The sequence below is a fragment of the Malurus melanocephalus genome, unplaced genomic scaffold, assembly GCF_030028575.1.
Source record: "Malurus melanocephalus ecotype Western Australia unplaced genomic scaffold, MMel_1.1 scaffold_30, whole genome shotgun sequence".
Classification (NCBI taxonomy): Eukaryota; Metazoa; Chordata; class Aves; order Passeriformes; family Maluridae; genus Malurus; species Malurus melanocephalus.
In genome coordinates, this window is record NW_026623262.1 from 2,706,850 (window position 1) to 2,851,028 (window position 144,179).

At 37.7% G+C, this 144,179-nt stretch overlaps 1 protein-coding gene across 1 annotated transcript; it reads right to left on the reverse strand.

Moving 5' to 3' along the window:
• Positions 1-16,956: 16,956 nt before the first annotated feature.
• On the reverse strand, positions 16,957-90,511 carry ZNF385B (zinc finger protein 385B). The gene is made up of 8 exons (XM_057363737.1): positions 90,386-90,511; positions 66,255-66,385; positions 50,332-50,442; positions 37,677-37,839; positions 21,571-21,816; positions 21,300-21,478; positions 20,115-20,216; positions 16,957-18,493 (listed from the first exon to the last, which is right to left on the reverse strand). The coding sequence occupies exons 1-8, from the start codon at positions 90,393-90,395 to the stop codon at positions 18,275-18,277; spliced, it is 1,161 nt and encodes a 386-aa protein (XP_057219720.1). The 5' UTR covers positions 90,396-90,511; the 3' UTR covers positions 16,957-18,274.
• Between the last annotated feature and the right edge of the window lie 53,668 nt (positions 90,512-144,179).

Genomic DNA, 144,179 nt, shown 5'->3' on the forward strand with positions numbered 1-144,179 from the left:
TTCCTGCCCACTTATTTTTTTCAATTCAGTTTTGACTCTGTGGCTTCTTTCCTTAACATAAGGCATGAGCTTTTAGTTGCAAGTGTTTCTTGAGCCCACTCWTTCCAGGAATATTTTAGCAGGGCAAAAAGGCTTTTTTCAACTGTCGCACTGCATACATTCTCTTTCCTACTTTATAAAAGTACTGAGATTACYAGTTGCTTTATCTAATCTTATCTTTTCCAACCCACAACTTTGTAATCAAAGGTATTTGAAAAACAGCTGAACAGAGACCAGAAGRAAGGCACATTTGATTAGGGCTGGCACTACGCAAACATAGCTGTACTCGTTCTGGACCAGATCCAGACTGAGTCTTGTGGATTTACAGGCTCAGTTCAGACTGATGATGTTTTTTACCATATTGKCCTCCACAATATATAGACATATCCTCCCTCACCTAAGCAGTAGTGGAGCTATAACTATGCATAGCAGCCCTTTCTTTGGACAGAGCCCTCTTCTCCTGCTTCACTTCCAGATTTGCTTTTCCGTCACTGTCTCAATACAGTGGCTGTCTTTATTTTTTCCACACTTTTAAAACTTGGCCTGATTGTTAGCATTCTGTTGGCATATCTGGGCAATTTCCTTTAAGCAACTCCTAGCCCAGGTTTCTGATCTTTGCTCTCCTCCTTCMCAGGGTGAACTCTGCATGGATTGGGGCAGTCAGGGTCTCTTCCAGATGCAGCTGCATCACTCCTCATGGGSCTCCTGGCTCCTGCCTGCTTCTTACTCTACCATTGCAATAGGGGGTGATTCCTCTTAGAAATGTGCTTCACTGAATTTACTAAAAATGTCATGACAACTATTAGCCATTGCAGAAAGATGTACCKACACCCTGGTCTGACCCATAGGAATTAATGGGAATATTAGTCCATAGCTTWGCAGATTTATCATAATGGAAGAAATTTTCATCCCTCTTGAGCCAGTTTAACCAACACAAAAAAAAATCTGTGGCTAATTAGGAGGTCTTTGTAGTATCCAGATCCCAATAAATATTAATGTAATGTCCTAAAGAACGAGGTTTTTGTTCCTGAATCATACATTTATTAAGTCAAGATTTGACCTTTTTGGMGATTACACGGGCAAACTCCTCTTCTCTCTGCAAACACAGGCAAAAATCAATCTCCTGCAAGCATTCCCTAAAAGAATTCAAATCCTACACTTTGCAGACACAGTTGATTAAACTGAATTCAAAAAGACAAAATAAATGGAACAATCCTAACTTAGCTACAATAAGTTATGAATTAACACAATATCCACATCTTTAAAATGCCATTTATTAGTTTTGAATRATATCAACACTTACAATTCTTCTGTTCTTCCTACATTAAGATGACAATATATCTATACATAATTGCTGCTAAAAATCTACATTCAAATCCTGTTGCAGATATGTCAAACTCACCCAAATTAGTAAATGCTAAAATGAAATCTATCAGTAGAGCAATCATTCACTGTCATGTATATATTCTGCGGTTTTCCTCACAAATTGATGATCAGCAGGGTTTTAACTCTTGCACTGCACACGCAGTTCTCTCACACAGAGCAGCTGATAGCAGAGATGGTTATTGACCCTCACATGGAGCAGTCAGTAAAGAACATCATGGCACCTTGTCTGCCAGCAGGCACAGGGAACAGGCAATGGCTTGCTGTGGAGATTCCTGGCTACTAAAAGCCCGAGGTGGGGATTGCAGTGCTCAGGGAATTAAATTCAGAAAGGACACTCGAATGTGACACTCGAATAACATACACAGTAACTGTGAAGAGCCATGAAAATGAGCTGAGAGATTTCATTTTGCTGTGAGAGCCAACTGCATTACATTCCCATAAAACTTTGGCTAAAGCTCTGGCTCTTAGATTCATGATCTACCCAGAGATATTTACAGAAGCTGGCAAAAATGACAGCCTGTGATCTTGCAGCTTCTGGCCTACCCTGYTTTAGCATGAGTGTGCTATGAAGTGCCACCTCAGGGGAGCCAGGTGTGACAATCTGCCTGCATGTCACACTCAGTGCAGTATAAACCTCTGGGACAGTCCTATGGTGATTGATCCATTTGAGAATAATGCACTCATCCCAAACATTTTCTACCATTGGCTGACACAATATATGCAGAGCTGCAAAAATCTGGGATAAGAAAGGCCATCATTACTTTCAGCATTGTTTTTATTTTACTGAAAGACTTCTTTTCCCTAAAAAGAAAGACCACCACAGCAATCAGATATGCCTATTGCACATCTGCAGCAATACTGCTACAGTTACTTAGCAACCAGTGAGAATTAAAAAAAGAAATTATGTAAAGGAAGAGAAAAATTAGAAGCAAATTGAGCTGAATAAAAAGAAAGCAAATCCCATATTAACATTCAATGTGCATAAATACATGGGGCTGTCTTTGCTGCATGCACCACCAACCGTTAAATAGTGTTAAATCAGCTTCTACTATTAAAATCAAAGATCAGTCTAACTTAGGTTTGAATATGTGGTATCTAGAATCTTATGACTGTATCCTTTTCTCTGTTTCATGTTAGGGGCAGAGAAACACAACAAAACAAGGAATACTGTGTTGACCAAAAGCTTTTGGAGGTAAGCACCATGCCTGCCACTGAGAAGAGAAAGAAACCTCAACAGGAATCATTCACAGGGAGTGAAWTTATGCTCCCTCTGTTGAGTAAGAATAACCACAAACATTCATGTGATTTCTGGAGTGTTGGAAACTTGGCTGCTGCAGAAGGAAGCACAGAGACACCTCTGCTGGCCAGTGAGTTTTATGCACATGTTAAAATCTGCTCACATGGACAGACACATCATCCCCTTCTAGCCTGACTGGATCCCTCCTCTTCCTCACAGCTCCCGACCAGCTCAGGCAGGATTTAAAGTTTTCTTTGATTYACTTTAAGAGGTGAAGATTTCATGTACCTTCTGGCATGAAGCAAACATAATAAAATTTCTATATGTTTGCCAATCTAACATAACTTTTTGGCTTGACTTTTATAATTTAGGAAGGAATTAATCATATTTTGAAAGAAATTACAGTCTTAACTACTGAAAGTAATGATGCYATGAATTATCACTCAGATTCTCAGCAGGAGGTAATTATGTTTACGGTAATTTGAAAAATTTAGCACTGCAGTTTTCTTTATAAGTCAGCAGTGTTTCATCAGGAAGTCATATTATATATTATCTTCCAATGCAAGAAGAGTCTTAAGTATAAAGGATCAGAGAGCAAAATTGGTTTCTGTACTTAATTATTACATTATTTCTTATGTTACATTTCAGTAAAAGTACTGGCAGTTACAATMATTTCTAATTTTCTGTGGAATCAAGTGCACCAAAATGAAAAAAAATAGTATTTGATTTAATGTTTCCACAGAAATAGTCTTTTGCCAGTAAACCCCACACACTTACCGGTCTTTGCTTTCAAATTTGTTTGCAGGCAAAACYAGTTCAAGATAAAACATTCTTCAAAAGCTCTCTATTAACTTAATTTTTTTCAAAACTTTGGAACAAAAATCCACAGTGCAGTCCCATAGTGTTTGATGTGGTGCAGGTGTGCCACAAAACACAAGAGAGGAATTAAAGGGTCTTTTTCAAGTATCAAAGAGAAAGAAAAGTAAGGTCAAAAAAGGGATTCTAAGCTGGGCTTCTCTTGTTCTTAAATTTCAGTTAAGCATCAAGCATTTTAAGGGGAATGTGTGTTCATTTGCACTTGACAGAATAAACCCTCTTCACTAAGATGGATGGTGCTCAATAAAGTCCAGCTCTTTATCACACTGTCCAAATGATCTATATAATAAATAATATTGCTAATTCTGTGCATTTTCARTCTGACCATGGTCAGAATGAATACTCTGCAAGATGAAAGCGTCATTTTTTCCTTCTCAGGCCTGAGTGGTAACTTTCCTGCTTTTCTGTTGCCATAAGATAAGGCACAAAAAAAGCAGACTGACAACACACCACTGCAGTCTGTGAAAGACACCACAGTGACCAAACCATTATTCTGCTGTGTGCCTGGATGCAGTGTTAGAGATCTCATGTCAGCTAAGTGCAGAAGCACAGCTCATTCCTCTATTCATCAAATATATATTATACAAAGGGGAAGCTCTACCTTGCTTACTAAAGATCCATCTCTAGAGGAGTAATTTTCTTGATGGAAAAGTATTTCACTCTAGTGCCTGTAAATGAAGGCTTCTACTTATAAGTGAACGGCTTTTTTGGAGAGATGGCAGGGGAACAGCAGCAGATCTGATCTTCATAAAATCACTTGTTGAGATCAATCTGACTTTGAAGCCTTATCCCAGTCTTGAAGGGTGAAAAAACCTCTTCAGAACTGAATTAAAAAAAAAAAAAAAAGAGAAAATAGCCAATGTTAAAAATGGTTCACAGTTTCAGAGTGAGGAAGGAATATCTTTGAATGGAATGAGGATTCAGGATGAGGGCATGACGTTGTAGATACAATTTTTACTATTTTGTATTTTATCGAAGCATGGTTCTAGAAAGCTTGGTGAGCAGGTGAAAGTAAAGTGCTGAGTCAGACTAAAAATCTACACAGGTTGAAGACCTGAACAGCTGAGGRCCAGACCAAGGGTGAATGACAGCAAGGAACAGATGGCACCAATTTCAGCCAAGGGAAGAGGATGATAAGACTTGGTGACGCCAGAAGCAGTAGGAAGAATCCCAGAAGCTGGATGGGCAAAACCAGGCAGGTCTTTCTGGAAGAAAGATGAGATCATGATAGAATAGTTATGGAGAGCCATTTCTATTATTACCTATTATCCTCTATTCTTTTGTCCAGTTCATTGCCCTCCAGAGGCCCCAAAGTAGTTTCTTACATCAATTTATTTGTCATATGCCTGAGCTGTAGGTTTTCTGGGAGAAGATCGTATTTTCTGTGTGCAAGCAATAATGAGCACAGTGAAGGCTTGACTGCTGACTCAGACCACTTKAAATAAAAGTACTGGTAAGAAATACTGTGGGGGAGATTGAGGAGTAATTCAGTCTATCACAGAAAAGCTGATGTTTTAGCCTCACACAGAAATTTTGCTTTCCCAACATTAAAAGCAAGAAACTTGATAGGTTGTCATCTAAACTAGGTAGAACCATTGTCTTATGTTCTTTGTGTTTAATGTAAGGCAGATTTCTTGTCTATTAATGTTGGTTCATGTCAGTAGATTTGAAGTAGTGTCTTTTGACCTTGCAGGAGGGGCTGAAGTGCTTTGTTACAGGCACACAGAGGTATCTTCTTACCTGAAGGTGTTTTACCTGCAATCATTTCCCCTGAAGAGGAGAGGTGCAGAGCTAGAGACTCCAAAGGTTAGTTTCTGATGGTCAGAGATGACTATTCCTCTGAAAAGTTAAATCACATGAAAAATGTGCCCCTGGGGTTTCAAAAAAGTAAAGTGCCAGAKAGAAGATGTTTTTATCAACTCCTCATGCCCAGCACAACAATTTTCACAGTATGTGTGACAGATAGTGGTTTTTGCAAAGCACTTGTGACTTTTGGAAACCCTTTGGATACAGCTGGGCAGAGATCAGTGCTGAAACCCATGGTTCACTTAGAAATAAGTCAGCTCCAGTAGCTACTCTGCAAGTTCCAGCTATTCTGAGCTTTGCTGCTCATATTTGAAGGAGAGTTCTTAAATCCTGTGTTCAAGACAGACTTTTTGGTCAACACAAAAACTGTGTAACATAAATTTTTTTTCTTTGAAAGACTGACACTTAAAAAGACTTCATGATTTAGTTCAGAACCATTCCATTTAATGGGCTGATGATTAAAGTCTTCCATAGTGGATGAATCATAAATGCTGAAACTCAGCACAGTTTTAGTTTCACTGTTATGATGGGCATCTGTACTGATCAATGTATAAATAAAAGAATCCTAGWGACTCTGCATCATAAATATTTATTTCCCAAATTATGTTTCTCTATCCATCAGACAGACCTGGGACTGATGCTGAAAAATGTATTTGTGACAAACCTTTCCAGCAGCTGTAAATGAGCAATGGGTACATCTCGGAGTCTTTATTAATTYAGAGGGAGCAGGAAAGTGAGACTGAGTTTCTTAAAACTGTGGCCCAGCAGCTTTCCTGACACATTTCACAACATGAACCAGAYAGCTCTTCTCATCTTTCCTGTAAACAAAATAAAGATGACTTTTCATATCAGTGCAACTATTTTTTTTTTCAATTAAAAAGGTGTCCCTCTAAGTTAAGAGCTGCCCTTGATGGTCACTGTCTGTAGATATAATTTCTATGCTACCAAGTATCTGGCAGGAAAAGGAGCAGAAAGGCTGTAAGAAGTTGATATTCCTGCCAGACTGTTAGTCTGGGGAAAGCACTTCACAATTACCATTAACTCTTGAATTACTGGTATTTTCCAGAAAAAAAAAAAAAAAGAATCCTTGACGAAAATACATTTATCTAACAGGAAAGCCACATGCCCCCATTGTTGTTTGAACAGTTGATACCATATAATCTTTCACACCGGGGGCTTCTGGGAAAAAAACCAGCAAATATGCCACTCATCGTTCTTGGTTTCTACTTTTTGCAGTCATTTATTTTTAACAGCGCTAATTATTGTTTGGCTCTTGTACTTGAAGTGTTTTCTGTGAGTCAAGCTAAAAGTTAATACACATTAAATAATAAAAGAGAAGTCGTCAATTAGTAAAAACGCATCCAAGTACTGTGCAATGCAACCATACAAGCAACTGATATAGGATGTTTGATGTAATTACTGGGGCTTAGATGTCAAATGTTTTAACACACCAGTAAATCAATGAACTGTGCTTATAAAGATTATTAAAATCGAGAGTGGTGAGGGATTTCAAGGTATCAGTCAACACATTCCACTGCAGTGAGTCATTTTTGGCAAAAGTTTGCTGAGGCATTGTGAAATCTCCTCTGTTGTAGGTTTTAAGAACAAAGCCTTGACAATCTATGCCAATACTGAGTCACCTGAGTCATAAGAATTTCTTTCTAACATCTCATTTAAATCTCCCTCGAAGTTAAGCTCCTTRCCTCTTCTGCTGGCCTCAGTTAGCACAGAGAGCAGCTTGTTTGTTTTCTGCTGGAGCTGTTCAAGATTTGGCASAGAGCAGATGCTGCATCTGATGAAGGCTGCACTGTTCCCTTTCCCCATCCTGTGCAAATCACTGCTCGTGCAGCTCYTGTCCCTTCAGCAGCAGAGCTCAATGGGGCTGCACCATCTCCAGGGGTGTTGATATCCAGCTCAACCCTGAGGGCAAACAGATCTCTGCATATCCAATCTCTGCTATCTAAGCCAAGGCCTCTCATTTACCTCTCCTTACCTGTAAACAAAATCAACCAATTCTTGCTTTAGCTAGAGCTTGGACACAGCTTTCACTTGCATATTGTGAGAWTATTAATACTTTATTTCTTCTTCACCATTTTTTAGTTAGACCTATTTAAATAATACAATTATAAAAAATCCCACATAAGCAGGACTCATATGTTATTCAACATTGGAAAATATTGAAATTAAATTAAAAGTCCCAAACTCAGATTTTACAGTTTCGAATATTGTCCAAACAGTACCGAAATCACTGAGAAGTTATTAGAGGAAGGAAGCTTTTAGAATTTCCCTGTTTGCTTTCTTTTCTAGTTTACAGTCCTGATACTGAAGTAGTTGCTGACCTTTAACTGTGATATTACAAAGTGAAAATGAGGACATTCTGATAGGAAAATGGAGCTATGTGTGTCATCATGTACAAATTATTAATAGTGGTGGCCTCAGACAATTGACTAGCCAGGAAATTTTAAAACAAAGAGAAACCCAACTATTTTTTTCCCTGCTTCTCTGTGAAGTGTAAGCTATTACATTTTTTAAATGCATGTTCAATTGACTGAGCAATCTCAAACTGGTAATTTAGTTGTGCCCTCAGCAATGAGTGCAGCCCCAGTGCATGACACAGCAGGAGATGAGGAGGATGACACGAATGCAGGGCTGTCACAGCCTCCTCGCTGTGCACACATCCCCCAGCTACACCGTCTATTAGAGACAGCACAAGAAGCTAAACTGAACCTCCTCTGGCCATTTCAGGGCTGTTTCCACATAGCAAACAGAACATACCACACAAACACACAACAGAACAGCTAAATGCAAGGTACTGAAAACCTTTGGGGTGGATGAAATCATTGTGCAAGCCAGGGTAGAAATCTGGAGTATTTTGAAGAGCTGAGACAGTAATGACAGACTTCTCYCAGTAACTCATCCGCAAGCTACAGGATTAGCATGTTTCAGGAATGAAACAAAAGTAAAAGCATTAAGCCATTTCCTCAGTGAAAGGGCTTTCTCAGGGCTTGGACCTGGTGTTTCGCTTTAATAGCCTCAGAGATGCAGCTTGGTAATAAAAGAAATAAATATAGCATCCTCAAACCTGACTGCAGCTCATGGCTTCTTCCCTTCCCTTTGGCAGGTTCCAGATGATGATGGGAAGGGATTCTCTGGGCAGGTCCCCTTCTTTACCCCTTTTCTTTGCCTGCTACAAGGTGTTTAGAGGCATGTCTCCTCTGAAAAGAGATTACTCCACGTCAAATTCATGTGACAAATGTTTATCTGAAACACAGATAAGTTGTGTTCCTGGTTACTTCACACCAACAATGGTGGAAGTCACTCGAACGGTATCCAAGGAGACAACTTCACTGAACTAAACTAATTAATCCTCTCTGGTTGCTGTCTACAGTTGTTTTCAAGCAGTCAGTAACTGATCCTGTAGAGGCTGTTTTGTCCTCTCCATACAGAATGCTTTACAAAGATAYGTAATACATTTATCAGGGTTGGTTTTGCCTCTTAAAATAATGCCGCTAAGCTTCTCCATTTCATTCCGAGCATATTATTTTCCACTTTTTGCTATCAGCCTCTAGTTCACTTTAGCTCCCCATGGATTTAATTTTCCTTTAGTGTCAGTACCATGGATATAACGCATATCCGATTCCATTTCTTGTGCGTTATTCCCATTTTGCCACCAGRTGTCATCAAAAGGCTCCCCACCAGCGTGGCTCACGCCTCCCGAAGGATTTGGGATCTCGGGGGTGTGTGTGCATGGGGAGATGCTGCCAATAAACTGACACAGCAGCAGGAKGGCCACACTTCTGATTTCCCCATGGCTTTCTTTGTTTAGCAAGACTCTGCAGCAGAATCTGATGTGATCGCACGCTCCAGATGTTTGCACCGTGGCGGGTGGCACCAGCCTGCCTTTGGTTTCACGAGGAGTTACTCCAAAATCTGCCTGGATTTACAGTCCTCATAAGGAAGCCTGGAAGAAGTCTTTCTTCTTGTGCCTGGCCTTCAAGGCTTTTCATCCGGTCACTGGAACTCCCACTTAGATGAGATCTACAGGATGAAAAAAACCCACAAATAGGAAAGGCATTGGATAGGACACACTCACTGATCTCAGGGTTTCACTTAAAAAGTGTTTACTCCCTCATCTCCTCCTGGTTAATTTTGGAGTAGCTCTTTTTCCAACCAAATGTAGCTCTCCATCTTTTTTTTTTTTTCCATCTCCCCCTCTCCAAATTTTCATTTTTTCTGACTGGGCCAGCACAGGATCCTGCTTCCCTCTGGGGTTTGAGGGGAGCAACCCCATGTCTTCATCTGCAGTTATGCAAGGCAAATAGCAATGCTCCCCTCAGTCAGTCTCTGTGGGGATAGAAAGAAAACTGAATAAACAAGGCTAAGGAGAGTCTCGATCTAGAGATCCTCTACCTTCCATTCTCTTGATGCCCAGAATTGGTAGACAGGAAGGAAGCACACCAGGGAGGAAGGGGTCCCTGGGCAGTATTAAAAGGTCTGGGAAACCCCAGTCTGTGCCTTTGTCTTGTATGAGATGGATASTTACATAAAATTCAGTCCTCAGAGAATTCCACAAACTGAATTTCCTGCTAAATATAACCCTCTATTTCACACAGGATAGGTTATTATTAATATCCCATCTATTTGACCTAGATTCTGCTGACTGTAAAGTGGCACATTTAAATTTAACTTCTGAAGGAARACTAAGTGAATTGAAAAATCAATCACTAGGCAATTTCACATTCAGTTCATTTAAGGTCAAGTCATTGCTGTCTCAGAGAACAAAAGTTTTCTTAATGGATCAAGTTCAAGAGTGATGTGAAATTAGGCATAATTATACACTGGCTAGTGAGTCTAAATTGGCACAGAGCACACATATTGAGAAGCATAGATCCTTTACATCCTCTTTGATTCACTTATTAGTTGGACAAGAAGACAAGGAGCGGGAATTGCCACCAGGGCATTTGGAAGGTTCAACAGGCCACAGCTGAGGCAGACAAATACCCATTTCCCTCCTGCCTGAGCAGATTTGCAGGTCAGGACTTGGCAGAGAGATCAGAGGTCGCTTCCCATGGATCTTTCTGTGGATATGCAGGAATTGCTGTGCTAGATATGATCTGCTGTGGGTGACCATCCTTTGCAGTCCATATGGTACCATTTCAACCATCAGCACCTTTCTAGGACTCCAGGGAAARCCCTAAGCCAGGATGAAATCCAAAATGTTCAACTTGCCTCAAATTTTAGTCTTCTTCAATTGTCAACTCTGAGTTATATTTGGAATTCTGTGGAAAATCTATCAGAATCCAGTTAGAGAGGTTCTTTGATCTTACATCTAATAGGTTCTCTGGCTCAAGGTGCTTTGGATTTCMACCTATTTTTTCAAACTGTAATAATTTGATTCAGCAGAACATTTTCAACAGAATTTTGTATTATTATGAAGCATGCAGATTTTTCTAACTGCATCATGAGTATTTGTATCTCCATGGTTCAGAGATCTTGGCCCAGTGTAACTTGGTTCTGGGTTAAGTTAAATAATTCCTTATTTAAAGCTCTGCATTTTGGATTTGGGGCTTTTTCTTTCCAAATGAGTTGATGGGCTCTAATTAAACATAACAGTATTTGCCTTCAGAAAAGGATCACTAGTATTTTTGTTACATCATGATAAAAGTCAGTTCAGRTTAAGTTTTTAATATGTCTTTTCACAAGTAAGATTTTATCATAAGCTATATTTTTAAATGTCTCACAATTTTATTGACATAACAGTAAACTCTGAAGTAATTAATTACTTTAGGGCAGTAATCAGCAAAGTGCTTTATAAAAATATCTTTTTCTTTTAACGATATATTACTCATTAGTCTGTTTTACGGAAGAAATGTTGGTACAACTGGCTCCCCTAATTAAATAACTCTTGCAATGCASCATACTTAAAACACAGCCTTAGTAGACTCAGTGTTACAACTTAAAGCTGTAGTGTTGAAGGGRAAAAAACCTATATGCAAGTTTAACTGCACTCATCTTAAAATAATAGCATCTGGCTATAAAAAATCCATCTATCTGCAWTACTTCCTTTACTCTGAGATGCAGAATAAATCAAATATCCCTAGCACAGCACAACAGATAGCCAAGAGATTTACACTTTTATTCCTAGTTTTGCATTTCAAGGTAGCATGAAGCATCAGAAAGAATCACAGATTGTTAGTGTTTATCTGCACATCAAGTCAGAATTCCTAATATACAGATTTTTGATTTTCTTTTCAACAGGCATGCCTATGGGAGGAGCACAGCTGGTGAGACAACTGCAGTTGGGTTGTAAGGATTCTGCTCAACRGTTACACACTTTAGGGATGCAATTCTTTCCAGTTTCCTTATTTCCTRAAAAGAAAAGGAAACTCCTTAGATGAAACTCCTTTCTGCAGACATTCTATGACATTTTTGCCCAGTGTATTTTTCCTTCATCAGGGATCAAGCAAAGGCCATGTCAAAGGCTGAGCTGTGTACTTCATTCCCGAAGCTTCTTGTGGCAGCCGAGGCTGTATCTCCAGGAGAAGGCCTTGGGCAGATCAGGAACTGTATGGGAGAAATCTTTAAAAATGCAATTAACTACAAAATCAGACTCTATCTAATTAAAAMCTAAAGAGTTATTTTAATTTAGCTGTATTTAGAGAATATTAAAAATTATTTTCAGTACGTAAAAATACATCTAAAAAAAGGAAACCAAAGAAGGATATTCAATGTGAAGATTGCAGGCAACAGTAAGTCATATTTTATTTTCCTTTTTTTTTTTTTTTATAACAACCTGAAAGCTTCTTATCAGACTGTGTATTTCTATTATAAACCTACATTCAGCTGTTCCAGGTGTTGCGAGCCCTACTGAGCTTTCCTTTGCTCTGTTGTTGTCCTCCTGGTATGAAGTCTCTGTGGGAACTTCAGAAATGCTTGGGAACTTCAGAAATGCTTGGCATCAGCTCTGAATTCCTTACAATGCCCACAGAGAGATTTCTTTGGAGCTCTGTGTTTGCCCTCTATACTTTCAATCAGTGCCAAGAAGAAATACATTTCTCCTGGGGAGCAGTGGGGTTAATTTTTTGGCTTCTCTATCCTCTAAAGRGACTCTAGTCAGTCTTGTTATTCCAAGATTTAACTCTGAAAATTGAGATCCAGCACAGCAGAAGCATTTTGTTCATTTACTTGTTTTAATACTGCTAGAAATAAGAAGATCCTTCCCAGGAAATAGTGGGGAAAAAAATCCCTCTGTCAGCAGTATATGCAGACCAAATATCATGCCTTCTTAACAGTACACAGGAAAAAAAAAAAGGAGTGAAATTGCTCTACTGTTACAATTTGATTTTTTCTTCTTTACTATACCTGTCCATGTTTCATAGAGATCAGTTTATATATGGCTCCAGGTCCTCTACCATGCCAAGGCAGCCCCATCTGTGGCTGATTGCATCACTCATGAGCTGCAGGAAAAGTGCCAAAGATCAGGGAAGCCAAGCACTCAAGATTTCCAAAAGCTGTGGCCAGGGCACTCAGCTGTCTGAGGAGAATGGCGTTACTGTTCATCTTTGTTGTTATAAGGCAAAGAAAAGAACTGTGGTGTGATCTTCAATTTACTTTCTCAGCTATTCCCTTTAATAATAGATAATGGATGAGAGGCTGACTTCCCATCAGCACAGARCTCTGGCAGTCTCATTCACAGACTCTTTGATCCAGTCCTGCTAGAACTGTCGGTGTCTTCCTTTTTTCCCAAAACCACTGGCTGGTTTTTGAGGCCCTGGTGTTTCTTTTAATGAGCATGCAATATAAAAAAACTCCCTTTGTTTCAACTGAGTGTGAAAGAGACACCCACAGAATCAAAAATTTTCTTATTTTAAATGAAACTAGAAAGMAAGTGGCTGATGAGTTGGAACACATCGTTGTGTGAAGTGCTCGTTGAAAGCATGCAGCCAAGTGTTGAGAGAAGGTGGGAACAATCAGCCTTCCAAATATCAATCAAAAAAAGTTTGATGATTTTCATGTTCTCTATCTCTCATGATAAGACAATTCCTTTGACAATGTGGTGAAATATATTCCTAAAATGAAAGAGAACGATTGCAATTTTTTTATTCCTATCCTCTTAAAAGAAGCCTTATTTGCTCTTTGGCATCCATTTCTATTGACCTTACTCTCTGGAAAACTAGTGTATTGTGAAAGAATCAGATAATTTAAGACGCGATCAAACTAGGAATAAATTTTCCACATGGCATGTTTTAAAGGATGTCTGATCATGTCAATACCATGTTCAAGTTCTATTAAAGTTCTGTCTTCATTATCACTGTTCTCTGTTACAGAAGTATGGAGCTGAACATCTACTTTAGAGCAAACAAAGGCTTTGAGCATATGAATAAAAAGAAATAGCCATCACCATCCCAGTTTCTTCMTTGCTTTCTGGTAATTGCTTGACTTGGAACATTTGTCGTCTCTGGAGATGCTGATAGTAAATGTGAATGTGCCTTGTGGAAAATGAATAGGATTTCTGAGCTTACTGCACATCAGAGCTTTTTCAAGTCACAGGATAAGATTTGGCAGTTAAAATTGTAGCCCTAGCAAAAGAAAATGGAAAAAGAAATTAAGTGTTTTAGCATGCAAATGTATTTTCTAAGTCACAGAAAAAGAGATGCCAGTAGAATGGGTTAGAGTGGTGAAGTTCCTGGCACCATAGAMTGGTCCACTTCATAAGATCCATCAAGCATCTGTCAAATCAGCTCTTTAGTTTAAGTCTTCAATTAAATATTCTTTAAGTGACAACTTAAGTGCATTTCAAACCACAATTCTTGCTCACTCACAATGTAAACAAAAGCTGGCAGTCTGAAAACCCACGTTTTTCTCCTGAAATGGCCGAGTGCATTGTATCTCTCAGTAGCTCCCACACCCTGAGCCCCCCTCTCCTCTCGCAGCCTCCCTTGCCCACTCTCCTCTTGCTGCCTCTTGTCTGGGATGCTGGAACATCATCCTAGCACACAGCCAGCTGTCACAATGCTAATTTAAAGTGTCTCAGATTCCCTTTGAATACCCTTAAAAATAGATTTGAGCAATGGCAGGCAACACATATAAGGAGTTAAGTATTTTCAGAAGGAGACTAAAACTCTTCAATGCTTTTTTTCCCATGACAGAGGACTGCAGAGCAGGTCAGCTCTGATGATTTAGAAGGCACCAGAGTGTTTCCAGCATTAAGTCCCAGGGAGGGAACAGCAAGTAATTATTTTAAAATTAACTTCTGCATTTGAAAATGTGGATGTAATTCTTATCACCCTCTAAATTTGAACAATTCTGGTGCCTTTGCTACCACTAATCAGTATCTCCCTCACTAAATCATTTACAGAGAGCAACCCCTGAAGCTGATTTACAAGCCTGGTGYTCTGAGTGGCACCACAAAGGGCATGTTGTAGAAAGTATCTGTTTTGGCAGGGTCTTCCATCCTCATGTATTCCAAAGATGAGTAGCAGAGTGGGCTACTTAGCATCAGCAAGGAATTGGATTCTGGGATTTATGGGGTTTTGTTGTTTTTTTTTTGTCACAGGTGAAAAACATTTCCTAATGAAGTTCAGACTGGAGTCAGACACTGTGTTCCTGTTTCTGTCTCCCTTTTCTTGGGGGCTGAATGATTCAGCAGCAAACAYTCACCCTGCAAAGTCACAGGTGAATCTCGTACTGGATGGGTTTTTCTACATKAACTCTGCCTCTTCACTGGGGGAGGGAGGAAGGAATAAAAGACATTGGAAAAACCTCTGGGTAGGAGTGAGGCATAGACTTGAGACACTCTGGACAATTACCTTTTCAAACTATGGGAAGGGACTGCTGTGTTCCTGGATTCACAGGCAGACAGACAACAGGGAACAGATCTCCCGTCTCTCTGAAGCAAGTCAGATATTCCACAGGAAGGGATGCAATCCCCCAGCACAGAATGCATCATAAGGCACATTTGCACCCTCTGTCGTGTGGCTACGCTGCTTGGAGTGCTGTTCTCCAGGGTRGGTGGACTCAGTTCCAAACAGGAACAGAACTCCCATCTCAGTTACACAGGCAAGAAAGAGCAGGGTGGAGACAGTGCATTTGTTCTCATATAAAACAACCCCCCACTATTTCATCTGCCTGGCTGGGCAAGGGGTACACTCACACTATTCAACCGTGAGACCCCTGAGCAACTCTGCTGAATTCAAGCAGTGAGGATGCAGTTTCATTCAACCTTTGCAGGACACGTTAGAGAATGCTTAAAAATTCAAATTGCATACGAAGACCGATTTGGCACAGTTCAACATGAAAATTAGTTTTGAATGAAGCTACCACCTGCCTTCCTGAGGAGATAATATATCCTGAAAAGGAAGAGTTTGCAGGCATCATTGACCCTCTAAGGCAAGCACCAGATCTGCCAGAAAATGTGCTTAGTGTAGTCAAGGCTGACGGAGTTTAGACAGATAAAATAAGAAGAGTCATGGTTATGTTGTCCCCTATTCTYAGGCTTTCTTATTTGCTAAAATCTGACACCACAAAATCTCATGCCATTTTACTCTCCCTGCAGTGGTGGTGGTTTGTTTCTGGGGAAGGGGTAGGAGGTGGGTTTTTGCGGTTTAGGAAAGATACTGAAGATGGACTGTTTGGTGACTTTATAGTTTAAATACACAGTTCTCCAAATATAGCTCAYGTCAGACAGAAACAGACTCCTCCTGGAATTAACTTCTCTGAAGGGAGCAGAGCACTTAAATCTGACTCCTTGCAAAAACAGACACAAAGAGATGAACATGGCAGGGTGCCTACCTGCAACCCTGTGATTCTCACAGTCCACAAGATTCATACAAAGGTAACTGCTCCCCCAGAGGATGTCAAAAGTCTGGATTTCCTTACCTACCCCTTGGCAGGTGATTCGCCAGCAAATCATCCTCTCACAGGATACAGCACAGTTGACAGTGCCACAGAACAGTGGTAATTGGCAAGAATTACACCTGCAGAAAATGTTTTCTAATAATGTCACTACTATGAGGTATAAGTTGGTCTGTAAAATCACCATTATAAAGTTTCTGAAGTTTTTTCCTTGGTCTTTGTGAATTTGTAATGGCCCTATCAGCTTCGTATTAACCCTAACGGCCTTACAGATAAGTCTTTTTACTCTTGTACTCCTTACTTTTCACTTTTTATTAACAAAGAACAGGCTTCTACAGAATAGATCAAGCTTTACAGCAGTAAAAAAAGGCTATTTCAAAGCTTCCCCAAATACCTACCTTCAAAAGCCTGCTGCTGAGTAAAGCAACTGCATCTTTTGCCCATGCTTCATAGCAAGTCCTGGCTCCAAAGTTACCTGCTTCCAGTCTCAGGTCTGCCCAGGCTGGTTTTAAAGTTAATCCTTCGTCTCCATTAGCAATGGTATAACCACCATGATGTAGCATTTTGGTGATACAGAAAAGACCTGCATAACCACACACCTGTTTCTACCACGTCTTCCTCAGAAACTCTGATGTAGCGAATGTTTACAGTTCTGCTCAAAAAAGCCCCAGTAAAAGCTGTTACAGGCCACAGTAAGGAAAAGACATTTAAACAAAAGGGAAACAAACACAAGTTCTGTAATTATACTTTATTGCAACTCCAGTGCTTTATCTACTCCAGAAGACTCCTTTAGCTAACTTTGTGTCAGGTTTTTTTAACCCTGTACCAATTAAAACACATTAAAAATATATAATTTTCTTATTCTTTTATTGAAAAGGTACATTTAAAAAAATACACAGACATCTTACTATTATGGATTTCTGATAAAATGCTCTAAAAGTTAATTATCTTTTCTTTTTTTTCCTTTCTTCCACCTGTAGTCCCCATTATCACATAATGACTCCAGTCTGAGCACTGCATATTGATTCACCTTTATAAAAGGGCTGGGGAGGTAAGAAGATAAGTAGGACATTACCGCAATATAGTCAGTAAACAGAGAATATGGTCATTTATAAATATTTTATGTTCTGTACATTATTGCATTAGGGAGCCACAATGTTATGCAGCATCATTACAAAGGAGACTAGTCAGAAATTAAGAAAACAGGATATTTACGTACAAACACATGGATCCATTGTCTTCTTGAACAATGCGAGCTGTGGCAATGTGCAATTGAAAAGCTTTTTTTTCTCTTTAAACATTGCTTAGCAACACCAGTGAAGAACAACAAAAATAAGTTAAATGAAAGTAACAAACAAGCAGTAAYCTTAACTCTATGTTATATGGCTTTCTATTTTTGACTTCTCTAAATAGTATGACACAAAAGAAATAATTAAAAGCTTCAGCGTTGCATTGCTTTCAAACATTTGCACAGAAACTAAAAATATTAAAATCAGACATGATACATCGGTAATACTACACAAGATACACCTGTACTGGGRTCTAGGACAACACACAATCCCTGTCAACAAGAGCACACAAAGAAAATGGACGCAATTCTTTTTTGAGATGTTATTTGCAATCAAGCATTTGGTTCTTCTGCCTTTTCCTGTTCTCCATATTAGATTATACCCCTTTGCTTTTCAGAGAAGTATTTACATAGGTGTGAGCAAGGAAGACCCTAGTTTTCAAGTCTGTCAGGAGAATATTTTATGTTCCTTGATTCTAAGGTGCATCATACAAATTGAAAAAATAAGAAAAGAATGAATAGATGCATGAATCGTTAATGGTATAAATTTTATGAGCAATTTAATTTTTAAGCAAATTACACTATTTTGATTTAAAAAAAAATAGAGAGAGAGAGTTGGCTAGACTCCAAAATGCAGTGCCGTCAGCGATGGATTTTGTGATGTGGTTGGATGAGGTGCCATGCTGGATGGCATTGCAAAAGAGAAACATTTTAAAAATCTCAACCCCTTTYCTGCTTCCCTTTACCCCTGGTACTGGCCATGGTTATCTCCCTTTCACATCAATAAATCAATATGGTGCAAAGAGGATGGAGGCAGGCGTTGCCCTGATGGGCCCGTGGGCTGGYCTGAGGAGAGCGGGCGGAATTGCTGCTGCCTGGAACAGGGATGCCGAGGGCCGGGGAGGCAGGGACAGGGCTGAGGACACGGCTGCAGCTGCAGCCAGAGGAGAGGACAGGAAAGCAGGTGCCAGCGGCTTWATCATGTCCTTCTGGAATGCAAGTTTTGCCTGTAATGAAACAGACACACACACACACATAAGAAATGTAAATACAATTCTCCCAACGCCCACTTTCACACAAGGGAAAAAGCGAACCCTGACACAGGGGACACTGTGGCTTCTCACAGAAGCCTCTTGTCAGCTGCCTAGAAATGTTACCTGTACTGTCCTTTTACTTCCAACCAAATCCTGTATTTAAAGATAAATAAATCTCTTGAGTTTCAAGACTATCACACTGATGTTTAGAAGGAAGCATAATTTGCAAGTGAATATCTTTTTATAAATTATAGCTGTGCATGAAATATTAAAAATATCCCCATGATTAAGACTTCAATATCAAACGTCAAATTTTCCACTTGCAAAAATGAATTGTAAAAAATTAGAATGGACAAAATGGGAAGACGGTATTAGTCCAGTCAGCTTTGCACCTTCCAATGCAGACCTGCTCTTTTCAAAGTAGGAATATTTTTTAAAACTGATACCATAAAGAATTTTTTTCTGAAATATGTATCACTCAGTTTATGGTCTACAATCATTGCTGGTGCTTATGGTGAAACAGCTAATCAGAAATATATACACTCATATCCATATGTCCCATTGAAAATGGGTTGCACTACAGTCATACATTTGTGCAGGCAAAAATACTCATGTTCTTCCTTCCTAATTGATGATCTCTCCTTATGCAATAGATTGTAAAATGATGTATTATACAAGTGAAGGAGATTGTAGGAGCATGGGCAGAACCTATCGAGTGGGGAGACTTAAAGGAAGTCTGCAGCTTCCTCTATATGATCACAAAGACATATCAATATTTTAGCATTTAAAGGCTTTCCACTTGCTTTCTGTTGCCTRCATACATTTACACCTGTCTCTTTTCAACCTGTAAACTGTTTTTATGCTACAGGTGGCAAGTACTTTTCTCTAATGAATAAAATACTGGCTGTGTCATGAGCAAACAAACATACAAACAAACTGTGYTGTCCTAAAGCCAGCCTGAAGTCTGGCTGCAGCTGACTGGCAGAAGCAGCTTGGGAGATTCCTGGAAATGCAAGTGGGTGTGGAAGGGATTGACTACTGGCACTGGAGAGGAGAGGTGTTTGACAGCCAGTGACAGACAGCCTGAACATWCAGGCAGTCAATTCTCCCAAACACCTGATGACTCTTGCACCAGCTAATACACCCACACAGCATTCTGTTTTGCTGTATGCAGAGAATGAGCACTAGCATTTTTGTATCTTAATATCCTAAATCCTTTTCCCTGACTGCATCCATCATAACTTAAGAGTTATCTCAGGTGTGCAAAAAGATAGATCATATCCATTGCTGCCTTCAAGAAGAGCCCTCACCCAGCAGAGACAATATACTTTCCACAGGGCCTATGGCTCATTTCCCATTCCACTGATTATTCCCTYCTTTCTAGCAGCCAATAATACTTGCAGTGCTGTCTGCATGCCTYGGACTGGGCAGAGAGAATACATAACTACCTTCAAATCTGATTCCTGAGCAGACTCAGCCTGCAGGGGAAAGAGGCTGCAGAAGCATCAGGTCTGTCATGTTCCTATCTCCATGCAGTGGGAGTCCCCAAGGTCACAAATTCACACAGACAGTGATGACAAATAAAAATACTTACTGCTAAAATACTTGGGTTGCGCTGCAGTTTGTTGTAAGGACTATATTTAGGTTTCATAGGCTTTCCTGCAACTCTGTCCTTATGCCTTCGGCTGGAAATGTGCTGAAATAAATATCCTCACATTTAATTAGCTGTTTAAACATTTCTTGGTTTTGAAATTGATTTATCAGCAGGATATGCCTAAGCCCCTGYTTGTAAGATAAAGTAGGTTCTTTAGAGAGAGCAGAGATGAATTTTGCTAAATTAAACATAGCAATTTGGAGCATATCAAATAGAGAATCAGAATAATCAAACAGCATATTTTGTGATTTGAGACAGGCTCTCAGATTATTGATCTTTTGGTTAGTATTTCCTTTTTCCACTTGAGGAGCTTTAAACCAGGCACAGCTGCAATCACTAGGTCACAGGGATATTCAGAAGCAMAAGGTAAATTTCTATCTTGCTGATACTGTTCAGTTGTATAAATAATTCAATATTAGCTGAAGGAAGAACCAGTACCTAGGGATATGTCTRCACCATCCAATTTAATATTATCTTAGAGCTGACGAAAATAACAGAGGAGCAGAGGACACATCCTCACAGCACAGCACAGCACCATCCAGTTGGGGTTCCCACCTGGGTATCAGAATCACYGTATTTGTGTGGGCACRGCTCTGAACCCAGAGCTAATTGGCTCAGACAGAGCAGWTCCACAGCCACACAACAGCTACACCGTTAATGATAATGTTGTTCTACACAATTCAGACATATCTACAGTATTACCCTATGGTGACTGTCCCAAACCAAGAGATTTGAGTCATGTTTTCCTTCTCACATAGCATTAAACATTATTCTGGCAGACTGCAACAGCATCAAATGATCAATTCAGGGAACCTCAACCCAGATTTTGCTATAGTTGGGAGACTGAGGCTCAAATCTCTATCTTGAACCACAGAAAACTTTTAAGTGAGATCTGCTATGTCATTCACTGATACTGACACCTCTGCTTTACAACTCTCAAGCCCATTTTTCCCAATTGAAACAACTAGGTGAACTTCACCTATGATGAAATATTTAGAAATAGTTTTGAGATGACAGATAAATACTAAGATCATTTAGTGTTCACCATAAYGTCTTCACACAGCACCTACAACATTGCAATGCAGCTAAAACCAACAGAAAGAGCTCCAGGTACATGCAWGTTACCTGTTTAAGCTGAATTTCTGAATTAACATGGACATCACAGATTTCACAATGGAATGTCTTGTTCTGCAGTCCTGAGCCTTTATTGCCATTTTGCACCTTCATTCGAGATCCAGGCCTAGGGTAAGACTTGATGGGACCAGCACCATTCCGAGCTTCAACCATGGTCTTGTGCTTGGAGCCTAATGGGCAAGGAGATGCAAGCGAGTTCACGATCAGCAGCATAAAAAATATATGCCTCAACGCAATTGACTCATACCATGTGGATACTCACCTGTATTGTGGGCTTCTAGTTGTGAAAGGGAATTCACAGCCACTTTGCATAATGAACAGTAAAGKAGTTTTTTGGCTTTTTCCTCTTCTGACTCAGTAACTGTGCTAGCAGCTCCATTCGTGCTCTTGGAGGATGAGGCAGGTGCTGCAGGTGCCACTGCTGCTACTCCAGGTTTGGGAGCAAAAGGATCCACTTCTGTATTGGACTGCTGACTTGCACTACTGGGTTTTGCTTTCCCTTTATCTTCTGGAAGAAGTAAAATACATACATTGTTTAATGCCACACACACAAAAATCWTACAGTAATAGTCCTGTGGGTTTAGTGAACATAACATAGCAGGCGGCTAATTTATCTCATCAGCACATCCTTGACATCTTGTTAAAGTCCTACCATGAAACGTATGTAATTTAACAAAAGGAATGATTTTCCTGTTATTAAGGTTACCAGTGAACACCAACGAGTTCAACAAATTCATGCCAGCTGTTGTTGCTGTCGTGCTGCAGTATGGCCAGTTGAAAGGAGCCCACGTAATCCTAAAGGAAGCCAGGGTAAAAGAGGGGACAGCACTCGGAAACGCACAAGGCCTTTGCACTGGGGATTAAAATGTATTTCTGAAAAGCAATATATTTGCCTTTGGAAGGCTCAAGTTTCTCAAAGTCACTAGGAGGACACTGAAAGGCTCCAGCACCATTTTGACATGCATCGCTCATTTCAGTTCCAGGAGTTATGGTAGCCACGCAACACACATGAACACAGTTGCTAATATTTTTTTTGTTTTTCCAAGAACAATTCCCCACGTATTTGTACCTCAGATGGTTTCTSTGTGCATTCAGTGCATTCCTTTGTCACTTCACAAGCATGAGTCAATAACTGTGCTCCTATGAGACAGACAGGCAGGTATTCCTTCATTTTGCAGATGGTGATCGCAGAGCAGGACATTAAACGTCCCAGCCRTGGGTACAGAGGAACTTTGTGCCAGAGCCAGTATTCAAATGCTCCCTGCTTACACACCACCTTCAAGAGCTCATTGCATTTGAAGCTGCTCAACTGCAGRCCCTGTGACCATGAGCCATATTAGCTGCCAGCAGGAAAACAAGCTCCATCCATAACAAATATGGGATGGGAGTGGGACAGTGCTGTGGTGCTGGTGTGAGCAACCCCCAAGAGAAAACGGACACCAGAAATCACTGGATAAGTGTCACTGAACAACTGGAATCAAATTTTATTATCTAAACAAGTACATTATCTACATAAGAGCAACCTCCCCATTTGAAACCCATGGCTTAGTCCTAAACAGAGTTGAACTRACTTGAAACACTAGGCTCAATTTTGAGCACTGATCTTTAAATATGGATCCTTATGTTTACAGCTACTGGACTCTATCTTAACATGCCTTTGTGTATCAGGCCAAGACTGCAACCAAGAGCTCTGAAAACATTTGTACCCACTCAGAYTGTACCCACTCAAACAAGCTCTTGGAAGCGTGTATGAACTATGAATAGCCATCCTGAAACTAAACCCTACAGTTGTTGGCATATTTCCCAGAAGTGCATTGCAGTACATCAATTTTAGATTGTTATAAACCAGGAGAAGGAAATTCTAATAAAAGAACTATTWTTTTTTTTTTAATAACAATGAAAATACTTTGAAATTACACAAAATGAACTGTACTAAACATTGAAAACAGTCAAGTATAAAGACTACTATTAAGAGCAAATTAATGTTAGAACCAGACTCTGAAGGTATTTTGATTGATGAAGTATGACAAATGAAACCGATGTTAACTTGTACTTCATAGGCTATTCAATTTTAAAGTCTCCATAGTAATGTCACATCTGCAAAAATCTAGAATACTCTGTTTGACTTATGAGTCTTCATAAAATACAATTTTAATAAACAACATTTGCTAACATTCTAAATCAAAGAGTTTTCAGTATAGAAAATTCTCAGAGGTGCTAACGTCTACAAATGAAACACACTGAACAGCTGCCATTTRCAAATTTACATTACAGAAAAATAGAATTGTTGTTGTTGTTTCTGTTCTCTGCAGTATTATGCCAAACTGCAAAAGGTATAACACCAGGATATATGTAAACCTGAGTGGAATAAAGGAAGGTTCCCTAGTATTTTACATTTCAGGCCCTTAAGGAWAAATACACCCACAGAACTGCAAGCTCTATGTTAACATATACCAACTAACACTTCTATTTCGGGTTTGGGTTTTTGTATGTTGTTCCCCGTGTATTTTTTTTTTTAATGTAACCATAAAAATGTGGTGCCTGGAGATAGAAATCATCACCCCCGTGCAACAGGCACAGGCAGGAGGGTGATCCTGCCCACAGTCCCTGCCTGCACTGCTCTCACTGACCACCAGTGAGAGGCAGCAGACTTCATTTGTTCTGCCCATCAAGTGTTTGTAGAGTAAGATTCCAAGATGTGGAAGAAGATCCATTTTACATTGACCACCAATGGTTTTCCAACACTGAATTTAACAGATGATTGAAAAATTRCAGATTTCATTTCCCACTTCTCCTYGCTTAGCTGGCCAMCAGCTGGTGTAGTATGYTGATATTTATAATACTCCTTAKATTTACAGTRTTTCCACTATTCAWATTCTAGCAATTCTAGAGCACACAACACTTAACAAACTACCAYGAAAACTTCTACAAAACTAGAGAGAAGTAACCAGCATGCARCTGGGCTCAATTCTGCCAGTATCASAGCTTTTGGAAAGATCYTTGGTTCACATAATAATTACATCATTTGGAAAGCTTCCTGACTTTATTAAARATAAGCTCTTTATCGATTGGGATGTATAAGGAGAGGCACACGCCCCCCTATGAATTAATGTTTTCTTYCACCATTCTAAATGTTTAATGCAGAACATCTTCAAAGATCATAATTGTAAGGTTATTATACAGTTTAACTCCCACAGAAAGTACACGGAGCTAACTGCATATTTGTCACTGAAGTGGGGCCAGAACTGGGTTTTCTTGGTTTCTAAAATCAGAAAATTGCATTTCTCCAAATGGGCTTTTGATATCAGCTTATTGTTTCAATCAATCCACAGAATTCAAAACACCATTACTTACAGTTTTATGTTTGAGACAGAAATGCCAACTRTTCAACCGTGCAAAGCACAGGAAATGCAAATTGCATGTATATACAAAGCACAAAGAAGATTACGCTTTTATTTGTACTTACAGAACAGAGCTAGCAACTAATATCTGCACGCAGAAATAAAAAAAATAAAACTGTTAATGGCTGTATGCATACCCACAGCTCCAAACTATAATCACCTTTTAAAATACACGTGAATTGTGAGATGCAGCTGTGGGATTATAGCCCTCCTGCTGTTTCTGAAGGCATTATTGAGAATAGGTTCAAATTTGCTCTGATCTCCACCTGGGTGGAGGCCAACAGAGCCAGGCAGAACCCAGAGGAGTGCAGGAGTGAGTCCATCATGCCCAGACCATGGACACACCAGTTTCTGCTGCACAGCTTAGCAGAGCACAGCTGGAGGCATGAGAGCAGGGCAGGACCAGCCTAGTCCGTGAAGGCAGTAGCTGTGATTCAATCTGCATCAGGCTCAGGTTGAAATGCTCGCACCAAAACTCACATCCAAGAAGTTAATTTAAAAGCTAATTTGTACTGTTTTTCTGCATCTACATTCCTTCTCCATGCAAAAAAAAGCCATATTTCATCTGTCTTAAATTCCTGTCTTTAATTCCGGAAAAGTAAATTGATGATTCAGGTTCTTACTGAAGCTTGAATTTATTTTGAAGTAGAGCCCAGGGAAAATAACTTAAGCAAGCTAATTAAGTATTGCTTTGGGCTCAGTAATATCAATGATTTTCTCACCCATTACATTGTTTTAATTCTGCTTTGAAGCTGTTTTCACAAATTTCTGCTTGTTTGACTCATGCTTGTATCAGTGCCATGTTAAAATTCAAGACTCATTTATCTGATCAGCACTGCCTCATTTTGGCTCCCCATGCCAAGGTCAGGACACTGCAGGTTAACACCTCACAGGTSCAAACCTACAGGTTCTGCTGCCTCACTCCTACAGCTGCAGGGACTCACTGACCTTTGCAGGTCATGACACTCTCACTACAGTTGCTGTGGCATAGACAATCGGTCCTAYTCACTAATGGTGTCTTTTTTATTTGAGTCAGAGTGATGGTTTGGCGCACATTAGAAAGAAGTTTTAATTTGGACTTCATGATGAAATAACTGTATAACTCAGTCACTGCATGGCTATCACTACTGAAAGAACAACCTTTTAAAAAAAGGACAGCTTAGTGCTCCTGAATACTTTCAATTAACTTCTAACCGTGTCACTTCCTATGAAATCTAAAATAAAAAATATTTCTGAAAAGAAATAATTCTATTCCCATAGTCTATTTATGGAATATTGAAAGTGTGGTGCCAAGATTGGCTTATGATAGCCTTGAGTTCACATAAGTTGTGCCACAGGGAACTGCTTTTAGCTTGAAGTGTTGATTTTGGAGATGAAGGGAGAGTTTGAAGGTAAGCAAATATATCTCCCATATTAGTAAAGCTGTACTGAGTGAAACAGATTTCAGGTTCTCCATGTAATTTCAACAACTCCAAATATGCCTGTGAGTACTGAGTTGCATTCAATAATCTTTGAAGCATACAGTGATTACAGAATGGGACAAGGAAATCAATGAGATTGTCAGACTATTGTATTAAATGCTCTTTCCCCAATCAACTGTGCAGCAAAGGTAAAACCAGTTGCATTAATTACAGTAGTAGGCAATCCAAGAAATTTTGCTGAAAAGTTTATCAGTAWAGCTAAATTAGCATCAATAAACACAAAGCAAAAAAATTTGCCTATTGAAAAATAACATTCTCAGTTTAGATTTGACATATTAAATGCTTGGCACATGTGAAATAAGTCTAAAAAATGACAAATTTAATTACTTCCCCCCACACTTTATCAAATATGCCCACTGACMATCCTGAAGATGGGTGAGTTACTTGAATAGTTACTCAAGAGTTACCACTTGACCTCTCTGTTCTAAGCTTTCTGCACACAGCAGAATTGGTTCCCCAGAGCAAATGACCAATTTAAAAGCAGAGATGACAGCTGCAGACAGACAGGAATGAAACTGCAGGGAGACACAACAACCAGTCACTGACACGGGCACCATTCTGGCAGTCAAACCTCCCACAAGTGCTTTTCAGTCCATCACAGTGAAACAGAAATTTTCAGAGCTGAGAATAAAAAAGCAAGTTTTGCAGCTGATTGCAGGGAGCTCTTCACAAATAGGCCCAAGCAAAGCAGGAARCTGTATCAGAAGCTGGTTTAAATGGCTGTGTGGGGTTGGAGCAARACAGCGTTTGAAAAGGTATTATGAAAGACATATGAAGGTATGGAGAGCTTTGAAAGTGAAGGACATAAATTTGGAGAGAGAGAAAAATCAGTAGGTTGACCTGTACCACAGAAATATTGTAACAAAATTTACAGGGTTTAAAACAAATATGACAGTAAAGCCATGCCAGTCAAAGAAATTGCAAGCCTGTCTGGATGTAATTCAGTGAGAGCTTAAGAAACCACAACAAAGTAAAATCAAGATGGGGAATAYTTATTTAGTCACACTGTATGTGTAGGACTGCCTGACCAAACCTTAGGATTTATCCTGGGACACAGGTCTGGGGATAGGATGAGATCACACACAAATAATTATGTTGGAAACAATAGCTGCTGTACATCGCTTTGGCCTGAAATAAGATATGAAGGGAGGAGATGATCAATGACTGAATAACAGGATGAAAAGAAGGGCCTCCTTCAATGTGTTAGCAGAAAGATTACTGAATAGAAAGTCAGACGATCACTCCAGTAAGAAAAGCAAGTTTCAAGTTTCTATTCTTCACAGAAAGCTTTTTCTTCTGGTTCACAATGCTATAGAGGCATAAAGCACATACACACCAAATTAATTATTCTTTTTATGAAGAAAAAGATGAACACTGTGAGTAATATAYGTCATAAAGACAATAGCAGGACAGCAATTAAGTTACTAGAGGTCATAACCTTCACAGCATTTGTAAGCGCTCTGTCCTGCATCCCAGCATCACACAAAAAACCCCAAGAAAACAAACAACAAAGAACATTAGATTACTTTTTGACACTCATTAAGACTTGAATAAGGTATTTCAAAATATTTTTTGTTTCATCTGCACATTTGCTGAATAATGAGACTCTAATGGCTGTCAGACAAAATACCTACTTTCTCACCAGTTGTGCAGTCTACTGAGAAATGAGGCTGAAAAACCCGTAGGGCTCTGTTCTAGAAAAATTCCACTGCAAACCTACATGCAAATCAGACAGCACAGTCAATCTATTAACTCTTTGGTTTACTTTTAGTTTTTGCAAAATATTTTTTCTTGTATTTCAGGCCTCTATGAAAAAGAGTGAGGTTTTATATAATGAAATAAATCTGTTTGACCCATTCTAAAGAARATAAATTTTGTCTCTATACAAAGATGAGAAACAAATGGAAGCTACAAATATAAAGCTTTTCATGTCAAATACAAATGTGCCCTGAAATAAGCTGCAACATATTTTCTCAAGATACTGAAGCTACATCAGAAAATGTTTGGATGGCTGTACAAATTGAGGTGAATTCRGCAGCTAGACTGATTATTTGATTAACTGCATACCTACTTTCCAACAGGTCGAGCCAAAGTGTCTTTTTTCACTTCAGAAGTATTGTTTGCATGGCTATGSTACAGCAGTGATGTTGACAATTTCTTAGATGTTTGATTTCTGATTTAGTATACCAAAGGAACCTGCGGGTTTTTTTCAGAGTACCAAMATACTTGTAACTGATCAGATTAAAGATGTACTCTTACAAAGGTTTGGTTTTGCAGATTTGGTTGGGTTTAATTTTTATGAAAGTGAGCTGATGAGAATTAGAAAATATTCAGAAGYACACATAGTTCTGCAAGTGTAAAACCTTGCCCTGTAAAATCTCTTTCTGTACCTATCTGTATACCTTGCTGAACTGAAAGCAACTGCTGCTTCAGTTACTGGGGTGTCTGAGGTGATCGTGCTGTATTGCCTATGATTTGTAATCAATTCCTTACACATTTGGTGTTTTTAGGGAATTGGTTTAGGTTGGCTGGTTAGTGCYTGTTTTACAGATCATGATAAATCTGCATGCACACACCAGCAGGGGAAGAAAAAAAAAATGTTGGCACATACGGATAAAACATATAGCAAAATAACTGCAAGAATTGTTATGTATCAGCAAAGGGCATTCACATTTCAAAAGCACATATTTCACACTTTAGCACAATGCAATATCTCTGTGCAAGAGCTAAAGGAGGGTTGATTTTCTACTGTTCACTAAAATGCAGGAGTATAGGCAGTATTCTGGAGAAAACAAACGGATTCTGAACACTCACTTCAGGCCATTTGCATTGCATCTCCATGTCACCTGCTGATCTTTAATGGTATTTTACAGAATGAAGGGATCATTCCATGAGGTTTTTCCTCATTTGAAAWAAGGATTATTACAATTCCCAGCTTSCTCCTGCTCCTSCAATTTCCAGACCTAACAGGGTGAACAGGTAACTATGGCAAATGCAGCATGTTATTTCTGGAGAAAATGAACCAATCTAAATACACCAATACAGAACAATTTCAGTACCTAATTTCTCAGTGATATGTTGACAGTTTGGGAAAATCACCTCTAGAAGTTTGTTCACAAAACTCAGCATGAACAGTAGCACTACAGTGCTGGCAATTGGAAACAAGGTGGATCTAAAACACAGCTAGCAAGTTATTTAATGAATGTTAAAGAGTATCCATAAAGTGAGATCATCCAAAAGCTCAGTCTTCCCGGGTCCTGTTGCTTTATAGCTAGTCATATTTACTTTAATGTTTTCTGAGCTATGCCAGTCTGTTTTGGCTGGCATAGGAAAATTTGTGACTTGGAAAATTATAATATGGTGTGAGAAAAGCTTGAAATACAGTATAAGATTTGCTCTTACAAAATATGTCTCTCCTCTGGATGAAAGCAAAGGGTTTTTGCTAGTCATAAACTTATCTTTTTCTGACACCAGACATCTATTATTTTGAAAATATTTTATACCCCCATTCCAAGTTCTGCTACATTTATTTTTTTGAGGTCCTGGAATACAAATTTTCTACAGTACTGCACTGTCTTTTAAACTTTTTAATAATGTAGCAATGCTTAGAAAAGTAACTTTCAAAGATTRTAACAAACACAGTATTCTGCCCAGAGATCCTTCACTTCTGCTTAGTCTCAGTTAATCATCTCAACTGTAAAAATAACATTGGCTCCACCTTTTATGAATCTGAAATATATTACTAGAAACATATTTCACCTGCTGATTGCGCAAAACAAGAATCTTAAAACTGTCCACAGATGCCAAAGTGGTTTGGAACTCAATATGAAATTTACAGGCATCTAAATAAAAGAATCAAGGAGAACTGACACACTGTGCAATTAAATTCTCATGGGCCCGTGTCTGAACTACTTACTCGGTACTTGCCCAGACAGAACTTGTGTTAAAGTCAGCTATGAAACACTTGTCTTMATTTCAGTTAAATGAGATCTGTAATTGCGCATTCTCACCCACTGCATAGCCGCTTTGCCTGAGGACTCTGAGCATTCAGTCATGCCATTAAGATTTGACAAATAAATTTCGTTTCAGATATAACTTGTCTAACCAATACCAAAATATTTTCACTCTCCATGAAAATAAGTAATTAGGACATAATGAGTAGCCTAATATTTGTATAAATAATTTTTATACTATAGGAAATGTCGTACATTTCCCCCCTGCTGAAGCAACAGCATTGATCCTGACTCATTCTTTTACATTTGGACACTAAATTATTCAAAGGCTCAGAGAAAAGAAGAAAACTTAAATTTTGCACATTCAACAYAGCCTTTGACTTCGTACAGCTGGACACAGAGAATACTTTATTCAGCTACCAGTTGTATGAATAACCACMAGAACTGTGTTATTTATTCTCTGATACCACTGAAAAATATGTATCTGGTATCAGATAACTGCCTTATTTCCTTGGCAATATGTTGCTTCATTAAGTTTTGTGAAAGTATTAAGTACAGATAAGTTATTTCTTCCAGGCTTGTTAAAAAACATCCTCTTGGGATGTTCAATAGACAATTCAACATTCAATCATTAACAGAACAAACAAAAAAAMCAGAATCTGATTTTACAATATAAAAGAGGTGCTGAAAGATTCAATGAATTCAAAGATTCAGTTCATAAAAGGTTCATAAATGAACACATCTAAAAAAAAAATCCAGTAGCTGATAGCATCCCTGGCCCTGCTCCCATTGTCCAACAACACTAGTAGAGTCAATTCTGCTTGACCACATCTATCTCTACTTCTCCCCGAAGAAAGAAAATTCTTTGTATCATTTTAAGAATGCTAGTAAAAAAATGCTATGAAATCCAACTTTTTAAAACTTGAGTAAGGGGAAGTACTGGAGGTATAGTTTTAATGATACAGGACACATGAATGCTCAGGCACAGAGCAGAACACCCAAAAGAGTCTTATTTCATCTTACAGTATATTTTTGATCCAAAGCTTATGCTTATTTTACTGCAGGAAAAGAAAAACCWTACCATTCCTTCAAAAGAAAATCCTGCTTGCATATATCTCTGATTGCTATAATAACTGGAGAGAGAAAAGTTTGACCTTTTCCYATTTGAATAAGAATTGCAACAGCTCATCAATGTAAGTGTGTCAGCGGCAGAGCTTGTTTTTCAGTTAATGGAACTTATAATCAGTTTTCAGTAGAGGTGCAGAATTTGAAATGTGATAGACAGACCACAGATTTTCAGGAGCTCCCAAGAGCTTATCAACAGCAAAATGTGCAGTATGACTGTTTTCCCATTTAGATTTAAAGACACACATGGAAAGATGAGGCTTGAATATCCACTTTTGAAAAGTATGAACAGTAAGGCTGACAGGGAAGAAACTGTTTAAAGATCCAACTTACTATAATGATTTCCTGTTAACAGCCTTTGACTCGCTAATTTTTCTTTTGGCTCATTTTTCATCCTGAGAGCATAAACCAAACAGCAACTTCCTGAAAGAGCTGCTGAAATTACCTGCCAGAAAATGCCCAGAAGCTATTTACTATTAAATCAAATACAGGCATTGTATGCGCCATTGTAAGTACACCTATGGTACTTGCAACAGTGTAACAGCAATGAATTTATGAGCATTTATTAATCATATTTTATATTATCAATTGCAAAAGCACTGTGGTTAAGCAGAAAATTCTATACTGTGCCATTACCTGTGTTTTGGGGTAGAGCAAGCCAAACACATCCTTGTCCTGTTCCTCCCCTAGAGCCTTTCCCTATGCCTGTCCCTCCCTCAAAATTCAGCTTTGTCACAACCTGTATTGAGGTCTAGAGGACTTTGGTACATTACGCAATTATAAGATTTAAGAATAATTGCCTTAGAAACACTCTMAGCTTTGAGGTTCTTATAATGACATCTGTGTGACAAATAACCTCAAATTTCCCAGAAAAAATACACCAGTYCAGCTGGGGGGTTGTACGTCTCTGGCTCCTAGCTACTTCTGAAAGATTATTTAAGAAACAGTTCATTTGAGCCATGTAAACAAGACATCCCTCTAAAATGTGTGGGAAAACAAGATGATAAATGGAAAGGTGATAAAATGTTAAAGTGAAAAGAGGTTTTGTTAAGAGATCTGGTATTTTTAGCATTACTCCAAGTWAAGAGTTGTATATGCAGAAGTTTAGAATGTAAGGCAGAAAGATTTTTAAAATAAGCAATGAAAGCAAGATGACTTGAGTGTCCTGATGGATGGTGGACTCAGGAAATACAAACTGAGCCCTCCACTGGGACATTTKGCTTCATTGGTAGTTGATGAATAARCAGCACTGGGGACACGGAAGAAATCCAACCCATCATAAGCTTCCCGAGTAAAAGTGATTCAATATGTTACATGCTACTTTAGGAATAAAAGGAAAAAAACCACTCAGTTTTGTTGTGAAAGCATCCACAGATAGCCCTCGATGAACTAAAACCCACAGACAAAGCCTCAAGGTCAACTCTGATAAAGCTTGGCGTTGCCAGTCCTGTCTAATGGGCCAACTAATTACTGTATGTGTACATGACATCAGATCAGTTATTCGATCCAACAGGCCCAGGTTATTTTCCAAATGTGATCTAATTCACTCAGTGTCAGACACGGTGCCACAATCCAGAATGTTCCTCAGAACACCYTAGTTAGAGTTATGCAGCTGTAATGACTGAAATAACTCTTACAGGCCCCACTTAGGATGAAAAAGCTGGCAAAAAGCATTGCAGTCCCATCCTTTTCCCTTTTTACACAGCASATCAGCACAGGACTGCTYGTGTGCTCTAATGTCATCACTATAMTCATGTGCACTGCTTGCTGAGCTGCTCCAAGACAATATCACAGAGCAAAGCTGTCACACAAAGGGGCAGAATTTGAAACAGGTTCTAGCATTTGGCCTAGTTAGGTGTGCAACATTCTCTATTGCTGAACAGAAAGGGGGTTTCATAGAGCACCCAAAGGGTTTATCTCTGTCTACTAATTCCCAAGTAGCAGAACCTGCTGCTCTTGCTGGAATGAGGACTGAACCTGAAATGCCCACGCCTGTTATTTCACAAACAGGCACCAGGCCAATGGAGCATACAGCGAATGATCAAAGTCAGGGAAAMGATTACCTTTTATAATCTGAAATACGATTTTGACTCTTGAGTAGTTTAAAACAGTTGTGTTTACTTTCTGATTTCCATATCAAAGCAAAAGGCAAAGAAGGTGTTGCCACATCATCTGTGTGCTTCATTTTGAACTAGTTATTTTGATTTAAAAGTACAATCAAAGAACTCCTCTTTCCTTGATAAATAAACAGTAACATTTCAAATGCAATTATTACCATATGCATTCCTGAAGGATTCATCACTGTGAGCATCTAGGYTATGCTGACCTGGGGTCACAGACACAATCTTCTATTTCATTCTTGGAGCTATATTTAAAGCACACTTTGAATACTCTAAACCMTGTAGCGTTCTGGTTATTGCCCCTGCCCTTTTCTAAAGCAATGTCATACGCACACCCATATTTCTGTGCAGCTGCCTTGAAAACCCTGGGCTTCCACAAGGAGGGAAGAGAATYTTTCCCACTATACTGAGTTTGCATGGCTCAGCTTGGGGAGTGGGAGGGCTACAGAGGTGGCTTCTGTGAGAAGCTGTCAGAAGCTTCCCTGGTGTTTGACAGAACTCAGCCCATTAGCTTTTCTCTGTATTTCATTTTCCCTGCCCAGCTCAGGGTGGGAGTGGTGGAGGAGCATTGGTGGGCACCTGGCATCCAGCCAGGATCAACCCAGCASAGAAAGAGCAGCTCCCAGTGCTTTYAACACAGCTGCTCTGTAACCACATCTCAAAGCAGCTACAAGAAAGCTTGCAGCATCACAGTAGTGATTTTTTTAGTATATGAAACTATTCTATAGCCATTAATAGACTCTTCGTACATGGTTTGAGGAACTGTGTGGGAGACAGGTTACGAAAGTATCCCCTGTGGCCACCTCCAATCTGCAAATACCCATCAGGACAAGCAGAGATGGCACAGCTAGAGCAGGAAAACAACAACCTTGTCACACAATCTGCGGCCATTTTTTCCTGTCTGCAGAGTCAAAGGGGAAGGATGGTGCTATTTAGAAGCACCAATTAACAAGTGTTTTCTAAACAGCAAAGAGTTGTGAGCTTAGACAATGACATCAYACAGTACCCTAACAAAGTTAGAGTAAAAACTAGTTCAGTTGAATCCATTATTATCCACTTACCTGAGGCTGCAGGCACCTGCCCCATTCCTGCACTATGGCTTTATTGTTATGTATTTGCTGATGATCAATTTACAAGTGCATTTGTGAGTCACACTGTATTATGAACATTAGCAGGCAAAAGATCACTCTCTCACAACGTGGGCATTGCCATGCTCAGACCACAGTCACCCTTTTCTGTTTGGTTGAGCCCACTTTTGTCTGCAGGAGCCCACATTCTTCTGGAAAAGCTTTAAAGATTAATTAAACTATTGTAGCCCTACCAGCAGCCACATTTCTCAAGCTGAAAGGAACAGCTGTAGAKAGACCACTGCATCATAAATTTTGAAAAATAAGGACTGGATGAATTTGTATTTTGCCTTTGATAGATTCATCACTAGCTGAGCTAACAGTGAAATTATTTTTCCTGTTAGTACTATGGTGGTGACTTCTGACAAGTAAATGTTTTGGAATTCATGCTACGTCTGACCCAAAGAACACTTGGCTCTGTAGCAATACATAAGAGAATAATTGCAGTTTATCAGTTTACTGTAATGACCCCTACTCATTCTTCACTAATACCCATGCAAGTACAGCAGGTAACAAAGATCACAACAACTTAAAACTGTCTTCTCCATTTAGCTTCTCTTTCTTCCATGCCAAAGAAAAGRACACCAGAAATTATTTACTGCTTGGCAAACTTTTCTCAGGAACTCTCCAAAGTACAGTGGCTAAACAACAGCTTTCCAAGTGGTGGAATTAATTCCCTCCCTTGATTTAATTTAGTTTTTGTACTTCTAATGAATTTTTTTTCAGACCTACAGCACACATACACACTTTGAAATGCCCCATCCTGAAGGCAGAGTCTCTGGTCAGTCAGTAGTTCCAGCAAAACAGAGCCCACATGGCAACATCTTTCAGGCTGGACCATAAGTTAAGACTTCTCTGCTCCCTAGATGGCATTTTTCATCAAATTTATAGGAGTTACAGGACTAATTTATAGGATTAAAATATCTTAATTTTTTTTTTTTTGGACAGCAGCCAACATAGTCAAAATTGTGAAGACACAGCCAGAAAATAACAAAGATATGAACAGATGATATGACCATAAGTCTTATTTCCTCTGGAAAACAGGATAAAAAAAAAATCACAAATACACACATGAACTGAAACTCTTAGTATTAAAGATATTCCAAGGAAAATGAAAATGTTCCCCAAAAGTTAATATATAGTACTAATGCATTTCTCAGATAATGAGAGCTATGTTAAAATATTCAGAAAAAATGCTATCAGTTAGTTTGCTCCAAAATAAATTAAAAATCCCCAATGGAGACTTAGTGACTGCTTTAGTTGCAATAAGCATTACATTTAGGAGCTAAACATACGTCAAAGAATAGATGAGCAATAATATCATAGTATCTGTAAGGGAAACTGCAGCTGAACAAAAGCATGGTTTATTTGAAGTCTGGTAAAACCCCAATCTTCAAGTTGTTCTCATTTTTGTGACCAGCTTTCCCAACAAATACAGAGAATTTGCTCCAGGTCCAGTTTTTTCCTCCCAAACACCCCATCCTATGTCTCCTGTACAGCAGTAACAGGCTCTGAGGAGCCTACTCTCCATGGAGAATCCCACTGTTCTCCTGATGGGAAGAAAGTGTTTAACTAATTGCCACTGGGATTTATTTTTAATGTAGAAACACTTGCAGTGGTATAATCCAACAGACACAGATGGTAATCTGTTTAATTTGTACAGACTAATTAATAGCATAGAACAACACACTGTCAAAACAGAGCAATTAAAAAATACCAAGTGCAAGTTTCCCTTTTGATTGCTTGTATTAWTTGATCAAAAACTGAACCTAGAGTTTAGATTCAGCACAGGAAAGAAAATAATTCAATTCAGACCCCATAGTCTGGCAAAGGAAACACGAGACAGCTCCAGACCTATGAAAGAGATGGAGTTTGTAAAAGTGATGAAACTTTTGTTATCTGGACCTCAACATTTAGCATTGGAGAGGGAGGGCATTTTACAATTATCATAATGAATTTTTAACATGTTAAAGCCTCTACATTTTTAACTCATATTTTACTTCAGCAGTTTTCTGAGCTCTCATGTTGTACACCTGGAGCAGTAAGCTTCTTCAACAAAGCTGGTTTTGATCTTTCAGAGAATAAAATATTCATCCAAAATTTTAAAACTCCTTTTCAATAGTCAGTCTTATATTTAAATCAATGTTAGATTGCTGCTTTTTTATAGTTATATGGCTAGTTTACTTGAAGATGCTACTTGGATACAGRTCATCTCAAACCTAAAATGCCATTTGCTAGTTAAATCAACCCAAAATTTAGCACCCATTGTCACTGCTAAGTACCCAGAGATGGTCTGGATGCTGCTGTGACAAGAGCAGGATAGCAGACAGTCAGAAATACTTTTTTTGAGTTGGGTGTTTTTTGGTTATTTTCAATGCACATGTCAAAAAACTGTGCTATTCACCTCATGGCAGCTGAGCCAAGATCAGCTCTGTTGAAGAGGATAATAAGTGGTTACCTAGGCAGAAGCAAATTTACCCACTGTATTCTACCAGACTGACAGCTGGGTAATCCACAGGAGGGGCCTTCTCCTCAATAACGCTGTCAGCAAGTTTATGGAAGTCTCCTGTTTCATTCAGTAATACAACACTGGCAGAGCAGAAAGCAATTCCAACTCTATTAGTGTTGCTGATCCTCTCAGATTACTAATCTGGAGGGTAAAAAAAAAAAAAAAAAAAAAAAAAACCAACAAAAAATGAAGCAACATTGAAGCATTAATGAGCTGTGAAAGTCAGGAAATATCCAGGCCACAAGGCTTCACATTTTTGTAGGAGTTTTTTTCTATTAGAGCAACATTATCGTATTCAGAAAGGAAAAATTTCTTACAAAGATTTCTATTGCTTAAGCTAAATATATAACCTCAGATTTCACCCTCCACACACATCCATCCACTATGGTCATAAGAACATCCACACTTTATAAGAGTAAATTTCATAGGTTTAAAAAAACCCCAAAACTCAAGCATTCAGAGGCACCAGATGTTCCACAGATGTGAACAAGCACTTTGATAGTATCAAAACAAATCAATTCTGTACAAGAAAGCACAGTAAATAGTTTGGAAAACACAAGTCATGGATCACCATCATGCAACCAAATTCTCTCAGACAAACTCAATAAAAAGACAAAGTAAAGAATGTATAGAACAAAAATTTTTCATTGACCTGATTTGTCAGAGCTGTTGGCTGTGACTGGCGTGGTGGAGCAGCCCGTGTTAACCTTGGCGCTGTCCTTGGAAGAACCAACTTTGGGTTTGTTTTTCGTTGCCTCTAGTGCTTTGACCTTCTTGGCATGTTTACTTCCTTTGTAGTGGGCCTCAGCCTGGCTCTACAAAGGAGAACAAATCAGGCTCACTTTTTTCTGTACTTGTATATAATACAATGGATGACAAGGCAGAAAAGTGACACTTCCAATAGCAGGCACCATATTATTTCATCTAAAATAATCTTAATACCTTTACACTGACGGTTTTTGCGGAAGTAAGTTCTTATGTATTCAAATGACAGGATTTTAATGAATACTGCATGTTTCCAGTAACTTGGAAAAAGAGGCTTCGAGATTACATAAAGCTCTGCCACTGCTAATGTAATTCTTTGCTTCTGTGGTGCTCAAAGATTTAAGGACTATACAAATGTAAACACATCCAATCCAGAAAGATGCTGCTCAATTTTCATGTAATGATTCCTAGTCCTTATTACTTGTAGTTTGAAAGACGTACTATGCTGTAACATGATTAAATAATCCATTTTTCCTTCTGTTTGATCTAGTACAAATGTCATAAAATACTTTCACCTTTACACTAACAGCAATTGAAACAACTGAAAATTGAAAAAATTTGACTTCACTATTAGATCAAGCAAGAAGGGTTAAAATGAGGAAATACCACCATACCTTTAAACTTCAGTAGACCCATGCAGAACACAGAAAAAAAAAAACCTAAATACTTATCAGTCTTGTTTGCTTTACAAATAGTCTTGAATATTACTTTTTAAATACTAAGAAAATTGGAACCTGAAGGACAGGGAGAAGAGGAATTTTTTAAAATTATTATTATTTATTYTGACTGAAGTGGTTTATATGTAATATACTCTTCTTAATCTGCCCAAACAGAACAGTAGAAATATGTACTGAGATGTTTACTTCACTTTTGCCTTGAAACTAAGTCAGGKTTTTTGAAGTTGTGCAGCTAAAGCTAGACACATAAATATCTGGCCATTTTTTTCAGAGATATTTAGTCCCCTTCMTTGTTCCTGACTCTATATAATCAGAGGCCTTGACAAATCAGGCTGCTTGGTTAGAAGCAAAACTAAGGAACTACATACTTAATAAAAACTCCAAARCTTGGAAATTTCAGCTATTGAATTTCAGTGTTTTTCCTGACTTCTTAATAAATTAATTTACCAAATAATGGGCAAGAAAAKAGTCATATCCAAAACAGTTTGTTTTCATTACATTGTACTATATGGCAATAGCTTTGAATCACTAATATTTCCAAACACGTTTTTAAAACCTATTTCAGACCTACCACTAGGTGCCTCTATTGAAGGTTACATATTAACTAAAAAAGTTAATATTGTCATTTACTTCAAATTAAAACACTCAGAGAAAGCATGCTTCTTGTAACCACATCTTTGCACCTGGCATATAAAAACATCAGTGCAAGTAAACTTTCACTGTGTTCATGCAAAACCACATTCATTCTCTCCCATCAATCGATTATCAACTATTTTATTTAGWTCACTGTGTTAAATGAAGCGAGGCATGAAACAAGTCACATGCTTTTTATAAGGAGCAACTATAATATCTAAGATGCTTGAACTCGGTGAAGAGTGCTGGCATAATGAGGAGAAGTGTTTTAAGATCAGCAGAAATGGGCATTACAATACAGTCACCTTGGGACAGCATGTAATAACAGCTTTATCACGTGGTAGAGAAGGAGTGAAGAGCAGAAACAGCTGSAGTGGACAAGAGACCAGACAGCATGCTGCAGTCCTCACACAGGTTAGTGGCACCATAAACTAATGAAGAACTKTTGCTAAAATAGAGGAGTGAAGTTCTCATACACCAGAACTTCTGAGTGATTATACAGCCCATGGTACACAGTGCTTTCCACCTCAGAAGAACAGTGTATGTTGTGGTTGATGCACCTTTCCTTTTATAGGAGATTTCAGTAAGCAAGCATTCAGTAAGAAAGGCTGCTAAATTAATTTTATTTTGAATTTCTCTGAAAGCAAGATAGTTAAAAAAAAACAAACKTGATTATAAAAACAGTGAAGAGTTTACTCATCATTTGCTATTAAACTATTTCTTGATTTTAAAACCTCTGAAATATTAACACGCATACAAGCACAATTTAAGGGTTATAAAGAAACAACTAACCAGCTATACCACTAATGTACTACGTGCACTACTTAAAGGGACACTTGTCAACTTCTGGGTTGGATCTCTTCAGTTCTGAATGAGGGCAGAGAAGCACAGCTCTGTTTGTGCCTGCGATGCTGATGTGCCTTATGCAGGCAGAGGAGTCTCACCCTGTCTCTCTCCACCTTTGCTGGGCTTTATCCATTTCTCTTAAGCTTTGCAGCTGCCACATGATGCACCATAAGGAGTGCTTTCCRTCAATAAAATTCAGTAAACTATTCACACGTTGCAGTGTACAAAAAGTGGAGCTGAAAATTGGGGTGTATATAGATACCCTTTCTATTCCAATACTTTTAACTTTAAATAATAGCAAGTACAAGATTTCCACTCAAGCATTTTCAAGTTGATGATGTCCCTTTAAATATTTGAACTCTATTCTCTGCACATATGTGTGCTGCTGGTAGGGTCATATGCTGCCTGAGGCCAAAGCTATGACATAAGAGACATAAATGCACTCAAGAGAAAGACTTAGTAAGTCAATGCCTTGATAATAAGCCTTTCTGCTGATATTTGCAATAATAATGCCTGCAATATCAGTAATAACCTACTACAGTCTTTGATTCCCTTCATTCAGTCCTCACATAGTGTACATGAGACCTGTTGAGAACAAACACGCCCAGGCAGAATTAAAATTAAGATTTCCATAACAATAAGTGAAGCATTGTGGAAACATGGTGAATAGACTTATTTTAAAGTTTTCTAATTATTACAATCTATCATAGTTGTACATTGTAAGGCCAGAAAGTATTGCTATGACCATCTAAATATGGCTTTTGGATATGCCAGCCTTCTTCAATACGAGTCAAATAAGACCATTTTCCTTTGGGGGTGGAAATTCTCCAGGTTTGATTTTAAAGTAGTTAAGGGATGCAAAATTTACCTTAACATAATTATTTCAGTGCCTCACTTTGTCAGTTAAGTACATACTATTTATTTCTACAATGACTTCATCAAGTTTCAATTCCAGGGGTCAGATATTATTAAACCTTTGGTTTTTCGGCTGTTTCAACTCATCTTTTTTCTGTGCATAGGAACACAAATACTCTTTCCAAGCATGAAGTTAGAGGTGCACTTCTTAAABTATTGAGGCAAAGTTTCCTAATCACATAAGCACTATTTGCTAGTCTTTTCAGATACACTTGAAGTTCAGAGTTTGCTTTTTATCCACTGTGGGATAAACCATTTGATTCAGCTGCCTTTTGGTAACTGAAATGCAGTATCACCATGTTACATAAGCCTTTGGAGTTTTCTGGGGTCACAGCATGCACAAAAGGGCAGCTGAGGCAATCTGAAATTGGAACTCAAGTTCTGATTATTACAGATACTAATTACTGTGATTATTAATTTCCTAAGCATTGACAACCTCAATTTTTAAAAATATTTGCAAAAGCACCATATTAAAAGAAAACACATTTGTTCCAAGTCGCACTTAAAACTTGCTTATGACACAAACACAACAGTGGAGTAGAGGTTATGAGCTTTGGAGACTATTTCACTGAAACACTAAACATATCTTTGAAATAAGCCATGACATATAAAATTTTAATTTTTAGTTAAGGCAAGAAGCTGAAAATTTATTTTCATTTACTCTGGTAATCCAGAGGAAGTTGTGCACACATAGAGTTCAAAAAGTCATGCATAAAGGAAACATAATTTGCCAGTTTTAATATAAACCTCCAATAAAATACAAAATTAACTTAAATATCTTAGGAATGCAATATTTTAYATGGATACTGAAATAGTTTTTGATGATTATTAACATTAAGTACAACTAATTCATGCAAATCCTGTGTCAGCAAAACAATATTTGAAAAGAAAAATTGAGAAAAACCAAAATGAAGATCTGTAACCTCAAAATATCTCTCTATACTCACATACTATAATGATTTTAATTGCAAAATTCTTTATTCCAATGGATACGGCTGCATTTACTGTAGGGATTAATTCATTCTACAGTAAAAGAATTTATCTGTGCCACAATTCAATATTATTTAAATATTTATTTTTCATTCCAAAAAGATTAAGCTACATCTGTTGCTTATGCAGTCAATATTAAATGCTACCATTGAACCATTATTATTACCATTTTTAAAATAAATGCATGTTAGGTTAAGGAGGACCCTTTTGGAGAAAGTGGAATAAGAAAATATTTCTATGAAAGAACTTCTTAATTGAAATGAAAGCCTAATTTACAATTGGATCGGAAGATCTAGATAACCAGGAAATGTGTAGATCATTTGGATTCAGTATTGCCTTTAAGAAAATCCTGAACTACAGGAAAGACTGTAGCACAAAAGATAAGAGAATATTCCCCATCAGAAGCAATGACTGACAGTGTATTTGAAATCCACTCAATTCATTTTGACAGCTCACAAGTGACTGAGTTTTGGAATCCACTTGCTGTGTGAATGACTAATTAACTTAATTTATCGCTACACAAAGTAACATTAACCTGATGAAAGGCTTGAGTAAATCTAAAGGTTCGCTGCTTATGTGTGTGAGATCAAGATTTTTTCACAGGTTTGTTCAAGATCAGCTGAAGTCGCCCTTCATTGGGTCTTCATGGAAATAAGTCAATTGTACCATCAGCTCTCATCTTTTATGCTTCAATCTGCTACCCCATTATCCAGTCTGCCAATTAGCATTCACAATTAAGTATGTGTAGATCTGCATGGATATAAAGAAGGAGAAATGCAGAAAATAAAGGGAGATTCTGAAGCATCCATGTGGAAAGTGCGGGTTCATTTCTTTGCAATACAATGAATACAAGAGCGCCACAACTAAATGGAACTGACCATGGTGGCTCACAGCTCCTATCTCTTCTCTCTTGCTACTGTACCTTTTTAAAGCAGGAACTCCACCCTGCAGCTCATTCTCAGTCAGCAATTTTAACAGGCTGCCTGGTGAATTGGTGGAATCACCATCCCTGCAACTGTTCAAAAACCATCTGGGGATACGGTTGAGCGGTGAACGTGGTGGTGGCTGGCCTTGATTACCTTAGAGAGCTGTTCCACCCTCAATGGTTCTATGTTCTACGTTCTATCTCAAATCCTGTGTTCATTTGGTGTCAATACAATTGGTGATCTCTAATGAAAAATGTTTTGCTGAAAATACTGCAGAAGTTTCTGCCAGTAACAGTCCAGCCACAGAAAATGAACAACTGAAAGACTGAACAGATACATAATAATCCTGAAAACTTCTGTTATGGAAAAGCTATAAAGATGATTTTTTTCTTGCATATCACAAAAAAAAAAACCAACCCAAAAAACAACATAAATTCAAGACTAAAAATACCCCCTACTTTTATACATCAAGCTGATTACAATGGCAGTGGTCCTGTTAGAGAAGGAAATTAACTGTACAAGACAGCAGGAGCAGAGAGGTATTTATGTTCATAACATACTGTCATTTTAATCCACAGCAGATCCTAAACTATAAAGCTCTCTTGCTTAATAGTAAAATGTCTACCTAATGTTTGATCACTTAGTTTACCTGTTAGAACCATTCTGTAAGAGTATGCATATTTATTTGAGTATATAAATTATGAAGAGTTTAGACTAGAATCATAACTCTAGTAAAAATTACATGACATGATAAATTAGGAAGTAGTGTTGAGAAATATAGTTTCATCTCATATGTTATTAATAACAGATGTAATTGAAGAAATCCCCATGTTCATACATTTTTTACATCAAAGGTATGTGCTAGTTTTTCAATTCTGTTCTTACAGATTTCTAAAACCTAATTGCTCAGAATAGTAAAGTAGATTATTATTGAAAAGAACACAAAAAAAAAMCAAGGAGCGGGGAAGATCAGCCACGTCTCATGAAGTCGACTCGTATTTTAAATACCTTACCAAACTTAGTTAAAAGCTCTTTTAAATAGCTGTTATTTGAACCGAACTTTCATTATGTTATAACCCTGTACCTTATAATCATGCAGTATTTSTGTCATGTTGGAGCTAACAGCTTTCATCATTCAGTCAGTTCTGTCTACAAAACAGAAAATTACCTTCACAAGTTCCTGAGATTTATGCTTTTAATTACCTCCTATCTGCTTCACTACCCTCCATACCCAGAGGATCAATATAGTCTTATTTATAAGGAAAATGTAAAATGTTTGACAAAAGACAATGACAGTTCTGTAGATTTTTATGTGATGCTATTGATTATTTTGTTTATTATCTTTTTGACAGCATGAATGAKTCATTAAAATTTGCAAAGTCAACTTTTGGTGATGCTTGCCTAAATCTCCAAAATTTGCTTTCTGGCTTTTTAAACAGATGAGCACTATCATCACATCATTTTTATTAGCTTTAAATGCACTCAACCAATGAGATGACTTTCAGCTTCTCTGAATTCAAAACTGTTACATCTGCTTTTCTGCTCTGCCGACAAGGTGATTCCTCACAGTCAGCACAGCTGACACCAAAAAGCAGGGATGACTTGCAGTCATTACCCACAGAGCAGAACACTGCAAACACAAGTTTATTTTCAATCCAATTACATCCTATGAGCAAGATGGTGCCTACCAGGCTGTAAGACAGCCAAACACATTTCTGTAAGAAACAAAAACTGTGGAGAGGGAAGCAGGGACTTATTTTAGCCATGATCAACAGGTGACAAAATCAGTTTACAAAAAGAACACCACCAAATAAAAATCAGAACATGTGGACTGGTGGCATCGTATATTTGTTGGGACTAYAGAGAAGTCTGGCTGCTGAGATTGGGATTGGATTAGTACTGACATTCTTGCACAGTGCCTAAACTCCTAAAACTCTATGGATAATCACAGGATCCTCTGAGCTGGAAGAGGCCAGTAAGAGCAAGTTCAAACATTGACTCAGCACTTCCATGTTCACCACCAGAACCAGAACCACCTGCCCACATCTTTTAACAACAAGTTAACAACAAGTGGTGACTGCACCACTTCCCTGGACAATCTGTTGCAATGTTTGACAACTTTCTTTTGGTGAAGAAATTTTTCCAAATATCTAACCTAAGCCTCCCCTGCCTCAACACAAGGAGTTTTTTCTCATCCTATGGCTTGTTTCCTGGGAGAAGAGACTGACACCCACTTTATTATAACCTTCTTTCAGATAGGCATAAAGAGTGATAATGTCACTCCTGAGCCTCTTTTTCTCCAGGCTAAACAATCCAAACAACCTCCAGACYAAACAATAAAATAAAAATAATGAGGGAGAAGAGCCAAGAAACTACTTGAACACAAGATAATGATACACAGATAAGGAAAAAAGAGCAAATCTGCAGAAACCAAAGAGATATCCTTCCAACCACAATTCACTTTTCCCTTATGGCTGCAAACTACAGTGTCAGATGCCACAACAGAATAGACATCTTGGGGACAGTTTGGCTAAAAGCTTCACAGCTGCTGGCAGATTAAAGCCACACACAGTTGAGGAAAATGCCACAGATTTATCTGGTGGCCAGAAGGAATGAGAAAGAATGAGCCAGGGATGAGTCCCTTCGGTCTGCTCCTAGCAATGATGTGAGGTGATAGAGAACAATCTGCAGGCCCTGGCCAGGCCCCTCCCAGCCACTGCAAAAAATTAGCCCTGTCCTGGGCAAAACCAGGACACTCAAGATGATTTTTGGTTTTGTTAGAAAGTCTATAGTATTTTCATTTTTAATTAATATTGCTATCTAAATCAATGGAAATGGAGTATTTTTTCAAAGGTTTAGCTAGATCTTTCCCAGCATATCTTGCTTCCTGTTGGTGGAATACCTGCTCTGGTGGCCTTTAAGTCACCATAGAATCTGACTCACTATCACAATCTGTTCCATGGGGAGGATTCTTCCTCTTCTACTCCCTAGTCTCTCATAGTAGTAAATATAACTGAGTATTTCTCATTTTTTATGAGCTGGATTATAACACAAGACTGTAGCTTGAACTTCAGTAGCACATTAATCATTGCTGCACTGGAGCACATGCTGTGTCATCATTGTGAAGAAATGAAAAAGTAATATGGTGTTTACAGATAATTTGATGCAAAGATGGGAACACCTGTGTTTATTCCAAAGCACTGAAGCACATCCAGTTGCAACTGTTAATGTACAATTTTGCTTTTTTCTTTTCTTTTTAAAACATTTTCAAAAAGAGTGTGTTTCTCTGCTTAGCAGAATAAAGTTCATGCAGACTGGAATAAGTATCTAATTGACCATACGGTCAATGTTTACTGTTTAATTAACCTCATTAACTATCAATCCTCAYAACATATCCCTCCTAAAATGAGATTTCTAACATAATTCAATTGCACTTGACTCCTGGTATCTACCCCCATTATAAACTAGTTCAGGAAAGAGCCCTTTTCTCTATTCCCTCCTCACATYTTTTCCCCATTTCACTTCTTTTATTCCTGTATGTTTTTGCTTTTCTTTTTCACTGATTCTTGCTTCTCTCTCAAAAAACTTCAAAATAAAAAAAAAAAAAAAAGGAAAAAAAACCTAAAATAAAAGGTAGGAAAAGTAAATGAGAAGATAAACTGGAGAATGGGGATTCCATTCTAGAGGCAGGCATCCCATATAATTTGGCATGTCCTCGGGTGTCCTTTGTCAGTTAATCAGCCTGTTGTGGATGTTCCTGACACCTCAGATATTTAAACAGCAGGACACTTAGATTTAGGCACCTAATGCCACTCTGAGTACCAGCTAGAGTATCTTAAGTAGATCATGCAAAAAATGTTGTTGAAGCAATCTCAGTTATCATTGCTGTAAGGTTGATACCGCTTTTACAGATAAAATTCCCCTGAAGGACTTCAAAGTTCAGTCTATTAGAACAACTTTAGTTAGCTTTACTTCAGAGATGATATTTGATTTTTCTGTTCTGCAAGACTTTGGATCATCTCTTCTGTACTCAAGTTTCTTCTGGAGTTGACATATTGGAAGGGGTGCTCAAACTAGCTGTATCAGAATTTATTAGCAGAAATAGACAACCTCCAGTTTGACCAAACTGCAGCTAAAAATATTAGAAAAGGACAGGCAAAGTATGATGGTGAATGTCTGTAAATATGAGTCAAACCTCATCCTTGAGTCAAACTTCATCCTTTCTTTTTTAGGAAGAGGACACACATATCAGGTTAAGACTAGAAAAATTAAGAGCTTGTACACAGAGGTTTTGTTCATGTTGTATTTTTGAAAATTGAAGACTGGGAGATCCTGAAGAGTTCAGTTAGAAAATACTGTTTAAATTATGATATAGGAGAAGAAAAATCATTCTAGGAACTGTATTTTTGAAAATACAGAATGCATTGCTTCAACATATGTTTACTCCCACATTCAAGACAATCTATTTTRAAATATTTAAATTTTAAATTTTTTTCCCATCCCCGATCTTTTACTGCAGGTAGCTGCAGATCCTTGCCTCAGAATCTGGTGCTAGAACACTCTCAGCAAAGCTAAATCTGCAGACACATAAGCAAAAGAAACCCCAAAACCTTTGCAATTCACTGTATTAATTTAGTGGGAGGTTTGACAACTATAAATTGATTAGTTTGATTTTTTTTTTTTTTTGGTCTATTGGTTCAGACCAAAGCACAAGGAAAAGATTGCAGGCAAGGAAACCAATTTTCTTCTCACAGATGAATACCCACTGTCTGTATGTTTCTTGTGCAATTGATAAAACACCACCAGAAWGAGGTCAGAATCCTCAGACACCATGCAAGTGAAATTCATTTAGGAGAACAAAAATAAAAAACATAAAAAGACACTTAATAGGTTAGTTTTGCCATTTAAGTTTAATTTAATTGCATAATTTAGGTCAAAGAAAGTTCAAAGGAATGAAATGCCTATCAAAAACAAGAAGTATATCAGCCTTGGAAAGCTAGAAGGAACTCAAGTATGAAGTGGCTGCACTACAAATCTCATTCTGCAATGTGCTACACTGAAGTTTTAATGCAGGTTAACAGAGTTTGATGCCATTCAAAAGCATGCCACATGGTGGAAATGATTCTCTGAAAGATTCAGCAGTTACAAGATTCAAACATATCTGACTCCCTCCTTCCCCAGTCAGCAAACAAGGGTTGGATTCTAACTATTGCATGCCCTGCACATGATTCCACATTAATTTTGGTCCAAAGGGACCAAAAAGAAAAATACACGTGGAGTCCAGGTTTTATTTCTGCACAGGATTTTCAASAAGCTAAGAAAGAACTATGAATGTGCAGAGCTTTGCTGAAACCCCATTAGCATTACCTCAGTGAAACAATGAGGATTATGGGGGGTGTCTATTTGTATAGGCAAGAACAGCATCCAAAAAAATAAGGTCTCCTTTCAGAAAAAAAGAGGCAACCCATACCCAGATTAATAATTCTTAAGGTCAAATGACTGAAGAAAAGATTTAAAATTTTAAGTACAGCTTCTCAAGAGAAGCTGAATAATCCAAAGAAAGGCTTTTAAAATACAAGTGCTAAACTATGACAACTCATTCTCCATAGATTCCTGGATGCTGTGGTCATGAAATATTTGTGGAACTTAGATTATATTTAAATAACTTCTGGTATTTGTAACAATGCTGTAACATTTGCACTTTCCAAAATCAAATTTCTATGTTGTTTGTGAATGTCTGGTAAATGAAACTGCTGCAGAAAGTGAGGGGCTGCATTTCAGCATGGGGAGTATCCCAGTCATGATGCTTCATCCTTTCTTACAAACACTCACTACAAAAMGATGATGATATTTTCTAGTGACTATAACCAAATACATTTGTTAAATTTAGGAAGAGTATGCCACTATATTGAATACACCTGGCCCAGAAGAAGCAGCATGGCTATAACTGGCCATGCTTTTGTGATGCCACTATTTAAAGAAGAATATGATAGGCCCTTTCTGTTTACTTTGTAAGTCTAGATAGGAAAAATTGCTTGGTTGACAAATGTACAACATGACGTAACATTTCAGCTCCTTTTTTGCTTGTTTGTTTCAAGCCCCTCAGTTGTGATTCAATCTGTCTGCCTGGGTTTGTCCACCTGATTGTCAGCACAAAGTGAGTGACTCCTCYGAGGACAGGACCCATCATCAGGGGGACCCTGATCTCAAGAGGAGAGGGTGGAGCAAGTTCAGCCCGAGCTGCCTCACTGGTGAGGGAGTAAGATCCAGTCCAGAACCAAGATTCAGATCTATGAAGCCAAAGGAAATTTTAAAGAATGTTATTGGTTCCTTGATTTAATCAGTAAAAGTAGGTACCTGGACCAARTATCAGAGCAGAAAGATTTTTTTTTTCCTTAAATCTTAACCTTAAAGAAGAAAGACAAGCAAACTAAATTTAAAATAATGACTTTAGAGATCAGTTAACTAAGCAGATATTGCCACTTCAAAGGAAGTTTAATAAGCTTGTCAAACGATGACAGATTTAGAAATCAATTTGAAGCTAAGATAGCACCGCTGCTAAATCCTTAGCAGCCTAGACAAGAAAGCCAAACTGGGGAAAACACAAGACACTTTTCAAAGTGCAGTGTTAGAGGCAGAGAAATCCAGGGTAATGGGTATGGGTGCTTTACTGCAAATCTCTAGAAGCATAAAATATTCAAAGGCTTTGAGGAGATGCCTGAAAACTATTTCTGAGACCAAAATTATGACAGAAAAATATATTATATTAACACATCACTTAGGGATTTATTCTTACCCTAAAGATAAAAAAAATCTGGGAATTTGGGTTTATTTTTATTAACTTAATGACATTAGTAAGTAGTCTCCAAGAACAAATACATACTTTTAAACTGTCAAAGGTCRTATATTTTCTTAAATAGTTTCCTTTAATATCTTTAATTTTCAAGCTACTCAGGAGAAACATGAAATTGTTATATATTTTAAAAACATCMGTGTGCTCTTTTGTAATGAGTTTTTAAAAATTAACCTTCAGAAAACTATTTCTTTGGATTTCTCATACTCAAAATGTCAGCTAAAAGTGTTTACATTGATTATAGATGAAAGTTATTGGAAGAGTGTCTTTATTCASAAATCGAAAGACATATCAGCAAGGATGTACAAACAAGAAAACACTGTTTCTTCTGGAAGAAAAGCAAATATGACCTGGAGAACTCACTGGGAAGCTTTTCTGCCTCACCTCCTTTTTAAAAAGAAAACCTCAGACAAACATTTATTTTTGCAATACCTCTTGAGAGTTACTCTACCGTCAAATGGGATCAATGGACGTGGCATTGGATATCCTGCCAGAACTACCCAGGAAAATTAAGAGTTCATGCTCTGTGGACTTCTGCTTCTGAGTGGACAAAATCCCAACCCATCAGGCTGAGCAGAAGGTAGGCAGAATTGAAAGGATTTATTTAGGAGAAAGAGGTTTAGATTAATTATGCCTAATGCATTGATGGAAAAAAAAAAGAAAAGAAAATAATTAAAAAGAAGGAAAGTAGGCAATACTCACATCAGAGTTAAAGCGAAGCTGGCAGACATTGCAGGAAATTACTTGTTTCTTCTTTGGGGGAATGGACACTCCAAATGTATGGTTTATGACTGCTTTTTGCACAGGATCCATCTGGAGAACRAACAATAAACAATTTGCTTTTCAGGGCAATAAAGAGTATAGAAAAAAAACCAAAAAACAAAACTACCACATCTTAATTGCAAAGAGCCCCCTGAAAGCCCTCCCCTATCACTCACTGATCCTGCAGAAGCCACTTTTGCACCCTGACAACTATCATTTRTTTCTACCTTGTTTCCTTTCAGTGATAAATATTAGCCCTTATTTGGAAAATATTCTCTCCTGGAGATCTCTTTGTGAAAGGAGGCCCTTTGCAGGATCCATTAGAAATGGCACTTGCTGGGAAAAAGAGGTTGCAATCCCCAAATATTTCCATGCAGAACTGATGAGTGACAGAACCCAGGGGAAGGCTRAAGTTCGGAGGAAAATGAAGGGAGTGTTTGCACCAGGAAAGTCAGCATGCTTCAGAAAACCTTTTAACACTGTAAAATATGTGAGACTAGTGAAAAAACTGAATATATTACTCCTAAAATTGACTGAGCCTTCTCAGGAACTCAGAACTGATTACATCTTTGCTAAAAMTCAGGACTCCTGTTAGTCACAAATATCCACAGGATCACAGAGCGCTCTTTTGGTAACACTGCAGAACCTGGGGAACGACACAGGATGCTCAGAAAACAGTTTATAACTTCTGCTGTGCCCAGACCTCAGTCATAACGTGTCCTGATGTGACATGAATACTGATTAAAATTTTCCTGATGCAAAAATATCCAAACATAATTTTCTAATTAAAAAAAAAAAAAGCTGAATGTTTGGTCTGGTCTCACAACTGATCCTACTCTTAGCAGGACAAGGGAACAGATGACATCTGAGATCCCTTTCAACCCAAATGATCTTATGAGCATCTGTGTATGTGTGGTCTTCTATCGTTATCCAAGATAAGGAATGGATTCTGGAGAGGGCAGTTTACAACAAAAGAGAAATCCCATTTCCCCATTTTGCTTTTAAGCCAGTTCAGAAGAAAACAGTTTGATTTGTTAAAAAGTTAGATTTTTCTGAAGCTTGATTTGCAACCACAGTGATGATTTTTTTCCTTTACAATCCTACTGGAAGAAACCAAACCTGGCTGTTAAATACCAGGTGATACAAAACACATACTCTGTACTAAGGCAAATTGCAGAAGGGGGRGAAAACAGCTGAAGCAAGTGATCCATTAAAGAATTAGAACAGTAAATAGCTGTTTCCAGACTTCCTAAACATGAATATAAAGATTGTAATTTTCCCTTAGTACAAATTTCAAGCTTCCAGGGAAGCCTGCACTGCTGAGGATTTTCTTCTCATATACATACACACTCACAAAAAACAAATTCAAGAAAAACATATTGCATTGTATTGCATTCTTCAAATTTATTATCTAACATTAAACAATTGTTTTCCGACAATGGCTACATATGTTTCTTGCTGCATTCATTTTAAACCAAATGTATTACTCTGTAAATGGCACTAGTAACAAATTTTCCAGAGAGGTAATTTGTTATCTCTTTTTTTATTCTGTTTGGTTTTTTATTCTATTATTATTATTAATTTGCCACTAAGTACTGTATTTCATTGTCACAGGGCTACCATATGACAACACAAAGGTAAACCCACCTCGTCTGGTATGATCTACTGAATTATTAAATGATGTCGTGCTGTTACAATGAATGTGACAAAACCTAAGAAACACCTAAAATAAATAACCCTGTTTCCTGTTCCCTCTTTTTCTAGGACACAATGCAAGTTCAAAGTCTAAAAGCTGTATTGTCTCTACAACAAAAAAAAATTATTTTCCTAACTTGTACCATTTATGGCATTGCCCTGCACAGTACATCACAATTATACATGCAGATTAAAAGTTTTTTGAGCATCCACTTCATAATAGATATGACAACCAATATATATTATTACATTTATAATACATGTTAAAAGCTTGCCRTATTATTAGTGAACAGTTGGTTGGATTTTTTATTAAATGGAAGATACGTTTTACATTTCAATTAATTGTTAATCAGTTAATCTAGAAGAGTAATGCTCAAAAGTACCTCAACCATTTGCAGTCTCTGAGATCAGTGAAAAGAAATAGCAAAAATACCCACTAGTGTCTGCAGTCCCATTTAAAAAAAATACCAAGGGGAGAAGCAGCGSTCAATGATTCCTCTGTGCATTCCCAGTAACAATCCACAGCGCTAGCGCGAGGSAAGGCAGTTCACAGCCACACAATACACAAAGTCCCAGCTCCAAACAGATGTAGCAGCACAAGGACAAAAACCTACAAAAATAATGCAGCTCACGCTGCCTCCAGAAAGTACCACTTGTGATCCCCAGGGGAGYGGTTAATGATCCTCCCCAAACTGGAGCCCTGTGTGCAGTCTGGTCATGATTAGAATTCAAGAAGTGCAACATTAACAATTAATACGCTTTGAATATATCAGAAACCGGGGTGGATTACAGCATGCTGGAGAAATAAAATAGTATCTCTCTGTCAGAAGATTAATGCTGCAGGATAAACTCATCTTAGATCATTACACAAAATTATCCTCTTCACTGAGGGAGTAGCAAAGGGGGAGAGACTTATTTGTTAAGGTATTTATTAGGAAATGAYGCAGCAGAGCTTGCCCAGTGGGGAGCTCCAGTATTTAAGAACCAGATCTATAAACCAAAATAATAACAGGAGCTAATAGCTACCACAAATGCAAATAAAATTCTGCACTATGCTGTTTATGTTACAGGGGGAACTAGCAAAGCAATTTACAGCGCTCTGGTAGTCTTAACTAGGTTTAACAATCTAGTTAGTTTTGTTCTCCTACTTCAATTGGTTTAATGAAAAGTTAAATTTAAAATRTATTTCTAAGAAAGTTGAAGATACTATCTTTTTTGCAATGAGACTCCTTAAAACCACTCAAACTATCAAAGTGAGCAAGAATTAAGAGAATTCAGACAGAAAWACCCTAGAGCTACTGAGACTTGCAACAAGAATTTTAAAAGCGCTTAAAAATACAAATGTAGCAACAGACAGRCCAGAACAGTAGCAGCACAAACAGACATTGTATTTCCTATTTTTTTTTTCATATTTTCCCACCAAAAATTTTCCAGAGTTGGATGTTTTTTGTGTATTTGATAAATTCCAGGACTGTCATGGATAGTTAMCTCTGACATTGATGTAAACCAGTTTGCAGTCTTTGCATGCAGTTCCAATGCCTTCAGTCTKTTGTGTGAAGAATTAATTATTTTTGTTTAAATATAATTTCATACAATTCAATTTCATAAAATCTGTACCACATCCCAAGTTATCTGTGTGCTGCTCATTCCGTGTATGGAAATCATTCCACTCCTTTCCGCATTCTTGTTGCCCATCTCCATTCCACCAAAATGTAACTAATTCAATTAAATACATTGATGAWACAGACAGGAACCATACAAAATACTCAGGGTAAATCAGTATTGAACTCTGAGCTGATGTTTTCAAGGAATCACTACTATAAACTTTGATAGCCAATTCCTATCTATGTGAAGTTTGGTGAAATTGTCCTTTTGTGTGTTTCACTTTTGAATTATCTAAATGCAACTTCACCAGCCATTATTGTCTGGCTTGTGAGTCTCAYCATGGTCTTTCACAATTTTTGTGGTCTTTCTTAGACCTCAYTACCTTGGAGAACTTCGCCAACAGSAAACTTCCTCAGCTCACTTRCCTCYYGAGCACCGTTTTTATGCCAATTTAYTTTTCTTAAAAAATCTTGGCCARGGGCTTTTGTGAAAATCCTTCTGGTAATTCAGACTATGTAGATTAAAATATATTCATTCATAATGTTTTCTGACCCCTACAAACAGGCTTGTTAAGAGGGAGTTATCCTTAAAAAAGAATTATGGTGACACTTTAGAGGCAGTTTACGGGATGCAGTATTCTATTATTCTATTCTTAKTGAGGTACCTGTTAATTTGCCTGGYAAAAAGACCTATGGAATGAGTTTTAAAAACTTGCATCATATTTGCCATCTTTTAGCCCTCAGGTGCAAAGACAGTTTTAGATGAGCTGCTACACATTATCATCAGCAATTCAAGAATTTCACYCTTGAATTCTCCTATCATCCCTGCCCTGCTGTACATCATGGTACCACAGATTTTTCTGGTGCCTCCTGGGAAATGAACCACCAAGAGACATGAAAGTAGGCATAGGAAGAAGAGAARAGAACTGCATTGGGAGAAGTTGATTGGTGAAACTGAAGTTCTGGTTATTTTGGAAGATCTCTTTATACACAGCAGGACAGTACAAACACCAATTTGGGAGCCTCAGAAAYAGATTGCAATGATCCTGAGGAGAGGTAAGTTCTGTCTTTTCCTAACAGAAGAATAACCTTAAAAGTGAGTAAGATTTAAAGTTGTGACTGGCAGTGTACATCTCCTGTTACCTCTCATGATGATATAACTCTTGGGTCCAATATGGAGTTAACTGTTGGAAAAGCTTTTGTAAACATAATATTGGCAAGTGGGTATAAGAGATGTAACTCGGTATCACTTAGCCAGCAGGCAAAATAAGCTTCTGAAAAACACAGAGCGTGGCCTGCAGAGTACCATGTTAGTTTACTCTGATAAAGAGAAGTTCTAAACAATGTGTGGAACAAACCTATAACATAATCCAGTATTTCCCTCTGAAAAAAAAAACCCAACAAAAAACTAAACATTGGCATATATAAATTAACAATGCAACATCTACATTAAGTTCTGTAACTCCCTGTGTTTGAGCTCCAGTTGTTGTGAAAGCACACTGCCACTGTGGAGAATGACCATACACTGAGGCTTATGGTAAATCCTGCCAYATATACACAGCCCCCTACCATAACTGTACATATTGCAATGACTAAAAGAGTGACAGAAGTGAATGCACATACTCAAARAAGTACATATTTAATATGTCCAGCATAAAATCAGAAACATTAACATTGTGATGCAATGCTTGGCATGCTTGGCCAACACAAAACGGCAAAAATCTGYTCTCTCCACATTTGCACTGTTTTTGTTCCAACAGGAACATATTTCTCATTTGACTGATTCAAAGCATAATTCAGTGTTCAAGTCACTGCAATTCTGTTATACACCTCATTGCTTATTTTGCATCACCAGGAATTGTGTCAGCTCTCAAGGAGGCTGTARCAAGGTGAGYGTCACTATCTTTTCCAAGGTAAYAAGTGACAGGACAAGARGAARCATCCTCAAGTTGTACCAGAGGAAGCTTAGAGAGATATAAGGAGAAATGTGTTACTGAAAGGGTTATCAAGCATTGCAACAGGMTGCCCAGGGAAGCAGTGGAGGGTCAATCCCCAGAGATATTTAAAAGACGTGTACATACAGCACTGAGGGATATGCTTTAGYTGTGAACTTGGCAGTGCTGCATTAATGTCTGAACACAATGATCTTAAGRGTCTYTTCCAACATAAATCATTCTGTGATGTGAACAACTTTCTTTTCTTGCTGGAAAGCCATCAATATTCCCTGTGCATCAGCTCTCCTTGAGTGGCACAGAGTGTCTCCTCAGAGATGTATTTCTGTACAGCAAGCCTGCAGCTCTCACACGCTAACCCCTACATCTCTGTCTCTATGCTTGTCACAACATTTTGGGGCTTGTTAAAAACCAGGCAGATGTGAATGCCCAATAACCAAACCAGGGGTGGGTCAGCTTCTCAGCAGCTGATTYGGAGACTTGTGCAAATGCTTCATTGAACAAAAATAATAATTAATTTTCAACATTACAGTGGTTTTTTTACTGCAGTCCTGTGGTCTGAGGGTTGCTTTAATCTGAGCGTTATTTTAAGGAGGCTCTTTCAATGTACTTACAMATAGCACATTTGCACAGAGCTTAAAATCTGGATCTCAGGGAAATCAAACCCAACCATACTCAGGTTACAGCAAGTCCATGATTTTACTTTTTAAAATTCTGAGTAGGCTCTTTCCCCTAGCACAGAAAAACCTAAGCATCCACAAACAATGAATTCAGACCACAGGCACTAGCATCTTCCTTCCCTTACACAAATGCAACTTCTCATTGTGTTTGTCTGTCCCCTCAACCTGGCAGCAAGCTCCARCTTCCCTGAGGAAAACAGTGGCTGTGATAGCTGTGTCCACCACATACTACTAATGGTCAGTACAATYATCCTGGAAGCATTTTCAAACAAAYAAAAAATCTTGCCATAATTCACTTGTTAATGTCATATAATATAACTATCCAAGAAGAGTTGCTGAAATAAGAGTGAGTATTGAAAAATAAAAAGGAAACAGACACCTTTGGCATTTACAATTCTACTTCATTTTTAGCCCATGACAACTAAAAGGACACCCTTTAGAGCTCGGAACAACATTTTATATCTTAAAAGAAGTCTTAGAAATACTAATAAATTCAGCTTCCTCATTTTGCTTTTACATTAAGGTTCAGCTAATTTTGGTTTGGCAAGTTCCACATAATTTCTGTTAAAAGCGTGGCAGGGCTGTATCCCTGGACTTCAGAGATCTACTTTCCATCTCCAGCTACTAGCAGTTAAATTTCCCTCCCTACATCTTTACGTCCAGTCCTATGGTATAATGCAGAGCCTCTGGGTGTGTTACCCTCTCACATGTTCCCCGTTTAAAATAAAGTTTGCATGGAAAAAATGAAAAGGAGGCTGATTCCCCTTGTGTGCTTGTATTCACAATCACACAGAATACTGAAAGTGATGTCTGMAGTGATTTACACATTTGGGTTAGGCCAGAGGGAACCATTACATCTGATTTCCCAAAATATTTATGACATAATTTCATTCACCGAAAAGGTTCAGTCGTTCCTATTACAAAGTTCAATAATTTGAGGTCAACCAGAGCCTAAATTTTTGGAAAAAAACCTACCTCAACAGATTGATTTAAAAGTTTCCAAGCAAGTTAATTTACATCACTGTGGAAGCAATGCTTTCCGAGTCTATTATAAGCCACTCAACCTATCTGTGCTTCTCTACCAAAGGTSACTCTCACCTCAAATACCTTCTGAACAGTGCAGGCACTCACACACTGCAATCATGTCACCTCTTAACCTTCTCTTTGATAAACCAAACTCCTTAAGCCACTCACAATAAAAACTCTGACTCATTTGGTAGCTTTTCTCCAACTCCTCTTCAGATTTCCAAAATGCCATTGAGGCACAGGCACTAAAAGTCAGAGCACATGCTCAAAAACACTTTACCTACCTAATTACATCCTTTCTGTTTTAACAAAAAATGCAGTCATCATCTTTCCTCAGCATTGACTTGGGAAGCAGAGCCCTAAATCTTTACTGACATGCACATTTATCCATCCTGTGGGCTAGCACAAGTAATTTCACCATCACACATCCTTGTCTCTCTTACAATGTTTTCTGACCCAGCCTTGTAGAGGGCTAAAACAGCACCAACTGCTGAAGCAGTGGCTGCTTTCAGTAAAGTTTGCATTTCAGAATTTTCAAGACGTTGTTGGACCAAGATCAGGAGGCCACTGATGAATCCCAGTCTTCTCAGCAAAATTTTTTTCCCCTAACCCAGGTCTGAAATCATTGTTTAGACCAACATAARGCAAAAGGAACAACCAAGCCCACAGATTTTCTAATCTTTTGTTATTCTGGCCTCTTCTGTCTTTGCACTACTCTAGCCTACATCAAGTAACTGATATTAAAAATCAAAATCAAAAAAAGAAATAAACTCTAAACTCTTCCTACCTCTCTCTTCTCACCATGCTATGTGATATGATTACGCACAGAGGTCAAAAGATAATTCTGAAAACATCTTTTAACTATCTTTTACTATTATTATTTTAGTGCCGTGAATATTTCCTCTGCTTTTCCTTCCCTTCATGCTTGTGTATTTATTGCATGTTTAAAAAAAAAGAAAAACCTGCAATAGAAAATCATAATCAGGATAGTCTTCAAAAGAATGTTCTGAAAATTAAATGCCATGGCTGTTTYCTGTTTTAGAAATCTTTATGTAAAAGATTATGAAAACTTAATATTTGATTCCCATAGAAGTACTTGACCCAAAGAAAAAATTGATGACACACCACAGGAAAAAAAAAAATCTAAATCTGGTCTCTGCTTCTTCTAAGGCTTATTCTTAACCAAGGATATAAATACATTAAAGGATTGAGTTTGTTATGAGAACACCAAGAATAGATTTAACCTTTATGGTAAAAAATGTCAAATTTTCTGCTCTAGACAAGACAGAAGACTTCTGAGGGTGAAATAAAGAAACAGAAAGCTGTTGAAACTGTTTTAGGATAAAAGAGAATCCCCACCAAACAAATGGAGAGTAAGTAAAAAAAGCAAGTATCTGCAGCTCAGTGCTTTTTCTTATATGAAACTGAACCAGCTTTAAGTATTGGGCAGCTTCTTTTTTAATCCATCCAGATTACTCCTTTACCATTGTGCAATACTTTGTATCTGTAAAATGAACTTTTATGACCATGACAGACCAAACCTGAGAAAAAGATTAAAGTGTAAATCCAATGGTTAAGCTAATGCTCAAGGAATATGAGTTTTCTTTCCCTTTATGGCTGTGCTGGCTCACAACTGTAAATGAGTCATTTTATCCRAGCCTTATATTATTCATTTGTGAAATGGGGAAAAAAAATATTTGCAATCCCATAAAAAACGCTGAAAAGTCTAAATAACATGTTAAAATAATCTAATAGAAGGTGCTATATAACTGCTTATTATTAAAGCTGCTCTTATTCAGAGAACTCAGCTGTGTTCAGCTAAACAAAAAAATATTGCCATCTTGCCACTAGATCCAGCAAAAAAAGAAAAAACATGCTGTAGTTCGAGACTTGCTGAAAAGCAAACCAGTAACACACTCTGAGAGCAAAACCATTCTTGTTACAATACCTATTACTGACTGACAGTAAAATAATATAAATAGCTAGAATAATATCAAAAAGTWCTTTCCAGCAAAATCCTGCCAAAATATTCAAGTCTAAGAGTYTGCACTCAGAAAAGGAGCTTAGATAACACATGGGGTAAAACAAGAGTCCTGATTTTTGCTTTAATCTTTGAGATGGTCCTTAATCATGACCCTTTTCTTCTTAAAAGTCTGCTCTAAGTTTTGATGAATTTTCCTGCTCCCAGGCTGCTCCAGAACACCAAAACATGAAGATGAATGGTATCGCATTAAGGACACTTGAATTTCCTCTATAGTTCTGAACTGTGCAGAGAGKTTAAGGGCAAATTCAGAGCTTTTGATTATTCTGTGAACAGGAGAGAATAAAGACACAAGAAATCCAGYCTTCTGAAATGAATTAATATTATTACTTTTCACATACTGAACAAAAACCTAGTAAGAGGATAATATTTATGTATATATAGAGATTGGAATATAGATGTATAAAATGGTTAAATCTAAGTGAGAAGCAAATCAGAACCAAGAATTGCCCATTTTTACGGCTGTCTTCTGCTTTTCRCAGTATATAAGAAATGAAGTATTTTTCACTTAAAAATCAATAATGGTGTTTCTGATTTGGGTTTGGTTTTCTGTAGAACTTGCAGAACTTAGGCTTGTAATTAGAAACTAGCAAAATCTTTGTAAGCAGAGTGGTACAACAAGTACAAAGTACAATTCTGCGACTGCTTGCTTTGAGGGGAGACGTTTTCATCAATTYGCAAAACATCCTTCAGTTACCTAGTGTCTAAAATATTTATGCTAACAACCCTCTCCCTTTTAAAAGCTTTCTAGTGTCAGCAATGTACTACTAACTTGAGAAGAAAGCAATTCCATGAAGATAAAGGCTCCTGAGCTCTCCTGTGCTGAGTGGTAAAAGAAATAAATATTACTGAAGTAACTGTTAGGAAGAGTAACTCCAAGCTTTCTGTTAAGACAGATATAAAAACAAGGAACAGATTTTCTGGAGGACTCAGCAAATTGTAGGATTTATACACAGAAACTGTGTTTCTTTAAAGAATTAGGATGATAACCTTATTACTGTTACATGCAATAATGGATGTATTCCATCAATTTAGGATTCATTTTTAAAAATCCACACTGTAGATGCCAGAGTCCTGCAGAATGGTAGGAAAGGCTTCTGCACCTGGTGGCTTCTGCTCCTCACCAATGCATGTCAGAGCACTTTCTCCTTAGAGACAGGTTTCAATCTGACTGGGAACTGCTGATCTGGGAACTGAGAGAAGAAAGSTCATCCATCCAATTCCTCTAGGAGAAAATACAAAAGCAACCGGAAAAATCTATGAAATAATTAATGTTTGAAGAGATTCTCCCTTAAAGCCTCACTATGTTATTTTAATAAACACGTTTCCCCCCTCATAATAATCTGAATTATAGACTAGAAAAAGAGGCAGAAAAGTGCTTATTTAGTTTCACCAATTTAACAGAACTGCTCTTTGAGATAATCCTGACAGGAACGAGGGAACCTGCACCTTTCTATTAAAATAACAGAAACCATAAAATCTGTCAAAGATCAACTGACAACTTTTGGCAGCCTTTTTCCCACATCTAACTCACTATATCTTATCAGGTGTTTTCTTCAAGCTCAGTGCTTTTTGAAAGTTTCAGGAAAAGACTCAAGTATTTTGTGGGAAAAATATACCACCTTCAATAAACATCTTTCAGGGCTTTCACAGGCTGAGAAAAATGTTTCCAAAAACTTCTACCACAGTCAAAAGAGTTCTCTGTTGCTTTGCATCAAAGCTGTAGAAAGACAAAGAGGGATTCCTGGTTTGGTTAATAATGCCTAAGGATAGGGACTACAGATTACAGAGAAGATGATGACATGGAGAGTAAAGGGGCTCTGTAGCCAGGTACTTGGAGAGCAGACAGCAAAGATTAGTCACAGAACAGAGGCCTGTGCTGACACAATCTGGGTTTTATTATGTGCTCCCTGAACTTCTGCTTTCCTCACCTGCATCTCAGAAAATACCTATTACGTTTTATTCCCTTAATAAATGGCAGTAAGATGACTCCTTACGTTGTCAGTTGGATGATTCTGGCTATGACTTCAAAACAAAAACTTTTATATCCATAACAACTAAAAGTGAAATAGGAAAGTTTTAAAGTTTTCAAAACAGGAATAAAAGGCAAATCTGAAGTGCCTGCAATAGCTATATAAAAGGGTATAAAATGTTTGTAAGAAAAATCTTACAATTTTTTAATTAAAAGAACCCAACCAACAAAAATCCTCAAGTAAAATATCCAGCTACCMTGCAAAACCTCCTAAGACCTCTCCTAAGTCAATTGCTTAAATTTCCTCTCCGTGCTGTTAATGTGTGTRAAATATAGCTCTGACAAAATTTCACCTCCTCTCTGGAGTCAGATGGAGAGGACCAGAAAAGGTCACTTCCCTCCAGCATTCCATGAAAGGGAAAAGGGGAAATCAGAGCACAGGGACAGGGTACTTGGATAAAAAGGACCACAGATAACGGGTTGGCAACATCCAGTTGGCTGCRTTTGTAATCTGCTCCTGCCATATACAATCCTGGGCTGCAGAGCATCCCTTGGCACTGCTGCAGGGTGTTAAGTGGCTGAATTCAGACCTTGCTAAGGAAAGAGARAGCTCCCAAACCACAGGGCCCTGCCAAAGGCAGAAGAGGCACTTGGCACAGAGGGGCGAGTGAAACCGGCGATACGAATGCTCTGTGCTCTTATCTKTGCTTCAGCCCTGGTGATTACTGGGCCCTCCAAGAGAGAAAGAGATAGGCAGCAAACAAAAATGTGGATCATAATTGAAAATGCAGAAGAGGAAAGAGAAAATTAGTCCCTCCCAGTAGTTGCCTTGGGGGTAGGCCAGGGATGCTTAGTCCAGGGAGGGCTAATGTTGGAGAAGAGTCAGAAATTTCTGACTAAGTTACGAGTCAGCTCCTCTTCCCTTCCTGTAGCCCATTCCAGCTGGCTCACCTTCACTGGCAGATGTAAAATATTTCTGGTCCACTTTGCAAGGGGACTGACAGAACTCCAATATAAAGAATCAGCATAAAGCTACTTGAAGAGAAATAGACACTGAAGCAATAACTAGGCCACATTAACCCATGTGTCCTCTAAAACATGAAGGGTATGAACTAGCATTTAGAAACCAATCATGGGCTAGTTAGATGGAAAAYGTTCCACTAATGTGAGAGCTACAAGAGATGCTCTAATCTTTGATTACCCCTGAGGCCATAACAAACTCWGAAAGAAGCACATGAATTGCTGATTATTTTCTGTGCTGATAGAATCTGAGAAGTTGCTGATAATGTTTTTGTGCAGACTGRCGGGTCCCTAGCTGTACCTATCAACTAAATACGGGCTGTGCAGTGCTGCTCTCATTAGGACAAGGTAGAATATGCTGGAKTTTTAAGATTTCTTTTTTTGGGCCTACTCAAACTTTATATAGGGAGATGAAGACAGTGATCATGAGGTTTGTCCTGCAAGATAAATGCTGGCTTTCAGCCACTTCAGCACATCCACCATGATATGATCACAGAGTATCCTTTCATCATTCAGTACACAAGATGACAGGAGATAAAGAACGAGGAAGGTTTAGAGAAAGAAAGGCACAGAAGGTAAAGCTGTGTGGTGTAGGCCAATAAATACACAGTGGGGAACATAGTAATCTTAACTTTGATTTCCACTGATTATATATCTGACTTACATATTTTTAAATATAGCCAATATGCAAGTTCTAAACTTGTTAAGGCATCTTTATAGTCATTTTAGTGTGTTGAAAACGAACTCTGCTTAAACAATAACTTCTGGTCCACATCCATCCCAAAGTGGAAGTACCAGTTTGGGAAGTTCCTATAATGATGTTTCCCAGTTTTTTCCAAAGTAAGAACATTTTAAGTAATCATAGCTGATAATTTGATTCAAGCTTTGTGTTTCAGGCAGTGGGGTATTGAGAAAGAGCATTTGGAACTTGATGCCAGGACAAACATGATGTCACCTTTGGATCCGTAGCATTTCTTAGAGGGGGTTTTTCCTTCCACGCAGCAACTCAGGTTCAGACTCTGACAATCTGATCATGCCTCTACAACTATTTCCCGCTGTTATGAAAAGACCAGGAAAGACAGCTCCTATTCTGCAATACCTCATTGTTCAGAACCCTGCATCTTGCCCTTACAAGGTCCCCTTCTGGCTCATCTGTTGAAATAGGGGCTTTATCCCCCTTACTGAGGAATAGACACATATCCAGTGAGTTAGTACAATCATTCCCCAATTTTTTTTCCTATATAATAAGTCCTAATGAACCAAGACAAATTTAACTGGTGCATCAATTGACRATTCCTATACATTCATCCACCGCACATTTAGAATGATTAATGTTTTTAAGAGAAGCAAAAGGGAGACAGCTTAAATTAAATCACAAAATTCCATCAAGAAAGTAAGATATAATTGGGATAGGAATTTCTTTTACAACATCAGGGCCTTCTCAGTGCTTCACCTGAAAGTACGCCATGTGGAGAGAACCTGATGATCAGAAAATTTCCACAAACAAAATGGGAACACTAATGTTTCGTCTGGAGAATCACAGATGTTTTCAGAATTGAAAACTGTCAAAGWTAACTAAATAAGAAAGGGTTTACCCCAGATTTTAAATATGTTTCCATAAATAAGAGAAGTTCTTTTAGGAAAAAAYTGTAGGGATGTTCCTTTGAAGATGTCTGTAGTTAATACCTTGTTTTTCTGCCCTGATAGTTACTGTATGAAGCTTCCATGCAGAAATTTTTCTTTTTTAATGTCACTGATATTAAGTTAGAAACCACCTCCTGGCAAGGCTTACAAAAATGTTCCTATGACAGCCATTGAAAATGCAAGTGGATCCAAAGAAGTTTTGTCTCAGATGGTTTCTTTTCACACGTGAAGTGAACTCATGCAAGCACAACCAGCACCCTGGCAGGGTTCCCTCAGCCCTTCGGAAGGTAAAGAGACAAAGGGATTCACACTGGAGATTTCTCTGTCTGCAGTCCCTGACAAGTCCTCCTCTGAATGAAGGGCATAGATTTCCTGATTGATCCATAGAGTAAATGATGGCTTTTTTGGCCCTTCTAATATTCACTTCCTGCACAAGATGGAAGATTGTGGCTCTTTGGATGATGCATATGTTATGGATCGACTGGATTTAGCTCCTATAACTCAAAATTATCTTCTGGAAAAATGTTTTTTAGACACTTTTATATACCATTGCCACCACTTTAGAGCGAAAAAGAAAAGATAAAAGGTTATATGCACACAAAACCAGAAATCTATATTGCAAAGGTTATGCTAAGTTAGAAATAAAGGAAGTGCATGACAGCTGGCATTCATTGTGCCTSTCAGTAGATAATCATGAATGATTCAATTTTCCAATAAGTTTTGAGGTCCATTGTGAAAKATGCATAAGGAAAATCAATACCTGCAAGATAAAAGGCAAAGTCTGCAAATTAGAAATATAGATGTACTGAACCACTGTTTCTTAAAATATAGAGTTTAAGCATGYAATGCCTGTGGTGTWTAGCATCATAATTATCAAGAATTCTAAGGGAGGAAGTAGACCTAAGGTTGACAATGTTTGCCAATTTCCACAGGTTTATTTTTTAATAAAAACCACACAAGTTTGCAGAAGAATGACAGTTGTGGAATATAAACACTCCAGGAATTAGGCAAAAGAAATGTAACCCAGATAAATATAAACTAGGCAAAACCAGCCTAAATATCCAAATTAATCTGTCTCTAGAGGTTACTGGGACTCTGATATTCAGTAACAACACCAATACACAGATAATGGTTGGTTGACTCTAAAACTACAAATCTCTTAAGAAAAGTTTCTCTGAGTCTTAATGTACAGCTCTGTGAAAAGGCTCACCTAGAAAACTTGTGCAAGTGAAAAGCAGACAAATCCATAACAAATAAAATTCCCAAGCATWTTAGGAAGAGGATGAAAAATTAATAGGAATTGCATCATGCCTAGAYATGTAAATGACATGCTGCTTTCTCAATAAGGCACTGAGTTTTGGGCCTGCTCTTTTAACATACATGGATTTTTAAAAATCTTTTTATACTTTAGTGCACATGCACATCCCCACATCTCCCTCATAAGAGCACCATTTCCACATACATATTTTGCAGTGAATTAATAATCTTTGCCACTGTTTACACATTGGGCTGCTGAGATAAGCTGGTTCGCATGTTAGCTTGCAAACATTTTGATAACAATCAGTGCCCTTTTATGAGACGATAAAAAAGCAAGAACTACAGAAGAGAGTATTTTTTTAATTACTGTTCTGATAAACATGAAGAACCACAAAAGTACTATTGTGGCAATATTTTTTTTTGTTWAAAAAAAACCCAAGATGCTTTAYCATARAGCAAAAATAACAGGATCACAYTTTTGACATTGGCTGGCTGYGCAGTTTTACACTTTAGTGTTGWAATTATAMGGAATTAACAATATCCTCCAGCTGCTTTCCTGGCTGTATTAGACTAAGCTTGATTCACAGCAGTGGAGGATCTAGGTCTTACCTGTCTTTCCATTAGCTTTTCTKTTTTCCTTTTATACAYAGCATATAGAAATACACATGTCCAAACAAATGCCCAAAATCATTCCATCACTTCTCAAACCTCAATCATAGCAGTATTTTTTCAATGTGCAAACACCACCTCAATAGTCCAAGTTAAAAAGCAAGTGGCCCCATTCACAGTGAGAAGGCTAGATATTCCTCCAACCCTTTCATACAAGGGAAAAGCAACCACCACGGCACAGACAAAAAAGGCTCCCCGGAACTCTGCAAGCAATGCACCCTTTTAAGGCAGCTTCAACACTGGATATTAGAACCAGACTGGAAAGCACACACTGAAACTAAACGTGGAAACACCTTTACTTACTGTGTTAAAATTTGGGAAGAATCCAACAGCAGAGCTGCTGTCCACAGGGAAGGACATAAAGGGTTTGATATCCAGGGAAGGCTGCATCATCAAGGTAGGAGTGCGCACAAGGGTGGGAAGTGTAGTAGTGCCTGCCAAGAGCAAACAAAACCAGGAATTCATGGTATTCTCCTTTCTGCAATACACACAGTATAGCTGACACAGCTGCCAAGAAAAAATAATASAGGTGGTGATGAAAAGGCTCTGTAGGAGTTAATATCATTAAAAGAAACCTATTTACACACAGCACAGATGAGGCAGAGCACTTCCCTATGGCCATGGATACTCAGATGCTGAAGAGAAGACATATGGTATATAAATCACACTGGCAGGTAGAATAATCCTTTCTACAGCTGAAAAATTCTTCTTGTGCCAAAAAGGCCAGGATGGGTGCCCATGAAAGTCAGATGCTTTTGCAATTCACAGTTGCCTTCTAGATCAGCCAGCACAGACAATACAAGTATGCTGAAATGCAGAGGTTTGTTTCCAAATAGTGAGCTGCATGTTATTTTTTCCCTCTGCTGACTATTAGGTGCTACAAAAACATCATTTCATCTAACATGCAAAAATTGCCTTTTTTACAGTGCAAGGCAAGTATTAGGAAACAGTCAACAATCAGCTAGCATATAAATGAATGCAATTCATTACATATAATGGAAACTAGCATTTTCTAAATGGGAGCTGTCCAAACAAAAGCTTTCCAGAAATCTATATGATGATTTCTTTTTCTGTATACATTTAAGAATCATTGCCCAGCAAGATCCCAAAGGAATGGGCAGGCACAGACATCCAAATATTCATTTTTTAACTAGCTATCTGCCCTATTCACACAAGTGTGCCTAGTACACAGCTCGCAGCAATGCCTGTGGGAGTATTTTTTTCCCCAAAATCATACAAAATAGATTTCAAATAAAATTTCCCTCATTGAAATAAGTAGTGCAAAAAAATATAAAAAATTCTCAGTGTCTCCTTGCTGGGTTGAATAAATAATTCAACATTGATAGGAGCAGGCAGTGGAACATAAGTATCCCRCACCTCTAAAGGAGGGTGAGTCACTCTCTGTCTCTCCTGCCTCTGTCACAATTTCTCCATAATTCCCTCCTTCTCCCACTCATCAGTGGCCAGCAGCTGGGAGCCAATAGCCTCTTGGGWGCTTCCCTTGTCTCAAGCAGAGCTTACACAATACCTGAGTTTTTCTCATAGAAGTTRTCTGAGCTTTTCTAACCCAGCCAGGAAGGGGATGGGAGGAAGGGAAGGTAGGGGGGACTGAGAGTGAGCTGAAAGGAGGGGGTTGGAAAAGCACACAAGCAATTTTCCTTCCCTTCTCCCATAAAATCGAATCATTTGTATCCATTTGCAAAATGCCAGGCAATCTATATGGGCTGCCTGASTTGCAGTCTTCCATTAAGGGATCTCCCTTTCTGCCTGTTAGGGACACACAAAACTGAAGACAGAGCAGACATTTTCCTCCTTTTCACTGTCCTGCCTCCACAATCACAATTCCAAACCCATCTTACRGTATCCAAGAGGAAAGATAAGCTCAGAAGCCAGATGGGGCTGCATGCATTTTTTTTTTTTGGATGACCAAACACTTATGACTGGCCCTGAGCTCAAATTTTGTCGATGCTGGAGAGACAGTCATTTTGATCACAGCTGCAGCACAGTAAACATATTATGGTCTAGCAGATGAATAGCAGGCTATAATCCGTTCTCTGTTTCTTCTATAGGAAAAGCATGATGATTGCACAAAGAGGGGTCAATGACAGCTATGAAGAGAGAAATATTTCACACCATCCCAACTGAGATGCACAACRTGAAAGGAAAAGTATGCTTGAGAAACTTTCCCAGAATGTTATCTTCCTTCTTCTATCCCAGTACTTTCATAAATGTCAGGTTTGTTCCTCCAGGCCCATGAAACTAATTGACAGTTGTGCCTAATTAACTGTAAGTCAAAGCTTATTCAAGTGGAGTCACAAAYGTCAAAAAGCTAAAGGCTAACATGCCTATAGTTTCTTACTCATATCCACAATGGAAAAGATGAATCTATAGGAAACAGTGTGTCAGAGAATTTATCCAAAGAAAGTATCTTCAACTGCAAAAATTATTATTTTTTCTAGTAGCTGGTTCTGAAACAGTAGATTTACATAATTTGGATTTCAGAGTTGCATTCAAACAGGAACTATGTTGTATTCAATTACCTAAAGGGCCATCATCAATCTAACTTCTGCGAGTTTCTCTTTGAAGTTCATAAGCAATTAAAGATCCGTGCAGTTAAAGAAGACTTGTCCTCTCTTTACATAAATGTACTTCAATGAAGCTATGGCTACATATYTTAGCTCACTTTTACAGTGTCTTGGGTTGATGTTGTGCCAGTCCTGTATTCCTATATTCCATCAGCTTGTATGCCCAAAAGGTGCTTGTGCCTTTGAATCCCACCCCGAAGAAGGGGCGGGGGCAGCAAGGGCASTTTAAAAGCCGGGGCTGCTGCGCTGCTGGGGACTTTTGAGCTCAGCTCTGTGGCTCAGGAGGTCCTGCTCGCTGTGTGTAGGGGAGTTACATTGTTGCCRTTTAGCTAACTCAGGTTTGTTAGCTTGGACAAACTGTGTTCCCTGGACTGACACCCCCCTCTGTGRCTGCTGTGATTTTTCTTCTGGAGCAATTCGGCAGCCGACAGGGACAAGCCGCGTTGCTCCGTCTCGTCCMGGAGTCCAGATGAAGCCAAGCCGGAGGCAGAAAACACACCGAAGCCTCTGTTTCGTCCACAGTGRGGACTATCATCAGGTTTATTTCCACTGTTGCCAGAGTGGCCACGTGAGTTTTTCCTTTTGTTTCTTTTTTCSCGGGGACAGAAGCTGCCATCTTTCKCYGCACCACCAYGTGGCCAAGCCATTGTGGTGCAGGGGGCAGAATGYGTTCCTGGACTTTTAAATATCTAATAGTTACTTKTTATCTGTGTCCTGTGGGCACTGTGTTTTGTTAATAAAATACTTYTTTTCTCTTCACTTTTGCCCAAACATCTATTTCATATTGGCGAAAAAAAAAATATCAAATTTTTTCACTTCAGAGGAAACATTTACTCTGTAATGTTTTTCTCTGTAAACATTGTCTCAAACTGAGATATAAAAAAAAAAAAAAAMCAAAACAGAAAACCAAAGAAACTTAAATTGTGACTGACATTTGAAATCAAAGCTACTTTTCTTGTCCTTATTCAATGTATAATGTATAGCAAGCATTTGGCATAAAATCTTTAAAAATTAAAAACCAATTAGCATCCCCCTGGAAAAAGTGCAACTTTCTTTGTACTCCTTGGGTGAGTACAGAACCTTTCATGCGAAAAAGACATCTGAAATCTCTCTGTAGTTTTGCAATCCATGGTGTTTCTGCTGCTAGAATAGTGATGTTAAGAGCTAACTCACTATCCAGGTAACTTATTTTTCCAACTTGAAGCAGAAGCCCAGAATACGTGGGACATTGCACAGCCCCTAGCCAACAACAGGAAAAATGCTAACAAGTTTTCTGCCTCCTGGGCACCACACCAAGTAAACCACGAAAGAATAAGTATGCAGCTCCTTTGGGAGTTGATATGATCAGCATAGTGATACACATCTTTTAAAACCTGGAGAGTGCACTGTGTTCATATGTCCTAAACATTACTCACACAACAATGGAACAGTCAGACCTCCACTGGCTTACTGGTGACTTTTAGAAGCAAAGTATGCACATCCATCCACATCTAGCAAATGGAACCAGCTAAATCCTCAAGAGACGTGCTCTTTTGTTTTCTCAGAAGCCACATGGAAAGGCAGCAAGAACTGGTGTAGAAATCACAGCTACTCAACCGCACTAAAGAAGAACCCCTTCATGGAACCCTCACAAGGCAAGTGGTAAGAAAAGCATTGGTCCAGGTCCAACCTTCCACAGCAACACATGGATACAAAATGATTTGTTTCAGCAAACCCAGAGACATTTGATGCAATTTCACTATAATGTATGAATTATCTTTTATCTTGTACAGTTTAAGCTCTTCATACTCAAGAATCCCTTACCTAAAAAACATGTCAGATTAYGAAAATAAATCTCTCCCTAAAAATTAAAACATGATTTGCAGTAATGCTTGAGCAMAAAGTTAGTATTTCCATTAATACCCACACAGAAATGAATGGTCTGTAAATGAAGGTGTACTATCAGAATTCCATATTTTCCTTTYGTATAAAATCAGATACTTCAAAATGGATATTTCTATGTTTCAAATATATGTAGGTTTCCACCAACTAGGCCAACACCAAAATTAAATTGAAATTTGATGCTGATAAAATGAATGGAAGCCCAGGAATCTGGTCAATCCAAAAAGTCAACCATCACTTACCTACCTTACACTGATAATTATATATAACTCATTTAGAATAGCAGTATAACTAYATATTGCAGGTATTTCACACAAGAATTCTAAAAATAAAAACAAGCCTTCCTGTACTTACAAGTAAGTATATCTTCATTAGATCAGATCCTTCCTCATTGAAATCTTAGGTGCTTATTTGGAATTACTTTAATTTCTATTAATTGTTAATATTACTTAATAGTCCTTTGACTAGCTGTCTTCCATCTCCAACACCTCATGATTGAAGGATGGTCATTTATTAAAAAATGTAAATTCAGACTATAGATCATAAATATTTTAAACATACCTGATAGGAAAATATTAATGAAAAAAATACATTGAATACTTCTGCTATGAAAATATGAATATTCAAAAAAACCTGTCAATATTTTAATTGCCTTAATATCTACATTTTGTATATMAAAATCCTGTACATGAACAAATAATGTCTATTGGGGAGAGGGGGGCTGAGGAGAGAAAAGAAAGAGAAAAAACAAGAGGAAACTGGAATTTTACTATTTTAGAGACAAATACGTGAGGAAAATAATCCAAAAAAAATCTTAATTCTCCTCGTAGTTGTACTGCCTTTCTAATAGTTTTCAATATCAACAGGAATCCCTACAGGTCTCTTATGGAAGATACCAGAGCAGATGGAGTGGGAAATCAAGTCCAATAATTAGAAGTGGAACAGATTATCTTGCATTTTCCTTAAATAACTATGTGACAAATGCCTGATCAYAACATCAGGAAGAGCCCTGAGATTCCTGGACTCGCAGGGCGTGTGACTCACGCTCCTGCCCCTTCTCTGATGCAGCTGTCCCTCCGTGTCCCTGCGGCTCAGGACCTGCACGGCAAACAGCCAGGAGCTCACAGCAGTTGTGCTTCGCTGTTCCACCCAGTTTTTCTCAGTATTTATTGCATTCCCCAGCCAAGCAAACACCACAAGAACTGCTATCAAAGCAYGTTTGTCAGCACTGGCTCCTTGTCMAGTCTAAGCAATTAAATAAATTACAAAACATCCTTTACTATATCTAAAAGAAATATGCTGGACGGAGTACAACTGCAATTTGCTATTATCTGTAGATACCATGGAAATATTTACCACTAGTTTCTTAAAAGAGATTATTCTCTGGACTTCTAAAGCAACCAAGACTATTTGTTTGACAGGAAAAATAGAGTGTCAAGGCTTACACCATCAAACTCGGTAAATTGGATTTTATTCTAATAAAACCATAACAACTATTAACAACTGCAATGCTCTGGCCTGCATTAAGGTCAGCTGGAGCTTTGCAGTCTGTCCCTATTTCTTTTTCTCAGAATCCCCCAGCTGGCTCAAGCTTCTTCCTCTGGTCTCACAAGCAGAATTACCCCCTCCTCTGCTCTTATCKGCTTCCAGGAAACATTGCTTTGGACTTGTCTTCACTTTGAAGTTCTCCATGAAAAAAAGAAAAAGCAGCTTCATCTTTTTCAGCTCTTTATTCTCTTGCCATCTGAACTAATGGAGATGTTTCTGAAATCCTTAAGATCCTTTTCTTGATTTATTTAAGCCAGTCCTCCCTTGCCTTTTGTACTGTCCCAATCCAAATGCAGTGAGAGAAGGTGTTTGCTTTTCTGCTGTGACCCTTAACTGAAAACACATCAGGTAATATCTGCTGAAGTCACAATCTTGTCCAGAGCATGGTGYAGCTTCTATAACAATCTCCCTTCTTTTCCTCAGTGCACATTCTTTGGTGCTGGGTATTAAGCCTCTAAATGTCCCAGGATTAAGCAGTGCACTCCCCTCCCTTCCMGTTCAGGAAACATGAGTTTTCTTACAAATTGAAGCTTCTCTGATAAAGTACAGGAGCAAAAATGTCCAAATTATACTACCTTGAAAGTTTCATAGTTTGAGGGAACTTAATTACAGTTAGTTTTTCAGAGTCTGTTATCTCTTCAGCTCTCACATAACCTGATGTTTCTCAAAATCCAGCTCTTACTCATGATTCTGTCACCACTGAGGTCATCATCTCATCCCCAGTGAGCCTCAGCACAGACTTTGTTTCGGGAGGTACTGAGCTGCTGTCCACAAGCCCCAAACTAGTCTGTCACCAGGAATGCTGCWGGGTGACTCAGTTGTTTGTTGGACAAAGATTTATGTTTGCAGTTGGTTTCTTGCTCCTTATTCCACTTCAATATGCCAGCCCACCAGCTCAGCAGTGCTGTGCACAAAGGTAAGGGKGGGTCCAGACACAAACACCCTCACAGATGTGTCTAATCACTTAACCACGTTAGACCATTTCCAGCTCTCTTCAAAGTCAAAATAGCTCAGAGAATTTCATGCCCCATTTGCTTTTCCCACATAGTACACAATCTCCTCTAGAAAATACAGTTACTCAAGTTGCTGGTTGTTTTCTTTTGTAAGGTTTTCTAGTGGTATCACTCCCTAAACAGCTTTCAGATAAATGACTGCAGCAAGAACTAATTTAGGTTATTCAAAGAGGTCTCTTGAAAATATTGGTATCCACCACATGAAATCTATCTTCCTTCAGGTTACAATTTCCAAATTTTCAGAAATTTCAAAAGAAGTTTGTACATTCAGCCCACCCCTTTTCTATCCAAACCCCAAAACATAACAATACCAGTCACAATCTTCCCCTTACTAACATCATTTCCATAGCTAGGCACATGCTTTTAGAAGAACCACTATCTTTCTGTTTAGAAATAAAAAAAACAACACAGGGAAGAAAGGCAGATTTAAAAACCTTCATAATATCATCCCTGTAGCCTACACATGTTCCACATTGAATTTAAGTGCTCTGCCATGGCACAGGGCATGCAGCATGCAAAAACCTGCCCAAAGGAGATCAAACATGTACAGGTTTATTCTACCTGCTGCCCCTAATAACTAAAGGAACAAGAACATCTTCATAGGTCTTCCTGGAGGATTTCAACTTCCTCCTAATCAGATGCCATACAACATATATTTCTTTTCAGAGGCCACATTCCCCAACTGCTACAGCAAAGGGACAACTTAGAGCTCAAGCTTTGCAAGTTACCAGCACCCTGTAACACTGTGCCTGGAAACWAAAAGTTCAGAGACCTCATCCCATACACAGGAGTAGGAGCCAGACTTAGCACCTCTCTCACCTAAAAATAAAGAAAGGTATTTCAACCTCCCGGTGGAAAGAGCACAAGAGTTGCATTTTTGTTCTAACTTTATTAAATTCTTTAGGCCATTTACAAAAGGAAGGCACATACTACATGTTTACCAGTATCTTACAATATCCAGAAGCTTCATAAGTTTTGCTATGACCACACAATCATGAATGCAATGGTTAGCAAACCAAATAATAAAACACAAATCATGCAGTCCCCTAAAGGCTTCCTGCTCTTAATCARTGTCATGATGCTTGCTTAAGTCACTAAGGTTATAACCCACAACCTCTGCAGCACTTAAACAYATACACACCTTAAGACTCGAAAGTAAATAATAATTTCATTTCAACAAGGTGCTTTTACGACATTGGGTGATGCGAAACAGTTGCCAACTCTCATGCCTGAACAAATCTGGGCTGTTGTAATAGTGTGCTCAGCTTTGATGATCCGTGAGAAGAGCACACCATGTGCCTGAAATGTACCCCCTGATTCTTGGGGCTGTCCAGAGCAGRGTCAAGACTTGAACTTTGAGGATCMYTGTGGGTCCCTTCCTAYTCAGAATAAWCTGTRATTTYGTGATTATGTCAGTGATTKCAACTTGACCCCAGAGGGAGAGCAGCCTGCTACTCAACATTAAAATATAACCTAAAAGAATGATAAACTGTATTTCAGTAGCATTTGCCCTGCTATTCTTCTTAGAATTAAACTTTAAAGGGTTACTAGCTAGCCGTCTTCTACAGAGTTGCATTTTAAATAACTTCTGGGAAAAAAAAAAAAAAAAGAAACAAAAAATGAAAAGAAACAGCATTTGTTTGAATTTTTTGAAGAGCTCATAAAAGGGGACCTCAGAGCACAGGGTTACAGACAGCATGGGGTCACRGCATTCAGAAGATCAAAGTCCACAAATCCTGTCTCTCTTGAATTAGGTGCAGTGCTTTACYTATTCTCAAAGTCAGCATTGATGAAGAAGTAAGAACTTGAAAACTTATAAAACTGTAATATGTGCTATGTAGCCTCTATGACACAGGGAGAAGGAACACAACAGATTTCAAACTAACCTATCTGCTAGCACAGACCACCACATTTGTAATGTTATTGAGCATTCMTTAAACACTGGTATCTGACTAAAAACCTTATTCTGTTTTTCGGTGTAGCAGTGCACCAGCCCTGTACATRTTTAAATATAACAGTGGAGAAAATCAGTCTAAAATCACCCCGTCTTCATATGTTGGGCTAGGTAKAGATTGATAAATGACTCTATCAGGCAGTGGAGCAGAGTTAAAAAGACTCAAGACAAGAAAACTRCAGAAAATAAAAATATCTGGACATTTTGTCTGAAAAGTCTTTAGTGCCCTTAGTCATGCAGTGTGAAATATAAGAAAAAGGTATAAATAGTAAAAAAGCTTGATGCRTTTCCAAATAATATTTGAGTTGAAAGAGCAACTGCCAGAATTGACCTGCCAGAGTGGCAATTAAGGTGAAAGAGGAAAAAGCCCAACAGAAGAATAATGACCTGGCCACAGCATGAAGGACAAGGCTCAAACKATCCATGTACCCCTTACCTGAAGGAAGGATTCTAAGTCCATCTCTGACAATGCTTATTGTACCGAGCTTTTAACTGGAGAAGGATTTACAAATTTACGGAGGTAAAGCAAGCTCTAGGAAGTCTAGAAAACACAMAAAGTTATATATGGACACCCCTGGAACAACACACAAGATGTAGAGGCTAGAGGGGGTACAGGTATTTAAAAGACTTCTGAGGTGAAGAATTCTGAAAGGTTTTGGAGAAYAATGAGAACTGAAATAAAAATATATAAGTGAGAAAAGCAGGTCTGAACATCATGGAAAGCTTCTTGACATCAAGATTATTCTGAGAGATATTTAATGTTCACAGTGGGAGCCTGTTTTAGCTGAACCAAAGTGTGGAAATAATCTCCTAAGAGATTCTGAGATTCTCAASACCACATGCATTTGTATCAAGACTGAATAAAATAGAGCTCTATGTAGAAGAGAAGCAATTCCACACTGGYAAAGACAAGATTAGAAGACCAGCAACGGGTGCCATGATTACAGTTGTTAAAGACAATTTGCAATAAGGTGCTGATAGTCAGTGTTAAACTTTTATTTTATGAAGTACAAGCATGGCCTTGCTTCATTTCAAGGGTGCTGTGTCTTTCAGAAAGTTTTATTGTGAGTTTTGATGAAGAGATAAATAAAACAAAATTTAACAGAAGCAAACAAAACCATAAGCATATATTACCAGCTAACATCAATGATACAGTGCAGTGTATTTTGTCGGGTCCATTTTRCAGCAAAAAACTGGGTCCTTCCTCCACAGAGTTGTCAAAAGCTCAGCATTGTAACACAGAAATAGACAGATATAGCTCTGTAYTTCTCTGTATAAAACAGTAAAATGCTTTAGCTTAAGAAACAACACTTACTTGTGCTTCAAATTTGCATTTTTATTTTTTTATGGTACTTGCAGTCTTTGTCACTTCAAGTGCAGAAGACAATATAAACACCAACAGTATCACTCTGGAATTATGTACATATTCCTGCAGAGAGGTAAAGCAGAAAAACTTTACACTTCTGTCAAATCTGGTTGTTGACAACTGAACAATTTAGTAGTTCTCAATACAGCAGCAGTTGCAAATTCTGGGAAAATAGGGTTGCTAAGATTTCCTCTCACTCTGCAAGTGGAATTTTCCACTTTATATAAATACTATTTTTGTCAAAGCAATTTGYACAGAGTCATGCTACCACCACACATGAAATGGAAAGTTCCACAGCTGTAATGAAACTGGGAGCTTTTGTTCATGGAACACTTTTATTTTCATATGAAGGACAAACGTGCGTCATAGTCAAAAGCAGCATTGCCTATCTTCACCGTAAATACAAGATTTACAATTTTATTCCCAAATATCAGTTGTATCTGATTTTAAATGCTAATTTTCCATAATGCATTCCCAGCAAATTTCATGATCAGATACCCTGAGCACAGCTGCTAGTTGCCATGTCCCTTAACAGCTACAGTAACAACTAGCTTGCATGCAAAGCACTCTGAGCTGAATCAGCAAAAGAAGAAAGAGCTTTCATTTAGGAACATTAGGATTGGTGCAAGTCGCAACAAAGCAAGATACCTATCAAAAAAATTGTATTTACTTTTTCTAGATTAAGAGCACCTTTCAGCTATTATTACTATATATATCAAAGCATTTTGATTGAAATCTGATCACTGAATCATGGAAAGTAAGGCTAGACAATCTCAAGTCATCTAATCCATCTACATGAAATAAAACAAGAATTCTACCTTAAATCTACAGTGTCAGTCAAACACCAAGTTATTTGAAAATCACTGTACTATAAATAGMACTCAGAGCAGAGCAAAAAGAAGTACAGGTAAATGAAAAGCTGGCAGGAGAAAAGAAAAAAAAAAGAGTGCTACTGGCTCCATAGAATTTGGTGTATTTTCTATACATATGTGTATCTCAAAAAAAGAAAATCTTTTAACAGATCTATTGATGAGAAACTACAAAAATCTGTAATATATGTCACAATGAAAGGAATGGTTAGGAAGATTATGCRATATTTGCAGAGTAAATTGAAAATAATAAAAGGTGTCAAGATCTTGCTCACAGTCTGGAACTTTAATTACTTAAAAGAAATTATAGAGGAAAATAATTAGAAATATCATAGCTGTTAATTATGCAGAGTAATTGATGGAATTATAACAATTGCTTAGGCATTTCAAGGTTCATTCTTCAATAGCAACTAGATGTTGAGAGAACTGTTCTAATACTGGTAAGAACAAGAGAGACATATGGACCACGATTCCCTGAAGGTCTGGAACCCCACTGCTCCACGTTCTGCTTATGCTGGAAAAGCTAGAGTTGCAAAAGTATCAAAATGTATTTGGCTTGCAAAGAAAATTGTCACTGGCTGCACTGCTCCCTTACACTGATCTCAAACTGGACAAGCAGAAGAAGCTTTAAGAAAAAAAAAAAAAAAAAAAAAAAGAATAAATGCTGTAAGATGTCACCTTAAGTTTTGTCACACAACACTTTGACATATGAAAGGTTGATGGTGATGTAGGTTAGAATTCCAGTTTCATTAAGAGTGTTAAGAAAGTCTGAATAACTGGAAACTTCAAAAACTCTATTATTTTATTTGAATTAAATGCTTGCTTTGGGTTTACCTATACACTTCGAAAACTAAAAGAACTGCTCAGAAAGCTTTTATATCTGAGACAAATGAAAACAAATATGGAAACCAAACTTTCAGCCAGAGCTGGATGTGTTTCATAGTACAAACACACTAAATTACTGGACTACAACAAATTAAATAAAATACACTAATGTTATCTTCATTTAAGAAGGGCACAAGCAGRTGTAACTGGAGCCATAAGGACCACATGACTATCTGTTCAGGTCTCTGACGTGTAAAAGAGATGGTAGCCTGTGCTGTTGGCAGTGAATGAAGATGTTCTGTTTGCCTGCATTAAAATAGGGTTTGTTCAGTGCTGAACAATTGGTTGCACTTTCCACCCTCCATCTTTCTCTTAGAGGAAAAAAAGACYTCTTTGATAACAGACAGCTCAAACAATGGGAAACCCCATATTCAATAAATGAGGTGAGACTTTTACAAAGCAGTAACACAAAACTTTAACTGGAGAAAGTGGCTCTCAAATTCAGCTACTTTGAGATTTCAAAAGGTGTCGTGGTATGCCCTGCACTGACAGCATGTGTACATACATATTAAGAGGCAGAATTCCCACAGTACGTCCAGCACCAGCAGTTCATATAGATATGTCAAATATCAGACAAAAGCACTTAAAATAATAGAGTTTTATTTTCATTAACATACCCATCACTACTTTTTCTTAAGAATGGATTTCCTTATTTAGCATGTCTCTACATAAAAACTACTATAATTCCTATTCTCYCTGCTTTAACATCAATCATCCTTTTAAAAAATTTTTCTCTCATAGTTGCTTTCCAGCGCTAGTCTCACCAGTGTTCAGTCTGACTTTCTCACAGCTTTTTCCCCATGAATTATTTTCTATTTTACATGTCAGTAAAACATCCAAATCTGTGACACCATGAGATTAAGATCAAAAACAGATGAGAATTCAACTCCAACCYCTTTTTTGTTATTTTTATGAAAAGCATTGCCTTTTCTTTTTTAACATCCTTCCTTTTCAGATCAACACTGAAGTTAGATGAGAACTTTAACTTTTATTCCCTTTAGGAGCTGACCCCACTTTTCTAAAGCAGCTCTTGTTCTGTGTTCCATCAAGAAACTGTGAAGAAAGCTTGAGCTGCTCTCCAGGTGGCATGTATTGCACATACAAGGAGCTCTTCACTTTTCCTGCAATTCACTCCGCTAGAGAAGGTAAACCACAATTTTGAATTTTAAAGCAGAACCTCATGCATAATTTATAAAAACTGCCAATTGCATCAACTTTACTTTTTCTGGCATATTTTCTGCTTCAAAACATCCCATGCTGTTATACCTCAGCCACAGGAGCAATATCAATTAATGGCTCTAAATGACTGTGCACTGGCATCCATTTTGTTGCTATCAACAATCACTTGAACATTACACCTTTTTGACTGACARCATCAACTTCTGCTTTGTTGTTACACCTTAACTTGCCATAGAGACACAAGAATAGCCAAATAGCAATTTTAATGTTTGAGRAATGGTTATTCTCTAGTAATAGGATGCTACATGCCCGTAAAGAGTCTCTGGTTCTAATGGAAGTTATTTTCAATAGTAAGTTTCGAGTCAGAGCCTTGCTCCCAAAAAATCTCAAACCAAAGACAAAGGAGCCTTGTGTTTCCTCCTGCCATCTCTAGCTCTGCTGGCAATGAAGAGGCAAAGGAAACTGTCTCCCTGCTGTGGCACATGAGGTAAACACAGCAGAAGCTGACTCCAGCCCCATACCCTGAAGGATAAAACAGTCACTGCACAAAGGCTCTTACCTTATTCTTTCTTTATATATATATATTTCCTCTTCTTATGTCTCACAATGGGAGGGAGTAAAGAAGTTTCATGCTTCATCCTCCACACCAAGTGAAGTGTTTCACAACCCCACACAAAGTRCTGCTTCATCCATACAAACACAACACAACCTAAGGAAAAATATCAAGGCTCCTCTCCTTGAATTTTTTCCTCTRGCCATACAGATCTGCTTTCTCTCCAGTACAACCCTTCCTGCACAGACTATGTGCAGAAGCTGAGACCAACAGCTGAGTACCACTACACTTTGCTCATAATTCATTAACTCATATTACAGTATAACTTGAAACTGATGGGAATTGAGGGCACTCAGCCCTGGGATAGTTGGCATCTTTCAGATTCCAGTCYTAGGTTTTGAAAATCCTTCCATCTCCCCACAGCTCCTGCTCCTGAGTGGACAGAATGCATAGGATCAAAGTAAATATTACCCTTTCTATCTTAAATCCTGTTGAGAGAAATTCTAAAGATAATTATAAATAATAGCAGATTATCCCTGGTTTGGTACAAACAAAATGCAATAAATCAAAACATTGCCCTGCAAAGCCACCCCACAGACAAAGCAAGCAGCTGTSAGGGACAGCTGAAAGAATATTTTCCTATCCAAGAGCCTTCCCCTCACSCTCAACTTGACACCATTGCCCTGCTCCCAACCCTTTAGTGGCAGCGTCAACACCAAGCAGATGCCCAGGGGGTGCTGCCTGATCCTCTTCAGCAGAAGCAGCTTCAGCCCCTCAATTTCCTGCCCCATGAGCAGACCCTGACTTGTCTGCTCCCACGAGGTGGGGGAGAATACAGTCAAGAGAAATATTGTAGCAAGACAAGTAGTAGAGGACAATACACAAGAGAAGAAGGAAAACTGAGACACAAGGGATTCTTCCGCCTCTTCACCAGGCCTCCCGGCTGAAAGACTGACACACCCGTTCCCAGTCACTGAATTTTCTCAACCCCCTGCCTCAGCTTCCCCACCCCTGACATCCCACTGGAGGCTCCTTCCACCTCTGCCTTAGCCTTTTGTGAACCCTCAGCTTTCAACAGCCTGGTCTCTGTGCCAAAACACATTTTGTTGACACTTCAGACAGAACACTTCACACTGACACTTTTGCTCACCTTGGACAAAATCTGCTTTCACTAAGAAGCTTTGAATTGACTTTGGAGCTCACACAGGAGCAAAAATATTAAATGTTAATATATGAAAGGACAGGCAGGCTGTAACAGTGGAGGTCTGTTCCTCCAGCTTGGGAGTTTCCAGCTGAGTGAGAACATTCTAATGATAAACTGAAATTAAACACACAGATTGAGTCTAGTTTTAAAAATTCTATGATCCATATCAAAGGTGGAAATTAAATCCTTAACAAAGCAGTACTTTTTGGTTCTTTTGAGCAAATACTTTTCTATCAATTGAGGGAGGAGAGCATTCAGCATCTCAGACATCACTCATCTAGGGGCTAAGGGGACACGATGCAAACAATCACAACAACGAACAGAAGCAGTGGGAAAATAAAAGCAGCTTCATCAAAGAGGGCAAGACAATGTTTAAATAAGCTCCACYCTCAGGAGTTTCATTAGTCCAGCTTTGCCTCAGCAGGTGCTGCTCTAGGCTTGTTCAATCTCACAGAGATTGCACAGCTTAGGGAAGGCACTGGGGCAGATGCCCAGCAAGACAAGAGCTTTTTTTTTCAGAAGAGAAAGTGCTCTCCTCTCATGGAGAAAAGAGGCAGCAGCCCCCTGTGACAGGGACACCCGACACAGCACACAGTACACCCACTGGAAAAGCAGGGGGCTGAAACCCGGGCACCACCCAACCCACACTGCTGGACTCAGAACCTGAGCAACACTGAGCTGCAGCTACAGACAGAAAAATACAGTCTGGCACATCCATTCTGACAGATTGCCAAGTCCAATTCCACACCTCTCTGAAAGGAGAGGTGAATGGAAAAGAGAAATCTTAGTAATAATAATAATCAAAGACAAATCTTAGTAATAATAATAATAATAATCAAAGATAAATATTAATAGTAATAATAATAATTGCAGAATGAACCAGGTTGGAAAAGAGCTTTGAGATCATTCAGTCCAAGCTATGACCAAACACTACCTTGTCAACCAGACCATGGCACTRAGCACCACATGCAGCCATTCTGTAAACACGTCCAGGGAAGGTGACTCCACCTCCTCCCATGATAATACCAAAAATAATAAAACACAATGACATCTCTGATCCTTTTATACTCACAGTGGAGCCTGAATAGCAGGGAAAGAAATCCACACACCATGAAATGAAGTAAAACTCAAAGGGAAAAGGAAACAAGTTGAGTGGCAGCCTCAGACTCAGTCCCAGTGGTATTTTTATCAAATAAATAATATCTGGATGAACCAGGGGTGAAGGAGTAGGGCTTTCAGACTGCACAAGTGCAGAAGAACTTCATTTAAGACAAACAGTAAATAGAGGTCAAATCCATAAAATTTTTAAAGATATCAAATCAAATTATGGAAACACAAAACAATGCAGAAACTGGCAAACACCCCCACAGATAACTTGTAGCAATAAACACTAAAAGCAGAGATTTAACTGCTTTTAGATTAATCTGCTGTAGATTTTACTGAGTTAGCTAAGGAGTTCCTTGCTGCACTATGTGCGAAGACGACTTCCTTGGTGTGAAGGCACAGATACAGGAAACTTTCCTTTTTGATCTTTTTGGTGTGAACAATCACTCCAGATCCAATTTAATAAGAGTTTGTATATTTATGCAGAGGTAAGTAGCAGACAGATCATTATCAATGTTCGTGTTTCCTCAGGGAATTAATCCTTAGAGTATCATGGTTTTAAAATTCTGATGAAAGGCCTTAAAATTCCCCCTGGATTTGTATTCATAATTGACAGTATTACATAACTTTTAAGTACTGAATGACTCACAATCGGATACAAAATACTGACTTTGGAGAAACTTTGTTATGCTTCTTAATATTTCKTACACTTTCCTTGCTCTAAGGGTCTAGGATTTCAATCCCTAATGTTTGGAATTTCAAGAAACAATTCCTCTCTTTCAAGCAGAAGCACTTTCTTTGTTTAATTTTATAAAGCAAGGACAGTGCCRAGATGCTAATTTTTGTAAGACTTGCATAATTACATCCCAAAGTTCTTCTGAGGCAGCTGTAACAGAAGGATTTCCCAAATCTTACAACTAGTCCTCCAACTTGGAGCAAAATAAATCCGTAGAGTTGCAGATTCATCATTTTAAGCGTATCTGGATGAATCTTTCCTATTCAGACCAAGTATTAGAAAGTTTTATTGTGTGTTCTGTGGCTAGTTTTTCTGTAATCAACTCATACTCCCAGTCCACAAAAGCTGCTCATTCCTTTTAACTCAAAATGCTACTCAGATCCTAGTAATGTATCTTTGAAACATTAAAACTATTACTAGCTCTTAAGTATCCACCACAGTATAGTAAGTCTTTATTTTAATTTGGATCCTGTAGAAAGTAAGAGGGTTATTTAGTTGCTTTTGTTTGCTTGTTTGTTTCACTATTATTAATCTGTAATAGGATCCCATCCCTTGCATTATTTGATACTATTATTCAATGGCCAAACTCAAAGAGGGACTCAAAAAGTAAAATGATAGCGCTTCTAATGTTCCGAGAGCAGGCTGCTAGAACAGTAAGTGATACCATTTACAGCTGYTGGAACGAAGCATTTGGCTTAAAGACCTTTCATTACATGAAAGGTGTTYCAAAGCAACACACATGCACAGAGAATGCCACCAAAAGCATGCCATGACCCTACTGCACGCAAAGGAACAGCTATACCCAAATGACAGAATGCTCAATGTCACCTTTATGATCCAGGACACAACCACTGACCAGYTCCACTGCAAGGACAGCACTCTGCAAAAGGTACCAGTGAGTTAACTTGACATAGGCAATTTTAAATAAATATTTTTATGAGGTTATTAAGACTACTAAATGCAACCAGAGAACATAGTTTCTACCTCTAATACCAGGATTTATTTGAAAGGAAGTTGCTATCTGAACCCCTAACTGCCCTACAAATGTTTGAGGCATAAATACTGTAAGCAAAGAGTGTCCCTTAGTTTGACACACTGTGGTTATAATTAGGAATGACCAGATGGAAGAAATGAATGGTATTTCAAAAGCTTAATATGGGGAAAACCAATATCCAATATTGGGAAAACCAATATCCAATATTGGGAAAACCAATATCCAAAGTAATCTGTTCAATAAAGCAAAAGGAAAATTACCCATGGGAAAGGTGGGAAAACCAAATAGCTTAGGACATTTAAAGGAAGATCAGAAAATAATGAAATTAGTGAGTACAGCCTATTTTCACRTTTCAATATCGGTTTCACTTGTATTTCAATTGTATTTTTAATATTAAAACTTATAAAATGTATTTTAAATGATAATTACCATAGTTTTAAAATTTAAAAAGCAGAGAGCCAGAGTAATTATGTAGTCTCTACCACTGCTGATCTTGAAGTATATCCCTTACTACTGAGTATGCTCAGTGAAAAACTGATTAATTTTGTTCTACAGCTGGACTTCTGCTTAATCAGAAATGTACATCACTCCCCATGGACTCCTTTGCACTCAAGATGCAAAACTAAAATGAAAATACACCCCTTTCTAAGAATTTACTTATCTTTCATTTAAAGTGGACAAAGAMCAGACTTTGTGGACTGGTGATCCTRTTTCTATTCTCACATATGCTCTTGTCCATTAGATTAATTCCACCAGCCTCAGAGCAATCTCATGAGCAAAAAATAAACGCTGAGCAAGCCAGGCACGACACTTGGATCCAGCTGAAGCATGAACACTGTGAGAGTGTGACCCAACAGGCAGTGGAGATGGTGATCAGCATTTTGTTTTAAAGCGTGTCAGAAATACAATATACCACTTCAGAGGCCAACTCCTCATTCCACTGCAGAAAAGCTTGCAATAAAACTAGCATGACAAGATAAAAATTTAAAGGTAAAGAACAACWTTCACAGGGAACCTTCTAAAACCTGGTCATTCAGATTTATAGCCCAGCACATACCATAAGCTATAAAAAGAYTGGGAAAGAGAGATGGACACTCTACTCCCTCACCTCCCAGTATTCCCTACATCTTTTACTGGCTGAATAGCTACTCTTTCATTGCCATCAAAATCACATAAGCATATAATYACTTTTTCAGTTAAACCATAGGATGGAGTCTATCTTTATTCCTCAATCTTTTTTAAAAGCTTAAACCATTTTTAATTAYTCTCTTTTCATATGCTTTCTTGTTCTGGTGTGCTACTACCTGTCATTTCAGGAAGTCAGTGCTATGTTTTCAAAGACCATTTCAGAACTACTTTTTTGATCTATTATTGACATTTCTATCTCTTTCAGCTGTGCCACCACAACATGGTGAAAGACTTTAATAKATGGTATCTCAAGTCAATAAAAAGCAGCTGTTAATATAAAAAACCTGATTCATTTTTGCATTGGAAATAAAACACATGAATCAACCTAATAGCAGGTCTGAAAGTATGGCCAAACACTATTAAAAATYAGCCACCTTTTCAGAATTCTTCTGATTTGGTGTCTATCCAGAAGTAAAACCCGCTGAAGATACAAAAAAACCATCAACCTAAAAGAGCCAAGGAATTTAGACAAAATTGAATCTTTTCACATCCCTTTTTTAAAGTTCTCATTGGATATTGCTTAATAAATATATCACACCTTTTTGAAGGAAATGCTGATCTGTGGCTGACTCATTAGCTCACTATTGCATTCCGCCCTTCAATTTCATGAAGGCCTCTTAATACATTTCAGCAAGAACTAAACTACTTTCCTAATAACATTTAGGACTCTATTCCTAAGTAATCTTAAGCAACATGAAAGTAATTGATGTCTCCAGAGCTTGCAATATTTATAACTCTATTGCTAAATTTAGATATTATATACAAGGTTATATTATAATTTGGTTTATTTACAAGAATGAACGAAGAGTACTTTAAATTGAACACAACTATAGAACTATATGACAAGTTTAGCATTTTTTGGGGACAGTGTTTATTTGGGGGGGTTTTACTTTTCTCAATCAMTCAAAATGGACTATTTCACAGGCTTAGTCACTAGTCCAGGCTATTAAGCAATATAGTGGGCTTGTGCAACATGGTGAAAAGTATGACTGAGTGCCTTACTGAACGAGAAATACAGGTAACCAGGGGCAAGATATGGAGAGACAATCCTTGGTATTCTTCTGCACTGGGCAAATGCCTTGACATTTAACAGTGTGTGTATTGTTGTACAGTGACAAAGTGGAGGAATTCAACAAGCAATTTTCTTTTCCTCATTCTGAAAGCTCTGTCTTTCCTCAAGTTTCTCAAAAGAATCTAGGAAGAAAAATCTGATTCTTTACTTATCAACTTCATTTTAGGAAAAAGCACAGCATCACCAAAACATACATTTTAGTTACTGTGTAAATACCTGCTAAAAACAGAGGAAAAATTAAAAATCAGCCTCTGAAAGGAGTGTGCTACTTCTAAAGCTCCTGCCATAGCCACCACCTTTGCACACCAGGTCTCCTACAACCACTGCAGCAGTGAAAAAGACCACCAGGGTAAGAAAGCAAAATGTCCACTCTCAAAAATTTAGCTGAGTCCCAGTACCCCAGCTGCCTCCTCTCATTCCAATGGACAGGTTTTTTTCCAGGGGTTTGAGGACAGAAGTGTCTTCGTCAACCATTCTCTTTAGGGAGCACATATGGCTGGCAATTGTTCCTACCCTCTGAACTTAGGGAAAAACAATGTTTTCTGAGTTCTTGTGGGAGGGCTGTTGAAAACAAGAGGTACAAAGACATGTGTAGCTCCCTCTTACAAGTTCCCGGATCCAGCAACTTTTTGCTTGAATTGGAAATTGCCAACTTTTATTGTGAGATAATAATATTAGGCCTGCAGATCAGAAAATAACAAGAAATAAAAGCATATTGTCCCCTGTCCTTTCTTGTCCCTTTCTGGTTTGCAGTGAGGTCAGTGCCTTCTTGCTTCCCTTTACCTATCCACCCACAGTGAGGATTAAATCCACCCTGAAGGCACACAGGACAAACAAATAAGCAAAGAATTAGAGAAATATAGAAGTTAATCATACATAAAGAAACTCTTTTTATCTGCAAAGCAAGCTGTATCAGGATCAGATTTTTCTTTAACTAAGCTTCATTAGAGTCCCACCAAAACACTACTGAAAGCCCTCATCAAAATCCCAGAAATTAAAGCAGGAGAAAACTGTTCCAAATACAACATACTAAAAAACAATCCCTTGTTTTAATTGCACAACTCCAAATCATGGCCTACAAAGCTCTGCAGAATTCAAGCCAAGCCCATCSCCAGCCAAACAGGTCTAACTAAAAGAAAGTAGTTGTTCAGACAGATCCTACCTTCTTTTACCAGTTAAACCAACTTTTGCAGGAGAGAGTGGAGAGTGCTGCTTGTCTCCGTGTTCTTTACTCCATTGATTGTTGTGTAAATATTAGGCTTCCTGCTCATGGAGAAACTACTGCAAAGTTTCTTTCAGTTCTGTTTGCACATTTCAAACTTGTGCATGTTTTAGAACAAGGAAGTTTATGTAATGTTCCTGACAAAGTGCAGTACATCATGGCTCATTTTAATTCAGGTATGAATACCTGACACAGATGAATTCACAAAACACTCCTTTCATCTGAAATTTAAGTAGTAACCCTTTTTCCCCTGAAGGTTTAAGCAGCTTTAAGTGATGAAATGATTATATTTTCCTGTTTCTTTAAAGCAGTACTGGATTGAAACAGCTTTGGATGAATCTTTCCTGAATTTATTCAAATAYGAATACACCATGAACCATAAGGATATTTGAATAAGTCATTCCAAAAGATGTCAAATGTTCTCTACAGCCATAGAATATAATTTTAAACTTTCCTCAAAGCATTTTAGTATTACAGCACATAAAAGCATCTTCTCCCCAAAGGCCAAATTTTCAAGTACTGAACAAACCCAAATATTTGTTTGCAAAATCAAGAAATCTGTATATGTATCAGGGATATTCATCTATCTGAATGCACAATTTTTTTGCATGCTGTTCATTATCAGTGCTGCGTTACTGTAATTCTTGCTTACCTGTAAAGCCAGTTTCATCTTTCCTTTTTAAATTACTGTGTGTAGGAGATATCATTGGGAAAGTGATGACAGATTACTCCTGTACTTATGGATTATCCTTTACCCAGATACCTCCCACAAGTTCAGAGTCCTGTTCAAACACCCCCTCCCCAGGACACTTTCTGACCCTCATTGCTGCCTCCTGTCCCTGTGACTCAGTGATTCAGAAAGCAGGGTCAAGATAGTCACTACCACCAGCATGGGTCAGAGAGTTTTCCACATCTGCCAGCATTTGTATTGCTCAGCTTTTGCCAAAATTCATATCATATTTGGTGCGCAAGTTTCCAAGTTTTATTGGGTTTTCCTTCTCAACAGATTCTCTCAGTGTAACAGAGCTGCATGCTCTGCATAAAGCTGTTTTGATGGGTTAAAACTGGGATTTTTTTGGTTAGTTGAGTTTGGTTGGTTTGAGGGTTTTTTGTTCATTGGGGTTTTCATTTTATTTGTGTTTGTATTTTAAAACCTTCTGAACAGACAGAATTTTCTCTTTTGCTTTCATCCCAATCCAACTGTCCCCAAAGGCCTGACACCAATCTTTGGACTCTCACTTCCCTCTCAGAGAGAAGCTGCAAGCCAAAGCTGCATTCAGACAATGCCTGGCCAGCACGGACTGCCCATTGCCTATGCCTTGTCTCCCAGGAGACAGGAGCAGGACCAGGTTTTTGGGCTGTCTGCACTGCCCTCAGAGTGGCCCATTCTGTGGGCTCTCAGAGGAGCCAGGCTGGGAAGACAAAGATAAACGTGAATCCAGACATTACCATGATAATCGTAGCACAGAAAAACTGTGTCTAGAGATGTTTAACAAAGCGTCTTAGGCTGCATGGAAGATGTGGATTGCTCCGATTTCAGATGGAATTAACCCGTTTCTAAATAGAGATAGCTGGAATCAAGTTCATGAACAACATGAACAACCAAATCACCGGATTTCTCTCAGGCTTCTCTGTTAAGCCCTCTACAACATCTTTTTCTGTGCCACACAGCAGATAACTATTGTGACTGTWTCTGAGCACACAAAATGACAGAGAAGCAAAGGTCTAGAAAAATCAGAAAGCAATTTCCTACAGCAAAGAATCCAGCACTCGAGGTACAAAACTATGAAACAACGGAACAAAAGGTAGAAACAATGTCACAGATACATATATGGAGAGAAAAAGGACAAGRGATGAATGCTTATGAAGCAGCTGTATTAACAGTCCTGAAGCACATACAAACACATAACATAATTTGTGAAATCTCATCAATTCAACCACACTAAGCTAAATTCTTCACTAATGCTAAATTCTGCCTTATAAAAACACTTCTCCAGAACATTCTTGTCTTTAGAAAGTTAAAAAAAGTGACCAAAAATTATGGTCAATAATCACATGTCAGTTTTACTAAAAAAAAAATAAATGTTAGTTTAAAAAGCAATGGGATCCTCTGAAATGTAATTTATGTCATACCAAGGATGATCACACTTACACAGAACAAAAAGTAATTTAAACATTCAAATCCCAGAAAATGAGCATTCTATAATGATTTCTTTGAAAAGCTGAAAAAAATACCARTGACATTCCTCCATTTAATGTTGCCTTGTATGAAAAAAGAAAAAAAGTGTTTTCTACAAGCTTATCAYCTAACTATGACCACGACTTTGAGGACACAAGGAGAGCATTTGTTTTTGACCTAACAAGGCATCCTGAGAGTAATTTTTTTGATGCATCATGCACATTTTAACACTACAGCTAAGCAATACTGTATAATCTGCAACACATTAACAATTCAGAAACTCAGTAATTTCAAGCTGTTCTTTAAAATACACATGAACGCATATCCTATTCCCAATGCCACTACTATCAGTGCTTATTAAAATTATCATAYAAATAATATTAGTCAAGAGGTTCTAGCAGCATAATTATACAAGAGAATTAAAGACACACAATAATCAAGCATTAATTTTTTTTTACATTGAACCRTCAGCAGGCTCACAAATAAGAAACATTTTTATTCATATTTAAGAAATGCATTCTTCTAACAGACTTACTAACAAGAATTTTCATTTAGAGCCTTCCTTCAGCAAATGTCACAATTACCATCTAAACAGGTGAAAAAAAAAAGTTCAAATACTGATTTTGGCATTTGTATTTTTTTGACGCAGTTTACCCAAAAATAAAAAAGTATCTAGAAAAAWATAGGTCACAGTCACTCACAGTGCTAAGATTTCCAAATTTGACTGTTCTGTTCCTAAACTGCAGCAAATGAGTACAGCTTTCACTAATGGATTGCTATTAAAAATAAATCAGCTAAACAGTGCCTGTATTTCTCCTTCCATACAGCTGTAGCAAGCATACACTGTTCTATTATGCAGCTGCTTGAAAGGCAGATTTCAGCCTCCACATGGAATTACTTACCCAGAAGCATGTTTCTCTTCTACAGTTAGTTCAGCAGAATAGAGAGTTCTGCACAATAGATCTAGCAAAAGAAATGTTCTAACAAGCCCCTTTTTGACTTGGTGCAAGCCTGGAGAAGGGTTTGAACTTGTGCTGCTGAGAAATATGTCTTGCCCCACAAAGCTGCTGGGACACCTCACTTCACTCCCATTGGTGAATGACACCTCTTCAGGCTATGCACAAGTGATGCAGACAGGCGGCAGCTGGTGCCACCTTCATCTGAGGGAACAAAACCATAAAAAAAAAAAAAAAAAAAGGAGAAAGTAGCCACTTCTCTAAAAGGTTTAAAGTTAATATATTTTTATGTATCTGTCCTGCGACTGGTTTTAAACTGATTGCCTATCTTTCACCAAGAGAAAAACTCCTTACAGAACTAATACAGTGTATTAAAGAAAATCTAAATGGCAGGCAAGTTTTGCAAAAATAAATGTCCCAGCTTTCCATAATGCTGAWTTTCATTTAAGCTGGATTCATCTGCTCAGACACAAAAGACTTCCTTTAAAGAAATACAAACAAGGAGCTGGTTTGGGACTTTTAATTTAGCTCAAAAGTCACCGACAAGACTGAACTGGACAAGCAATAAAAACATTCAGAATGTTGTTGCTACCACGGCAAGCACCTACTGTCCAGTAAAACTGACCACAAACTATTTGCACAAATCTAAAATTAACCATTGCTACGAAGAGAAAAAAATACCCCTCTTACAGAGTCAAAAGGCACATAATGTCAAAGCTGGGACTCAAATCATACACTTCAAACAAAGAGGAGCTTCTCTAACCTCCAGTCCCTTGCTTTGGTATGTGCTGTGTCAGTACACCTCATCTGGTGTCTGCACAGGACTTCTGACTCCTCAAAAGAATTTTTCCAAGCACATCCTAGTAAAGATACTTGAGTTTTATTAAAAATAAAAKTAAATAAAATTTGAAAAGAAAGAAGACATCTAGAATCATTAGGAACAGATTTTTACCTGATGCACCTCGCAGTTATGTCAGATAATTCCTCACAGAGAACTAAAGATTACACAAGATATCTTGTATATAATCCTTCCCCTTTAGTGCTTTGTGTTAAACATAAAGACACAAATCTTAATCTTCTCATTTGTTTTTTACAAAAGTGAAGGAATGAGGAGAGAGATAAAAGATGACTTTAAAATGCAAACTTCTTGGAATTTCCACGTCTCTAGAAATATTAGACAGAATTTCTGTGACAAGATTAAATTTATACCCAGTCCTGAATAAAGTGTATTGTTTCAGTGACAACACTCTTCTCCACTATGTGACTGTTGGTTACTGAAAAGAACACAYACAAAATTTTAGCTTAATCCTATTTTATTCTACAACCTCCTACTCCTCCCTTACACTGAAGGGGGATTACTTTGATAATTACCTGCCAATATGAGTTGGCAGCAATTACATAATTTTGTTACATGTCCTAAAATATTTGGTACTCTTGTTACAAGTCCCTTTCTCTCTTTTTTTTTTTTTTTTTTTTTTTTGAAGGGTTGTGAGATTGCTAGCAGTGAAAAAGATGAATCCGCTTTGACATAAAAAGGCAAATAAAAATCAAACCAAATTAAAAATAAACCTTTCTGATTTTTAAGCAAATCTTGGAAGATGTGACTCATTCTCATTGCACACTTGGGATTGGCAACACCAAACTTCTGTGAAATTTTATGTGGGTTTTACATAGACTCTGATGACTTCACAAGATGACCAGTATTCTCAATAAATACTCTGTTCTCTCATGCTGATAATAATATTAATAACTGCATTTTCTGCGATGACTGACGCTTTTTTTTTCAATTTCACTGTTAACTGTAGAAGTGTCTTACACATTCCACAAGCACATAGTAGGTTTATGCATTATAGCAAAATAAAAAACAGCAGGGACTGTAACTCCCCCAGATTGGCAGGCAGAGTTTCTTCACTCCCCCCACTTGCTCAATGACTGCAGTGCATATTTTTGGCAATGTTTGATGGTTCCTTGCTAAAACCATTACAGTGCACTAGTTTTAACCATTTATCTACTTTAACGTGCTGCAGCTCCTTTCTACTTCCCTCTTAACATATAACATCCTGTCTCACAGGAGACCAGACTGTGGTTTCAGAGGCAGGTRTTAGGACACACTAATCCCAGATTTAATGTGTCAGCCTGCCCTCTAGCTCACATCTAAAATGGGATCTCCATTTTAGCACAGTCACAGTTTCAACTACAGCTCTCTCTTCCCCTCCCTTTAAAACAACGCTAACTCCCATCTGCTTGACTGACAGCCAAAATTTTGGAGATGCCCTGCCTTTTTCCTTCTGAGAATGCCTCTTCAGAGATCCATAACAGCATGGAATGCCTCTCCACAGTACCAGCATGATGAACTCGGTACTGAGGGCATGCACTGCACTTGTGCAAGCACAAGAGAGGTGTTGTAGGTGAGGAGGAAAGCAGACCGACAGCAACTCCTTCTGGAGCAACAGTCTGAGGCAGTCATGCCACTGCTGCATTARAGATGAAGGAGTCACGAGGTGGCTGGAACAGAAAGAGGAGAAAGTGGAATAGAGAAGAGGAAGGTGTAGGGGAAGGCTTAAAGACAGTAAAATATGTGCAAGAAGAAGGCAATGAAAGGGCAAATGTTATTATAGCAGAAGCAGAGATGAAAAGAAAGAAAAAAAAAAAAAATTAAGATACAAGTAAACCAGGCAAAGAACAGTGGTAAACCAAATATAAAAACTTTTTTTTTCCAAGAAGCTATGAGGTGCTGACCTTCCAGAACACAGTAGTACAATGTTCACTGCCAGCATCACTCCTACACCACATATCTAAGAAAGGGGAAGAGAGAGCACAAAAGTATGCACACTAGAGCCACATAGTTACAAGAAAGGAAAGGCCTCTTGAAGAGGRTATCTGAGGGCAAATGTGCTCGGGTGTCATTCACAAGCAGCTCCTGTCTAGTCAAGCAAAGAAAAGCTGACACACAGCTCAACTGTCAAGATGCTCAGTTGGTTGGGTTTATTCCTTAAACTAAAGCTCATACTTTAAATTCTTCCCCCCTGTATTTTCTCTCTTTTATGCAGAGGCTGGAGAAGTGACACTTTGAGCACTTCTAATAGATTACTTATWACATCTAGCTAATAAGTTTTAAYAACAGAAGTCACCCRGAATCCATCAACATCTACACAAAACATGTTTTCACTAAGATTCTATGTCCATGCTCTYCTCCCACATTGCTTAAATACAGGCAACTCTCCTTAGCAAACTGGAATATGACATGCTTGTATTTTGGCTGATTAGAGAAGATTTGGCTGATTCTGGAGAATTGTATTGTCAGGATGTGACTGAAGAGAAATGGACAGTGTATGCTGATGTGATATATTTTCAGATTGAGCAYTGAGAAAAATCATCTTTACAAGAAGTCCCAAATTTATCAGTTCTGCACTTCTGTAGAGATTAGTGCCAAACAGTGGTAATAGCATCCTACTGTCAAGTTCATGAAASACTTCTCTGCACAGCCATGCTCGGATACTTTAGGTTTTGTCCTTCGCTTTTCAGGAACAAGCAACATTTTAGGCTTGCTGTTCCTCAAGGTTTTCTCTTCAGTGCACCGTATACCAGCCACACACAGAATTGTTACAGCAAATTTTCACAGAAGGGCTGTCTAGAAGAAAAATGGGCTATGTCTGGTAATAGCATAAAAGAGAAAGACAAAACTTAGGAGCTAAGGTTTGACTTTATTGTTATTGTACTTCACATATTGTTCACCAAATATTTTCACATATGTTTTCAGCAGAAAAATGCTACTGTTATGATCYCAGATAAAATGAATATATAATATTTCAATGAATTTATAATTATATGTGGAATATCAGGCTAATGAACTAGAAGCACCCTCCAGAGACACTGACTTAAACCAATGATAGCATGTAAAAGAAATTACCTTTTTTCAACAAAAAACAGCTACCCTCCCTACCTATTGTAACAAATGATCAATAATCCAAATTTTATAAGGCCCACATAGTGCCAAATGACCCATAATTTGCTTCTAAAATTCTAAGCAGGACTCAAAGCCAAGGTGAGGTAACTTTGTCAGGAGAATAYTGAAGCACTGTCAAACACGCTGGAAATCTGCTGGCCACACCTGAGTGGTATTTCAAAACACTGCACTTAATACAATCCCTAAGAATCAACCCAGCTGAACTTGGAAATGAGGYAGAACAACCTGATTCTACTGTGCAGGCACACAGAACAGGCAGAAGACGAGGTCAAGCACATGTCCAGTGAGTAACAGTTAAATCCCTTCTGCAGCAGATAAATCTCACAAGACATGACAAACTCCCAGGGCTTTCCAGAAACATCTCAGAACAGAAAAGAACTGAACCAAAAGAGTTCAATTATTCTCCCCTGAGTCTCTTCCCTTCATCAAGTTAATTACAGWGAATTTTGGTAAATACGGACACAGGTTCAAACCAGAGGTATTCTCCTGAGCTCTTACATATTWACCCTCCCTAAGACATCCACAAATCCAGTCACACATGTATTACAGCTCTTCCTGTCACCCAGTCCTTGCTAGGTTTGGCTCCAGGAGACTTTACAGAAGCAATATTTAACTGTGCCCCAGATTATGCACAAGGCAGATGTCTCATGGCAAGCATATTCGTGAAATACTTATGAAAGGACTATTAAAAACGACCAGCTCATGCTGGGATMTTGTACTTTTACTTACATGAAGTAAATTCTGTTTGAATGTCTACTTCCCACAGATGCATCAAACTTACACACCTATATTCATGTGTGTCTATAMAGCCATTAAACTCAGCACTCTATTGCACACCACCTGAAATAACAAAACAGTATTTCTGTTTATGGTATTCAGAAAACAATAATGACCTACAGTGCTTCCTCAAAGATGACATTTTAACTTCAACAGCTCCTCCCAGGGCACTGGTAAGATGACAAATATATTTTCCCTTTTATGGAGCATAGAAATATTTCCATACATAGCAACCAGATATCATGTTGTTTAAAATATGTACCTTTGTCATGATAAGGAATTGGGCAGCCATAAGAACTTAAGGTCAGTTTAATTCTCCCCCTGAACAGAAATCTTCCACAAATTCTTTTAACTTTCTCCAGCCTCAAGGACTGCAACAGGTTCTACAGGTATGCAGTCTTCAAAGTCCTAACAAATATAACAGATATGACACTCCAGYTCCAAATGCACAGTAAAATCTGCTTTTTTCAAGTCATTAATCACTATTGCCCCAGGTCACTTTCTACTTTGATCTAAGAATTTGTCATTATAAGGTCTAGATGACAGCAAATATTTCAGGATTCATCCCAGTAAGTAGTTATTTCACTGCATTTGGAAAAAAGAGCATGACAAATTCATTTTCTGCTTTGGATCTTGTATTCCCAAGCACTGGAAAAGAGGATGTTTCCCATGCAGTGTATGAGACACCTTTAACCCTTCTTCTTTATCRTGGGCACACAGATCCTGAAAGACTCTCAAATTTTCAGTTCTCAAACTCCACACTGMATTTCCGTACAACCTTCAGGCAAATTTAGAATTGAAAAAATGATATCCTTGGAAATGGTAAAACTTCAACAGTCACACGTATCTCTCCTCCAGCTTTTGCATACCGAGTTCATATATACATATATATATACACATATATATTCATGTATATATATATATATACCCTCATCATAATGACAGAGTTCCTAAATAATTTGGATAATAGGATATCAGAGAGCTTAAGCAGCTTCAACTAGTCTAAATAGTATAAAAGATCCTTAATTACTTTTAATTATGTGTATTACAATAATGGCGAGAGGTGTCAAAAGGGCATCAAGTCACACAAGAGCTCTCCATACACAAGTTAAGAAAGAACTCTTGACCTAAAAAAAAAATTACATTTCAAGTAAGCAATACCAAAAAGAGATACATGTGACAAGTCCATCAACTTTTATCCAAAGTGAATTAAAGCATCTATAACTTTTCCAAAGTCAAAAAGAAAGAAATTATATGAAGTGTCCTGCTTCATAATGACAAATGTTTTCTACTAAGCATGTTTTAGTATGATCATTTTGCTTTGTTCAGTCATCTTTACTGGAGCTAACAAACAATATTCTGTCACAACAGATAGCTCCCAGTGCCATTACTCTTGAAATATTTTTTGTTGTTGCTTTTAGAAAGTGATGAAACACCATTTAAAAAATCCAAAATATAAACAAACCAACCCCTCAAAACTCACCAGTCCAATGCCATTTGCAATGCCACTTTGTCACTGAGAAAGAGGCAACACTCATGCTCCAGAAATTCCCAAATTCTGACACAAAGAGTTGCTCAGTCAGACTGGGGATGCTTTTGTCCTTAAGCAAAAGCAAAAGCACTTTCAGAGAAAAAGAAAGAGGAATAGGGAGCAGGGGACACAGATTCAGGCTGCTGAAAGAACTTCCTACAGCATGGGCAGGGGAGCATATTGTGGGGTGTGTTTATACCAGTAAGAACTACTGCCTGATTTCCAGGGAAAGTATTTGACTTCACTATTGTGAATACCTTGACAGAAAGTCTTTATCTTGAAATCCACTCCTTTGCCACTGGAAAGATGGAAATACAATAAAGGCCATGTGAGAGCTGCAATAAAAATTTCCATGTACATAAATTTTTAAAACGGGCATCCTGTGTTGTTAAGGACTAACAGGCACGTCATCAAATGGAAGTAGTGGGTCACAGTCACAAAAATGTTTTACTGTGAAAAGGAAAGTATAAGAAATAAGCAATGCATCCAGGTATGACATGAGCTGACAGCTCTGACTCCAAATTACTTTCTGATGTCTGAGGTTTTTTTGTTATGAAAAGAGAAGCATCCTGATGTAAGAAGAAAGAGAAAAAGAAAGTGAACCATATCAAAAACACATTCATGACTCACAGGCTCACTAATTAAGGAATCTTATTGGATGACTTATCCAAGATATCAGTATCTCTTTCTGTTCAGATTTTAACTTACCAGCCCCCCTCTGAATGGATGATCTTTTTTAATGGGAAGGTACGAGAGGAAGTTTCTACAAATGAAGTCACTTCTGATAAAATGCAGGGCTAGAAGCCTGTGCAGCCTGGCTCTAAGCCAGGGGTTTTAAATGGGTGCAGGTATGACTCTCTGAGCATTTGTGTTCCTCCAGAGTCATAAAACAGAGGCTGAGGAAAGTCTCCTGCCTCCACGGGCTGACTTGCTTAACTGGCACAATCCAAGAAATGTGATTTCTATCCATACTCTGTAAATGTGAAGCGAGATGTCTGTTCTTCTGTGAACTGTGTACTGGCTCCAATCTTCTCCCACACAGCCTCTTCAACATGGGAAGGAATTGCACATTTCCCAAACTCCCTACCATTCAACAGTATAAAAGATCCTTGATTATTTTTAATTATRTGTATTACAATAATGGTAATATTTCTCTGTTTGCCACTTCCTCTCAGTTTTCATTTTCTTGGTCCCTCCATCTACCCTTTCTCTATTTAMATTCACACTCCACTGTGCATAACTATGGTCATAATGGCCTCTCTTAGTTTTCTCTTCTTGCATACCAAAACCTTTTCCTTTCTGGTGCTGCTTGACTTAGCAGCTGGGTTTTTTTCATTTGTTTGTTTTTTTTTTTTTTTTTTTTTTTTTTTTTTTTTCCTTTTTCCCCCGCTTCCTCCAGGTTTGCACAATACCTCATCCTGGAGTATGCATTTCAGAGTATCTGCAAAACATCAGATCAGTGACACCCACTTCAGTGCCTGCTGGTAAGAAAATATACTCTTGCATCAGCATAACTACATTGCAGACCATGGGAAGGGAGGAAGCTGATAGAATGGAACCACCCAGCACAGAAGAATCCATGTCAGGATTATTCTGGACATGGAAGATGCATATGAGATGCTGACCAAGCTCAGTACTGCMCTGGGAGGATTGTTTCTGTGGTCAGGCAGCTGGATTCCAGTGTAGCAGGACACACTGCTACAGTAATTTTTTCTGAAGTAAATAATAGTAAAAAATAGTAATTTTTTTCTGAAGCAATGGATATTGTTACTCAACAAAGAGACCAGTCACTCGGAKCATAATGACAAGTAGTAGCTAATTTTTATTTCAGCCTTAGATGTGMAAGTCATTTAAACTGCTTAACTGACACCAGACAGGGGGTTAATTTTTCTTGGCTGCCAACCTTCTTTATCTACAAAGTCATGGAATTTGACTTTGGAGAGATGGCATGTGTTCCAACATAGCAGAATTAGAAGTAGATTTACACCTGTTAAAATCCATCTCTAAAAGTTTTCAGGTTCACAGACGCACAATATTCAAATATTTCTGAGAATCCATAAATATATGTATCTGCTATAAACACAAGCATATGCTCCCAAAGCTRTGTATGAACAAGTGCAAAAGACACAGAAGCTTGGCTGAAACTTTCCAGGCATTGGATAGAAGAAAAACAACCCACCCCAGCTCCTGGAACAGTGCTGCAGCAGTGGCTTCACTGTCAAACCTCCACCTATACCATTTTGATGGAAAATTCCATCAGCTTGCTCTGCAGCTCCCAAAGCTAACAGCTCTAAAAACATCACAGGAATTGTGTAGGTTATGTTACTACTGCTCAAAAATCACAGCACTGTCTCAGAATCCTGAAACATTAACTCTGAATCCTGTTATATTTTATAAGTATTCCGTATAGGTTTGCATTTGCATTGTGTACATGACACCCTCCCTTTCTTAATCTGGATAAAATRCTAATCTTGAAATTTTAACCTCTAAGATTCCTGTTTGATACCTTAGCTGCCCTTTATGAAATGCAGTTGGGTATGTATTTCCTTCAGGGCATTGAGTTGTACCTGTTTTATCCCTTTGGGACAACGTGCTCACACAGGACATCCTTCCTTTAAGGGGCACTTAGCTAATCCAAGTTCTCCAGAGACTTTTAAAGCACTGACAGCATTAAGTAAGATCATTCCAAGCACCTGTTATGAATTTCAAAGCAGCCTAATTTAATTAATCATTGACTAAAGCAATTTGGATTTGCTCAGTCAGACTGGCATGTATTTTCTCTGATTTTCTTGAAAAGAGTTTGTTTGGACTTCAACAGATTCACAGCACTGCAGTCTGCCACATTTCTGGCAAGTACCAACATACTGCAATGCATGACAGGATSCAGATTTATTCTCATAAAAAACATAATGGAGCTTTTAATTGTCATTCAGAAAACAGAGAAGCATTRCTGCATTTTTTTAATACAACAGACATGCATATGCATTTTTTAATTTAAAAAAYGTATTTAAATTATTTCAACATTATTATTAACTAAATAAAAATATCAAAGTGYAAAGCCATTTAACTAAGCTTTCCTYAATATGATGATTATTCCTGAGGGTTATTTCACTATTATCTGCCATTCAACCCAGTTTCCCAAAGCACTGATCCYCTGAAATCRCACAGAAGCCAAAAGAAACTGCAGATTCTGTGTCCTTGGAAAACTAGGCCAGCTGTGTTTCTGCAATTCTTCAGCCTCACCTCAGTTTAAGTCTGAGKTATTAAAAGAAATCACAACTCGAGCTCTCTTTGAATGAAAGKGACTGAATCACGGTTACGATCACAGCTGCTTACACAGTACTAATTTAGGCTGCCTTGATAGGCTGGTCTGCCCAAAAAATATGGGCAAGACCTGTAAGAGTGAGTGAGGCTTAGAGGTGCCCTGCTTGTGAGTGGCRTTGTGAAAAAAAACGTGTCAAAAGAATGTTAACATAACACAATAATATCAGAGAACTTAGCTCTTGTTCACCAATTTTCAAAACAGCCACTGAAATTATGTTATGATTTGCACAATTCTGCTTGTGCAGTGTTTGTGGCWTAAACACAGTCCATCAAAGATCAAGTTTTATCTAGTAATAAATAGATAGATATATATACAATTCTAGAGCCTAAATATAACATTAAGAAATCTCATTAAACTTATACTCATAAAATCAATCTACAAGAAAAAGTGGCCATCTATACTGCTAACAGCCACTTGCCAAAATCCCTGTAGCCTAGGTGAAATGAGTTCATTCTTTGTAGAGAATTCTGAGATGGAAAAGCCATTGTTCTTATTATGAAATTATCACAAYTCAAAATACTGTGCCTTGAAATATTCAAGATATAAAAATTCCAAGAGTGATTCAGTTAAGAGACTTTTAAAAGACCTGCATCATTCCATGTACTCTCTGAAGCTGCAGAGTGAAAGTGACATAGGAAATCCAATTCTTTATTCAAATAAAATTATTATATAATATCAGGGTTTGGAAAGGTGAATATAAAATAATAATTTCATGTCTTCAGATGTTGAAACATGAGGGGAATCAAAAAAAGACCCTACTATAATTTGTCAGGCTCTCTCACATAATATTAATAAAAAAGTGTTTTTGTATTATAACTAGCTGTGATATCACTTAACATAAGATGTTCTGTGCCCCTCTTCCTCAGAGAAAGCATTTTTTGTAGCAGAAAAGAACAGGCAGTAATAGTCACCTGGGAAAGGCCTTATTACCATTTTACATAAGACACAAGTCTTATTATGAGATGTATTCTTTAGTTTTACAAACAGATGTTCAACCCCCAAATCCTTCACTCATCTTGTACCTCCCATTTTTGTGTTGTCTATCCAGAAGAAATTTAGCTCACCAGAAGAAAGATATTATCAATTTTCATTATATTGTATTACTTTGCCACATCTTCTTTCATCTTCCCTATCTTACGCCATGTGAACTTTATAACTGCAGTATCAGTTACTGTTTTAAGTATCTCCTCTCTGCTATGTGTTAACATAAAGCAAAATCACATCCTTTCCAGTGTGTTAAATCTTAAGATAAAAACACAGACCATAATAAATTCCCAGCCAACTCTCCAAGAGGTTTACATGTGGTTTAAACCCTTTTCTGTGCACTTGAGAGCTAGCAGCACTAGCACTTAAATGAGAAGAAAAARAAAAGCATTAAAAAAATTAGTGCTAAACGGCACTGGCTCAGGAAATGAGAGACAGATCATTAATACAAGAATCTACCTTAAAACACAGACATAGCTTTCTACTCAAACATCTTCAAATAATGAATGAAGTGGAATGTTGCTAAGACAGTTTCAAAGATCTCCTTTCAGTGACATGCAAGAGGTCAAGCATTTATTTGTCAATATTATTAAAATAGAGCTTTAATACCGGTCATAATAGACTGATTTTTTTATACAGAAGCCTCTACATTATTATCATTAATCTTACTTGATCTGAAACAAAAAAAAAACTCTCTGTAAAAATGCAAGCCCCATTTCCCCTTTATACCTTCTGTAAGTCTGTAGTGTTATTTTTATTTTTGTTCTTTGCCTATGCAAAGCAGAAGTCATAGTTAGGCACGCTTAACCACCTTCCTGAAGAGAATACTAGCATGCAAGTTCCCAAGAGCAGATTTATTTACATAATTTAAATCAAATAAAGCAGAATGCTTAAACCTTATTTTACTTTTTATATAYGCTTTATATAATTATATATTATTATGTAGTTTCTCAACTTTTTAGTAAGAATGAAACACTTTATGCTTTACGAAAATTTACCCTGATCTTGAGACTGACTTGAGGATCTTTCCGTAAGGAAAGCAAAAAAAGAAAAATGCTAATTACAGCTCTGGTCTTCATTGTTAGTTAGAAGGTTGAGAATAAGAGCTGCCTTTGCTTAATAAAGCAGCTGCAGAATGAAAATCCTGCTCATCGAACACCAAAACTTTCAAAGGGGTAAGGGTAAAATATTTAAGAACATTTTCCCATGACAGCCACTGGCAAAAATCTTAATTATGCTGAAACTGTGAGATCTATTTTGCCTTTTTTTTCTATCATGAATCTTCATTCCAAAACAGATCCAGTTGTTTGAAAAACTCCAATTACATTATCCCTTAGTGCCTCTTGATCTTATGCAGACTGCTCTCATAGTTAATATTTACAGGAGAGCAACAGCCTCTTCATCTATTAAACAACATCCAAGTTTTAACAACATTATGTATGAAGGTGAAGTTCACTCTGCCATGTGGGAACTGAAAATCAGGATGTATCTTAGCAGTAGCTACATAAAATACCGCATACTTGCTTTTATGTCTGCATTTACAGAAGCTGTGGCAATTTTAACATCAGTTAATGACCTGGCACAAAAGATCATCCCCGCAGCCCTACTATCCCAAAAGWAGGGATTCCTCACTACATGCATCCACAGATAGGTGGATAAAGGTGTTCTGCCTGACAAGCCATACCCTGAGTGCCACAGTAAGAAACAACCCGGTTTCTACATCAGTAACATCAGACTCCTCTTTCCCATCCTTGTCAAACTGCAACTTCTTGGAGAGTGTCTATCAGGCAAGTGTAAGGATGCCTACTGTAATTCCAGATGACTTCCAAGTCATCAGATTTGAGAAATAAATAATTTAAATAGAGATAAACTACATTTAAAGTATTCTCTAGATCACACAATTACAATGTTTTCATTGATTCTACACCCATGCAAATTAAAAYACATATTGAAGACTTAGAGAATGAACAAAATCTTAAGAGTTTATTTTTCAACACTACTTTTTTCTACACTACTTTCCTTTCTGCTTGACTGGAGACAAACAGGACTGTCCCACAAACTCATCAATTGGGTTTARAAACCATTAACTCAACCTACAAGGTCATCAAGATAAGAATAAAACCAATAAGATTGTCCTTCAGAGCTATTTTTAGATATGGCTAATAAGTCTGCACAGCAGTCTTACATACTGGCTCATTTTTGGTCAAATATTTACCCTGGTTGCAGTGCAACTTCTGGTTTKCTTTGCAAGCTGTCAGTGTTCTGGTTTTGACTCCAGCACCACGCCTTGCATCTGATGGGGCCACACTGCTTTAAGGCCGTGCTCAGTCTATGTAACACCCCAGTCAAGCCTGGGTAATGCACAGCTTGCTGAAGACGATGGGAAATTAATGCTCAAATAATGGAAGACAGCATCTGGATGCTATAATTATGACCAACCATTATAAGCCAGAATGAAAATCTACATTAGGGTTGATGTTAACTCATTTAACAGAAGTGCAGAAATTAACKCTCCTGGCCTGCAGCCAAGGATGATCCCTCTTGGGCAGTCCCACTGCACAGCCTGAAGGAAGRGTTGCACTCTGAACACACCAAAATTTCCTGCATGAACTAGTGAGGGGAGAGCTCTCATCAGATGATCTCTGCCAGGGCTTGTCATCATGTTTAGATGCTGAATTTTTCAGGCTCTTTGCAAAGCRATCCCTTCACCCCCTGTCCATCCTTCCATCACTAAAACTGAGCATCAACTGATTCCTTTCTCACAAGCAGATCATGCCTTATGCCATCCCTGACATGGGAAATTTCTGTCTAATAGTCACCCCRTTTACCATCATAAACCTTTTATTTTAAAGAAACTCTCACCTCCCAGTAGCTAGTAGACGGTTCATGAGGGGATTAATATTTAACCTATCAGAACTGCACAGTTTTTGAAAAAGCAACAGTACTGTGTGTCTAGGCTATACAAACACCAGGTATTTTATACATAATCTTCTTTATTTTGACCTATAATCATGTTCCTTCTTTATGCCTGTGATCCCATACTTCCTGAGCCTGGTTTTATAGCATGCTGCACATCACTACTGTCTTGTACCCTGTACCACAACATAACTCTGACTGCCARAACACAACACACAACATTTTAACAGAATACTAAAGTTAAGTGTCATGAATGTAAGATATCAAAAGTAAGATTCTGAAAAAAAAAGGAGGAAAATTTAACAGAAACAGTCATAGACTGCAAATAATGCAAACAGACTTTGCATTATTTAACTCAAAGATGTTTGAGGATTCCTCCTATCCTTTCCCACCCCCAGCACATAACCTGTATGAGGTTGTGCCTTCTTAACACAATCTCATTTACTTAGGTGCTTGTAAAAGAATTCAGAAAATTTGCCACACAACACATACTGATAATCTTTAGAAAGTCAAAGCACTGCATAAAGCATATGAATGAATTCACATTATATACAGTCCTATATTAACAAAATGTGATAAAAACAACAGTTGTGTTTTATGCAGGCAGAGACTGATTTTTCARCAGGAACAACTGCAAGGGAAAGAATCCCCCCAAACATATTTGGACACCACAGAAGTCGTATAAAAATATTGTGTTTTCCCCAATGGTACTTGTACCTCAAACACAGATGTTAATTAAGTTGATTAGTACTATATAGAACCTTTTAGCTCCCCTTTGGTTAATATGGATTTGTGTGTTGTAGATTATTTTAGGAATAAGATCAAAGAAAGCTTTGAAATGCTGTGTAATTCTAATCAGCCACATATTAGCTGACTACATTAATARTACAGAAATAATGAGCTACATTTCATATCACAGTCATAAAATCACCAAATTTTCATCAACTAAATTGAATTACCCCCAAAAAAACCTTGCAGCTGGTATTGTAAGGATTCAAAGCCTTGTAATTGCTCTTGGTTCAAGAAACAGGGGGGGGGAAAGCTGTCACTCAAAGAAACGTATAGTTTCAATAAATGGGAATGCTGTCTATTGATTAAAGAGGATGACTAGGAAGTATTCTAGAAAGTGTGGAATTACACCAAAATCTACAGTGTAAGAAATTGTATTCTTGTGTAGGTGCAATGCTACACACTTAYTCACATCAATCCAGAGCAAACACACTTGTAATTTCAATATAAAATGCAAACGTCAGTACTTAAGTTCCATTCTTTCTTTTGAAAATTATTCAATACAATAGATTGAATACAGGAAGGACAGCCAAAGCTTTACGTTTAGAAGCAAATTAGGTGATAAAAGCTAGAAGTCTTATCACCTCATTTCAAAGGTTGAATGTAAATAAAGAAGAGAAAAAATATTGCCTGTAGTATACATTGCCTGTAGTATATTGCCAGTACATTTMGACACACAAATCAAGGTGTATTAAATATTAAAAATAATAAATCTTCTACATTCCTATAGAAATTTCATCTATGACTTTAGCCTTTTTTTTATTTAAGCAACTGTGGTAAATAAAAATAAATAGAAYCTAAAAACCTATAAACTCAATCAACTATGTAGAGCTTAATCATATTTATCTCTCTTCACATGGTTGTTGATGGCAGCATGTTTCCATAATATTGCTTTGTCAGAGCATTACTTAAACACACATAAGCAGACTGTCAAAGAAACACAAACACTCAGAAATCAAGAGAAATAGCTAACTGATGGGGTGCTACAGTCTGAACAAAAACAACTCCAAWTCCAAGCAGTCTACAAGCATGACACATCAAACCCACTGAATTTTCCACATCTTACTGAGAATGTGTTGATAAAAGCTGGAGCACCACACTTCRCTCACAGAATTTGCTTCAGTGTTTAACCTTGCTCTGGTGTAGAACTCCAGTGGCACCAGTGAAGGAGCTCCAGAGCACAAGACATTGCATTGACTGCCATTGACTCACTGAAGACTCACCCATGTTTAATCACAAATTTCAAGATAGTTATTAAAAAAATTAAAATTCTTAAAAAAACTTAAGTTCTTAAGTTAAGTTGGATTGCAACCTCAACACCTTGCCAGAATTAATCYTTGCTGAAACCCAAATGTATACCACTGTCTTAAACCATTAAGCTGTGGCATAAGATGAACTATCGCACAAGTTTATCTTGAGTTTTCCTGGTTTGCTAATTTTAATATCCATWTTGCTGGTATGAATCTTCAAAAGGTTTTCAGTGAATATCAAAGCACAGCTTTCAGAAKGAAAATGCAAACAAGTACATTGCATGTTAACAGGTGAAACCCAAAACCCTCAATTTTTAAATACATACTGTAAGCCAACATAGCCTGTAGCACCACATTTATCAGATAAGATCATATTAGTAGCTTCTGTAATCTATCACAAATCACAAATTATTATTAACTCAAAATTCAGAAACCAATTCAACCATAATGTCTAATTCCAAACTGTAAAGGTTCATACGCTAAGATAACTCTATGTGTGTTTGAAAACAATCCAGGCTGGCTAAAAGTAGAAGTTTCAAGCTCCTCAACTCAATTCCTTGGAGACTACCATCTTGAAGAGGGAAAGCAAGAACACATTTCGGGAGCGGAAACTATTCCAAGACTGTACCGGATAAAAACAAGAGAGCCACACAAATCTTCCCAGAGGTGTGCTCACAAGAAAGCAGCTTGGCAACAGACAGCCTTACAGGAAACTCAGGAGGAAATGCAGGATTCTAGATGTGGGGCATGAGGATTTGCAAGTCCACCTCAGAGAGACAGAATTTAGAAACTCATTAACAAAGGCAGTTTGCTGTTGTGTAAACACTCAGCTGTGCGCAACACTTGTAGGAGACATTGAGTGACTCAGCCTGGGTTTCAGGAAGGGGCAACTTCAACTGAAGCTACACTGAAATGTTTCACTGAAATCACCGACCTAATTTTACAAGTGGTACGATCACTCACCGAGCTGCGAAAATAACTGAGGGGCAGCGAATATCTGAAGGCAACTATATGGCACATGCTGAAAATACAAACTCTACAAACAGGAGCAACTTCCCTTTAATATAAAGTCAGAATGATGGTACTATAAAGGGACTRAGCACCAGCAAGGCCAGCACAATGTGCCTGCTTATCATGTGCACACCCTGAAATAGCCKCTGCTGGGCTAAGCTTAATGACACACCAGAGAAAACATTAGAGAAATAGACGGCTACACCTGCCACGGATGCAAATTGGCCTACCTAGATTCTATTTTCAGCAACTTGATGATTAACTGATATATTGGGAAAGACAAAAGAAAAAAAAAGGAACAGTTTGTGAACTAAGCAGAATGTCAAAATACCTATTTAAAAACAAATGACCCAGACAAAAAATTCAACTCACAGGACTGGATACACAGGTTCCTTTGGCAGCATGGGAAAACCATGGTTATAATCTAGGCACAGGTCATTTCACCCAAAGGAGAGAAACTCGGCAATCTGTTACACTTGAATAACTGCAGAACAGTGTTTATCTAACACACTAAACAAGGAAGGTGCCACTGCTGTATAAACACAGCTAAGGACCATCCTAATCAKCCTTCAGCATGTAAAGGCACCACAAAAATGGACAGCAATACCCACTACCCCATAAGGCCTTCTTTGCTCACAAGGAGTACTATCTGGAAGGAGTTTTTCTAATAGCATGTAAGAGTCATCATTCTCAGCTGATAAAAGTGGAAGTGGTTTCAAGGCATGCCAAGGGCCATAAAGGTTACTAGGCTGAAAAAAACCAAACATCCAAAGCCACCAYAATGCCACAAGCAGGAGACACAGACACATTCCAATTTACTAATACCTAAAGCCCCCCACCACACTAAAATGCATCCTGTACCTTTATGGCTTTACTTCTTAAAACCTTCCTTACAATTTCCTCCTATATGTAGAAGAAAAGAACTTCAAGTAAAAGATTCTCAAAGCATCTCCAAGAAATTTTAAGGGCATTTGCTATGGCAGTGATAAGGAGCATTTAATGTCATGAATAGAACATTGTACGTGCACTTGTTTAGCTGACATAAGAACAACTGAAAAGTAGTTATCAAACAATTTTTCTTGGTTGGCAGAGAAATAAAATTATAGTTTTATTTATGGCTAGGACATAAAATTGGGAAACAAACCTGCTTATTTTGAGGTTACCCTAGAAAAGCATCATTATTTGTGGGAGCCAAAAGTTTGGGCCATCAACYTTCAAAACACTTCCAGATGTTCTTCCAAAAAGTTTCTCTTTTTAGCAGTTTATGCTAATGTTACAAAAATTGTCATATTTTTAAACAGCTGTAAGTAAAATGACACATTATTTTATGAAAGACATCCAGGTATTGCATATCTCTCAAAGACTTCAACTAGCCCATCTCTTTCACTCTTGCTAGACTCTGTGGTCCTGAATTTCACATTCTCCAAAGAGAAATTTCTAATTTCCTCAGTTTGGCCATAACGGGATATAAATGAAATAAGAAGCCAATAATTTATGCTGTTCTTATGAATATACACAACTACAATTGCAATTCCTTGAAATAATTTATCACTGCTGAGATGACTAGTGTAGCACCCCTCTGCCCAGCTCAGTTTTGTACTCTGGAATGAATGTTTTTTTAATTCTACGTCCATGTACTATGCTAAGGCATATATCCCTGTAAAAATTACAAAATTAAGCATTGTTTTTAACCCATTAGACAAAAGGCTAAAAACTAAATAACTTCTGACAAAAAAAATCCCATCATGCTTTGAACAACATTTTTCATRTATTAAAAAACAGAGAAGGTCACTTCTTTATTCTTAAAAGCCCATTTATGAAGAAATAGGCCTTGAATCAGTTCCATATGCCCATAAAACTGCATGCAGGACTCGATTTTTTTTTACATTTCTTTCTGTAACACTTTATTCTACTTATTTTAAATACCTCCTTGGGGTACATTCTTGTTGCCAGTTATTTTTTTGCATAACATTAATGTCCTTTAAGTGTTTTTACTCTGAGATGTTGCTTAGGATTTACTTCCCTTTTCTGCTTTTTTCATTATTGAAATATTTAAAGCATTTCAGAAGTTTCCGGAGATACAATCTTTACCYCCTCCTATAAAAATAGCAGGGCTTTTTCTTATCCTTGTCCTTTTTATACAACCTCAATCCTTTAACATTTGGAACAACTGTGTCCTTCCCAGAACCRCTTAGATTTTATTTGCTTTTGGTTTATGAAATTTATTAGCTGTGAAATATTTTATTGCCTTATTTACTGGCTTCAGCGTCCCATTCTGGGAAAATAGGCAGATCAGCTACAGCACCCYTAAAGACAACAATATTAATGACTCCAGCTGATGTTTCTACTTTTCCAGTCAATGGAAATGTGAGCACTGTTCCTGCAAGGAGCATGCTTCCTGAAGCACCGCCCCAGCRCACTGCAAGGGTTCACTGCCTGGAGTGTAGCCAAACATTCACCCTGGCCTGTTTCACAAAGCTGTAGAAGACACGCTCCATCACCTACCACAGGAAAAAAAAGTCATTTCTATTTTTCATAAGCAGGACTACTCAACATAAAACCTAAATTTCCCTCAGCAGAAATATGAAATTGGTTATTTGATTTTCAAGGAAAGAACTGAAAAGAGAATTTATGCAACAAATATCTATGACAAAGACATTAAATTTCCCCCAGAGAAATAGTTCAAAACCTAAAGAAAAGTGTCCTGCTACTATCTCTGCCAATTACTGTGCCATCCCAGATGTGCCACATAGCCCCATCAGCCATCACCCCAAACTCCTTAACAGCCTATCTATAGATACTTCCATTCTATTTATCTATGGTATATTGACCAAATAAAACATCATCCCAGCGCATCTGGAGCAAAACAGTTTAACATCTTTAGACAGAGGAAAAGAARGAACAGGCAGTGTCCAGGGACACTGATTATGGTGAGCAGCTTACAAATCCATGTTAAAAATCTGTGATTCAGCAAGCATAAAATTTGAACTCCATGCATTTAACACTGAGGACCTGGAATTAGGTTGCTGAAAACCTGTGTGTTTGCAACAAGTAGCACAACCTGTCATAGGGAGTTCAGAGCTCTCTGATCTYTTCCCATCTCCTCCTCCATAGCCTGTTAGACTGCACACTCATTTTCTGAGGGTGGTTCCTTGACTCATTCTTCCTTTTCAAAAGCAAATGCCCTCATGGCTGAGCTTTGCTTGGAGGCATGGAAAGAAAACAGCAACTTGTGTAAGGAAAAAAACCAACTTTTTATAGCTGTCTCACTAACATACCAATTACATCATGGTTAGCCCAGTTAAAGAAAAGSCAATCCTGCCTAAGCCAAAGATTGTCCTACAGGAACACAAATTTAACATGCAGCAAAACAGATTAATCCTCAGGAAGCTGTTCTTCTTATTTTATTMATATATTAGACATTTTTCTACTGCGATACAATCAAGTGTTTCCAAACAAGCACTCGCTTTCCTGAGAATCAAGAAAATAATTTGAATTTAACAGAGCAACTTTTTTTTAGATCACTCCATTCTTCCAATTTGCACTACTATCTGAATGTCTTATGTTTCAAATGAGCTTTTAAAATTTTGGGAATAAGTCTTTTTCATAATTCTGTACAAGTCTAGCACAATAGAACTKGGGTTCTTAAGACATATCTACAATACAAACTATCATTCATTATTGTAGCATAAAAGACAACAAGCTCCAGGCAAAATGCCTTTCATTTGTAAAGATGATCATGACTAATCCTATGCCAAGCCAAGACCAAAGATGTCTTTTTTAAAAACAACTTTGTGTTTTACAAAAACACACAGCATAATCTAAAATCCTGTTTAAAATTTCTTTTTGCTACAAGGCTATATTGAAAAATTAAGTGATTTTTTTTCATCATGAAATCAAGACTTAGAGTACCTATGAATGTAAGMTTCCCTTACTGGACATTCATTTCAGGCTGGTATTTTTCATTATAATTCAGCATATCAATTCTATTTTTTTCAAGGCATGTTATTAAGCCTTCATGCTCCACATGCCCTCCAATTCTTATTACCATTTTCATACCCTATGGTGAGGCTGACAAAAAGCAGCGTAGATTTGACAACCAGAAGCACAGGAATCTAGCAAGAAATTACTATGCAAATGTGTCTGGGMGAAGATAACATTAATAAATATTTGCTGATGGGACTTTTGCTCCAGTAGGTGGCACATTTATAATGAAAACTTAACAGTAGTTTAAGCCAAAGATCAGGAGCCWCAGATGTACATGTCACTGACAGATGACAAAAGAGAAAAAATACTTCTGTGTCATCATTTTAGAGGAACCAGTCCAAGCTTTCAAAGTTTGTGAAAAGTTGCATGAAAAGTATTTTCATCTATCAATGCTTTATTTACCAAAAAAGTAGTATTTTTGCTCAGTAGYTACTAGCAGCTTCCATTAAAAAGGTCCATAAAAATATTTCTTTTAAAAAACCCTTTAAAATTAGACTTTAGGTAGTTTTGCAGCTAAAGGTGTGTAAGCCACATGAAAGCACGCCGTGTTTTTACTTCACTGTAATGAAAAATCAATTACAAACCCTGACACCAACAGAAAAATCTAAGAGAAAGGGAGAAAACACTACCATGTGACTACATAAAATTTGAACTAAAGGAGTGTAAGTTAATGTTTCAGAAAATAAAGTAACTAACCTGAGGTAACGCTTTAGCTTCAGTGGGGAAAGGAGAGGGAAGGCTTGCATAGTAGGAGAAAAAGGAGGCAATTCAGGACTGACCAACCTTGCCAGGCATTCAGTGATGTGAAAAAGAGATCTCTACTTCTGTTATAGTTTGAGCTTTTCCACTTTAGATACTACTACAGTAATTTTTCAATTCAAGCCATGCTGTGATTTTTAGCTCTCAAAAAAATAAAATTGCACTGTATTTTTGGATTTATTCATRGACAGCACTCTAAAAATCCTGAATACAGGTATACATATCCTGACCCAGAAGTGAGAAGAGCTTAGATAAAGGTCACGTTTCAAACAAGCTGCAGAGATAAATTTCAAGCAATACTTAAATCCATAGAGCCTTTTCACTCCCACTTCTGTGGGAGAAAGTTTAGTATCAAGGAAAAGAAAAAAAGCCATATTCTGGCAGCACACTGTCTGGAATCAGAAATACTGAACACCAGCTTGCAAAGCATTAGAAAGATTAGTATTAGTATTACAGTCACAGGCTTAGGAGCAAGCCTGTTAAGAGTACATCTTGTCAAGACAGTCCTGTGCAACCAAACTGTAGGCATGTAACCTTATCTAAAGTGGCAAATCAGGAAGGAATTATAAAATAAATTAGTATGCTTATGCTGTGCTTGCCACTCTTACCACAAAGTACAGAAAGACATGTTCGAGGATAAATGGATGTAGCTGCTGGGACATGCTCCAGGGGAGTTAAAGACATCCCAAGGACAATAATCTCTGAATATAACTCTGGATGATGTTGTCTCTAAACAATACCAATGAAGTGGGAAAAAGGGAACAGCTAATGAGCATGCCTGTCAGTGGCAACATACCCAAAAAGATAAAAACTCAACAAAACTATTTACATGGTTAGATTGCAGATACTCTTGTCCCAAAAGCTAGGTAAAACTGTAAGCAAACCTCTGCCAGGTAAATCATATAGGCAGTGTCTTCACAAGCTGATTAGAGTCTCTATGCCTCATTTCCAGTCTTCACTGAAGGTATGCTTTTAGATCAATGAAAGCCTCTGAAACTAATACCAAGAAAATTAGGTGACATGGGCACTTCATGTAAAGGAAATCAGATAAAGCTATGCCAATACAAACCCTACATTGATTTTAAGCTAAAATAAGATATTRTGCTTTTTTGTTTTTTAAAATGAAATAAAATGAAATAACTTTGAGTGACAAGTTCACTGCAAATCCCAGATGGTACCAAGTAGTGGACACACAGTAGCTACACAGCTTCCTTTCAGTATTTAAAATAGAGTATTAGAAACGGAGTCCAAGAACTCTATGGAGTCCAGTCTTTCCAAAGGAGCAAAACAAGAAGTGCATACCATAAGCAAGGAATTTGACCTGGAAAATTACTCTCCTTTGACAAAGCTCAGAGGAAAGCTTGATTCTGCCAGCTGAAAATAACTACAGGAGAGGAAAAGACAGCAGAAGTCCAGAAAAATCTTGAGGCGTATCAGTATCATGCCTCTAACTTGGTGCAAAGAAAGAGAGCTTTATGAACTTACTCCTGGTTGAAAGAATATTTGTTCCAGTTACAAGTTGTGCAGACTTTAAAAACAGTCCACAACTGTGGAGGCAAAGTTGTCATTCTGATTCATCAGAGAGTCACTGAGCCCACTGATGTAAAATTATGTTATTATAAAAGCAATAGCTAACCTTTTCAAAATGTTACACAATTTCTGTTGGTAATTGCATCCTTAATACAAACAGTGCTAGATTTGAAATCAAGACTTCTTGCCATTTTAAGAAAGTATTGAATCACTGGGGTTCTTTACCAGTAGAGAAGAAAAGGGACTTCCTAACATATAACTAGAAAATTCAAGCTGGCAGTAAGATGCAGTCCTAACTGCAAAGGTAAAGGTTTATTTAAACAATTCAACAGCATAACAAGTAAATTCATCACATCCTGAAGTCCTTAAATTGAACTTGAATGTGTCTCTAGTTCAACTGCAGATTTATTGGACTTAACAGCAAACACTGGSATATTTGGGAAAGCAATTTCTTCTACTAAAGGAATTAATGCTTAAGATTATTTTGTTCAGTATTGTTGAATAGTGAATTCTGGTGATTCCTTCATTCCTCAGAGTCTATGAGCCCCAGTGGATGCACTGATTCTGACTTTGTTTATTCCAGAAGTGCCAGACTAGTCCATACATGGCTTACAAATGTGCTGGCTTCTGAATTTCTTGGTACCAAGTTCACTTTGATTAGTGTGACAATAATAATTTTCTCATTATTTTCAGTTAATTGGTAGATGTCCCTTCAGACTCTACTTTGCACTGGCAGCTGATTGCTCCACACCACAACAGTACAGTCATGTTCCAATAGCATTCAGCAATAACATCAAAAGGAAAAGAAGAAAGGGGGAAAAAGTTTTGTAAATTATTGTGGCTCCTCAAAGRCTCCTCCTCTGTGTGTCTGCGCTGTTACTGGTTGTTGTTCTATCAGCTATTCAACTCCTGAAACCTTGACTTTGCATAACCATTTCTCCTGACCCTAGAACTCTATTAAAGGTAGGCAATAAACAACATGTTCATGGCAATAGATGGCCTAGAAAATAATACAGTGAGTAAAGGGATTTCAATTTCAGGCCAGGCAGTGTATTCACAGTAGCACAGCAATTTCTTGCAGTTTATCATCACTCAGCTGCCTACTAAAAGCCGCTATTTTGACACAATTTAGGATACATAATTTCTAGCTACATGTATTTGACCACTCAAGACAGAATAAAAATTGCCATTTTTCACCCAGACCCCACACATGCTCCCTATCTCAGACTGGATGAGGTGTCCGTGTATTTCTGCACTCCTGATGTTCTTCCAGCAGCTTTTGTCACGGAGGGGGCACTGTTGAACAAAGGCAGAAGCTCTTTCCATGGGCCCGAGCAGCTCCACTGCGCTCAGTGCACAGCTGTCGGTTCTGAGAATGATCCCCCGTGTGCAGGAGGGATGAGACTGCGAGCAGAACAGGCTGCTCATCTGCAACCAGCAGGAATACCACGRTCCTGCTCTCCACTCTATGGATATTCAATTAATGAATGACAATGTCTGAGATTAGGATTCTTATCTTAGCTATTTAAAGCAGTTAAAATGGCTTTGATGCATTKCATTAACCTTGCAAAGGGATGACTTGAAGCAGCCAGGGTAGTGTGCTATCTGTCAAAGCAACACCAAGCTTTCAAATTAGGAAAGCAGCATGAAGCAGAAACACCCTTAAAGTATGGATAGCTTTATCTGCCCAATTCATCCACTGATTTCAAGTCTGGATAATCATAATAAGAATTTTTGAAGCAAAACTGTAAAAATAWGGAAAACACAACTGCATTAGACAAAAAGTATATGCCCGGCATTCCATCACCTATCAAGAATTTAAACCAAAAATAAACAGATTGTAATTGCAAAGTATCTAACCTGTCTTTGCCAGGGTAGATATCAGTGCAATAACGTGTGGACAGGATCAGTGTCCACCAAAACCCACTCCTTCCTTCTGCCATTGGAATCTTGACGTGTAATGCTAATGAAATCTATTCAAACAGGTCTTTAAACTTCAGTGAAGCTTGGTACTCAGTAATTGACAACCTTTCAAATGTATCTCTTGTATAAACAAGACCACCACCCAAAGAAACCTACATCAATAATTACAGAAATCCACAAAGCTTCTCTKCAAACAGGTTTCAGTAAAGGCGGCTAGAAATTTTACTTGAAACAATAATGAAATTAAATACTCTAACAAAAATATTACTTTTAAAGCTATTTCTAGCCTTTTGATTTTTATTCTTATTTAATGCATGCCTATTTTGCATAAAATGAATTTCTGATGATAAAATTCAGTTTGGTACATTAAAATGTGTTCCTAAACACAGATAAAAAAGAAAAAGCATGCCATAATTATTCAAATGGTAGTCTCTTGACATAAAAATATAAAGCAACCAAAATACTTAAAAGATGAACATATTTGTGCATTTCTTCAAAATTATTTTTCTAATGCAGTGCACATTTCCTCAATAGATATTTTCTCCACAAGGTTTCTTTGATTTCAACAAATGGTTTAAACCAAAATCCAAAACAGACCCCCCAAATACACCCCAGAGTTCATGCTGTTTAGTCATTTGCCTCTTCAGGTGTGATCAAGTTCAATTCCAGTTTAAAAGCTCACCTGATGGGGCGCAAAACCCTGGGATGCTTCAGCATTTTCTGCTTTCTGGGGTAGAGTACTGCACCACTGCATACCACACATTGACTTTACTTTCAACAAATAACAGAAGGAAAATAAGAGAAGTGATCAAAGTAGCAGTCAGAAAGTGAAAATCAGAAAATTAAATTTAAAAATTCAGTGTGCACTTCCTCAAGTAGTATTTCTTTATGCGTATTCCCAAAACCTCTTCATCAAGATTTAAAGCAACCTTTTCTAGGTTACACAAATATTTAAGCTTACATAAATGTTTAACCTTAGGTGCACAATTAATCATCACCAAAACCTCACATAAAGCAGGGTAGCAGGCCCTTGGAAAGTCTGGAACACCCTGACTGCAGCCATGCCACTGTTTCATTTCACACATCAGGATGCAGCAATGCCTTTTGCTCACAAACTCTTTCCTCTTATTTTAATTTACTTCTTCAGTTAATCGGTACACCATATTTAAGCACCAACCCCAATCTCTTCCTCCACAAAGCCCATCAACATCTTTCCAACAAATGAGCATGGGAGAGCTGGGGGAGCAGCCACAGGTTTCAGTTGCAGAGCACCTTTAGAGCATGGAGCTTTTACCTGTTAATGCAATAACTCATTTTTGTCCCATTTCACAGAAGACTCCATTAAACCTGGGCATGATCAGTGAATGCACACCATGTTGTGAACAACATGATAGTTTTGGGTAAAATCTGGCCAAACTATCTGACAGATGTTTACAAATCAACTATCTGTTTCAYAAACTTAAAATTACAGTTATATGGCTGGGCTTAGCAAATCACATATGAAATAATGCAAATTCAAAAATTTTTCTTTTTTTTCAAAATTCCTTAATGGTTTGGATACACACTTCAGACTAATCTTTCTATAAATTACACTTCTCTCATGTTTAACACTTCTTTAATAGTGGGTACTCTGATATAAGCAAYATTTGATAAGCAATATTTGGTATCTTCTAGAATTTAGGAATTTATAAAGTACTTAAGTAAATAGTTTTTTCACCCAAATATTCATGGGTGAGTAATTCTCTTACAAGGCATATAGAGATTACTGATTTAATTAATTAGGTGCTGATAAAATATTTCTTTATTGATTGGGATTTTATGTTTCACTGGTTTTCTAGTTGAGAAACATTACCTGCATAAGGATATTAACAGCATAGATACCWTGCAATAACTAACATCCAGAGTAGAAGTCTTTATATACTTAGCAGAACAATATCTACTCAAATATTTTTTTCACAAAGCTAATTTGAAAATGTCAAAAACAAAGTTGACTTGTTTGTTTTGAGGAAGATTGAAAGAAAAAAAGACAAAGTTTCCTYAAAGGAGGAATACTCATTACAGAGGGTGAATTATTGAATTCTGTTATTGAATTATAGAGTGTTTGCAACTGATAAAATAAAAAGACAACAATACTTTTACTTGTTTCTTCCAGATTTGTCCTTGTTTCTGTCAATAATAGCCATCAAGAACATATYTGGAACTACACCACTTTATATTCTTCACAACCACATTTACAATACTCAAAACCTAGGGATGTTTTCATAAAGATTTACTCGCAGTAATTCAACTCCTGGTGTTCCAGTTCTGGCTTTTCTCAAAGTCTCTGCCCTAACTCAGCAGCCAAAGTGACTGAAAAGCTTAAATCTTATTTTCAGTAGTAACCTGGGTACACAGATGCTAACTCAGTTTATGTTTCCTTAAAAAGATGTTACAACAATGATTATTAATTTTTTTTTCTATTCAGAACCTTACTAGAGATGCATCAGGCTCAAACGGTACCACTAAAAAAGCTGGCCACAATACACTAAATGCAATTCCTAACAACAATCTTCAGTTCTTTCCAGCTAGTCTGTTTTTTCTTGATGAAGTGATTTCTGYGTCTCTTTATCCAGAGGGGCCACTCTAAAGCCTATAAATCTTCCTCACCYCTTTATCTTCTTCATGTTCCACTTAAGTTTGATCAGCTGATGAAACAAAAGCCTCCATTTCTGCTCATATTTAACTGCTCAGTCACAAAACATTYCAGGATGTCATCACTGAAAACACTCAAAGCTGAGCCAGAGGAGATGCACATGTGTGAAAATTTTGAATCCAGTTTGAGCAGAAAAACAGACAATTTGGATTTCCTACTTCACCTTCATCTCTCCACCCCTTCTATGAAATATCCTGAAGAAAGTGTAGASCCCCAGGTGAAAGTTACAAACTTCCAGGCACTCTGTTTCGACTTCTGCCATCACAGAAYGCTTGAAGCAAGCAGAAGGGGAATTTGCACACCAGAGACCTGCTGGTGTGTCTAGCTCAGTAAAAATATAAACAGTACCAATGTGAACACCTAGCAAAACTAAACAAAAAACTCCCAAAACCAAATACACCACAGTAACTTCAGAAATCCCTTGATCTGGAAACATCCTTTCATCACCTGAAGACAGATCTCCTACACCATCCAGAACGACCCATACGCTAACAAGTGGTGTCACCAAATGCATCATAACACAAATTCTTGCTCAAAGTCTGACACACTATATGAATTTTAAAACCTCAGTCCTTAAGGAAGCTGTATTCCTCTATTCACAGAATATTAAAAACACTTCTTCATCTCCTCCCAAGATCTGTGTTGCTCAATCAGGGCTAAAAACATTTCAGTGTAGGTCTTGAACCTACCCAAGGCTAAGGAATTTAGCCTTTCATCTGCCCTGGCTGCTGGTATCAATATAAAAGCACTCTCCTCACACCTCTGGAGATCAAAATATACCCAGCTTTCTCACTTCCAACAAAAAAAGTAATTTAAAAAAAAAAATATCCTTACAGAAACAAAAAAGCATATGTGAAAGAGGGAAGTTACTCATTTCATTTTCCCTTCAGAGTCATGAAATCCAAGRGAACAGAAAGCATAGAAAAAAAAGACAATTTCTTGGCTGAACATTCTGGGTGAGACCTCCAGGACATCTCTGGCTCTTTAACTTATAGACAGGAAAAAACATAAACTTGAGCTACAGTAGTAAAGCTTCAACAGACCTGCTACAGTGCACTACAATTCTCAGTGCACTCAGCTCCTTTGGCAGGATTCATCAGGATTCAAGGTTCATGACCTTGACTAAAAAAAAAAAGCAAATTCAAAATTTCCACAAAGAGCTTGGCTAGACTTGGATCCCACAGTCAATTGACTAACATGGAATTGCTCACAATATACCACTTCCCCATTTTTTTTTTCCTTTTAGCTTAGTGTCCTCCTCCTCAGAATCTCCTTGTAAAGTAACCTTGGCAATAGAGAAGCTGCTACCCCTGAACACTCTAAAAGTGCAAGAGATCACCATACTTGACCACTGACATCTTCCAAAGCAGAAGAAATTAAAATTACGGTGTCATGTGATAACTGACAATCTGAGACAGAAATGGCTATAGAATAGATACAGAAACAATAGAGCTCCACACAGGGAAGTGAAATGGTTTTGTCCAGCATAACAAGAACACCAGATTTTACTTCTCACTTCAGCTCCCAATACAAAATGGCATGAGAGGAAACATGCAGCAATAAAGACACATGGAAGAGGATGCAAGATCTTTGAAACTAAAAGCACCTCACAGAAACCGTCTTGGAACAAAGAACTAACCAGACTGAAATGTGGCAAGCTTATATTCTTAATGATTAAAAGAATCACCCCCCCCCCCCCAAAAAAAAAAAAGTACAAAGAAGGGCATTCTAGTTCTAGCACATAGAGAAATAAAACAAATATTTTATGTCATGGTAGCAATATGTCACACATTGTTTCCCAAATGCTCATTGTATTTTCYGCCTGGTAGCCTTTAAACACACACTGGAGAATAGCAAGCAAATTTATTCAAAGGTCCTAAAATGACAACAATATATTTTTTAAGCTGTCAGTCTGCATCTCTTGAATGACTACAGAAGCATCTGAACATAGTTTTGAAAAGGGACTTTAGTTGAAGTGGGATTGCTGCACTCTCCAAGCGCCTGTGACAAAGAGCAGTCATCTCCATAGCTTCTTCTCCTCTTCCGTGATGACTGAATAACAAAAAATGGGTATACCAGCTTATATTTAATTCTTAACTAAGCTTCTGGAAACTGGGCCCTCCAGCTTTTTCTTTTCCCAGGAAGGCATATCAAGGTGAACAGGATCCCTCCTCAGCACTTAACAGAAGAAGCATTACCAACTCTAGAACCCACCACATCTTCCACAAAAAAATTACAACATTAAATTTTGCTGCCWGCAGACAGAACAGAGCAAAGAAGCAAATATTGTATCATTAAAAATGCTTATTCAGGATCAAGTAAAAATTGTGAAGACCTAGATTAAAAGCAATGCAATTTTAAATTGCTACAAGAGAGAATCATGTAGGCTAGACAGAGTAACCCAAGAGAAGTGTACAGTGTTAACCACCTTAACCTTTCATTAAGAATAGCTCCTAGTGAGGGAATAGTCAGGAATCTGGCAGAGTTAGAAAAACAACAAAAATCTTCCTAGAATGAAACACATRTTAAGACAGAGTTGGCCCATGAGTTTATGAATTACATTATTATTAAAGAAGGTTTTGCAAAAGTGTTTATTGGCAATTTGTTTTGAATTCTATAGATTCTTGAAGAAAGAGAAAAGCTTGCAAGGTATTCTAAAGTTGCTATCTCTTCTGAAAGTTTAGGGCGCGTCATATACATTTTTCAAGTGCATTTTAACCTTTATCACTAAATAAGTACATAGAGAAAATTAGCATWGAGAGATAGCAATCTTACATGTCATGGGGAAAAACAAACAAACTTAGGAAGTATAAAAAGGTGACAATTAATTTAATAATTTTATGTCACGAATGACAAATGTCTTCTGAAATACCATTACAGAATAATTTCAAAATGCTATCAGAAATGCCAGTAGTTAGGTCATTAGGGAGAAATGTGTTTTATTTGCATCTCCCTAGGATCCCCAGCACAAACTGCATTTTTGTTGGGGGGTGTTGTTTTGGATTTTGTTGTTTGTCTTTATCTCCAAAGAACACCTTAGCAGAAGCTATCAGCTTTGACAGAACACCAAAATTCTGGCACTGAACCACAAACTGACCATTACCATAAAAAGAACTGCTAAATAAGAAACTATGTGCTCAGTATAAAATTAATTTCATGCTTTCAAAAGCACACAGTGGCTTCTAGCAAGATAGTGGCCCAGGGACTTGCAAAAACAGATTGGCTAATACAAATGGTGTGTGCTCCTGATGCAGTCTGCTTAGCCAAGCTTTACATGTACTGGCAGTGCATGGAAATTCTCGAATCTTCTGTCAAACAAATACACACTTATCTATAACTTTGGAGCTGAAAGCTATAAAACAGCTGCCTCATAAATATATTTAGCAGGAAAAAGCATGAGCTGTCCTAGTTCCTCAGAAGAAAAAAAAAAAAAAAAAACCACCACCACAGCAGTCTTTACATAGTAAGCACAGACATTTCTGTAGCAAGCAAGAAAAACATTTTAATAAATATTTTCAACATATTTGCTTGTTTTATAAAAAAAATACTATCATCATACACAGATGTAATCATAGCAGGTCTCACCTCACCAACTCAATATTAGCATAACAGCAGTGCTTAATAAGCAACTCAGCTGAACTAATTTTTTGTGTTCTGCTATAGGTGAAATTCTCAACAAAACCCCCTTTTTTAAAACCCATAAGTACGAAGTCTGATTAGTTTACAATAATACTTCTTTCAAAATTAAAGATTTACTACTAGAACTTCACAAGCTACCTKGAGCACACTATCTGTTCCCTTAAATAAAACTTGGTGCACTAAATCTCARATTTAACAGGTTAGGGAGAAGCGACAGTAATTTTATACTCTTCTCAAAGCAAGCTGTCAGCRCAAATGAATTACTGAAAGCTATCCTGGGAATGACAGGTCATAACTTTTAATATTAACAATGACAGACATATCTAAGGCGTCAAATCCAGCATMCAATTTATTTCATTCTTTACTTTTTTAGTTTATCTGGAGAATCCGACAGCTCTTGTGTTTCACACATCGTTGTAACTATACTTTGAGATTTAACAAGCCAGAAAGCAAGCTCTGGTAAGAGGTATTTGTTCACACTGCTAATAAGCTTCCTTCTACAACAATAACACAGCATCACCGACATTCAGAAAACATTTAAAATGCATAGGAAGTCACCTACTGGAAAGATGCCCTCTGCAAACAGCAAGCAAGGAAAGGGAGCTTGCCACATATTTAGTTACTTTTAATACTGAAATAAGAAGAGAAGAAAAAGATGCATTATATGCCTTGCCATTTTTATTATCCTTTCCACTGGAATAACTAAAACAGAAATGACATGCACATAGGAATAATGCCAAACATGTAAGCACCCACTCTTAATGTCGTAGAACAAAGCAATTCAGTGAAGTTTAATAATAAAAAACAGACTCACCTCTACTGGGAAGTCCACTCCACATTATGGCAATACTATTTAAGCAGGTTACAGCAACCAAGTTACATAAACAAAACTTCCAGTATGTGACCAATATGATCTACGGTGCTACAGAGTGCTGGCTCCAGCTCCGATCATCTGTGTGACAGTTCCCTGCTAYAGCAGAACAGCCTCCAACCTTCCCAGATGCCAGCTTATTGCACTGCTCATTGAAAATCCTTCACACGCTGGCAACATTTTAGGGAAGGACAAGCACACTCTGAGTCATTTGTAAAGAAAGCAAAGCAATTTCAGTTCTGTATCTTCATGCGTACCGAAACACAGAGCACTGTCAAAGTAGAAGTCTGCGTGAATTTATGCTGAGAATCAGGCAACCCAAGCCTTCATTATCAATGCACAAAATCAGCTACAGAGATCAAATTCAAACAAACCATAAAAAAAATAAAAGGATATGATTATAAAAGGCTCTACAGATTCAGCTCCAAACCACACAGAATGAGGAATCATCTATCTAGGCTGTGTAAATGTTAAAAATAGCTCAGTCTTTTCTACAATGAACACGAGACAGAGGAGAATCAGCAGCCTGTATTGTGATGAGGTTCATTGTCGGGGGGAAAAAAAAAAATCCAGCAATAAAAATTAATGACTCCTTACAGCTTTCCTAAATAAGATTAATTCAAAATTATGAAAATTAAACAATTATTTTTTAACCATTAACAGACAAAGTCTAATACATATTTAAAACCAGAATACCTATTAAAAAGAATAGTAAATATTTGGGTGAAAAAATTTTGAATACTGACCCAATAAAGACCTGCACAGTCTAACGGATTAAGTATTTGTAGCAAATTTAAAAAATAAATCGCTAAAAGCATGACATTATACAACGAGGGTTTTCATCCTTCAAAAACAATGGTAATTTAAAATTACTTACTATGAAAAATCTCCATGGCTTATCAAATTCATGCACTTCCTACTCCCACATGGACTTATCACAATGTACATCTTTTTGTCTTTTCAGGTACTTCATACGTTTTCTTACCCCAAAAAGGTATGAGAGCATGTGCTGCTGTGTATACTCACACCCTGAGACACACAGTGTAAGACAGATGCAATCATAACTAGGTTACGTTTTCAAGAWATGGAAAAGCACAGGAGTTTTTTATTATATTACCTGTGCTGTTATCCAAATATACTGCTGGGTCATGAGAAAACTATGAGAGAAATCTTGGCAGGATCTGRTCCCAGATGAGAAAAATTACTATACAGAGAGAATAACAGTTTCCTTTGACAAGAYAAAAAAAAATAAACAAGCCTGACTTCATTATTTTATTTCTTCCAGTAGTTTTAATACARAAATCACAATTAGAAATGCATGTGAATAAAATTGTCTAAATTTATAGATCCCTTTTCATCTCAGCTGTCTACACCTCTAAACTGTGGACACATCCTTCAATGAGACAGTGAAGAAATCCTTGCAGAATCATCAACTCCACAGACTCAAGAAGCTCTTCAGGCCGTGTCCAAGCTGATTAAATTACAAGGGAGATGCTCCCAACCGAAGCAGAAGTTGTGTCACCACCGCTCCTGCAGCCATTCTCAGCTTGAAACCATGGCTGGTGAGCAGCTRTATTTTTGGTTCTGGACTCTAGAACATCTGATTTTTGGATGTCTTAAATGCTGGGGTTTTACCACAGTAAAACTGCCCTTGAAGAGAGGTTAAACTGACCAGGAAGGAATTTTGCTATGAGAAGATATTTATACAAAATAGTGCCAATGGGTGCCAAATATACTGTCCAATTTTATTCTGAAATCCTTCCACATTCCACCCAAAGGATTACCCCTTATAAACCCATTTTTTCCGTAATAGTTAGTTACTCTGTTTGCTTAATACCATTCAAGTATCCCCACCACCAAGAGAATGAAGTGAAAGCTACAGATGAATAATTAGTCTGACAACCTTTACCAACTTCAGAAGAGTTRTGGTTTGCAATTTGCCATTAGGGAATTTTTGAATGTTTTGCTCTGATGAAACCTACCAACTGATTTAAAACAACTGACCCCAACAAAAGAATGATTTCACMGTTTTTTTCCTGAAGACTACCTGTAAGCACACATATCATGTACTTACTATCTGTATTATTTTTACCAGTACTTTCACAGTGCAGCTGCTCACAGAACAGAATATTATGGATACAATGTTTAGTTACTGGCAAATAAGAAATCAACTCTAATGTCAGTTCTGGCCCTTGATATTAACTCTCACCATCAACATTTAGTGAGGAGTACCAAGTGCAAAAACTAATACTATAAATCCTCTTAATTTCAGAGCAGGTAATCACAATCCTGATGGGTGCCTTCCAGTTCATCATATTCTATACTTCTATGATTACTTCTGTGAAAGAAAAATAGCAATCGCTTATCATAAATGCATTTTACATTATAAGAAAAATGTTATATACCATTACCTATTTCTTARGTAAATTGTGGGAGATGCTCAAGAGTTGCAAAGAATGCGGTACCATCTACTAAATGCAATCTTGTTCAAGAGACCACTGAATAAGAAAAAAGTCAACATACCCTCTAGCAAGGAATGAAATATGAAACGTTTCTCAACAGCTCATTAAGATAAGTTGCATTACAAGCACGTAACTCTTTTTGTTATCATTTCCATTATATTTGGAGAAAGTAATAGTTTTGCTTTTTAGCAAAAGAGTCTAATATTTTACAAACAGAAAAATGGATTTTACCTAAATTAGGACAGCAAAGCGTGGAGCAACCTCCCTCTCRTGGCAACAGAGAGGGGGAGCCCTGAGGAGCTGCTCTGCTTTGTGACCCTGCAGAAGCAGCTTTCCTGAAACTGTTCTCCAAAAGGTCAGACTGGAGGCAGCAGACATGGAAGGCACAACAAGTGACCTTCTGCTACTCTAAAAAACCTTTTGGCCAAACTCAAAGAGTAAACTTACAGTAYATTCTACTATCCTCTTTTCTACAGACTCATGCACTAATTCTATACCTATGCATGCACATATTTAATAGGACGCAGGTCACAAACTTTTTCAAGATACTTTTGGTTGCTGCTTTGCATYCCTCTGAGCACTTGGTAGGATAATTCATAAAGATCTTCTGCATAAAAATCAGATTATCCTGGTCTTTTCTTAGATTAATGAAAGACAAACATTGAGAAGGAATTGAGGACCTAGATCAAGAGGCTTGAAGTAAGCAAAAGTTGTGTTCTCCATTATGATGCACAAAGCAGTCTTAGATGGCAACTAAGCCACCTGTCAGAAAACCACTCTTGGCCCAGATGAGGATGAAAACCTACATACAAAGACCCGTGTTTGGGATTAGTTTCTTCTGACAAAAACCAAGGGAAAACTGCACCGAAATGAGAGCAGTATACTGCTGTTTTGTTCTGTGGTAACCAACCATCATTTAATCCTGTACTGACCTAGTCAACCAGCAAGCTAATTTCTTTCACAGTTTTATTAAAAAGAAGTCTTCCTCATATGCATGAGGCCAAAAATGGKAARGTAGATTTTYTTTTTTTTTTTGGCTGAAGACACTATTCACATCTTCTATTTTCCTTTTGAAAACTAGTATGCAAGTTAGCTATGCAGTCCATGGATGCTATCAAGAATTACAAGTTCTTAATTGTCAGCCTCCCTGCCTCCACTAACTTGACAGGTTGCCTGGACTTCCAAGTTTATACAGCACTGCACAAAGAGACAAAGAAGATCTAATGTCTATTGCCGAAAGTGAAMGAAAGCCTGCCCTGTCCATGCCCCCTTGTTCTTCTCCAATGCCCAAAATAGCTCTTTTAGCTTCTCCCTTCCACTACCACTACTAGGCCCTTTTTGTGACCTGGTTTATGTTACAATCACAACAGAAGTCTAGTCATTTATGTATTTATTTTGCTGTATTAACAAATCCCTGGCTATCATTGTGTGAACCAGATCACAAAAGTGTGCGTTTACAATCCTTGAGGAAATCAACCTGTGATTATTCCTCAGTGTTGCAGTCTTAACACTGTAACTTGTAGCACTGTTCCTTACAAAGAGCCATGGTATAGGGTCCTACAGCATTTCTAAAACTGTCCTGTAAGGCAGGAAGTGGAGAACAAAAAGGCAGAGCTTCTACCAGAATACACTACAACCTGATATCCCAATCACACCTCCAGCCAAACCCACAGAGAGATCACATGGGCATTGAGTGCCACCTGGGCTCTAAAACTCATTGGCTCTCTGAAACAGCCCAAACCCAGGGAAAGGGATTCTCCTTCACCCACTTTTAAATTCGGACACTTTCTGTAACAAAAATGAAACTTCTCAACATGTTCCCAGAAATCTGTAAAATCTGGACTTCGACARGCATTTCTAGTACATTTCCTTAAAACTACATCAACAATTCCCATGTTATCATGGGRGCAAAGGACAGACAATCAGGAGACTCACCAGGAGACACCACCCMATGGAAGAAGCAAGGAGAATTCCTGCAGCAAAATCGGTGTCACCTCCAGAGAAGAAGAAGCGGGAGGAATACAAGGAAGGTATGCACAGCACAGCCCTCGGCAGGTATCAGTGAACAGCCCGTGTTATCCATCCCGACCGGGGAATGAACACTCGGCTCCGCACGGCCCGGGCTGCAGCGCCATCGCGTGGGAGCCTCGCATCCCGCACGGCCCCCGGAGCACCGCCCCGCCCGCCTTCATCCCGAGCCATGAACTCGTTAGCTCGCTGGCAGCACAAGGGAAATGAGCGGACGGGAATTAGCGTTCAGCCAAGTTCGTGCCATCCGCTCGCAAATGGTGTTGGTCCCCGTGAGCAGCGGGCGGGATTTCAGGAGCCCAGAGCAGCTGGGACCCGCTGCCGCTCCAGCAAGGCCTGTTCGCTGCAAGCTTTGAACAGCCTCACTCCAAAATASCTTTCCCCAAAGCTGCAGGAAACCACCCTTCCTTTTTCTGTATAGGAAACAAATGAAATCATTTCCAACTTATGCTGCAAAGGCAATCGTACACTTTCTTACTTTCCTGAGACTTCAATTATTTCCTTGTGACAAGCAGCCTGACAACACATTGTGTRTGCCTGACACAAGGGTAGGGATGGCCCCAGGAACGGCATCACTGACAACCTCCAGCCTGAGCTGATGGGCATGGCTGGTAATGAATWGGCACTAGCCCGTTTTTTTCAACAGGTTAGGTGTATTAGGTTTAGCTTTACTGTTTTACTAGGTTTTCAACACCAGTGCAAAGCAAAGAAGGAGTTCAAGGAGTGGATCAAATCACCAAAGTTACCTAATGCAGTCCATTAATTTCTTGATTTTAGCAATATAAAGAAAAGCAGCTCTTAAATCTTTATTTTATACAGAATCTCGCTATGAAGAAATTTGAATTGCAGGTAAAGGTGCAATAGCAAAAGAGCTCATTCTCTATTCTTATTCTATATTCTCTTGCCAATCTATTTCAATAACTGGCAAGGCAAAATAAACAAGAAACAGAGTAAGTTTTTTAGAAAAATAGGTTGTTAAATACATTTTTAAGTCTATGACAATTGCACCCTTACTCTAAATACAAAGAAGTAACTTCAAACTAATCTCTAAAATTATATTTAGACTTCAATATAAAAACCCTCATCTATACAATGAAAGGTATTATTGTCAGGACATGGAATCCCACATATCAAATCTTAATAAGCACTCCAATAATGGTACAACAAGGGCCGTTATCAGCAAATTAAGAGCAACAAATTGAGCTTGTAGTTGTAAAACATAGTGGAAAAAATTCAAAGGACATTTTCTAACAACTTAGGGCCACCTGTCACAGAGAGAACCACAAAAAGAGAAGGAATATGAAAATATGTCTCATCTCTCTCTCATCCACCAAGTGTCAGGGAGAAYTGAAGTCAGTGATCCATCAGTTCTGTCGCACAGATTCAAGACACTTTTGTCAGGTCTGTAATCCTGCTTTCAGAAGTGTCAAGGAAAATTTACAGTCATATATGCTTTATAGTTATCTCATTTTCCAATGGGAATATTATTAATTTCACATTCATCTTTTGAACACAGAGGAAAACTTCAACCTGACATTGGCAGGAACCTTTGCAGAAAGTTTCCAAAGGTGTGCTGAACTGTTCACYAGGTGATTTGTTACTAGGGTGTAGTTATAACAGTGAAGTACGAGGGGGGCTATTAGCTTCCTTTGCATGTGGAATAAAGTCTATTCACTGGTGAGGTGAGATTAATGTAATTGCTCTCTTGCCATCTGCACAATTAATTCTGTTTACAATGCTAGCTGAAGAAATGGGAAAGGAAGACTTCTATTTTACCAGAGGTAATCATACTCCAGAGGACATGGATTAAAACTGAGCCTGGATAATGTCAATTTATAAGAAAATTAATTTCTAGTTATTTTTGGAAAATGTTCTTTGAGAACTACATCTCAGTAGATCTTGTTCTCCCACTGGTTCTTAAACATTATATTAAATTGTGTATGTAATCATAATAATAATAGATTGACTATTGTAARGCATTTCTTTCTTTTAAATGCTATGAACACAATATCCCTCAGCTATGAAAAGAGAATGGTTATTTTAATTGRATTGACCAGCATAACTAGTACACAACTAGGATATAGTCTGATATAGAAAGCAGTGAACAAAGTACAAAGAATCATGATTTTTAACTCACAAGMTTTATGGTAACCCCAAAATATGTGCTCCAGTAAGCATAAGTGTATTCGGAGCATTATGTGAGTAATGGTGCCATCAGATGAAGGGGTTCAAATAACAAAAGGCAACAAACAAACAGAAAACTTTTTTATGTGTTTGCATTGTAGATCAGCACACAGAGGAATCTTAATCTCACAGATATTCACACAATTAAGTAATCTAGATGTTATTAAATAAGAATTTAATCCTTTGGATCACACACCTTACATAAATGATACCCTCACACTACTTAGTTCTAAATTGAACAAAACAGTACCACAGACTTCAAAACAAGTCAAATTCAGTTAACAAGAGACAAAATCAGAAAAAAAGAAAAAGTTAAACCCTTCAATTCAGCTTGACTGTTTCTATACTAAATGAAATAAAGTAACCCAAAGCCCACGTCCTCATGTAGCAAATAAAAAAAATTACAATCAAGAAAACTTAATTTATGAAGATTTGAGATCTGTTATATTTTTTCAAATAGCTATCAACTGAGTCTAACACTGAAATAAAAAAAAAAAAAACCAAAACAAAACTCCAAAACCAGAAAACTGTATGTGCTTTGTATCTTTACATTATGTATGCTAAATGAATTTTGCTCAAGCATTTTAGACTTTTGTTCTGCCTAGTAAGTAAAATGTCTTATTTTTAATTACTTCTTACTTAGAGATCTTCTCCAACATAAACAGTACCGTGAATGAGAATAATTAAAACCCAGACAACTGAAAGCAGAAACAATGAAAGGGCCAGGCCTATAAATTCTAGCGCTCCTCCTCCATCTTYCCACTAGTGAATTTCTTTTACAAGTTTCTCCTGTATACACAGCACCCCTCCAGTACTTTCTGGAGTAATGTTATATACTCAAATACTTGCAAAATGYCTAAGTATTTGAATCCACAGCAGTTACTTTTAAATAGACTGCATCTCAGGGTCCAACACACTAACTAATCACACATTAATGAAATATTGCCTCAATACCACATGGCTTCACGGGAAAAGAAATACACCAGTAACTCTGAACTTGGCAAACTGCATTAATCTACTGTATTAATGCAACTGTAAACATGCAAACTGTATTAATCTATATTAAGTTTAATGGTTATGCTGGGTGGAGAAGGTAGAACTTAAAAGCTTCCTCACAATTCCTAACAAAATCCAAYGTCTCAAAGTAATTATGTACCTGTGCTTGTACTTGCAAACAAAGTGCCAGGAGCTGTACTTGTAGGGAGTTTTCCATTATTTAGCTGCTTCACTCTTTTCAAGTGCGACTTCCCGTTGTAATGAACTTGAGCTTGAGCTGCTGAGTTCAGCTGTATATTGCACACTTGACAGAAGGAAAACAGTATCTTCTTTTTTTCTTTGTTTAATTGATAATCCTGCCTGTCATTCCTCAGTCCTTTTTCTTCAAAGACCTGTAGAACAGCTGGTTGATTCATAATCCCATCTTCAAAGATGTGKTCAGGACTTAATGGACTCTTCATACCTACAAAGAAAAGAGACAAAATTGTTACTAGATAGCARCTGATCCTCACTATTAAAACTGCATTTTTTTTTTTAATGCTAAAATGCAGGACCCAAAGACTAGTGCTAACAAACAAGGTTCCAAATGGCAGAGGCATTGCTTAATATAGAAATAAATGCATGTGTGACACACCACAGAGCTCAGAAATAATAAGTTGGCGATATATCACAGTCTGTGCAGAGCAACTTGAAACAGCTCATTATTTTGTTCTGCAAGCTCTCTGTTTTAAAGCAGATTTATTATTGCATCTCTAGCAGAGGTTAAGATTATTTTCAAATACATGTCCTCTGCCTCACTAAACACCAGCTCCAGACTTTTTTACTTTCCAATGACCATAGCAGTKCCCACTGCTTCAAATACAAGAATTCAACAAAAAGGATGCCAACAAGCGATATTATGGAAACGCTGGAAGACAGCAGACTGTTCAAATGAGACTAATGAAGCCTTTTYACTTTTACATACATCCAAATCTTCWGCTTCATAGGAGCATTGTATGTTGTCTATATTAGTCCATCAATACTTTCACAGTTCAAGCTTGTGCAGACTATATAAATACATGGTAAATGACAGTCACTGAACAACATTCCAAGAATCTGAAATATTAGCTTCCCCTGGAGAATAAAACCTCGTCATGATCAATGAATCAAGCTGCAGAAAGAACAGTTTTATATATATATATATATATATACAGGGGGAAGATCTGTATTTCATTTAAGGTATGGCTGTAAACCAGCAGAGAATAAGAATAAATGGAGGGTCTAGGACAACTCGTATAGAGTTTCCCACCACCACCCAAATACTCTGGATGGCCAAAGGCTGGCTCAGAGAGCTGTGCACAAAAGCAGCTCTTTCCAGGCAAGAGTGCACCTGTATTGAGTTTCAAAAGTAAAGTATTTCAAACACAAGGTCCCTTTTCCAGCCTGGGCACCAGAGCAGCACAGAACTTCGTGTACACCTACCACTCTGTTAGGCTGGAACACTGAGAGACACAAATAATGAAACCAAAAGTGGCAGCAATTCTCCCCAAAAGAGTGTAGTGTTCATACGTAACACTAGAGTACTCCTCTCATTATCCAAGTAAGCATATTACCAACAGAAAGTCTGTTCTCTGGCACAGGGGTGTAAGGAAAAAAACTTCAGGAATAGTTAAAGTCATTCACATGGTAGGATAGAGTATTTCATCACATTCCTAACTTTAATCCATGCTTAACATTTAGATTCCTTCTCAAGCACAATTCACTGATCAACTGCTCTAAATAGACTTCATGTGTTTGTTTCTTATAGGTGACAGTTCAGTCATCAAAGAAACAAATAATATAAACAACACATTAAGATATACATCACATCAAATAAAAATAAAACTAATTATTAAAAATAATAGTAGAGTATGGGTACCTAATTACATTTAAAAACAAAATACTGGTGATCCTGAAAACCTAGGCTAGACACTGTCACACTAAATCATTTAAGCATAAGTATCATATTTCAAGGCCAGCAACCAAGATCCTCGACTCAGCTGAGCTAAGATAACATTTTCATCTGAAAATTTAATCTGCTTAGAGCTTCAGTATTTGTTACTTTGCACTGTATTTTAAACCATAAATAACCTACCCCAGTCCCTTTGTTTTCTGTGAATTTTAATTTCAACAGCAYTGTTGTAGTTTTTGTTCTCTGAAGTAAAAGACTTTAAAACAAAAATTCTTTCACAATTCGTACATACAACATGTAATTATAAAATAAAATAGGTTMCAGTTTAAAAATCCTGGCCTGTCAGAAATCTCATAAATTTGATTGCAGACAGAAAATAATCCAAAATATAATTCAGCAATTATTTCAATCATCCATAAGATCTCAATGAAACTCAGTTGGTTTGGATCCATTTGAAATGGGCAGAGGCAAACATCTGCATTAGGCAGCTSTGAGGACCAGAAGGAGACTGATGGAGCTGCCTGTAAGAGCACCWGAGCCTTTCCAAGGAGGGTTATTTTGGAAAACACCAGGCTGGTACTGAATTAGCACGTTATCACTGGACTGAATGCTTCCACTTACTGTCTTCCAAAGGAATAAAACCTTGGTAAAGTCTGAGACTGCTCAAATATGGGCCACAGCAGGGTACATGGGGAAAATCAGAAAATTTGCCTCAAAAGTGCGGTCCTGACATCACCAAAATTGTTAATGGACACACCCAGAAGGAACGACTGAGCACAGCAAGGAGTCACATATGATGCCTGCACCCTCAGGCATCCCAGCTGCCAGTCTAGGAAGAAAATTAACCTTCAAACAAATAAAAACAAATCATTGGCCAAGTTTCACTTTTGTTTTGATAAACAAAACAACCATAAATTCAGTTCTACTACAAAAGGCTAAGTTACATACACAGGACAAACGAGTCCTTGAAGCAATCTCTTGCTATTAATTAAGAATTAAAAAATCCAAGCTGGAATTTTGAAATAACCTTCATTGCCACCTTAAGCTCTGCATCTAAATTAAAAGGTGACCTGATTATAAGCATCAATGACCTCCCAACATCTGATGGGAGCAGCAGATGTAAATCACTTCTGAGAAAATGCCTACATTGAGCATAGGAGGGCTTGTGGCAGCATACTCTGACCACCTGGAGTGAACCTGTACATGCAGCCCTCAGAGGTCTGACGGTTCMTAACAGAAATCCCAGCCCTCGCCTTCCAGGGATTTGGAGACCTGAACATTCAGTAAAGCAAATCACTTGTGTTTGACAAGCTCTGTTTAGTCTCTTCTAGAGTTTTTTAAAAGAAAATATTGGTGGAAAACATGTACTGAGGTTTTAAAGTATGCTCATTGTTCACACAGCAATACAGCTTTTAGCACAAATGAGCACAGCTTGTGGTGTATATATTTGTTCAAAAAACGAAAACCGGTTACTACATGCAAGGAAAGTTTCTGTTGTTTGCAAAATTTTGTCTCCTKCTTTTCCTCTTTAAAGTTCGGGTTGGAAAACCACTGAATCTCCACTGAAACATCCCGGTTCTGGAACATGGAGAGCAAYTACAATTTTGCATTAAGTCAGTCTTAAGAATCTTACCATGAATGAGATTTATATTGTACAGGCTAACCTTTGTTTAGAAGGCTATCTGAATGCTTTAAAGTTTTATGAAAGAAACATGTACATACACATTAAAATGTAATAGGAAAAAAAAAAAAAAAAAAAAAAAAAAAAAAAAAAAAAAAAAAAAAAAACAACCCAAACAAAACAAAAACAAAGCAAACCCCAAAGCAACAAAAAAAACACAAACGAAAAAAAAAACCAAACCAAACAAACAAAACACCATCGTGGAAGGAGATACACCAACCCCCACAAAAAAACTTCCTTCTTATTCTCTAAACTTTGTAGTCACTCAAATTTATGCAAGCACACATCTGTCAAGTTTTTTTTTTCCTTTCAAAAAGAGCTTTTTGCTGCAGACAGATTCTGAGTAGTTCTGGATGGTACTTGTTCTCACCCACCAGGAGTCAGATATGAAACAGGGCCATTTCATTCCTCAGGTTTACACATAGCTCAATAACATTATCATGTAACAGAAGCAGCTACTTGAGACTACAGTCAGTGAGCTGAGAATAAAGAGAAGTTACATAATCATTACATTCTCGAAACCAAAAAGTAACTTAGAGTGATTGCAATAGGTAKGATTGTGAAGTATCTAGAAGTTGGTTGAAGAATAAAAACAAGGATGTGTTCATTAAAAGGCAAAAAGGTTGGGAATTATCATATGGAGAAAATACATTTCATCATTCCTGCAAGCTCCCAGTTCTCTATAACCTGAAAACAGCACAGTGTAAGCAGAAGCTGATACATAACAATATCCACATATTAAAATATCCAATACAAAAGGGACATGGTTCTGTGAATCACACCGGCGTGGCAATTGGTTGTCACTGTGTTTACTCAATGAGGATTAGACCCAATTAAAAATTGAAAGGTGAGAAGGTGAAAACAAGAAAAACGAAGCAGGAAACRCAGAAGAGCATCCATATATGCCGCTGAAATGATCCAGAAAAAGTTAAGTCTGTAAAAGGATTGTATGCCATATCAGTCTTTCTCTTGCAGAAGTAGGTTCTGATTCAAACCAGATACACTGATTTTAATTCCGATCAAAATCATAARAGGAAGCAATGTGAAGCATAAGACCTTTTCAGGTATTTGACATAAGCTGTTACCAGGCTGAACAGTGCTGTCCCTCCATAACATTTCCTCCCCAGTACACAGAAATGATCAATCTCAATAGATTCTGCAAACAATACTGGAACAAGAGTAAGTTAGTGATTTATGACACCACATTAAAATTCTGAAGTGTCATGTGATACCCTGTTAGGATTTCTGGAAACACATCTTCTTAGCCTCTTGCAGCTGGCAAAAAAATCTAAACGTGGATATCCTTTGTACTTGAAGCTCAAGGCAATTAGCCTTTCAGTTTGGCTGGCAAATTTACTTTTAAACAGAGTTGTGCTTTTAGAGGAGCTACAAAGAAGTATTATATATAGTACAGTGGGAAATAAGCTTTGGTTATCCTAATGAATTAGTGATGGTTACACAATGCATTCTTTTCTTGAGTGCTGGTCTAAACTTTTGCAATGCCCRTTCCTAATTAGTTGATACTTCAAAGAACCACTGTGCTGGAAATGTAATTAGACTGCCTTTCCTCTGTGGATCTGTGCCAGGTAAGCAAAAAAAGAAAACGTATTTTAACAACTTACATATGGGCAAAGACAATTTTCTCCTTTAGCCTTTGGAAATAATCAAATGAGTAAGGGAAGATACAGGAACAAATATCAAAATTAACTGGCTTTCAATGTTGTTACATTTCCAAAAAGGTTCATTCAGACCACTGTGGGGAGAGGGGGAAGAAAGAGAGGCAAGACCCAGATCTGTGTTKTACTCTTCTTAAGTATCTCCTACAGATGAAATCAATCTACGCAATAAACTAGTGACCTCTACATGCACACCTTAGGAGCTGTGGTCTTGCACTGGAGCAAGTATGATTCCCTAGTTCCTCATCTGTACCATAAAACATTTACACATACCTTCTGAAAGAAAAAAAAAAAGAAAGAAAAAAAAAAAATCCCAAAACACCACACAAACCAACTTTGAATACATTCAGAGTATTATTTAAAARAAACTCACTAGAGCTGTATTTCACAATTTTTATGACCTTTCTTATATTTTTAGGCAGTATTTCCAAAACACAGATAAATTATCAAGAGGCATATGGTTTGCACCATCTGGGCAACAAGTTCTTTTGGGATATTGTGGTGAACAGCATATGCAGAGTGCCTTGTGCACAGTATCCTACAGAGTTAAAAAAAGCACTAGAGATTATTTTGAAGCCAACCTTGAAAAATCCCCCATATGTCTAAGGGACCTGTTTTGTTTCAGAAGATGTGTTCCTCTTTCTTTCAGTACAAACCAAAACAGAGAACTGCCATGTTTAATCTTCATCTTCTTCTGAAATTCCTCAAGGAGACATCATATTCTGCATCATCTCCACCTGTCAAACTMTTTATTATGCATCTATACATACCTGATCAGCTCTTGGTTAAGTCTGTCATCGCTGCTCACAAAATACATGGAATATTTTTATTCAAAGTTACAGTGAAAATTAGATGGTTCAGAAAAGTAAACACATTTTTATTCCTTAGGACAGATAAAGAATAATCAAATAGTCACAGTACACAGACCAAACTGAGCTAAATAATTTTTAGCTTTAATTTTGATGCTAGTTTATCAATTCAAAGAGGAATAGAAACTCAGCTTGCTATTACTGAGCATGAAAAGTTTTGAATAATGTAGTATGACGAATGGCTGMCAGCCTTTATACTAACACATTTTAGAGCATTTAACATTTGAAGGAGACTCTCTTCAAACTATGAAAACAGATGGTTGTTTCACAGCACAAACATTAGCTGTTCAGCACAAGGTAATTCAGAAAACTGGAAACATTCAAGTAGCTAGTGTTTTGCTTTGCTATACCAGCCTTGAAATTTTCCATGTTAAGGAAACCTAAAACTCAGCTAAACTGGAGTAAATAAAATCACTTTCAACCTAGGTTATCACTGACTGCTGTTGCATGTGCCAATATCTGTAGTTAGCTCTAATTATAAGCTTGATTCTTTTCCCTGTAGCCCCATACKTACAGATTTCTGGCACTCTTAGCATTAACAAGAATACAAGAATCTATTTACACATCAGTTTATGTGCCAAAGAGATATATGCTCACCTGACATAATATATCAGACTGCTRCCAAGCAGGTTAACCAAGCCTGGAGTCCAGACAGCTCCCTTGGATTAGGCTTTAAGATGAACAGATAATTTTACAGAATTATCATAATACGATTTTGCTTGATGAACCATTTGACAAGTTGGTGCCTTCTACTCAGCAATCTGTCATTAAGCCATTACTTGCCTCCAGTTAACTTGCACTCTAAGCACTCTTAGCTAATTGTAGAAGAATATTTAGATGCCCAAAGTGTCCAACACATGATTTAGATGCCACATTAGACATTTGTCCTCCCCTACCACATGCAGAAACTATCAGAGAGAATAGACTTCCCAGGAAAATGGTTATTCAGCTCTCTCAGCTTTCTCTATGACGAGTCTGTTGAATAAACCCATGTAACAATCCCAATATCCACACTGGTATGATATATGCAACATATTCCATCAGGTACCATGTCCTCCTGTCTATGTTTTAGTGTCCTCATAAAAAAGAAAAAAATAAATCCRTTACACACCAGCTATCACTGGTTGTCTGTATCTGGTCATATTTACAATCTATTTCATCCAGGAACTCTAGYTTTCCATTAAAGACCTAAATCCCAAATATGCTGTATTTCTAAAGCAACACCCAGAAAGATAAAAAAAACAAACCATAAAAATAAACAGACTTAAATGAGTTCTTTCTTGGACATGGGCAGGATTAAAACATCAAAACATCACACATGCCAAAATGCCAAACAGAGAGGGGGAAAAATTTAAAAATAGACGGGATACTTTTAATAGGTTGAACATGTGAAAATCACAAGTTATTTTAACAGAAWATGCCAAAATTTTAAGAAGCTAGATTTTCTAAGTAGAAATCAGCAAAATGAGTTTTCATGTATATTTTCMATTTTGCCCATTTTCACAATCTACTTTCTTGAGACTGGGGACCTGTCTAATAAATTACAAATTTAATATGTAAATTGAATGATACCACCTCTAATTTTCYAAGACTATTTTCTAAATCTCTAGACTTCTACAAAGTTGCTAGATTGGGACTTTTACTTGTATCTTTCAAAGTATTGGATCCAAGTACTATTTTAATCAAAGGACTCCTTGTATTTCTCCCCTAGAAAAGCACTGAATAACACTAAACATTAAGTAGATGCACCTCCATCAGATTTTCAGCTTAGAAGAGTTGAAAACAAACCTATAAAGGGAAAATCCTATAGAGGATATGGTTTGAACCTACTTTCAACAATAAAATTTCCACAAAAAATAGATTTTTTATTTAAAGAACAAATTATTTTTACATATTTAATAAGATAACTTAAAAACAACTACAAAGCAAATGGGTTTTAACTAAATGGAGAACTGATTCAAGATGTAATGTATTTCTAGTTTATTTTTCTATTTCCAAATTAATCTATTTTAATTATAAAAAAAGTTTTTAATGACATGAACTTGAATGAATAAAGATGAAAACCTACTGACATAATGTGAGGTTCCTACAGGGTATTTGTACCTGGCTGTTATTATATCTTGCTTGCACATTATCTCATTTAAAGAGTAAATCAATCTTTGATCTCAGTAAAAATCATTTCCCACCTTCTTAAAAATTTCAAGAATTCATCCCAGCATAAAAGGAAGCCACAGCAGASAGTCAGGCCTGGTAGATGGCTGTCTAGTTCTTATGTCTGGCAAGGCTAGCAGTTGAATGCAAGTTGAACTGGAAACCTTTAACTCAGGATAAAGCCCAGTAATGCTGTGAAATCTGGGGCACAAGAATAAGAACTTTGAGGACTGTGTGGAAATAATAGCTGAGCATGAACAAAGAGCATGCCACATTCAGAAATAGTGGGAGATTGAGCTGTATCAGCTTGATTGGAAGCAATAAGAATACAAAGAACAGAAAACTGCAAGCATGAGTAGTGGCAGTGAATATCAATCCTTAAGTGCTCCTAAAAAGATGGTCCCAAATTAGTCATCATTGATAAGATGCTGTCATTGTCCATATAAACAGCTTTCTCTTTGGGAACTGAAAAAATTACTGAAACATGTTGCCTTATAGTATAAAGGGACATGTATAAAGGGACATCATACCTGCTTTGTCTTATTAATTACTGAAGATTTATGATCAAGGTAAAARAATATAAGATGGGAGTGTCAGACCATAAGAATCACCTAGTTTGAAGCCACCTGCAGGAAGGCTAGGTTAAAGTTAGCAATGACCTGAATTTAACCCTTCAGTTTTCCCTGTTTAAAGGAGCCACAGATAAGCATATGTTGAACTGACACTGAACTCGGAGAYACGTCTGGTGAAGTTGAAGGTTCAGCCACTCCTTAATTCCTCCTTCCCAAGCACAGACCTCTCCTAAACTGGAGCTGCCAGTCACCTCAGGCTTTAAGTGATTGTTGTTTGCAAAATCCATTCTAGATACCTGTCTTATTCCACATTAAAATACACACTTCCATTCATAAAAAGAGCCAGCCTTTTGTAGTTTTGCTACATTTCACACCCTGATCCAGAAATAGGACATGCATGCGCTTCCGTGCTGTAAATAATCCACTCTGCTCTCCCCTCACCTAACTGCCATAAGAAGGAACACATTTGCTTGCACAAATTTGGCAGACATTCTTCATTTCTGTGCTTTCCAGACAGTGCAACCAAATCATTGCTTTAATCTAACTGGGGTTTTGTAAAATTTTGAACATAACTTTAACATTTACATTTTCATTTTAAGCTGAATGGTAGTACCTGAATTAAGAATTCACRTGGCAGGTTGCTTGGGTTTCTTCTCTTTTATAATTAATTTCTATGAAATCACTATACTTGCACATCATACTTAATAGTCAAAAACACATGAAGATACTCAGGTAGTTTATTGCTTCACCATAAAATATTCACACCAAAGGTCCATTGGCAATTCCAGCACCTCTAAAGTGCATAAACTTCTTAAGCCCTGCACTCTTGTAGATATTCTACACCAGCTATTCTGGAGGCACTGAAAAAAGAACAGTCAAGCCAGCTATTTGAATCACTAAAGTAGATTCCACTTCATTAAATGGTTGTTTCATAAAGCTCTGCAGATCCCAACATAAGAAGGGCAGGGACCTGCTGGAGAAAGTCCAGAGGAGGGTCACAAAGATRATTAGAAGACTGAAGGTTCTCTCCTATGGTGAGAGGCTTAAAGAGTTGGGGTTGTTCAGCCTGGAGAAAACTCCAGGAAGACCTTAGAGCACCTTCCAGCACCTGAAAAGGCTGTGAGAGAGCTGGAGTGGGACTTTTCACAAAGGCATGGRGAGACAGGACAAGGGATAATGGCTTCAAACTGAAACAGGGTAGGTCTAGATGACATAATAGAAAGAAATTCTTCACTATGACGGTGCCAGGACTCTGGAACAGGTTTCCCAAAGAAGCTGTGGATGCCCCATCCCTGGAAGTGTTCAAGTGGATGGGGCTSTGAGCAACCTGGTCTCATGGAAAGTGCCCCYTTCCATGGYAGGGGGTTGGAACTGGATGGTCTTTAACCCAAACCATTCTGTGATTCTATGGTACYTCTTTCAGCTGGTACACAGACCAGCTATGTGTGAGTGAAACAATAATAACACAGACCAAAATGGATGTTGTAACTGCAGTAGGAACCAAATTGCATAACAGATGCACAGATTTCTTCCTTTCCAAGATGTTTGTACTTGATACAATGCATTTTCCTACAAGGCCAGCTTTAGTGTCTGAAGTACTCTACATAAGGAACCTGTCACATGAATGACGAGTAGTCCTTCCAAACAAAACAGATCTAAATAGCATTTCTCAAAGCAAACTTTTATGTTCAGAAAAGAGGTTTAGTGCATAGAGCCAGGAACAGAGAAGATGAGGGARATGGCTTGTGGATACCCTCAAGATCAGACTTCTGTCTGTGCATCTTCCCTGGGGGACAAGGGAAAATGGGAGCAGAAGAGGGCCAGAAGATTGCATTTCCGTTCCTTCATCTGGAACAAAACTATGGGATGTTCTTTTGCAAGCAATTTTGCACCTTTTTCTCCAAGCTGTCCCCTCCTTTTCCCCATCAACTCAGAGTACACTGCCAAAGCAAGGGCACATTTCGTAGCACACATTTGTGCTCCTTATCAGCATCGGGTGTGATCCAGTGTGAGGCATCTAAATATCACTGCTGACCCAGTACCTAAAAGAATACAATTTTTTAGCACAAAAGGAATGACAAAGATTAAAGATCTGTCAAAATAAGAGCCATTCAAGTTCACCATCAAAATGAACAAATTATGGAAGAATCAACTCACACACACACATATTCCAGAGATGAACCCAAGGCACACAATTCATCTTTTGCTGATTACTGCATAGTGAGCTTCTCATGGTGGTGACGGCATACCAACTGCCACGTTAACAAGAAGTGTCTTCCTTCAGACATTTACAAACATCAGAATGCTTATTCATGACAGTCCCACACATCATCTGCCATCCCAGATGGTGACTGTTGGGATGCTGATTTTGTCCTAAGGCAGTTACCACCCACCAAGATAGTATATGCAGGGCTAAATAAAAAGCATGTGCCATCTGCTGTCAASTTTAGAAGATTTGTTGAGACCTACTAGGTTAGTTTAGGTTTATTTCMGATCAGACAAATCAGGAGGCTATAGCTCTCGAACTGCCCAATAAAATAAGAGTAAGCTGCACTGTAAAAGATATACAGTAAACCAAGAACAAGTTACAGTGCACTGCTGGGTCCACCTACCAACCTGAGAGCAGCTAAGGATTCTCACTGTGATCAGTGGCAAAMGGCACATATGGCCCATGAGCTCAGAGAGAGCCTGAGACCAAGAGGCAGAAACTTATAGTTTTCCTTGTCCTGAAAAATAAATTTAGGAATTTTCTTTCCTGCCAACAGGATGTTTTTTCTGCCTCCTTTTCTTGCAATTTATCTACTGCTATAATTTTAATAGCTCCTGTCCATCGTAATTCTAGTCCCGTTCCAATTTTTTTATTACACTATGTATAGAGTCTCCTTATCCTCAAGCTCATGCACTGTCATATATATACAAAGAAGAAAGAACATACAATTTAAAAGCAGAACTAGTATGATATCTTCTGCCTACTTCACAACCAGCATAAACTCACTTCTTCTGTCATATCCCTTTAGAGATGGTTAATAGAAAATACAGCAATTTCCATAAAAGCAACTATTAGGTGCTCAAACGACATAAAATAATTCTATGCATTCTTTTTAGATTATCTAATTATGTTTCTTTTTTTGACATTGATAAATATGTAAAGCAAGCAGAGAAAATAGAAAAATACATCCATAGGCACATTTTTCCAAACTTTTTAAATGAMCAGGTCCATGAAAACCTTTCACTGAAGCAGTGAATTAACTCTTGGACAAGTATAAAGGTTACATCAGTGTCTGCATGGATGAAAAAAAGAGCATTGGCTTTAGCTCARCCCTTAAGATAAATTTCAAGATATGGACAAATTGCCTTTAAATCATTAACATCAGAACAACRGAACACAAAGGAGAGAGATGATGAAGGTCTGTACTGCACAGTAATGAGAGAGAGGGGTTGCAAAGGCCTCTGCAGGAGCCCTACACTGTCAGGGTCCCTGGCACACAGCCCACACGGCTGCACTGTGSAGCAGAGATCCTCCAGGAGGAGGCATTTAAAACTCAATACCAGCTATTTAAGTCAAAAAGATCTGACTTAAAATTGTACAAGTTACAGCCAGTCTTGTACTGCCATCCCACATAGAWTACAAGGTTGGCATGTGCTCAGGAATATAAACATCATTCCATCCGTCATTTTACAACTATGAATCTGAAGTCTTCACGGAAATTCATGAACACTGCTCCCCTAAAAAGTAAAAAAAGTCATTTTGGAAAGGGATAAACTTCTGATGATGGCAGTCACGCAGAAAATTGGCCATTAATCTCCTCTGAATAAATATAACCCCCAGAAAGATGAAAGTGTGAGTAGAATATATATTTTTCGCATTAGAAAATGCTGAGGTGCRCAACAAGCAGCTTTTACTTTAGCATTTTCAGCTGAAGTTATCTTTCAGAAACCCTTTTTACTCCCATGAGATATTTCTCTCCAGTCACTCACTTTTCWAAGCCCTTTACAACTTTAAGATTGCAGAAAAGCTGATTTTATACCTTATTTCAGCAGCTCTCTCCCTTGTCCAAGCTGTCACATTCCTTGGAGACATTTGGTAGTTTTCATTTCCTCAATATTTTGTTAATAAAGAAATTTTTTAAAACCCATTATTTTTTTCAATGTGCTGACAGTTGTTCGTAACACAAAACCTCCTTGTGATAAACAATTCCTCTCTTTAATCCTCCAGTGGATGAAGATCTTGCTCTCTCACACTGGCTTACTTAATTGATCTGTGCTTGAGTTGTCCTTTGCTGAATAGCTGATAACTGAACACAATTCCTGTTAAAGACAGTTTTAAACACACTTACTGCCTTAAAAAAACCCAGCAGGTTGAATAGCCTCCTGTGTTGGCATCAGAAATATGAGACTTTGCAACATTAGAAAAGATTCAAACACACAAGCCAATACCCAAATAGCTTTAACTCTCAAGATGGCACCTGCAGTGTAGTTACTATTTCTTCGAGGTTTGTTTTATCCAGCTTTTCAGGGAGAAGATTATCGTGTTATAATAACTAAGCAGTATTCATTACATTTATAAGAAAACAAATTAAAATGAGAGAGTTTATAAGCTTCAAAACCCAGCAGAAATAGGTCACAATTTTTTGTCATGATTTTCTAATAGCATTGTCAGACTGCTGCAWTGTAACTGCATTCAAGGTCTCCTTTCAACATGAAGTGACAAATGTCCTCCCAGTTTTGCAAAGGTCTCTACCAATAACTTCTTTATCAGGCAGTTTTTCTAAATGCATTTTGAATTATACTGTAAATCCAAAGAAAAAGTTCCATACCTACTTACACTTCTTAAAGCATTGAGTGTCTCTACATCAAAAGGAAAAACCATGACCTAGGTACTAAGGACTCTATTTTTGCTCTCAAAACAATTTGTAGGTACAGTACCCAGGCTGATCTAATGCCTGCTGCAGGTATGAGGGCATATCTTACCTAGATTATCTGAATAAATCCTGAATAACAACAGAGGAATGCACATTTTTTTTTTAATTTTAAAATAAAACAGCATCATTCTGAAAGACTTGAACTATTTTTCATGTGTATGACTACTTAGACTGTAAACAATAATTAAGGTCTCTTGTTGACCTTCCAAAATCAAATAGACAGATGGAYCAGGGAACAACAAAGTTAAATTACTTGTTTTTTGAAGAAATTAATCTAATTCTTTTAATAAACATGCTTATTTCAAGGTAAGCAGAAAT